Below are 144,179 nucleotides of genomic sequence, written 5' to 3'. Positions count from 1 at the left end.
AATTATCAGGGACACGTTCAGCTGGATGCAAATCTTGCCAGATTAATTATCAGGGACACATGCAGCTGGATGCACCTCTGGCCAGTGTAATTATCAGGGTCACTTGCAGCTCGATGTAATTCTTGCCAGAGTAATTATCTGGGACACGTGTAGCTGGATGTTCCTCTTGCCGGAGTAATTATCAGGGACACGTGCAGCTGGATGCACCTCTTGCCAGAGTACTTATCTGGGATACGTGCAGCTGGATGCACCTCATGCCAGTGTAATTATCATGGACACATACAGCTGGATACAACTCTTGACAATGTAATTATCAGCAATACTTGAAGTTGGATGCACCTCTTGCCAGAGTAGTTATCAGGGACACATGCAGCTGGATGCACCTCTGGCTGATGTAATTATCAGGATCACCTGCAGCTGGATGCACCTCTTGCCAGAGTAATTATCAGGGACACGTTCAGCTGGATGCAAATCTTGCCAGTGTAATGATCAGGGACACATGCAGCTGGATGCACCTCTGGCCGGTGTAATTATCAGTGTGGAGTAATTATCAGGGACACATGCAGCTGGATGTAACTCTTGCCGCTGTAATTATCAGGGTCACCTGCAGCTGGATGCTCCTCTTACCATAGTAATGATCAGGGTCACCTGCAGCTGGATGCGCCTCTTGCCAGAGTAATTATCAGGGACCCGTGCAGCTGGATGCACCTCTTGCCGGAGTAATTATCAGGGACACGTGCAGCTGGATCCACCTCTTGCCGGAGTAATTATCAGGGACACATGCAGCTGGATGCAAATCTTGCCAGATTAATATTCAGGGACACATGCAGCTGGATGCACCTCTGGCCAGTGTAATTATCAGGGTCACTTGCAGCTGGATGTAATTCTTGCCAGAGTAATTATCTGGGACACGTGTAGCTGGATGTTCCTCTTTCCGGAGTAATTATCAGGGACACGTGCAGCTGGATAGACCTCTGGCCGGTGTAATTATCAGGGTGGAGTAATTATCACGGACACGTGTAGCTGGTTCCTCCTCTTGCCGGAGTAATTATCAGGGACACATGCAGCTGGATGCACCTCTTGCCGGAGTAATTATCAGGGACATGTGCAGCTGGATGCACCTCTTGCCACTATAATTATCAGGGACACGCACAGCTGGATGCATCACTTGCCGGAATAATTATCAGGGACACATGCAGCTGGATGTAACTCTTGCCGCTGTAATTATAAGGTTCACTTGCAGCTGGATGCACCTCTGGCCAGTGTAATTATCAGGGTCACCTGCAGCTGGATGCACCTCTTACCATAGTAATGATCAGGGACACGTGCAGCTGGATGCAAATCTTGTCAGTGTAATTATCAGGGACACATGCAGATGGATGCACCTCAGGCCGGTGTAATTATCAGGGTGGAGTAATTATCAGGGACAATTGTAGCTGGATGCTCCTCTTGCCGGAGTAATTATCAGGGACACATGTAGGTGGATGCACCTCTTGCCGGAGTAATTATCAGGGACATGTGCAGCTGGATGCACCTCTTGCCACTGTAATTATCAGGGACACGCACAGCTGGATGCATCACTTGCCGGAATAATTATCAGGGACACATGCAGCTGGATGCACCTCTTGCCGGAGTAATTCTCAGGGTCACTTGCAGCTGGATGTAACTCTTGCCGCTGTAATTATAAGGTTCACTTGCAGATGGATGCACCTCTGGCCAGTGTAATTATCAGGGTCATCTGCAGCTGGATGCACCTCTTACCATAGTAATGATCAGGGACACGTGCAGCTGGATGCACCTCTTGCCAGAGTAATTATCAGGGACACGTGCAGCTGGATACACCTCTTGCCAGAGTACTTATCAGGGATACGTGCAGCTGGATGCACCTCTTGCCAGTGTAATTATCAGGGACACATGCAGCTGGATGCACCTCTTGCCGGAGTAATTATCAGGGTCACTTGCAGCTGGATGTAACTCTGGCTGCTGTAATTATAAGGGATACGTTCAGCCGGATGCACCTCTGGCCGGTGTAATTATCAGGGTGGAGTAATTATCAGGGACACGTGTAGCTGGTTTCTCCTCTTGCCGGAGTAATTATCAGGGACACATGCAGCTGGATGAATCTCTTGCCGGAGTAATTATCAGGGACATGTGCAGCTCGATGCACCTCTTGCCACTGTAATTATCAGGGACACGCACAGCTGGATGCATCTCTTGCAGGAATAATTATCAGGGACACATGCAGCTAGATGAACCTCTTGCCGGAGTAATTCTCAGGGTCACTTGCAGCTGGATGTAACTCTTGCTGCTGTAATTATAAGGTTCACTTGCAGCTGGATGCATCTCTGGCCAGTGTAATTATCAGGGTCACCTGCAGCTGGATGCACCTCTTACCATAGTAATGATCAGGGACACGTGCAGCTGGATGCACCTCTTGCCAGAGTAATTATCAGGGACCCGTGCAGCTGGATGCACCTCTTGCCGGAGTAATTATCAGGGACACGTGCAGCTGGATCCACCTCTTGCCGGAGTAATTATCAGGGACACGTTCAGCTGGATGCAAATCTTGCCAGATTAATATTCAGGGACACATGCAGCTGGATGCACCTCTGGCCAGTGTAATTATCAGGGTCACTTGCAGCTGGATGTAATTCTTGCCAGAGTAATTATCTGGGACACGTGTAGCTGGATGTTCCTCTTTCCGGAGTAATTATCAGGGACACGTGCAGCTGGATACACCTCTTGCCAGAGTACTTATCAGGGATACGTGCGGCTGGATGCACCTCTTGCCAGTGTAATTATCATGGACACATACAGCTGGATACAACTCTTGCCAATGTAATTATCAGCAATACTTGAAGTTGGATGCAGCTCTTGCCAGAGTAATTATCAGGGACACATGCAGCTGGATGCACCTCTGGCCGGTGTAATTATCAGGGTGGAGTAATTATCACGGACACGTGTAGCTGGTTGCTCCTCTTGCCGGAGTAATTATCAGGGACACATGCAGCTGGATGCACCTATTGCCGGAGTAATTATCAGGGACATGTGCAGCTGGATGCACCTCTTGCCACTGTAATTATCAGGGACACGCACAGCTGGATGCATCACTTGCCGGAATAATTATCAGGGACACATGCAGCTGGATGTAACTCTTGCCGCTGTAATTATCAGGGTCACCTGCAGCTGGATGCACCTCTTACCATAGTAATGATCAGGGTCACCTGCAGCTGGATGCGCCTCTTGCCAGAGTAATTATCAGGGACCCGTGCAGCTGGATGCACCTCTTGCCGGAGTAATTATCAGGGACACGTGCAGCTGGATCCACCTCTTGCCGGAGTAATTATCAGGGACACATGCAGCTGGATGCAAATCTTGCCAGATTAATATTCAGGGACACATGCAGCTGGATGCACCTCTGGCCAGTGTAATTATCAGGGTCACTTGCAGCTGGATGTAATTCTTGCCAGAGTAATTATCTGGGACACGTGTAGCTGGATGTTCCTCTTTCCGGAGTAATTATCAGGGACACGTGCAGCTGGATAGACCTCTGGCCGGTGTAATTATCAGGGTGGAATGATTATCACGGACACGTGTAGCTGGTTGCTCCTCTTGCCGGAGTAATTATCAGGGACACATGCAGCTGGATGCACCTCTTGCCGGAGTAATTATCAGGGACATGTGCAGCTGGATGCACCTCTTGCCACTATAATTATCAGGGACACGCACAGCTGGATGCATCACTTGCCGGAATAATTATCAGGGACAGATGCAGCTGGATGTAACTCTTGCCGCTGTAATTATAAGGTTCACTTGCAGCTGGATGCACCTCTGGCCAGTGTAATTATCAGGGTCACCTGCAGCTGGATGCACCTCTTACCATAGTAATGATCAGGGACACGTGCAGCTGGATGCAAATCTTGCCAGTGTAATTATCAGGGACACATGCAGATGGATGCACCTCAGGCCGGTGTAATTATCAGGGTGGAGTAATTATCAGGGACAATTGTAGCTGGATGCTCCTCTTGCCGGAGTAATTATCAGGGACACATGTAGGTGGATGCACCTCTTGCCGGAGTAATTATCAGGGACATGTGCAGCTGGATGCACCTCTTGCCACTGTAATTATCAGGGACACGCACAGCTGGATGCATCACTTGCCGGAATAATTATCAGGGACACATGCAGCTGGATGCACCTCTTGCCGGAGTAATTCTCAGGGTCACTTGCAGCTGGATGTAACTCTTGCCGCTGTAATTATAAGGTTCACTTGCAGCTGGATGCACCTCTGGCCAGTGTAATTATCAGGGTCACCTGCAGCTGGATGCACCTCTTACCATAGTAATGATCAGGGACACGTGCAGCTGGATGCACCTCTTGCCAGAGTAATTATCAGGGACACGTGCAGATGGATGCACCTCTTGTCTTTTTAATTATCAGGGACACGTGGAGCTGGATGCACCTCTTGCCAGTGTAATTATCATGGACACATACAGCTGCATGCAACTCTTGCCAGTGTAATTATCAGCGATACTTGAAGTTGGATGCACCTCTTATCCAGAGTAATTATCAGGGACACATGCAGTTGGACGCACCTCTGGCTGATGTAATTATCAGGGTCACCTGCAGCTGGATGCACCTCTTGCCAGTGTAATTATCAGGGAGACATGCAGCTAGATGCACCTCTGGCCGGTGTAATTACAATGTTCACTTGCAGCTGGATGCACCTCTTACCAGAGTAATTATCAGGTACACATGCAGCTGGATGCACCTCTTGTCTTTGTAATTATCAGGAAAACGTGCAGCTGGATGTAACTCTTGCCGCTGTAATTATCAGGTACACATGCAGCTGGATGCACCTCTTGTCTTTGTAATTATCAGGAAAACGTGCAGCTGGATGCACCTCTAGCCAGAGTAATTATCAGGGACACGTTCAGCTGGATGCAAATCTTGCCAGTGTAATTATCAGGGACACATGCAGATGGATGCACCTCAGGCCGGTGTAATTATCAGGGTGGAGTAATTATCAGGGACAATTGTAGCTGGATGCTCCTCTTGCCGGAGTAATTATCAGGGACACATGTAGGTGGATGCACCTCTTGCCGGAGTAATTATCAGGGACATGTGCAGCTGGATGCACCTCTTGCCACTGTAATTATCAGGGACACGCACAGCTGGATGCATCACTTGCCGGAATAATTATCAGGGACACATGCAGCTGGATGCACCTCTTGCCGGAGTAATTCTCAGGGTCACTTGCAGCTGGATGTAACTCTTGCCGCTGTAATTATAAGGTTCACTTGCAGCTGGATGCACCTCTGGCCAGTGTAATTATCAGGGTCACCTGCAGCTGGATGCACCTCTTACCATAGTAATGATCAGGGACACGTGCAGCTGGATGCACCTCTTGCCAGTGTAATTATCATGGACACATACAGCTGCATGCAACTCTTGCCAGTGTAATTATCAGCGATACTTGAAGTTGGATGCACCTCTTATCCAGAGTAATTATCAGGGACACATGCAGCTGGATGCACCTCTGGCTGATGTAATTATCAGGGTCACCTGCAGCTGGATGTACCTCTTGCCAGTGTAATTATCAGGGACACATGCAGCTAGATGCACCTCTGGCCGGTGTAATTATAATGTTCACTTGCAGCTGGATGCACCTCTTACCAGAGTAATTATCAGGTACACATGCAGCTGGATGCACCTCTTGTCTTTGTAATTATCAGGAAAACGTGCAGCTGGATGTAACTCTTGCCGCTGTAATTATCAGGGACACATGCAGCTGGATGCACCTCTTGCCGGAGTAATTATCAGGGTCACTTGCAGCTGGCTGTAACTCTTGCTGCTGTATTTATAAGGTCACATGCAGCTGGATGCACCTCTTGTCTTTGTAATTATCAGGGACACGTGCGGCTGGATGCACCTTTGGCCGCTGTAATTATCAGGGACACATGCAGCTGGATTCACCTCTTGCCAGAGTACTTATCAGGGATACGTGCAGCTGGATGCACCTCTTGCCAGCGTAATTATCATGGACACATACAGCTGGATACAACTCTTGTCAATGTAATTATCAGCAATACTTGAAGTTGGATGCACGTCTTGCCAGAGTAATTGTCAGGGACACATGCAGCAGGGTGCACCTCTGGCTGGTGTAATTATCAGGATCACCTGCAGCTGGATGCACCTCTTGCCAGAGTAATTATCAGTGACCTGTGCAGCTGGATGAACCTCTTGCCGGAGTAATTATCAGGGACACGTGCAGCTGGATGCACCTCTTGCCGGAGTAATTATCAGGGACACGTTCAGCTGGATGCAAATCTTGCCAGATTAATTATCAGGGACACATGCAGCTGGATGCACCTCTGGCCAGTGTAATTATCAGGGTCACTTGCAGCTCGATGTAATTCTTGCCAGAGTAATTATCTGGGACACGTGTAGCTGGATGTTCCTCTTGCCGGAGTAATTATCAGGGACACGTGCAGCTGGATGCACCTCTTGCCAGAGTACTTATCTGGGATACGTGCAGCTGGATGCACCTCATGCCAGTGTAATTATCATGGACACATACAGCTGGATACAACTCTTGACAATGTAATTATCAGCAATACTTGAAGTTGGATGCACCTCTTGCCAGAGTAGTTATCAGGGACACATGCAGCTGGATGCACCTCTGGCTGATGTAATTATCAGGATCACCTGCAGCTGGATGCACCTCTTGCCAGAGTAATTATCAGGGACACGTTCAGCTGGATGCAAATCTTGCCAGTGCAATGATCAGGGACACATGCAGCTGGATGCACCTCTGGCCGGTGTAATTATCAGGGTGGAGTAATTATCAGGGACAATTGTAGCTGGATGCTCCTCTTTCCGGAGTAATTATGAGGGACACATGCAGGTGGATGCACCTCTTGTAGGAGTAATTATCAGGGACATGTGCAGCTGGATGCAACTCTTGCCGGAGTCATTATCAGGGATACATGCAGCTGGATGCACCTCTTGCCGGAGTAATTATCAGGGACACGTACAGCTGGATGCATCTCTTGCCGGAATAATTGACAGGGATAAATGCAGCTGGATGCACCTCTTGCCGGAGTAATTCTCAGGGTCACTTGCAGCTGGATGTAACTCTTGGCGCTGTAATTATAAGGGATACGTTCAGCTGGATGCACCACTTGCCAGAGTAATTATCAGGGACACATGCAGCTGGATGCACCTCTTGCCGGAGTAATTATCAGGGTCACTTGCAGCTGGATGTAACTCTTGCTGCTGTAATTATAAGGGATACGTTCAGCTGGATGCACCACTTGCCAGAGTAATTATCATGGACACATACAGCAGGATACAACTCTTGCCAGTGTAATTATCAGCGATACTTGAAGTTGGATACACCTCTTGCCAGAGTAATTATCAGGGACACATGCAGCTGTATGCACCTCTGGCTGATGTAATTATCAGGGTCACCTGCAGCTAGATGCAAATCTTGCCAGTGTAATTATCAGGGACACATGCAGCTGGATGCACCTCTGGCCGGTGTAATTATCAGGGTGGAGTAATTATCAGGGACACGTGTAGCTGGTTGCTCCTCTTGCCACTGTAATTATCAGGGACACGCACAGCTGGATGCATCTCTTGCCGGAGTAATTATCAGGGACATGTGCAGCTGGATGCACCTCTTGCCACTGTAATTATCAGGGACACGCACAGCTGGATGCATCTCTTGCCGGAATAATTATCAGGGACACATGCAGCTAGTTGAACCTCTTGCCGGAGTAATTCTCAGGGTCACTTGCAGCTGGATGTAACTCTTGCCGCTGTAATTATAAGGTTCAATTGCAGCTGGATGCACCTCTGGCCAGTGTAATTATCAGGGTCACCTGCAGCTGGATGCACCTCTTACCATAGTAATGATCAGGGACACGTGCAGCTGGATGCACCTCTTGCCAGAGTAATTATCATGGACACGTGCAGCTGGATGCACCTCTTGCCGGAGTAATTATCAGGGACACGTTCAGCTGGATGCAAATATTGCCAGATTAATTATCAGGGACACATGCAGCTGGATGCACCTCTGGCCGGTGTAATTATCAGGGTCACTTGCAGCTGGATGCATCTCTTGCCAGAGTAATTATCAGGGACACGTTCAGCTGGATGCAAATCTTGCCAGATTAATATTCAGGGACACATGCAGCTGGATGCACCTCTGGCCAGTGTAATTATCAGGGTCACTTGCAGCTGGATGTAATTCTTGCCAGAGTAATTGTCTGGGACACGTGTAGCTGGATGTTCCTCTTGCCGAAGTAATTATCAGGGACACGTGCAGCTGGATACACCTCTTGCCAGAGTACTTATCAGGGATACGTGCAGCTGGATGCACCTCTTGCCAGTGTAATTATCATGGACACATACAGCTGGATACAACTCTTGCCAATGTAATTATCAGCAATACTTGAAGTTGGATGCAGCTCTTGCCAGAGTAATTATCAGGGACACATGCAGCTGGATGCACCTCTGGCCGGTGTAATTATCAGGGTGGAGTAATTATCACGGACACGTGTAGCTGAATGCTCCTCTTGCCGGAGTAATTATCAGGGACACATGCAGCTGGATGCACCTCTTGCCACTGTAATTATCAGGGACATGTGCAGCTGGATGCACCTCTTGCCACTATAATTATCAGGGACACGCACAGCTGGATGCATCAATTGCGGGAATAATTATCAGGGACACATGCAGCTGGATGCACCTCTTACCATAGTAATGATCAGGGACACGTGCAGCTGGATGCACCTCTTACCATAGTAATGATCAGGGACACGTGCAGCTGGATGCACCTCTTGCCAGAGTAATTATCAGGGACACGTGCAGATGGATGCACCTCTTGTTTTTGTAAGTATCAGGGACACGTGGAGCTGGATGCACCTCTTGCCAGTGTAATTATCAGCGATACTTGAAGTTGGATGCACCTCTTATCCAGAGTAATTATCAGGGATACATGCAGTTGGATGCACCTCTGGCTGATGTAATTATCAGGGTCACTTGCAGCTGGATGCATCTCTTGCCAGTGTAATTATCAGGGAGACATTCAGCTAGATGCACCTCTGGCCGGTGTAATTATAATGTTTACTTGCAGCTGGATGCACCTCTTATCAGAGTAATTATCAGGTACACATGCAGCTGGATGCACCTCTTGTCTTTGTAATTATCAGGAAAACGTGCAGCTGGATGTAACTCTTGCCGCTGTAATTATCAGGTACACATGCAGCTGGATGCACCTCTAGCCAGAGTAATTATCAGGGACACGTTCAGCTGGATGCAAATCTTGCCAGTGTAATTATCAGGGACACATGCAGCTGGATGCACCTCTGGCCGGTGTAATTATCAGGGTGGAGTAATTATCAGGGACAATTGTAGCTGGATGCTCCTCTTGCCGGAGTAATTATCAGGGACACATGCAGGTGGATGCACCTCTTGCCGGAGTAATTATCATGGACATGTGCAGCTGGATGCAACTCTTGCCGGAGTAATTATCAGGGATACATGCAGCTGGATGCACCTCTTGCCGGAGTAATTATCAGGGACACGTACAGCTGGATGCATCTCTTGCCGGAATAATTAACAGGGATAAATGCAGCTGGATGCACCTCTTGCCGGAGTAATTATCAAGGTCACTTGCAGCTGGATGTAACTCTTGGCGCTGTAATTATAAGGGATACGTTCAGCTGGATGCACCACTTGCCAGAGTAATTATCAGGGACACATGCAGCTGGATGCACCTCTTGCCGGAGTAATTATCAGGGTCACTTGCAGCTGGATTTAACTCTGGCTGCTGTAATTATAAGGGATACGTTCAGCCGGATGCACCTCTGGCCGGTGTAATTATCAGGGTGGAGTAATTATCAGGGACACGTGTAGCTGGTTTCTCCTCTTGCCGGAGTAATTATCAGGGACACATGCAGCTGGATGAACCTCTTGCCGGAGTAATTATCAGGGACATGTGCAGCTCGATGCACCTCTTGCCACTGTAATTATCAGGGACACGCACAGCTGGATGCATCTCTTGCAGGAATAATTATCAGGGACACATGCAGCTAGATGAACCTCTTGCCGGAGTAATTCTCAGGGTCACTTGCAGCTGGATGTAACTCTTGCCGCTGTAATTATAAGGTTCACTTGCAGCTGGATGCATCTCTGGCCAGTGTCATTATCAGGGTCACCTGCAGCTGGATGCACCTCTTACCATAGTAATGATCAGGGACACGTGCAGCTGGATGCACCTCTTGCCAGAGTAATTATCAGGGAGACATGCAGCTAGAGGCACCTCTGGCCGGTGTAATTATAATGTTCACTTGCAGCTGGATGCACCTCTTACCAGAGTAATTATCAGGTACACATGCAGCTGGATGCACCTCTTGTCTTTGTAATTATCAGGAAAACGTGCAGCTGGATGTAACTCTTGCCGCTGTAATTATCAGGTACACATGCAGCTGGATGCACCTCTTGTCTTTGTAATTATCAGGAAAACGTGCAGCTGGATGCACCTCTAGCCAGAGTAATTATCAGGGACACGTTCAGCTGGATGCAAATCTTGCCATTGTAATTATCAGGGACACATGCAGCTGGATGCACCTCTGGCCGGTGTAATTATCAGGGTGGAGTAATTATCAGGGACAATTGTAGCTGGATGCTCCTCTTGCCGGAGTAATTATCAGGGACACATGCAGGTGGATGCACCTCTTGCCGGAGTAATTATCAGGGACATGTGCAGCTGGATGCAACTCTTGCCGGAGTAATTATCAGGGATACATGCAGCTGGATGCACCTCTTGCCGGAGTAATTATCAAGGTCACTTGCAGCTGGATGTAACTCTTGCCGCAGTAATTATCAGGGACACGTTCAGCTGGATGCAAATATTGCCAGATTAATTATCAGGGACACATGCAGCTGGATGCACCTCTGGCCGGTGTAATTATCAGGGTCACTTGCAGCTGGATGCACCTCTTGCAAGAGTAATTATCAGGTACCCGTGCAGCTGGATGCACCTCTTGCCGGAGTAATTATCAGGGACACGTGCAGCTGGATCCACCTCTTGCCGGAGTAATTATCAGGGACACGTTCAGCTGGATGCAAATCTTGCCAGATTAATTATCAGGGACACATGCAGCTGGATGCACCTCTGACCAGTGTAATTATCAGGGTCACTTGCAGCTGGATGTAATTCTTGCCAGAGTAATTATCTGGGACACGTGTAGCTGGATGTTCCTCTTGCCGGAGTAATTATCAGGGACACGTGCTGCTGGATGCACTTCTTGCCAGTGTAATTATCATGGGCACATACAGCTGGATACAACTCTTGCCAGTATAATTATCAGCGATACTTGAAGTTGGATGCACCTCTTGCCAGAGTAATTATCAGGGACACATGCAGCTGGATGCACCTCTGGCTGATGTAAATATCAGGGTCACCTGCAGCTGGATGCAAATCTTGTCAGTGTAATTATCAGGGACACATGCAGCTGGATGCACCTCTGGCCGGTGTAATTATCAGGATGGAGTAATTATCAGGGACACGATAGCTGGTTGCTCCTCTTGCCGGAGTAATTATCAGGGACACATGCAGCTGGATGCACCTCTTGCCGGTGTAATTATCAGGGACATTTGAAGCTGGATGCACCTCTTGCCACTGTAATTATCAAGGACACGCACAGCTGGATGCATCACTTGCCGGAATAATTATCAGGGACACATGCAGCTGGATGCACCTCTTGCCGGAGTAATTCTCAGGGTCACTTGCAGCTGGATGTAACTCTTGCTGCTGTAATTATAAGGGATACGTTCAGCTGGATGCACCACTGGCCAGTGTAATTATCAGGGTCACCTCCAGTTGGATGCACCTCTTACCATAGTAATGATCAGGGACACGTGCAGCTGGATGCACCACTTGCCAGAGTAATTATCAGGGACACGTGCAGCTGGATGCACCTCTTGCCGGTGTAATTATCAGGGACACGTTCAGCTGGATGCAAATATTGCCAGATCAATTATCAGGGACACATGCAGCTGGATGCACCTCTTGTATTTGTAATTATCAGGAAAACGTGCAGCTGGATGCACCTCTTGCCAGAGTAATTATCAGGGACACGTTCAGCTGGATGCAAATCTTGCCAGTATAATTATCAGGGACACATGTAGCTGGATGCACCTCTGGCCAGTGTAATTATCAGGGTGGAGTAATTATCAGGGACAATTGTAGCTGGATGCTCCTCTTGCTGGAGTAATTATCAGGGACACATGCAGGTGGATGCACCTCTTGCCGGAGTAATTATCAGGGACATGTGCAGCTGGATGCAACTCTTGCCGGAGTAATTATCAGGGATACATGCAGCTGGATGCACCTCTTGCCAGAGTAATTATCAGGGACACATGCAGCTGGATGCACCTCTTGCCGGAGTAATTATCAGGGTCACTTGCAGCTGGATGTAACTCTTGCTGCTGTAATTATAAGGGATACGTTCAGCTGGATGCACCACTTGCCAGAGTAATTATCATGGACACATACAGCTGGATACAACTCTTGCCAGTGTAATTATCAGCGATACTTGAAGTTGGATGCACCTCTTGCCAGAGTAATTATCAGGGACACATGCAGCTGTATGCACCTCTGGCTGATGTAATTATCAGGGTCACCTGCAGCTGGATGCACATCTTGCCAGTGTAATTATCAGGGACACATGCAGCTGGATGCACCTCTGGCCGGTGTAATTATCAGGGTGGACTAATTATCAGGGACACGTACAGCTGGATGCATCTCTTGCCGGAATAATTATCAGGGACACATGCAGCTAGATGAACCTCTTGCCGGAGTAATTCTCAGGGTCACTTGCAGCTGGATGTAACTCTTGCCGCTGTAATTATAAGGTTCACTTGCAGCTGGATGCACCTCTGGCCAGTGTAATTATCAGGGTCACCTGCAGCTGGATGCACCTCTTACCATAGTAATGATCAGGGACACGTGCAGCTGGATGCACCTCTTGCCAGAGTAATTATCAGGGACACGTGCAGCTGGATGCACCTCTTGCCGGAGTAATTATCAGGGTGGAGTAATTATCACGGACACGTGTAGCTGGTTGCTCCTCTTGCCGGAATAATTATCAGGGACACATGCAGCTGGATGCACCTCTTGCCGGAGTAATTATCAGGGACATGTGCAGCTGGATGTAACTCTTGCCGCTGTAATTATAAGGTTCACTTGCAGCTGGATGCACCTCTGGCCAGTGTAATTATCAGGGTCACCTGCAGCTGGATGCACCTCTTACCATAGTAATGATCAGGGACACGTGCAGCTGGATGCACCTCTTGCCAGAGTAATTATCAGGGACACGTGCAGCTGGATGCACCTCTTGCCGGAGTAATTATCAGGGTGGAGTAATTATCACGGACACGTGTAGCTGGTTGCTCCTCTTGCCGGAATAATTATCAGGGACACATGCAGCTGGATGCACCTCTTGCCGGAGTAATTATCAGGGACATGTGCAGCTGGATTCACCTCTTGCCACTATAATTATCAGGGACACGCACAGCTGGATGCATCACTTGCCGGAATAATTATCAGGGACACATGCAGCTGGATGTAACTCTTGCCGCTGTAATTATCAGGTACACATGCAGCTGGATGCACCTCTTGTCTTTGTAATTATCAGGAAAACGTGCAGCTGGATGCACCTCTAGCCAGAGTAATTATCACGGACACGTTCAGCTGGATGCAAATCTTGCCAGTGTAATTATCAGGGACACATGCAGCTGGATGCACCTCTGGCCGGTGTAATTATCAGGGTGGAGTAATTATCAGGGACAATTGTAGCTGGATGCTCCTCTTGCCGGAGTAATTATCAGGGACACATGCAGGTGGATGCACCTCTTGCCGGAGTAATTATCAGGGACATGTGCAGCTGGATGCAACTCTTGCCGGAGTAATTATCAGGGATACATGCAGCTGGATGCACCTCTTGCCGGAGTAATTATCAGGGACACGTACAGCTGGATGCATCTCTTGCCGGAATAATTAACAGGGATAAATGCAGCTGGATGCACCTCTTGCCGGAGTAATTATCAAGGTCACTTGCAGCTGGATGTAACTCTTGGCGCTGTAATTATAAGGGATACGTTCAGCTGGATGCACCACTTGCCAGAGTAATTATCAGGGACACATGCAGCTGGATGCACCTCTTGCCGGAGTAATTATCAGGGTCACTTGCAGCTGGATGTAACTCTTGCTGCTGTAATTATAAGGCATACGTTCAGCTGGATGCACCACTTGCCAGAGTAATTATCATGGACACATACAGCTGGATACAACTCTTGCCAGTGTAATTATCAGCGATACTTGAAGTTGGATGCACCTCTTTCCAGAGTAATTATCAGGGACACATGCAGCTGCATGCACCTCTGGCCGGTGTAATTATCAGGGTGCAGTAATTATCAGGGACAATTGTAGCTGGATGCTCCTCTTGCCGGAGAAATTATTAGGGACACATGCAGGTGGATGCACCTCTTGCCGGAGTAATTATCAGGGACATGTGCAGCTGGATGCAACTCTTGCCGGAGTAATTATCAGGGATACATGCAGCTGAATGCACCTCTTGCCGGAGTAATTATCAGAGACATGTACAGCTGGATGCATCTCTTGCCGGAATAATTAATAGGGATAAATGCAGCTGGATGCACCTCTTGCCGGAGTAATTATCAGGGTCACTTGCAGCTGGATGTAAGTCTTGGCGCTGTAATTTTAAGGGATACGTTCAGCTGGATGCACCACTTGCCAGAGTAATTATCAGGTACACATGCAGCTGGATGCACCTCTTGCCGGAGTAATTATCAGGGTCACTTGCAGCTGGATGTAACTCTTGCTGCTGTAATTATAAGGGATACGTTCAGATGGATGCACCACTTGCCAGAGTAATTATCATGGACACATACAGCTGGATACAACTCTTGCCAGTGTAATTATCAGCGATACTTGAAGTTGGATGCACCTCTTGCCAGAGTAATTATCAGGGACACATGCAGCTGGATGCACCTCTGGCTGATGTAATTATCAGGGTCACCTGCAGCTGGATGCAAATCTTGCCAGTGTAATTATCAGGGACACATGCAGCTGGATGCACCTCTGGATGGTGTAATTATCAGGGTGGAGTAATTATCAGGGACAGGTGTAGCTGGTTGCTCCTCTTGCCGGAGTAATTATCAGGGACACATGCAGCTGGATGAACCTCTTGCCGGAGTAATTATCAGGGACATGTGCAGCTCGATGCACCTCTTGCCACTGTAATTATCAGGTACACGCACAGCTGGATGCATCTCTTGCAGGAATAATTATCAGGGACACATGCAGCTAGATGAACCTCTTGCCGGAGTAATTCTCAGGGTCACTTGCAGCTGGATGTAACTCTTGCCGCTGTAATTATAAGGTTCACTTGCAGCTGGATGCACCTCTGGCAAGTGTAATTATCAGGGTCACCTGCAGCTGGATGCACCTCTTGTCAGAGTAATTATCAGGGACCCGTGCAGCTGGATGCACCTCTTGCCGGAGTAATTATCAGGGACACGTGCAGCTGGATCCATCTTTTGACGGAGTAATTATCAGGGACACGTTCAGCTGGATGCAAATCTTGCCAGATTAATATTCAGGGACACATGCAGCTGGATGCACCTCTGGCCAGTGTAATTATCAGGGTCACTTGCAGCTGGATGTAATTCTTGCCAGAGCAATTATCTGGGACACGTGTAGCTGGATGTTCCTCTTGCCGGAGTAATTATCAGGGACACGTGCAGCTGGATGCACCTCTTGCCAGAGTACTTATCAGGGATACGTGCAGCTGGATGCACCTCTTGCCAGTGTAATTATCATGGACATATACAGCTGGATACAACTCTTGCCAATGTAATTATCAGCAATAGTTGAAGTTGGATTCAGCTCTTGCCAGAGTAATTATCAGGGACACATGCAGCTGGATGCACCTCTGGCCGGTGTAATTATCAGGGTGGAGTAATTATCACGGACACGTGTAGCTGGATGTTCCTCTTGCCGGAGTAATTATCAGGGACACGTGCAGCTGGATACACCTCTTGCCAGAGTACTTATCAGGGATACGTGCAGCTGGATGCACCTCTTGCCAGTGTAATTATCATGGACATATACAGCTGGATACAACTCTTGCCAATGTAATTATCAGCAATAGTTGAAGTTGGATGCAGCTCTTGCCAGAGTAATTATCAGGGACACATGCAGCTGGATGCACCTCTGGCCGGTGTAATTATCAGGGTGGAGTAATTATCACGGACACGTGTAGCTGGTTGCTCCTCTTGCCGGAGTAATTATCAGGGACACATGCAGCTGGATGCACCTCTTGCCGGAGTAATTATCAGGGACATGTGCAGCTGGATGTAACTCTTGCTGCTGTAATTATAAGGGATACGTTCAGATGGATGCACCACTTGCCAGAGTAATTATCATGGACACATACTGCTGGATACAACTCTTGCCAGTGTAATTATCAGCGATACTTGAAGTTGGATGCACCTCTTGCCAGAGTAATTATCAGGGACACATGCAGCTGGATGCACCTCTGGCTGATGTAATTATCAGGGTCACCTGCAGCTGGATGCAAATCTTGCCAGTGTAATTATCAGGGACACATGCAGCTGGATGCACCTCTGGATGGTGTAATTATCAGGGTGGAGTAATTATCAGGGACAGGTGTAGCTGGTTGCTCCTCTTGCCGGAGTAATTATCAGGGACACATGCAGCTGGATGAACCTCTTGCCGGAGTAATTATCAGGGACATGTGCAGCTCGATGCACCTCTTGCTACTGTAATTATCAGGGACACGCACAGCTGGATGCATCTCTTGCAGGAATAATTATCAGGGACACATGCAGCTAGATGAACCTCTTGCCGGAGTAATTCTCAGGGTCACTTGCAGCTGGATGTAACTCTTGCCGCTGTAATTATAAGGTTCACTTGCAGCTGGATGCACCTCTGGCAAGTGTAATTATCAGGGTCACCTGCAGCTGGATGCACCTCTTGTCAGAGTAATTATCAGGGACCCGTGCAGCTGGATGCACCTCTTGCCGGAGTAATTATCAGGGACACGTGCAGCTGGATCCATCTTTTGACGGAGTAATTATCAGGGACACGTTCAGCTGGATGCAAATCTTGCCAGATTAATATTCAGGGACACATGCAGCTGGATGCACCTCTGGCCAGTGTAATTATCAGGGTCACTTGCAGCTGGATGTAATTTTTGCCAGAGCAATTATCTGGGACACGTGTAGCTGGATGTTCCTCTTGCCGGAGTAATTATCAGGGACACGTGCAGCTGGATACACCTCTTGCCAGAGTACTTATCAGGGATACGTGCAGCTGGATGCACCTCTTGCCAGTGTAATTATCATGGACATATACAGCTGGATACAACTCTTGCCAATGTAATTATCAGCAATAGTTGAAGTTGGATGCAGCTCTTGCCCGAGTAATTATCAGGGACACATGCAGCTGGATGCACCTCTGGCCGGTGTAATTATCAGGGTGGAGTAATTATCACGGACACGTGTAGCTGGATGTTCCTCTTGCCGGAGTAATTATCAGGGACACGTGCAGCTGGATACACCTCTTGCCAGAGTACTTATCAGGGATACGTGCAGCTGGATGCACCTCTTGCCAGTGTAATTATCATGGACATATACAGCTGGATACAACTCTTGCCAATGTAATTATCAGCAATAGTTGAAGTTGGATGCAGCTCTTGCCAGAGTAATTATCAGGGACACATGCAGCTGGATGCACCTCTGGCCGGAGTAATTATCAGGGACACATGCAGCTGGATGCACCTCTTGCCGGAGTAATTATCAGGGACATGTGCAGCTGGATGCACCTCTTGCCACTATAATTATCAGGGACACGTACAGCTGGATGCATCACTTGCCGGAATAATTATCAGGGACACATGCAGCTGGATGTAACTCTTGCCGCTGTAATTATAAGGTTCACTTGCAGCTGGATGCACCTCTGGCCAGTGTAATTATCAGGGTCACCTGCAGCTGGATGCACCTCTTACCATAGTAATGATCAGGGACACGTGCAGCTGGATGCACCTCTTGCCAGAGTAATTATGAGGGACACGTGCAGATGGATGCACCTCTTGTCTTTTTAATTATCAGGGACACGTGGAGCTGGATGCACCTCTTGCCAGTGTAATTATCATGGACACATACAGCTGCATGCAACTCTTGCCAGAGTAATTATCAGCGATACTTGAAGTTGGATGCACCTCTTATCCAGAGTAATTATCAGGGACACATGCAGCTGGATGCACCTCTTGTCTTTCTAATTATCAGGAAAACGTGCAGCTGGATGCACCTCTTGCCAGAGTAATTATCAGGGACACGTTCAGCTGGATGCAAATCTTGCCAGTGTAATTATCAGGGACACATGCAGCTGGATGCACCTCTGGGTGGTGTAATTATCAGGGTGGAGTAATTATCAGGGACAATTGTAGCTGGATGCTCCTCTTGCCGGAGTAATTATCAGGGACACGTACAGCTGGATGCACCTCTTGCCGGAGTAATTATCAGGGACATGTGCAGCTGGATGCAACTCTTGCCGGAGTAATTATCAGGGATACATGCAGCTGGATGCACCTCTTGCCGGAGTAATTATCAGAGACACGTACAGCTGGATGCATCTCTTGCCGGAATAATTAACAGGGATAAATGCAGCTGGATGCACCTCTTGCCGGAGTAATTATCAGGGTCACTTGCAGCTGGATGTAACTCTTGGCGCTGTAATTATAATGGATACGTTCAGCTGGATGCAAATCTTGCCAGTATAATTATCAGGGACACATGCAGCTGGATGCACCTCTGGCCGGTGTAATTATCAGGGTGGAGTAATTATCAGGGACAATTGTAGCTGGATGCTCCTCTTGCCGGAGTAATTATCAGGGGCACATGCAGGTGGATGCACCTCTTGCCGGAGTAATTATCAGGGACATGTGCAGCTGGATGCAACTCTTGCCGGAGTAATTATCAGGGATACATGCAGCTGGATGCACCTCTTGCCAGAGTAATTATCAGGGACACATGCAGCTGGATGCACCTCTTGCCGGAGTAATTATCAGGGTCACTTGCAGCTGGATGTAACTCTTGCTGCTGTAATTATAAGGGATACGTTCAGCTGGATGCACCACTTGCCAGAGTAATTATCATGGACACATACAGCTGGATACAACTCTTGCCAGTGTAATTATCAGCGATACTTGAAGTTGAATGCACCTCTTGCCAGAGTAATTATCAGGGACACATGCAGCTGGATGCACCTCTGGCTGATGTAATTATCAGGGTCACCTGCAGCTGGATGCACATCTTGCCAGTGTAATTATCAGGGACACATGCAGCTGGATGCACCTCTGGCCGGTGTAATTATCAGGGTGGACTAATTATCAGGGACACGTGTAGCTGGTTGCTCCTCTTGCCGGAGTAATTACCAGGGACACATGCAGCTGGATGAACCTCTTGCCGGAGTAATTATCAGGGACATGTGCAGCTCGATGCACCTCTTGCCACTGTAATTATCAGTGACACGCACAGCTGGATGCATCTCTTGCCGGAATAATTATCAGGGACACATGCAGCTAGATGAACCTCTTGCCGGAGTAATTCTCAGGGTCACTTGCAGCTGGAGGTAACTCTTGCCGCTGTAATTATAAGGTTCACTTGCAGCTGGATGCACCGCTGGCCAGTGTAATTATCAGGGTCACCTGCAGCTGGATGCACCTCTTACCATAGTAATGATCAGGGACACGTGCAGCTGGATGCACCTCTTGCCAGAGTAATTATCAGGGACACGTGCAGCTGGATGCACCTCTTGCCGGAGTAATTATCAGGGTGGAGTAATTATCACGGACACGTGTAGCTGGTTGCTCCTCTTGCCGGAATAATTATCAGGGACACATGCAGCTGGATGCACCTCTTGCCGGAGTAATTATCAGGGACATGTGCAGCTGGATGCACCTCTTGCCACTATAATTATCAGGGACACGCACAGCTGGATGCATCACTTGCCGGAATAATTATCAGGGACACATGCAGCTGGATGTAACTCTTGCCGCTGTAATTATAAGGTTCACTTGCAGCTGGATGCACCTCTGGCCAGTGTAATTATCAGGGTCACCTGCAGCTGGATGCACCTCTTACCATAGTAATGATCAGGGACACGTGCAGCTGGATGCACCTCTTGCCAGAGTAATTATCAGGGACACGTGCAGCTGGATGCACCTCTTGCCGGAGTAATTATCAGGGTGGAGTAATTATCACGGAAACGTGTAGCTGGTTGCTCCTCTTGCCGGAATAATTATCAGGGACACATGCAGCTGGATGCACCTCTTGCCGGAGTAATTATCAGGGACATGTGCAGCTGGATGCACCTCTTGCCACTATAATTATCAGGGACACGCACAGCTGGATGCATCACTTGCCGGAATAATTATCAGGGACACATGAAGCTGGATGTAACTCTTGCCGCTGTAATTATAAGGTTCACTTGCAGCTGGATGCACCTCTGGCCAGTGTAATTATCAGGGTCACCTGCAGCTGGATGCACCTCTTACCATAGTAATGATCAGGGACACGTGCAGCTGGATGCACCTCTTGCCAGAGTAATTATCAGGGACACGTGCAGATGGATGCACCTCTTGTCTTTTTAATTATCAGGGACACGTGGAGCTGGATGCACCTCTTGCCAGTGTAATTATCATGGACACATACAGCTGCATGCAACTCTTGCCAGTGTAATTATCAGCGATACTTGAAGTTGGATGCACCTCTTATCCAGAGTAATTATCAGGGACACATGCAGCTGGATGCACCTCTTGTCTTTGTAATTATCAGGAAAACGTGCAGCTGGATGCACCTCTTGCCAGAGTAATTATCAGGGACACGTTCAGCTGGATGCATATCTTGCCAGTGTAATTATCAGGGACACATGCAGCTGGATGCACCTCTGGGTGGTGTAATTATCAGGGTGGAGTAATTATCAGGGACAATTGTAGCTGGATGCTCCTCTTGCCGGAGTAATTATCAGGGACACGTACAGCTGGATGCACCTCTTGCCGGAGTAATTATCAGGGACATGTGCAGCTGGATGCAACTCTTGCCGGAGTAATTATCAGGGATACATTCAGCTGGATGCACCTCTTGCCGGAGTAATTGTCAGAGACACGTACAGCTGGATGCATCTCTTGCCGGAATAATTAACAGGGATAAATGCAGCTGGATGCACCTCTTGCCGGAGTAATTATCAGGGTCACTTGCAGCTGGATGTAACTCTTGGCGCTGTAATTATAATGGATACGTTCAGCTGGATGCAAATCTTGCCAGTATAATTATCAGGGACACATGCAGCTGGATGCACCTCTGGCCGGTGTAATTATCAGGGTGGAGTAATTATCAGGGACAATTGTAGCTGGATGCTCCTCTTGCCGGAGTAATTATCAGGGACACATGCAGGTGGATGCACCTCTTGCCGGAGTAATTATCAGGGACATGTGCAGCTGGATGCAACTCTTGCCGGAGTAATTATCAGGGATACATGCAGCTGGATGCACCTCTTGCCAGAGTAATTATCAGGGACACATGCAGCTGGATGCACCTCTTGCCGGAGTAATTATCAGGGTCACTTGCAGCTGGATGTAACTCTTGCTGCTGTAATTATAAGGGATACGTTCAGCTGGATGCACCACTTGCCAGAGTAATTATCATGGACACATACAGCTGGATACAACTCTTGCCAGTGTAATTATCAGCGATACTTGAAGTTGAATGCACCTCTTGCCAGAGTAATTATCAGGGACACATGCAGCTGGATGCACCTCTGGCTGATGTAATTATCAGGGTCACCTGCAGCTGGATGCACATCTTGCCAGTGTAATTATCAGGGACACATGCAGCTGGATGCACCTCTGGCCGGTGTAATTATCAGGGTGGACTAATTATCAGGGACACGTGTAGCTGGTTGCTCCTCTTGCCGGAGTAATTACCAGGGACACTTGCAGCTGGATGAACCTCTTGCCAGAGTAATTATCAGGGACATGTGCAGCTCGATGCACCTCTTGCCACTGTAATTATCAGTGACACGCACAGCTGGATGCATCTCTTGCCGGAATAATTATCAGGGACACATGCAGCTGGATGCACCTCTGGCCGGTGTAATTATCAGGGTGGACTAATTATCAGGGACACGTACAGCTGGATGCATCTCTTGCCGGAATAATTATCAGGGACACATGCAGCTAGATGAACCTCTTGCCGGAGTAATTCTCAGGGTCACTTGCAGCTGGATGTAACTCTTGCCGCTGTAATTATAAGGTTCACTTGCAGCTGGATGCATCGCTGGCCAGTGTAATTATCAGGGTCACCTGCAGCTGGATGCACCTCTTACCATAGTAATGATCAGGGACACGTGCAGCTGGATGCACCTCTTGCCAGAGTAATTATCAGGGACACGTGCAGCTGGATGCACCTCTTGCCGGAGTAATTATCAGGGTGGAGTAATTATCACGGACACGTGTAGCTGGTTGCTCCTCTTGCCGGAATAATTATCAGGGACACATGAAGCTGGATGCACCTCTTGCCGGAGTAATTATCAGGGACATGTGCAGCTGGATGCACCTCTTGCCACTATAATTATCAGGGACACGCACAGCTGGATGCATCACTTGCCGGAATAATTATCAGGGACACATGCAGCTGGATGTAACTCTTGCCGCTGTAATTATAAGGTTCACTTGCAGCTGGATGCACCTCTGGCCAGTGTAATTATCAGGGTCACCTGCAGCTGGATGCACCTCTTACCATAGTAATGATCAGGGACACGTGCAGCTGGATGCACCTCTTGCCAGAGTAATTATCAGGGACACGTGCAGCTGGATGCACCTCTTGCCGGAGTAATTATCAGGGTGGAGTAATTATCACGGAAACGTGTAGCTGGTTGCTCCTCTTGCCGGAATAATTATCAGGGACACATGCAGCTGGATGCACCTCTTGCCGGAGTAATTATCAGGGACATGTGCAGCTGGATGCACCTCTTGCCACTATAATTATCAGGGACACGCACAGCTGGATGCATCACTTGCCGGAATAATTATCAGGGACACATGCAGCTGGATGTAACTCTTGCCGCTGTAATTATAAGGTTCACTTGCAGCTGGATGCACCTCTGGCCAGTGTAATTATCAGGGTCACCTGCAGCTGGATGCACCTCTTACCATAGTAATGATCAGGGACACGTGCAGCTGGATGCACCTCTTGCCAGAGTAATTATGAGGGACACGTGCAGATGGATGCACCTCTTGTCTTTTTAATTATCAGGGACACGTGGAGATGGATGCACCTCTTGCCAGTGTAATTATCATGGACACATACAGCTGCATGCAACTCTTGCCAGTGTAATTATCAGCGATACTTGAAGTTGGATGCACCTCTTATCCAGAGTAATTATCAGGGACACATGCAGTTGGATGCACCTCTGGCTGATGTAATTATCAGGGTCACCTGCAGCTGGATGCACCTCTTGCCAGTGTAATTATCAGGGAGACATGCAGCTAGATGCACCTCTGGCCGGTGTAATTATAATATTCACTTGCAGCTGGATGCACCTCTTACCAGAGTAATTATCAGGTACACATGCAGCTGGATGCACCTCTTGTCTTTGTAATTATCAGGAAAACGTGCAGCTGGATGTAACTCTTGCCGCTGTAATTATCAGGTACACATGCAGCTGGATGCACCTCTTGTCTTTGTAATTATCAGGAAAACGTGCAGCTGGATGCACCTCTAGCCAGAGTAATTATCAGGGACACGTTCAGCTGGATGCAAATCTTGCCAGTGTAATTATCAGGGACACATGTAGCTGGATGCACCTCTGGCCGGTGTAATTATCAGGGTGGAGTAATTATCAGGGACAATTGTAGCTGGATGCTCCTCTTGCCGGAGTAATTATCAGGGACACATGCAGGTGGATGCACCTCTTGCCGGAGTAATTATCAGGGACATGTGCAGCTGGATGCAACTCTTGCCAGAGTAATTATCAGGGATACATGCAGCTGGATGCATCACTTGCCGGAATAATTATCAGGGACACATGCAGCTGGATGCACCTCTTGGCGGAGTAATTCTCAGGGTCACTTGCAGCTGGATGCACCTCTGGCCACTGTAATTATCAGGGTCACCTGCAGCTGGATGCACCTCTTACCATAGTAATGATCAGGGACACGTGCAGATGGATGCACCTCTTGCCAGAGTAATTATCAGGGACACGTGCAGATGGATGCACCTCTTGTCTTTTTAATTATCAGGGACACGTGGAGCTGGATGCACCTCTTGCCAGTGTAATTATCATGGACACATACAGCTGCATGCAACTCTTGCCAGTGTAATTATCAGCGATACTTGAAGTTGGATGCACCTCTTATCCAGAGTAATTATCAGGGACACATGCAGTTGGATGCACCTCTGGCTGATGTAATTATCAGGGTCACCTGCAGCTGGATGCACCTCTTGCCAGTGTAATTATCAGGGAGACATGCAGCTAGATGCACCTCTGACCGGTGTAATTATAATGTTCACTTGCAGCTGGATGCACCTCTTACCAGAGTAATTATCAGGTACACATGCAGCTGGATGCACCTCTTGTCTTTGTAATTATCAGGAAAACGTGCAGCTGGATGTAACTCTTGCCGCTGTAATTATCAGGTACACATACAGCTGGATGCACCTCTTGTCTTTGTAATTATCAGGAAAACGTGCAGCTGGATGCACCTCTAGCCAGAGTAATTATCACGGACACGTTCAGCTGGATGCAAATCTTGCCAGTGTAATTATCAGGGACACATGCAGCTGGATGCACCTCTGGCCGGTGTAATTATCAGGGTGGAGTAATTATCAGGGACAATTGTAGCTGGATGCTCCTCTTGCCGGAGTAATTATCAGGGACACATGCAGGTGGATGCACCTCTTGCCGGAGTAATTATCAGGGACATGTGCAGCTGGATGCAACTCTTGCCGGAGTAATTATCAGGGATACATGCAGCTGGATGCACCTCTTGCGGGAGTAATTATCAGGGACACGTACAGCTGGATGCATCTCTTGCCGGAATAATTAATAGGGATAAATGCAGCTGGATGCACCTCTTGCCGGAGTAATTATCAGGGTCACTTGCAGCTGGATGTAAGTCTTGGCGCTGTAATTTTAAGGGATACGTTCAGCTGGATGCACCACTTGCCAGAGTAATTATCAGGGACACATGCAGCTGGATGCACCTCTTGCCGGAGTAATTATCAGGGTCACTTGCAGCTGGATGTAACTCTTGCTGCTGTAATTATAAGGGATACGTTCAGATGGATGCACCACTTGCCAGAGTAATTATCATGGACACATACAGCTGGATACAACTCTTGCCAGTGTAATTATCAGCGATACTTGAAGTTGGATGCACCTCCTATCCAGAGTAATTATCAGGGACACATGCAGCTGGATGCACCTCTGGCTGATGTAATTATAAGGGTCACCTGCAGCTGGATGCAAATCTTGCCAGTGTAATTATCAGGGACACATGCAGCTGGATGCACCTCTGGCCGGTGTAATTATCAGGGTGGAGTAATTATCAGGGACACGTGTAGCTGGTTGCTCCTCTTGCCGGAGTAATTATCAGGGACACATGCAGCTGGATGAACCTCTTGCCGGAGTAATTATCAGGGACATGTGCAGCTCGATGCACCTCTTGCCACTGTAATTATCAGGGACACGCACAGCTGGATGCATCTCTTGCAGGAATAATTATCAGGGACACATGCAGCTAGATGAACCTCTTGCCGGAGTAATTCTCAGGGTCACTTGCAGCTGGATGTAACTCTTGCCGCTGTAATTATAAGGTTCACTTGCAGCTGGATGCACCTCTGGCAAGTGTAATTATCAGGGTCACCTGCAGCTGGATGCACCTCTTGTCAGAGTAATTATCAGGGACCCGTGCAGCTGGATGCACCTCTTGCCGGAGTAATTATCAGGGACACGTGCAGCTGGATCCACCTCTTGCCGGAGTAATTATCAGGGACACGTTCAGCTGGATGCAAATCTTGCCAGATTAATATTCGGGGACACATGCAGCTGGATGCACCTCTGGCCAGTGTAATTATCAGGGTCACTTGCAGCTGGATGTAATTCTTGCCAGAGCAATTATCTGGGACACGTGTAGCTGGATGTTCCTCTTGCCGGAGTAATTATCAGGGACACGTGCAGCTGGATACACCTCTTGCCAGAGTACTTATCAGGGATACGTGCAGCTGGATGCACCTCTTGCCAGTGTAATTATCATGGACATATACAGCTGGATACAACTCTTGCCAATGTAATTATCAGCAATAGTTGAAGTTGGATGCAGCTCTTGCCAGAGTAATTATCAGGGACACATGCAGCTGGATGCACCTCTGGACGGTGTAATTATCAGGGTGGAGCAATTATCACGGACACGTGTAGCTGGTTGCTCCTCTTGCCGGAGTAATTATCAGGGACACATGCAGCTGGATGCACCTCTTGCCGGAGTAATTATCAGGGACATGTGCAGCTGGATGCACCTCTTGCCACTATAATTATCAGGGACACGTACAGCTGGATGCATCACTTGCCGGAATAATTATCAGGGACACATGCAGCTGGATGTAACTCTTGCCGCTGTAATTATAAGGTTCACTTGCAGCTGGATGCACCTCTGGCCAGTGTAATTATCAGGGTCACCTGCAGCTGGATGCACCTCTTACCATAGTAATGATCAGGGACACGTGCAGCTGGATGCACCTCTTGCCAGAGTAATTATGAGGGACACGTGCAGATGGATGCACCTCTTGTCTTTTTAATTATCAGGGACACGTGGAGCTGGATGCACCTCTTGCCAGTGTAATTATCATGGACACATACAGCTGCATGCAACTCTTGCCAGTGTAATTATCAGCGATACTTGAAGTTGGATGCACCTCTTATCCAGAGTAATTATCAGGGACACATGCAGCTGGATGCACCTCTGGCTGATGTAATTATCAGGGTCACCTGCAGCTGGATGTACCTCTTGACAGTGTAATTTTCAGGGACACATGCAGCTAGATGCACCTCTGGCCGGTGTAATTATAATGTTCACTTGCAGCTGGATGCACCTCTTGCCGGAGTAATTATCAGGGTCACTTGCAGCTGGCTGTAACTCTTGCTGCTGTATTTATAAGGTCACATGCAGCTGGATGCACCTCTTGTCTTTGTAATTATCAGGGACACGTGCGGCTGGATGCACCTTTGGCCGCTGTAATTATCAGGGACACATGCAGCTGGATGCACCTCTTGCCAGAGTACTTATCAGGGATACGTGCAGCTGGATGCACCTCTTGCCAGCGTAATTATCATGGACACATACAGCTGGATACAACTCTTGTCAATGTAATTATCAGCAATACTTGAAGTTGGATGCACGTCTTGCCAGAGTAATTATCAGGGACACATGCAGCAGGGTGCACCTCTGGCTGGTGTAATTATCAGGATCACCTGCAGCTGGATGCACCTCTTGCCAGAGTAATTATCAGTGACCTGTGCAGCTGGATGCACCTCTTGCCGGAGTAATTATCAGGGACACGTGCAGCTGGATGCACCTCTTGCCGGAGTAATTATCAGGGGCACGTTCAGCTGGATGCAAATCTTGCCAGATTAATTATCAGGGACACATGCAGCTGGATGCACCTCTGGCCAGTGTAATTATCAGGGTCACTTGCAGCTCGATGTAATTCTTGCCAGAGTAATTATCTGGGACACGTGTAGCTGGATGTTCCTCTTGCCGGAGTAATTATCAGGGACACGTGCAGCTGGATGCACCTCTTGCCAGAGTACTTATCTGGGATACGTGCAGCTGGATGCACCTCATGCCAGTGTAATTATCATGGACACATACAGCTGGATACAACTCTTGCCAATGTAATTATCAGCAATACTTGAAGTTGGATGCACCTCTTGCCAGAGTAATTATCAGGGACACATGCAGATGGATGCACCTCTGGCTGATGTAATTATCAGGATCACCTGCAGCTGGATGCACCTCTTGCCAGAGTAATTATCAGGGACACGTTCAGCTGGATGCAAATCTTGCCAGTGTAATGATCAGGGACACATGCAGCTGGATGCACCTCTGGCCGGTGTAATTATCAGTGTGGAGTAATTATCAGGGACAATTGTAGCTGGATGCTCCTCTTGCCGGAGTAATTATGAGGGACACATGCAGGTGGATGCACCTCTTGTAGGAGTAATTATCAGGGACATGTGCAGCTGGATGCAACTCTTGCCGGAGTCATTATCAGGGATACATGCAGCTGGATGCACCTCTTGCCGGAGTAATTATCAGTGACACGTACAGCTGGATGCATCTCTTGCCGGAATAATTAACAGGGATAAATGCAGCTGGATGCACCTCTTGCCGGAGTAATTATCAGGGTCAGTTGCAGCTGGATGTAACTCTTGGCGCTGTAATTATAAGGGATACGTTCAGCTGGATGCACCACTTGCCAGAGTAATTATCAGGGATACATGCAGCTGGATGCACCTCTTGCCGGAGTAATTATCAGGGTCACTTGCAGCTGGATGTAACTCTTGCTGCTTTAATTATAAGGGATACGTTCAGCTGGATGCACCACTTGCCAGAGTAATTATCATGGACACATACAGCAGGATACAACTCTTGCCAGTGTAATTATCAGCGATACTTGAAGTTGGATGCACCTCTTGCCAGAGTAATTATCAGGGACACATGCAGCTGTATGCACCTCTGGCTGATGTAATTATCAGGGTCACCTGCAGCTGGATGCAAATCTTGCCAGTGTAATTATCAGGGACACATGCAGCTGGATGCACCTCTGGCCGGTGTAATTATCAGGGTGGAGTAATTATCAGGGACACGTGTAGCTGGTTGCTCCTCTTGCCGGAGTAATTATCAGGGACACGTGCAGCTGGATGCACCTATTGCCGGAGTAATTATCAGGGACATGTGCAGCTGGATGCACCTCTTGCCACTGTAATTATCAGGGACACGCACAGCTGGATGCATCTCTTGCCGGAATAATTATCAGGGACACATGCAGCTAGTTGAACCTCTTGCCGGAGTAATTCTCAGGGTCACTTGCAGCTGGATGTAACTCTTGCCGCTGTAATTATAAGGTTCAATTGCAGCTGGATGCACCTCTGGCCAGTGTAATTATCAGGGTCACCTGCAGCTGGATGCACCTCTTACCATAGTAATGATCAGGGACACGTGCAGCTGGATGCACCTCTTGCCAGAGTAATTATCATGGACACGTGCAGCTGGATGCACCTCTTGCCGGAGTAATTATCAGGGACACGTTCAGCTGGATGCAAATATTGCCAGATTAATTATCAGGGACACATGCAGCTGGATGCACCTCTGGCCGGTGTAATTATCAGGGTCACTTGCAGCTGGATGCACCTCTTGCCAGAGTAATTATCAGTGACCCGTGCAGCTGGATGCACCTCTTGCCGGAGTAATTATCAGGGACACGTGCAGCTGGATCCACCTCTTGCCGGAGTAATTATCAGGGACACGTTCAGCTGGATGCAAATCTTGCCAGATTAATATTCAGGGACACATGCAGCTGGATGCACCTCTGGCCAGTGTAATTATCAGGGTCACTTGCAGCTGGATGTAATTCTTGCCAGAGTAATTATCTGGGACACGTGTAGCTGGATGTTCCTCTTGCCGGAGTAATTATCAGGGACACGTGCAGCTGGATACACCTCTTGCCAGAGTACTTATCAGGGATACGTGCAGCTGCATGCACCTCTTGCCAGTGTAATTATCATGGACACATACAGCTGGATACAACTCTTGCCAATGTAATTATCAGCAATACTTGAAGTTGGATGCAGCTCTTGCCAGAGTAATTATCAGGGACACATGCAGTTGGATGCACCTCTGGCCGGTGTAATTATCAGGGTGGAGTAATTATCACGGACACGTGTAGCTGAATGCTCCTCTTGCCGGAGTAATTATCAGGGACACATGCAGCTGGATGCACCTCTTGCCACTGTAATTATCAGGGACATTTGCAGCTGGATGCACCTCTTGCCACTATAATTATCAGGGACACGCACAGCTGGATGCATCACTTGCGGGAATAATTATCAGGGACACATGCAGCTGGATGTAACTCTTGCCGCTGTAATTATAAGGTTCACTTGCAGCTGGATGCACCTCTGGCCAGTGTAATTATCAGGGTCACCTGCAGCTGGATGCACCTCTTACCATAGTAATGATCAGGGACACGTGCAGCTGGATGCACCTCTTGCCAGAGTAATTATCAGGGACACGTGCAGATGGATGCACCTCTTGTTTTTTTAATTATCAGGGACACGTGGAGCTGGATGCACCTCTTGCCAGTGTAATTATCATGGACACATACAGCTGCATGCAACTCTTGCCAGTGTAATTATCAGCGATACTTGAAGTTGGATGCACCTCTTATCCAGAGTAATTATCAGGGACACATGCAGTTGGATGCACCTCTGGCTGATGTAATTATCAGGGTCACCTGCAGCTGGATGCATCTCTTGCCAGTGTAATTATCAGGGAGACATGCAGCTAGATGCACCTCTGGCCGGTGTAATTATAATGTTCACTTGCAGCTGGATGCACCTCTTACCTGAGTAATTATCAGCTACACATGCAGCTGGATGCACCTCTTGTCTTTGTAATTATCAGGAAAACGTGCAGCTGGATGTAACTCTTGCCGCTGTAATTATCAGGTACACATGCAGCTGGATGCACCTCTTGTCTTTGTAATTATCAGGAAAACGTGCAGCTGGATGCACCTCTAGCCAGAGTAATTATCAGGGACACGTTCAGCTGGATGCAAATCTTGCCAGTGTAATTATCAGGGACACATGCAGCTGGATGCACCTCTGGCCGGTGTAATTATCAGGGTAGAGTAATTATCAGGGACAATTGTAGCTGGATGCTCCTCTTGCCGGAGTAATTATCAGGGACACATGCAGGTGGATGCACCTCTTGCCGGAGTAATTATCAGGGTCACTTGCAGCTGGATGTAACTCTTGCTGCTGTAATTATAAGGGATACGTTCAGCTGGATGCACCTCTGGCCGGTGTAATTATCAGGGTGGAGTAATTATCAGGGACACGTGTAGCTGGTTGCTCCTCTTGCCGGAGTAATTATCAGGGACACATGCAGCTGGATGAACCTCTTGCCGGAGTAATTATCAGGGACATGTGCAGCTCGATGCACCTCTTGCCACTGTAATTATCAGGGACACGCACAGCTGGATGCATCTCTTGCAGGAATAATTATCAGGGACACATGCAGCTAGATGAACCTCTTGCCGGAGTAATTCTCAGGGTCACTTGCAGCTGGATGTAACTCTTGCCGCTGTAATTATAAGGTTCACTTGCAGCTGGATGCATCTCTGGCCAGTGTAATTATCAGGGTCACCTGCAGCTGGATGCACCTCTTACCATAGTAATGATCAGGGACACGTGCAGCTGGATGCACCTCTTGCCAGATTAATTATCAGGGAGACATGCAGCTAGATGCACCTCTGGCCGGTGTAATTATAATGTTCACTTGCAGCTGGATGCACCTCTTACCAGAGCAATTATCAGGTACACATGCAGCTGGATGCACCTCTTGTCTTTGTAATTATCAGGAAAACGTGCAGCTGGATGTAACTCTTGCCGCTGTAATTATCAGGTACACATGCAGCTGGATGCACCACTTGTCTTTGTAATTATCAGGAAAACGTGCAGCTGGATGCACCTCTAGCCAGAGTAATTATCAGGGACACGTTCAGCTGGATGCAAATCTTGCCAGTGTAATTATCAGGGACACATGCAGCTGGATGCACCTCTGGCCGGTGTAATTATCAGGGTGGAGTAATTATCAGGGGCAATTGTAGCTGGATGCTCCTCTTGCCGGAGTAATTATCAAGGACACATGCAGGTGGATGCACCTCTTGCCGGAGTAATTATCAGGGACATGTGCAGCTGGATGCAACTCTTGCCAGAGTAATTATCAGAGATACATGCAGCTGGATGCACCTCTTGCCGGAGTAATTATCAGGGACACGTACAGCTGGATGCATCTCTTGCCGGAATAATTAACAGGGATAAATGCAGCTGGATGCACCTCTTGCCGGAATAATTATCAAGGTCACTTGCAGCTGGATGTAACTCTTGGCGCTGTAATTATAAGGGATACGTTCAGCTGGATGCACCACTTGCCAGAGTAATTATCAGGGACACATGCAGCTGGATGCACCTCTTGCCGGAGTAATTATCAGGGTCACTTGCAGCTGGATGTAACTCTTGCTGCTGTAATTATAAGGGATACGTTCAGCTGGATGCACCTCTGGCCGGTGTAATTATCAGGGTGGAGTAATTATCAGGGACACGTGTAGCTGGTTGCTCCTCTTGCCGGAGTAATTATCAGGGACACATGCAGCTGGATGAACCTCTTGCCGGAGTAATTATCAGGGACATGTGCAGCTCGATGCACCTCTTGCCACTGTAATTATCAGGGACACGCACAGCTGGATGCATCTCTTGCAGGAATAATTATCAGGGACACATGCAGCTAGATGAACCTCTTGCCGGAGTAATTCTCAGGGTCACTTGCAGCTGGATGTAACTCTTGCCGCTGTAATTATAAGGTTCACTTGCAGCTGGATGCATCTCTGGCCAATGTAATTATCAGGGTCACCTGCAGCTGGATGCACCTCTTACCATAGTAATGATCAGGGACACGTGCAGCTGGATGCACCTCTTGCCAGAGTAATTATCAGGGACACGTGCAGCTGGATGCACCTCTTGCCGGAGTAATTATCAGGGACACGTTCAGCTGGATGCAAATATTGCCAGATTAATTATCAGGGACACATGCAGCTGGATGCACCTCTGGCCGGTGTAATTATCAGGGTCACTTGCAGCTGGATGCACCTCTTGCAAGAGTAATTATCAGGTACCCGTGCAGCTGGATGCACCACTTGCCGGAGTAATTATCAGGGACACGTGCAGCTGGATCCACCTCTTGCCGGAGTAATTATCAGGGACACGTTCAGCTGGATGCAAATCTTGCCAGATTAATTATCAGGGACACATGCAGCTGGATGCACCTCTGGCCAGTGTAATTATCAGGGTCACTTGCAGCTGGATGTAATTCTTGCCAGAGTAATTATCTGGGACACGTGTAGCTGGATGTTCCTCTTGCCGGAGTAATTATCAGGGACACGTGCAGCTGGATGCACTTCTTGCCAGTGTAATTATCATGGGCACATACAGCTGGATACAACTCTTGCCAGTATAATTATCAGCGATACTTGAAGTTGGATGCACCTCTTGCCAGAGTAATTATCAGGGACACATGCAGCTGGATGCACCTCTGGCCGGTGTAATTATCAGGATGGAGTAATTATCAGGGACACGATAGCTGGTTGCTCCTCTTGCCGGAGTAATTATCAGGGACACATGCAGCTGGATGCACCTCTTGCCGGAGTAATTATCAGGGACATTTGCAGCTGGATGCACCTCTTGCCACTGTAATTATCAGGGACACGCACAGCTGGATGCATCACTTGCCGGAATAATTATCAGGGACACATGCAGCTGGATGCACCTCTTGCCGGAGTAATTCTCAGGGTCACTTGCAGCTGGATGTAACTCTTGCTGCTGTAATTATAAGGGATACGTTCAGCTGGATGCACCACTTGCCAGAGTAATTATCATGGACACATACAGCTGGATACAACTCTTGCCAGTGTAATTATCAGCGATACTTGAAGTTGGATGCACCTCTTGCCAGAGTAATTATCAGGGACACATGCAGCTGGATGCACCTCTAGCTGATGTAATTATCAGGGTCACATGCAGCTGGATGCAAATCTTGCCAGTGTAATTATCAGGGACACATGCAGCTGGATGCACCTCTGGCCGGTGCAATTATCAGGGTGGAGTAATTATCAGGGACACGTGTAGCTGGTTGCTCCTCTTGCCGTAGTAATTATCAGGGACACATGCAGCTGGATGCACCTCTTGCCGGAGTAATTATCAGGGACATGTGCAGCTGGATGCACCTCTTGCCACTGTAATTATCAGGGACACGCACAGCTGGATGCATATCTTGCAGGAATAATTATCAGGGACACATGCAGCTAGATGAACCTCTTGCCGGAGTAATTCTCAGGGTCACTTGCAGCTGGATGTAACTCTTGCCGCTGTAATTATAAGGTTCACTTGCAGCTGGATGCACCTCTGGCCAGTGTAATTATCAGGGTCACCTCCAGTTGGATGCACCTCTTACCATAGTAATGATCAGGGACACGTGCAGCTGGATGCACCACTTGCCAGAGTAATTATCAGGGACACGTGCAGCTGGATGCACCTCTTGCCGGAGTAATTATCAGGGACACGTTCAGCTGGATGCAAATATTGCCAGATTAATTATCAGGGACACATGCAGCTGGATGCACCTCTTGTCTTTGTAATTATCAGGAAAACGTGCAGCTGGATGCACCTCTTGCCAGAGTAATTATCAGGGACACGTTCAGCTGGATGCAAATCTTGCCAGTGTAATTATCAGGGACACATGCAGCTGGATGCACCTCTGGGTGGTGTAATTATCAGGGTGGAGTAATTATCAGGGACAATTGTAGCTGGATGCTCCTCTTGCCGGAGTAATTATCAGGGACACATGCAGGTGGATGCACCTCTTGCCGGAGTAATTATCAGGGACATGTGCAGCTGGATGCAACTCTTGCCGGAGTAATTATCAGGGATACATGCAGTTGGATGCACCTCTTGCCGGAGTAATTATCAGAGACACGTACAGCTGGATGCATCTCTTGCCGGAATAATTAACAGGGATAAATGCAGCTGGATGCACCTCTTTCCGGAGTAATTATCAGGGTCACTTGCAGCTGGATGTAACTCTTGGCGCTGTAATTATAATGGATACGTTCAGCTGGATGCAAATCTTGCCAGTATAATTATCAGGGACACATGCAGCTGGATGCACCTCTGGCCGGTGTAATTATCAGGTTGGAGTAATTATCAGGGACAATTGTAGCTGGATGCTCCTCTTGCCGGAGTAATTATCAGGGACACATGCAGGTGGATGCACCTCTTGCCGGAGTAATTATCAGGGACATGTGCAGCTGGATGCAACTCTTGCCGGAGTAATTATCAGGGATACATGCAGCTGGATGCACCTCTTGCCAGAGTAATTATCAGGGACACATGCAGCTGGATGCACCTCTTGCCGGTGTAATTATCAGGGTCACTTGCAGCTGGATGTAACTCTTGCTGCTGTAATTATAAGGGATACGTTCAGCTGGATGCACCACTTGCCAGAGTAATTATCATGGACACATACAGCTGGATACAACTCTTGCCAGTGTAATTATCAGCGATACTTGAAGTTGGATGCACCTCTTGCCAGAGTAATTATCAGGGACACATGCAGCTGGATGCACCTCTGGCTGATGTAATTATCAGGATCACCTGCAGCTGGATGCACATCTTGCCAGTGTAATTATCAGGGACACATGCAGCTGGATGCACCTCTGGCCGGTGTAATTATCAGGGTGGACTAATTATCAGGGACACGTTTAGCTGGTTGCTCCTCTTGCCGGAGTAATTACCAGGGACACATGCAGCTGGATGAACCTCTTGCCGGAGTAATTATCAGGGACATGTGCAGCTCGATGCACCTCTTGCCACTGTAATTATCAGTGACACGCACAGCTGGATGCATCTCTTGCTGGAATAATTATCAGGGACACATGCAGCTAGATGAACCTCTTGCCGAGTAATTCTCAGGGTCACTTGCAGCTGGATGTAACTCTTGCCGCTGTAATTATAAGGTTCACTTGCAGCTGGATGCACCTCTGGCCAGTGTAATTATCAGGGTCACCTGCAGCTGGATGCACCTCTTACCATATTAATGATCAGGGACACGTGCAGCTGGATGCACCTCTTGCCAGAGTAATTATCAGGGACACGTGCAGCTGGATGCACCTCTTGCCGGAGTAATTATCAGGGTGGAGTAATTATCACCGACACGTGTAGCTGGTTGCTCCTCTTGCCGGAATAATTATCAGGGACACATGCAGCTGGAAGCACCTCTTGCCGGAGTAATTATCAGGGACATGTGCAGCTGGATGCACCTCTTGCCACTATAATTATCAGGGACACGCACAGCTGGATGCATCACTTGCCGGAATAATTATCAGGGACACATGCAGCTGGATGTAACTCTTGCCGCTGTAATTATAAGGTTCACTTGCAGCTGGATGCACCTCTGGCCAGTGTAATTATCAGGGTCACCTGCAGCTGGATGCACCTCTTACCATAGTAATGATCAGGGACACGTGCAGCTGGATGCACCTCTTGCCAGAGTAATTATCAGGGACACGTGCAGATGGATGCACCTCTTGTCTTTTTAATTATCAGGGACACGTGGAGATGGATGCACCTCTTGCCAGTGTAATTATCATGGACACATACAGCTGCATGCAACTCTTGCCAGTTTAATTATCAGCAATACTTGAAGTTGGATGCACCTCTTATCCAGAGTAATTATCAGGGACACATGCAGTTGGATGCACCTCTGGCTGATGTAATTATCAGGGTCACCTGCAGCTGGATGCACCTCTTGCCAGTGTAATTATCAGGGAGACATGCAGCTAGATGCACCTCCGGCCGGTGTAATTATAATGTTCACTTGCAGCTGGATGCACCTCTTACCAGAGTAATTATCAGGTACACATGCAGCTGGATGCACATCTTGTCTTTGTAGTTATCAGGAAAACGTGCAACTGGATGTAACTCTTGCCGCTGTAATTATCAGGTACACATGCAGCTGGATGCACCTCTTGTCTTTGTAATTATCAGGAAAATGTGCAGCTGGATGCACCTCTAGCCAGAGTAATTATCAGGGACACGTTCAGCTGGATGCAAATCTTGCCAGTGTAATTATCAGGGACACATGCAGCTGGATGCACCTCTGGCCGGTGTAATTATCAGGGTGGAGTAATTATCAGGGACAATTGTAGCTGGATGATCCTCTTGCCGGAGTAATTATCAGGGACACATGCAGGTGGATGCACCTCTTGCCGGAGTAATTATCAGGGACATGTGCAGCTGGATGCACCTCTTGCCACTGTAATTAACAGGGACACGCACAGCTGGATGCATCACTTGCCGGAATAATTATCAGGGACACATGCAGCTGGATGCACCTCTTGCCGGAGTAATTCTCAGGGTCACTTGCAGCTGGATGTAACTCTTGCCGCTGTAATTATAAGGTTCACTTGCAGCTGGATGCACCTCTGGCCACTGTAATTATCAGGGTCACCTGCAGCTGGATGCACCTCTTACCATAATAATGATCAGGGACACGTGCAGCTGGATGCACCTCTTGCCAGAGTAATTATCAGAGACACGTGCAGATGGATGCACCTCTTGTCTTTTTAATTATCAGGGACACGTGGAGCTGGATGCACCTCTTGCCAGTTTAATTATCATGGACACATACAGCTGCATGCAACTCTTGCCAGTGTAATTATCAGCGATACTTGAAGTTGGATGCACCTCTTATCCAGAGTAATTATCAGGGACACATGCAGTTGGATGCACCTCTGGCTGATGTAATTATCAGGGTCACCTGCAGCTGGATGCACCTCTTGCCAGTGTAATTATCAGGGAGACATGCAGCTAGATGCACCTCTGGCCGGTGTAATTATAATGTTCACTTGCAGCTGGATGCACCTCTTACCAGAGTAATTATCAGGTACACATGCAGCTGGATGCACCTCTTGTCTTTGTAATTATCAGGAAAACGTGCAGCTGGATGAAACTCTTGCCGCTGTAATTATCAGGTACACATGCAGCTGGATGCACCTCTTGTCTTTGTAATTATCAGGAAAACGTGCAACTGGATGCACCTCTAGCCAGAGTAATTATCACGGACACGTTCAGCTGGATGCAAATCTTGCCAGTGTAATTATCAGGGACACATGCAGCTGGATGCACCTCTGGCCGGTGTAATTATCAGGGTGGAGTAATTATCAGGGACAATTGTAGCTGGATGCTCCTCTTGCCGGAGTAATTATCAGGGACACATGCAGGTGGATGCACCTCTTGCCGGAGTAATTATCAGGGACATGTGCAGCTGGATGCAACTCTTGACGGAGTAATTATCAGGGATACATGCAGCTGGATGCACCTCTTGCCGGAGTAATTATCAGGGACACGTACAGCTGGATGCATCTCTTGCCGGAATAATTAACAGGGATAAATGCAGCTGGATGCACCTCTTGCCGGAGTAATTATCAAGGTCACTTGCAGCTGGATGTAACTCTTGGCGCTGTAATTATAAGGGATACGTTCAGCTGGATGCACCACTTGCCAGAGTAATTATCAGGGACACATGCAGCTGGATGCACCTCTTGCCGGAGTAATTATCAGGGTCACTTGCTGCTGGATGTAACTCTTGCTGCTGTAATTATAAGGCATACGTTCAGCTGGATGCACCACTTGCCAGAGTAATTATCATGGACACATACAGCTGGATACAACTCTTGCCAGTGTAATTATCAGCGATACTTGAAGTCGGATGCACCTCTTTCCAGAGTAATTATCAGGGACACATGCAGCTGGATGCACTTCTGGCCGGTGTAATTATCAGGGTGGAGTAATTATCAGGGACAATTGTAGCTGGATGCTCCTGTTGCCGGAGTAATTATTAGGGACACATGCAGGTGGATGCACCTCTTGCCGGAGTAATTATCAGGGACATGTGCAGCTGGATGCAACTCTTGCCGGAGTAATTATCAGGGATACATGCAGCTGAATGCATCTCTTGCCGGAGTAATTATAATGTTCACTTGCAGCTGGATGCACCTCTTACCAGAGTAATTATCAGGTACACATGCAGCTGGATGCACCTCTTGCCAGAGTAATTATCATGGACACATACAGCTGGATACAACTCTTGCCAGTGTAATTATCAGGGACACGTGGAGATGGATGCACCTCTTGCCAGTGTAATTATCATGGACACATACAGCTGCATGCAACTCTTGCCAGTGTAATTATCAGCGATACTGGAAGTTGGATGCACCTCTTGTCCAGAGTAATTATCAGGGACACATGCAGTTGGATGCACCTCTGGCTGATGTAATTATCAGGGTCACCTGCAGCTGGATGCACCTCTTGCCAGTGTAATTATCAGGGAGACATGCAGCTAGATGCACCTCTGGCCGGTGTAATTATAATGTTCACTTGCAGCTGGATGCACCTCTTACCAGAGTAATTATCAGGTACACATGCAGCTGGATGCACCTCTTGTCTTTGTAATTATCAGGAAAACGTGCAGCTGGATGTAACTCTTGCCGCTGTAATTATCAGGTACACATGCAGCTGGATGCACCTCTTGTCTTTGTAATTATCAGGAAAACGTGCAGCTGGATGCACCTCTAGCCAGAGTAATTATCAGGGACACGTTCAGCTGGATGCAAATCTTGCCAGTGTAATTATCAGGGACACATGCAGCTGGATGCACCTCTGGCCGGTGTAATTATCAGGGTGGAGTAATTATCAGGGACAATTGTAGCTGGATGCTCCTCTTGCCGGAGTAATTATCAGGGACACATGCAGGTGGATGCACCTCTTGCCGGAGTAATTATCAGGGACATGTGCAGCAGGATGCACCTCTTGCCACTGTAATTAACAGGGACACGCACAGCTGGATGCATCACTTGCCGGAATAATTATCAGGGACACATGCAGCTGGATGCACCTCTTGGCGGAGTAATTCTCAGGGTCACTTGCAGCTGGATGTAACTCTTGCCGCTGTAATTATAAGGTTCACTTGCAGCTGGATGCACCTCTGGCCACTGTAATTATCAGGGTCACCTGCAGCTGGATGCACCTCTTACCATAGTAATGATCAGGGACACGTGCAGATGGATGCACCTCTTGCCAGAGTAATTATCAGGGACACGAGCAGATGGATGCACCTCTTGTCTTTTTAATTATCAGGGACACGTGGAGCTGGATGCACCTCTTGCCAGTGTAATTATCATGGACACATACAGCTGCATGCAACTCTTGCCAGTGTAATTATCAGCGATACTTGAAGTTGGATGCACCTCTTATCCAGAGTAATTATCAGGGACACGTGCAGTTGGATGCACCTCTGGCTGATGTAATTATCAGGGTCACCTGCAGCTGGATGCACCTCTTGCCAGTGTAATTATCAGGGAGACATGCAGCTAGATGCACCTCAGGCCGGTGTAATTATAATGTTCACTTGCAGCTGGATGCACCTCTTACCAGAGTAATTATCAGGTACACATGCAGCTGGATGCACCTCTTGTCTTTGTAATTATCAGGAAAACGTGCAGCTGGATGTAACTCTTTCCGCTGTAATTATCAGGTACACATGCAGCTGGATGCACCTCTTGTCTTTGTAATTATCAGGAAAACGTGCAGCTGGATGCACCTCTAGCCAGAGTAATTATCACGGAACCGTTCAGCTGGATGCAAATCTTGCCAGTGTAATTATCAGGGACACATGCAGCTGGATGCACCTCTGGCCGGTGTAATTATCAGGGTGGAGTAATTATCAGGGACAATTGTAGCTGGATGCTCCTCTTGCCGGAGTAATTATCAGGGACACATGCAGGTGGATGCACCTCTTGCCGGAGTAATTATCAGGGACATGTGCAGCTGGATGCAACTCTTGCCGGAGTAATTATCAGGGATACATGCAGCTGGATGCACCTCTTGCCAGAGTAATTATCAGGGACACGTACAGCTGGATGCATCTCTTGCCGGAATAATTAATAGGGATAAATGCAGCTGGATGCACCTCTTGCCGGAGTAATTATCAGGGTCACTTGCAGCTGGATGTAAGTCTTGGCGCTGTAATTTTAAGGGATACGTTCAGCTGGATGCACCACTTGCCAGAGTAATTATCAGGGACACATGCAGCTGGATGCACCTCTTGCCGGAGTAATTATCAGGGTCACTTGCAGCTGGATGTAACTCTTGCTGCTGTAATTATAAGGGATACGTTCAGAAGGATGCACCACTTGCCAGAGTAATTATCATGGACACATACAGCTGGATACAACTCTTGCCAGTGTAATTATCAGCGATACTTGAAGTTGGATGCACCTCTTGCCAGAGTAATTATCAGGGACACATGCAGCTGGATGCACCTCTGGCTGATGTAATTATAAGGGTCACCTGCAGCTGGATGCAAATCTTGCCAGTGTAATTATCAGGGACACATGCAGCTGGATGCACCTCTGGCCGGTGTAATTATCAGGGTGGAGTAATTATCAGGGACACGTGTAGCTGGTTGCTCCTCTTGCCGGAGTAATTATCAGGGACACATGCAGCTGGATGAACCTCTTGCCGGAGTAATTATCAGGGACATGTGCAGCTCGATGCACCTCTTGCCACTGTAATTATCAGGGACACGCACAGCTGCATGCATCTCTTGCTGGAATAATTATCAGGGACACATGCAGCTAGATGAACCTCTTGCCGGAGTAATTCTCAGGGTCACTTGCAGCTGGATGTAACTCTTGCCGCTGTAATTATAAGGTTCACTTGCAGCTGGATGCACCTCTGGCAAGTGTAATTATCAGGGTCACCTGCAGCTGGATGCACCTCTTGTCAGAGTAATTATCAGGGACCCGTGCAGCTGGATGCACCTCTTGCCGGAGTAATTATCAGGGACACGTGCAGCTGGATCCACCTCTTGCCGGAGTAATTATCAGGGACACGTTCAGCTGGATGCAAATCTTGCCAGATTAATATTCAGGGACACATGCAGCTGGATGCACCTCTGGCCAGTGTAATTATCAGGGTCACTTGCAGCTGGATGTAATTCTTGCCAGAGCAATTATCTGGGACACGTGTAGCTGGATGTTCCTCTTGCCGGAGTAATTATCAGGGACACGTGCAGCTGGATACACCTCTTGCCAGAGTACTTATCAGGGATACGTGCAGCTGGATGCACCTCTTGCCAGTGTAATTATCATGGACATATACAGCTGGATACAACTCTTGCCAATGTAATTATCAGCAATAGTTGAAGTTGGATGCAGCTCTTGCCAGAGTAATTATCAGGGACACATGCAGCTGGATGCACCTCTGGCCGGTGTAATTATCAGGGTGGAGTAATTATCACGGACACGTGTAGCTGGTTGCTCCTCTTGCCGGAGTAATTATCAGGGACACATGCAGCTGGATGCACCTCTTGCCGGAGTAATTATCAGGGACATGTGCAGCTTGATGCACCTCTTATCCAGAGTAATTATCAGGGACACATGCAGCTGGATGCACCTCTGGCTGATGTAATTATCAGGGTCACCTGCAGCTGGATGCAAATCTTGCCAGTGTAATTATCAAGGACACATGCAGCTGGATGCACCTCTGGCCGGTGTAATTATCAGGGTGGAGTATTATCAGGGACACGTGTAGCTGGTTGCTCCTATTGCCGGAGTAATTATCAGGGACACATTCAGCTGGATGCACCTCTTGCCGGAGTAATTATCAGGGACATGTGCAGCTGGATGCACCTCTTGCCACTGTAATTATCAGGGACACGCACAGCTTGATGCATCACTTGCCGGAATAATTATCAGGGACACATGCAGCTGGATGCACCTTTTGCCGGAGTAATTCTCAGGGTCACTTGCAGCTGGATGTAACTCTTGCCGCTGTAATTATAAGGTTCACTTGCAGCTGGATGCAAATCTGGCCAGTGTAATTATCAGGGTCACCTGCAGCTGGATGCACCTCTTGCCACTGTAATTATCAGGGACACGCACAGCTTGATGCATCACTTGCCGGAATAATTATCAGGGACACATGCAGCTGGATGCACCTTTTGCCGGAGTAATTCTCAGGGTCACTTGCAGCTGGATGTAACTCTTGCCGCTGTAATTATAAGGTTCACTTGCAGCTGGATGCAAATCTGGCCAGTGTAATTATCAGGGTCACCTGCAGCTGGATGCACCTCTTACCATAGTAATGATCAGGGACACGTGCAGCTGGATGCACCTCTTGCCAGAGTAATTATCAGGGACACGTGCAGATGGATGCACCTCTTGTCTTTTTAATTATCAGGGACACGTGTCGCTGGATTCACCTCTTGCCGGAGTAATTATCAGGGACACGTGCAGCTCGATGCACATCTTGATAGAGGACTTATCAGGGATACGTGCAGCTGGATGCACCTCTTGCCAGTGTAATTATCATGGACACATACAGCTGGATACAACTCTTGCTAGTGTAATTATCAGCGATACTTGAAGTTGGATGCATCTCTTGCCAGAGTAATTATCAGGGACACATGCAGCTGGATGCACCTCTGGCTGATGTAATTATCAGGGTCACCTGCAGCTGGATGCAAATCTTGCCAGTGTAATTATCAGGGACACATGCAGCTGGATGCACCTCTGGCCAGTGTAATTATCAAGGTCACCTGCAGCTGGATGCACCTCTTACCATAGTAATGATCAGGGAAACGTTCAGCTGGATGCACCTCTTGCCAGAGTAATTATCAGGGACACGTGCAGATGGATGCACCTCTTGTCTTTTTAATTATCAGGGACACGTGGAGCTGGATGCACCTGTTTCCAGTGTAATTATCATGGACACATACAGCTGCATGCAACTCTTGCCAGTGTAATTATCAGCGATACTTGAAGTTGGATGCACCTCTTATCCAGAGTAATTATCAGGGACACATGCAGCTGGATGCACCTCTGGCTGATGTAATTATCAGGGACACATGCAGCTGGATGCACCTCTGGCTGATGTAATTATCAGGGTCACCTGCAGCTAGATGCACCTCTGGCCGGTGTAATTATAATGTTCACTTGCAGCTGGATGCACCTCTTACCAGAGTAATTATCAGGGACAAATGCAGCTGGATCCACCTCTTGTCTTTGAAATTATCAGGAAAACGTACAGCTGGAGGCACCTCTTGCCGGAATAATTATCAGGTACACATGCAGCTGGATGCACCTCTTGTCTTTGTAATTATCAGGAAAATGTGCAGCTGGAGGCACCTCTTGCCGGAATAATTATCAGGTACACATGCAGCTGGATGCACCTCTTGCCAGTGTAATTATCAGGGACACATGCAGCTAGATGCACCTCTGGCCGGTGTAATTATAATGTTCACTTGCAGCTGGATGCACCTCTTACCAGAGTAATTATCAGGGACAAATGCAGCTGGATCCACCTCTTGTCTTTGAAATTATCAGGAAAACGTACAGCTGGAGGCACCTCTTGCCGGAATAATTATCAGGTACACATGCAGCTGGATGCACCTCTTGTCTTTGTAATTATCAGGAAAATGTGCAGCTGGATGTAACTCTTGCCGCTGTAATTATCAGGGACACATGCAGCTGGATGCACCTCTTGCCGGAGTAATTATCAGGGTCACTTGCAGCTGGCTGTAACTCTTGCTGCTGTATTTAAAATGTCACATGCAGCTGGATGCACCTCTTGTCTTTGTAATTATCAGGGACACGTGCGGCTGGATGCACCTTTGGCCGCTGTAATTATCAGGGACACATGAAGCTGGATGCACCGCTTGCCAGCGTAATTATCATGGACACATACAGCTGGATACAACTCTTGCCAATGTAATTATCAGCAATACTTGAAGTTGGATGCACCTCTTGCCGGAGTCATTATCAGGGACACGTTCAGCTGGATGCAAATCTTGCCAGTGTAATTATCAAGGACACATGCAGCTGGATGCACCTCAGGGTGTAATTATCAGGGACACATGCAGCTGGATGCACCTCTGGCCGGTGTAATTATAATGTTCACTTGCAGCTAGATGCACCTCTTACCAGAGTAATTATCAGGGACACTTGCAGCTGGATGCACCTCATGCCGGAGTCATTATCAGGGACACGTTCAGCTGGATGCAAATCTTGCCAGTGTAATTATCAAGGACACATGCAGCTGGATGCACCTCTGGCCGGTGTAATTATCAGGGTGGAGTAATTATCAGGGACAAGTGTAGGTGGATGCTCCTCTTGCCGGAGTAATTATCAGGGACACATGCAGCTGGATGCACCTCTTGCTGGTGTAATTATCAGGGTCACTTGCAGCTGGATAAACCTCTTGCCGGTGTAATTATCAGGGACACGTGTCGCTGGATTCACCTCTTGCCAGTGTAATTATCAGGGTCACTTGCAGCTGGATGCACCTCTTGCCGGAGTAATTATCAGGGACACGTGCAGCTCGATGCACATCTTGCCAGAGGACTTATCAGGGATACGCGCAGCTGGATGCACCTCTTGCCAGTGTAATTATCATGGACACATACAGCTGGATACAACTCATGCCAGTGTAATTATCAGCGATACCTGAAGTTGGATGCACCTCTTGCCAGAGTAATTATCAGGGACACATGCCGCTGGATGCACCTCTGGCTGATGTAATTATCAGGGTCACCTGCAGCTGGATGCAAATCTTGCCAGTGTAATTATCAAGGACACATGCAGCTGGATGCACCTCTGGCCGGTGTAATTATCAGGGTGGAGTAATTATCAGGGACACGTGTAGCTGGTTGCTCCTCTTGCCGGAGTAATTATCAGGGACACATGCAGCTGGATGCTCCTCTTGCCGGAGTAATTATCAGGGACATTTGCAGCTGGATGCACCTCTTGCCACTGTAATTATCAGGGACACGGACAGCTGGATGCATCACTTGCCGCAATAATTATCAGGGACACATGCAGCTGGATGCACCTCTTGCCGGAGTAATTCTCAGGGTCACTTGCAGCTGGATGTAACTCTTGCCGCTGTAATTATAAGGTTCACTTGCAGCTGGATGCACCTCTGGCCAGTGTAATTATCTGGGTGGAGCAATTATCAGGGACAAGTGTAGGTGGATGCTCCTCTTGCCAGAGTAATTATCAGGGACATGTGCAGTTGGATGCACCTCTTGTCTTTTTAATTATCATGGACACGTGGAGCTGGATGCACCTCTTGCCAGTGTAATTATCATGGACACATACAGCTGCATGCAACTCTTGCCAGTGTAATTATCAGCGATACTTGAAGTTGGATGCACCTCTTGCCAGAGTAATTATCAGGGACATGTGCAGTTGGATGCACCTCTTGCCACTGTAATTATCAGGGACACGCACAGCTGGATGCATCACTTGCCGGAATAATTATCAGGGACACATTCAGCTGGATGCACCTCTTGCCGGAGTAATTCTCAGGGTCACTTGCAGCTGGATGTAACTCTTGCCGCTGTAATTATAAGGTTCATTTGCAGCTGGATGCACCTCTGGCCAGTGTAATTATCAGGGTCACCTGCAGCTGGATGCACCTCTTACCATAGTAATGATCAGGGACACGTGCAGCTGGATGCACCTCTGGCCGGTGTAATTATAATGTTCACTTGCAGCTGGATGCACCTCTTACCAGAGTAATTATCAGGGACACTTGCAGCTGGATGCACCTCTTGCCGGAGTAATTATCAGGGACACGTGCAGCTCGATGCACATCTTGCCAGATGACTTATCAGGGATACGCGCAGCTGGATGCACCTCTTGCCAGTGTAATTATCATGGACACATACAGCTGGATACAACTCATGCCAGTGTAATTATCAGCGATACTTGAAGTCGGATGCACCTCTTGCCAGAGTAATTATCAGGGACACATGCAGCTGGATGCACCTCTGGCTGATGTAATTATCAGGGTCACCTGCAGCTGGATGCAAATCTTGCCAGTGTAATTATCAAGGACACATGCAGCTGGATGCACCTCTGGCCGGTGTAATTATCAGGGTGGAGTAATTATCAGGGACACGTGTAGCTGGTTGCTCCTCTTGCCGGAGTAATTATCAGGGACACATGCAGCTGGATGCACCTCTTGCCGGAGTAATTATCAGGGACATGTGCAGCTGGATGCACCTCTTGCCACTGTAATTATCAGGGACACGCACAGCTTGATGCATCACTTGCCGGAATAATTATCAGGGACACATGCAGCTGGATGCACCGCTTGCCGGAGTAATTCTCAGGGTCACTTGCAGCTGGATGTAACTCTTGCCACTGTAATTATAAGGTTCACTTGCAGCTGGATGCACCTCTGGCCAGTGTAATTATCAGGGTCACCTGCAGCTGGATGCACCTCTTACCATAGTAATGATCAGGGACACGTGCAGCTGGATGCACCTCTTGCCAGAGTAATTATCAGGGACACGTGCAGATGGATGCACCTCTTGTCTTTTTAATTATCAGGGACACGTGGAGTTGGATGCACCTCTTGCCAGTGTAATTATCATGGACACATACAGCTGCATGCAACTCTTGCCAGTGTAATTATCAGCGATACTTGAAGTTGGATGCACCTCTTATCCAGAGTAATTATCAGGGACACAAGCAGCTGGATGCACCTCTGGCTGATGTAATTATCAGGGTCACCTGCAGCTGGATGCACCTCTTGCCAGTGTAATTATCAGGGACACATGCAGCTAGATGCACCTCTGGCCGGTGTAATTATAATGTTCACTTGCAGCTGGATGCACCTCTTACCAGAGTAATTATCAGGTACACATGCAGCTGGATGCACCTCTTGTCTTTGTAATTATCAGGAAAACGTGCAGCTGGATGTAACTCTTGTCGCTGTAATTATCAGGGACACATGCAGCTGGATGCACCTCTTGTCTTTGTAATTATCAGGAAAACGTGCAGCTGGATGTAACTCTTGCCGCTGTAATTATCAGGGACACATGCAGCTGGATGCACCTCTTGCCGGAGTAATTATCAGGGACATGTGCAGCTGGATGCACCTCTTGCCAATGTAATTATCAGGGACACGCACAGCTTGATGCATCACTTGCCGGAATAATTATCAGGGACACATGCAGCTGGATGCACCTCTTGCCGGAGTAATTCTCAGGGTCACTTGCAGCTGGATGTAACTCTTGCCGCTGTAATTATAAGGTTCACTTGCAGCTGGATGCACCTCTGGCCAGTGTAATTATCAGGGTCACCTGCAGCTGGATGCACCTCTTACCATAGTAATGATCAGGGACACGTGCAGCTGGATGCACCTCTTGCCAGAGTAATTATCAGGGACACGTGCAGATGGATGCCCCTTTTGTCTTTTTAATTATCAGGGACACGTGGAGCTGGATGCACCTCTTGCCAGTGTAATTATCATGGACACATACAGCTGCATGCAACTCTTGCCAGTGTAATTATCAGCGATACTTGAAGTTGGATGCACCTCTTATCCAGAGTAATTATCAGGGACACATGCAGCTGGATGCACCTCTGGCTGATGTAATTATCAGGGTCACCTGCAGCTGGATGCACCTCTTGCCAGTGTAATTATCAGGGACACATGCAGCTAGATGCACCTCTGGCCGGTGTAATTATAATGTTCACTTGCAGCTGGATGCACCTCTTACCAGAGTAATTATCAGGTACACATGCAGCTGGATGCACCTCTTGTCTTTGTAATTATCAGGAAAACGTGCAGCTGGATGTAACTCTTGTCGCTGTAATTATCAGGGACACATGCAGCTGGATGCACCTCTTGTCTTTGTAATTATCAGAAAAACGTGCAGCTGGATGTAACTCTTGCCGCTGTAATTATCAGGGACACATGCAGCTGGATGCACCTCTTGCCGGAGTAATTATCAGGGTCACTTGCAGCTGGCTGTAACTCTTGCTGCTGTATTTATACGGTCACATGCAGCTGGATGCACCTCTTGTCTTTGTAATTATCAGGGACATATGCGGCTGGATGCACCTTTGGCCGCTGTAATTATCAGGGACACATGCAGCTGGATGCACCTCTTGCCAGAGTACTTATCAGGGATACGTGAAGCTGGATGCACCTCTTGCCAGCGTAATTATCATGGACACGTACAGCTGGATACAACTCTTGCCAATGTAATTATCAGCAATACTTGAAGTTGGATGCACCTCTTGCCGGAGTAATTATCAGGGACCCGTGCAGCTGGATGCACCTCTTTCCGGAGTAATTATCAGGGACACGTGCAGCTGGATGCACCTCTTGCCGGAGTAATTATCAGGGACACGTTCAGCTGGATGCAAATCTTGCCAGATTAATTATCAGGGACACATGCAGCTGGATGCACCTCTGGCCAGTGTAATTATCAGGGTCACTTGCAGCTCGATGTAATTCTTGCCAGAGTAATTATCTGGGACACGTGTAGCTGGATGTTCCTCTTGCCGGAGTAATTATCAGGGACACGTGCAGCTGGATGCACCTCTTGCCAGAGTACTTATCAGGGATACGTGCAGCTGGATGCACCTCTTGCCAGTGTAATTATCATGGACACATACAGCTGGATACAATTCTTGCCAATGTAATTATCAGCAATACTTGAAGTTGGATGCACCTCTTGCCAGAGTAATTATCAGGGACACATGCAGCTGGATGCACCTCTGGCTGATATAATTATCAGGGTCACCTGCAGCTGGATGCACCTCTTACCAGAGTAATTATCAGGGACACTTGCAGCTGGATGCACATCTTGCCGGAGTCATTATCAGGGACACGTTCAGCTGGATGCAAATCTTGCCAGTGTAATTATCAAGGACACATGCAGTTGGATGCACCTCAGGGTGTAATTATCAGGGAAACATGCAGCTGGATGCACCTCTGGCCGGTGTAATTATAATGTTCACTTGCAGCTGGATGCACCTCTTACCAGAGAAATTATCAGGGACACTTGCAGCTGGATGCACCTCTTGCCGGAGTCATTATCAGGGACACGTTCAGCTGGATGCAAATCTTGCCAGTGTAATTATCAAGGACACGTGCAGCTGGATGCACCTCTGGCCGGTGTAATTATCTGGGTGGAGCAATTATCAGGGACAAGTGTAGGTGGATGCTCCTCTTGCCAGAGTAATTATCAGGGACATGTGCAGTTGGATGCACCTCTTGCCACTGTAATTATCAGGGACACGCACAGCTGGATGCATCACTTGCCGGAATAATTATCAGGGACACATGCAGCTGGATGCACCTCTTGCCGGAGTAATTCTCAGGGTCACTTGCAGCTGGATGTAACTCTTGCCGCTGTAATTATAAGGTTCACTTGCAGCTGGATGCACCTCTGGCCAGTGTAATTATCAGGGTCACCTGCAGCTGGATGCACCTCTTACCATAGTAATGATCATGGACACGTGCAGCTGGATGCACCTCTTGCCAGTGTAATTATCAGGGACACATGCAGCTGGATGCACCTCTGGCCGGTGTAATTATAATGTTCACTTGCAGCTGGATGCACCTCTACCAGAGTAATTATCAGGGACACTTGCAGCTGGATGCACCTCTTGCCGGAGTCATTATCAGGGACACGTTCAGCTGGATGCAAATCTTGCCAGTGTAATTATCAAGGACACATGCAGCTGGATGCACCTCTGGCCGGTGTAATTATCAGGGTGGAGTAATTATCAGGGACAAGTGTAGGTGGATGCTCCTCTTGCCGGAGTAATTATCAGGGACACATGCAGCTGGATGCACCTCTTGCTGGTGTAATCATCAGGGTCACTTGCAGCTGGATAAACCTCTTGCCGGTGTAATTATCAGGGACACGTGTCGCTGGATTCACCTCTTGCCAGTGTAATTATCAGGGTCACTTGCAGCTGGATGCACCTCTTGCCGGAGTAATTATCAGGGACACGTGCAGCTCGATGCACATCTTGCCAGAGGACTTATCAGGGATACGCGCAGCTGGATGCACCTCTTGCCAGTGTAATTATCATGGACACATACAGCTGGATACAACTCATGCCAGTGTAATTATCAGCGATACTTGAAGTTGGATGCACCTCTTGCCAGAGTAATTATCAGGGACACATGCAGCTGGATGCACCTCTGGCTGATGTAATTATCAGGGTCACCTGCAGCTGGATTCAAATCTTGCCAGTGTAATTATCAAGGACACATGCAGCTGGATGCACCTCTGGCCGGTGTAATTATCAGGGTGGAGTAATTATCAGGGACACGTGTAGCTGGTTGCTCCTCTTGCCGAAGTAATTATCAGGGACACATGCAGCTGGATGCACCTCTTGCCGGAGTAATTATCAGGGACATGTGCAGCTGGATGCACCTCTTGCCACTGTAATTATCAGGGACACGCACAGCTTGATGCATCACTTGCCGGAATAATTATCAGGGACACATGCAGCTGGATGCACCTCTTGCCGGAGTAATTCTCAGGGTCACTTGCAGCTGGATGTAACCCTTGCCGCTGTAATTATAAGGTTCACTTGCAGCTGGATGCAAATCTGACCAGTGTAATTATCAGGGTCACCTGCAGCTGGATGCACCTCTTACCATAGTAATGATCAGGGACACGTGCAGCTGGATGCACCTCTTGCCAGAGTAATTATCAGGGACACGTGCAGATGGATGCACCTCTTGTCTTTTTAATTATCAGGGACACGTGCAGCTGGATGTAATTCTTGCCAGAGTAATTATCTCGGATACGTGTAGCTGGATGTTCCTCTTGCCGGAGTAATTATCAGGGACACGTGCAGCTGGATGCACCTCTTGCCAGAGTACTTATCAGGGATACGTGCAGCTGGATGCACCTCTTGCCAGTGTAATTATCATGGACACATACAGCTGGATACAACTCTTGCCAATGTAATTATCAGCAATACTTGAAGTTGGATGAACCTCTTGCCAGAGTAATTATCAGGGACACATGCAGCTGGATGCACCTCTGGCTGATGTAATTATCAGGGTCACCTGCAGCTGGATGCACCTCTTACCAGGGTAATTATCAGGGATACGTTCAGCTGGATGCAAATCTTGCCAGTGTAATTATCAGGGACACATGCAGCTGGATGCACCTCTGGCCGGTGTAATTATAATGTTCACTTGCAGCTGGATGCACCTCTTACCAGAGTAATTATCAGGGACACTTGCAGCTGGATGCACCTCTTGCCGGAGTCATTATCAGGGACACGTTCAGCTGGATGCAAATCTTGCCAGTGTAATTATCAAGGACACATGCAGCTGGATGCACCTCAGGGTGTAATTATCAGGGACACATGCAGCTGGATGCACCTCTGGTCGGTGTAATTATCAGGGTGGAGCAATTATCAGGGACAAGTGTAGGTGGATGCTCCTCTTGCCAGAGTAATTATCAGGGACATGTGCAGTTGGATGCACCTCTTGCCACTGTAATTATCAGGGACACGCACAGCTGGATGCACCACTTGCCGGAATAATTATCAGGGACACATGCAGCTGGATGCACCTCTTTCCGGAGTAATTCTCAGGGTCACTTGCAGCTGGATGTAACTCTTGCCGCTGTAATTATAAGGTTCACTTGCAGCTGGATGCACCTCTGGCCAGTGTAATTATCAGGGTCACCTGCAGCTGGATGCACCTCTTACCATAGTAATGATCAGGGACACGTGCAGCTGGATGCACCTCTTGCCAGTGTAATTATCAGGGACACATGCAGCTGGATGCACCTCTGGCCGGTGTAATTATAATGTTCACTTGCAGCTGGATGCACCTCTTACCAGAGTAATTATCAGGGACACTTGCAGCTGGATGCACCTCATGCCGGAGTCATTATCAGGGACACGTTCAGCTGGATGCAAATCTTGCCAGTGTAATTATCAAGGACACATGCAGCTGGATGCACATCTGGCCGGTGTAATTATCAGGGTGGAGTAATTATCAGGGACAAGTGTAGGTGGATGCTCCTCTTGCCGGAGTAATTATCAGGGACACATGCAGCTGGATGCACCTCTTGCTGGTGTAATTATCAGGGTCACTTGCAGCTGGATAAACCTCTTGCCGGTGTAATTATCAGGGACACGTGTCGCTGGATTCACCTCTTGCCAGTGTAATTATCAGGGTCACTTGCAGCTGGATGCACCTCTTGCCGGAGTAATTATCAGGGATACGTGCAGCTCGATGCACATCTTGCCAGAGGACTTATCGGGGATACGTGCAGCTGGATGCACCTCTGGCTGATGTAATTATCAGGGTCACCTGCAGCTGGATGCACCTCTTACCAGAGTAATTATCAGGGATACGTTCAGCTGGATGCAAATCTTGCCAGTGTAATTATCAGGGACACATGCAGCTGGATGCACCTCTGGCCGGTGTAATTATAATGTTCACTTGCAGCTGGATGCACCTCTTACCAGAGTAATTATCAGGGACACTTGCAGCTGGATGCACCTCTTGCCGGAGTCATTATCAGGGACACGTTCAGCTGGATGCAAATCTTGCCAGTGTAATTATCAAGGACACATGCAGCTGGATGCACCTCAGGGTGTAATTATCAGGGACACATGCAGCTGGATGCACCTCTGGCCGGTGTAATTATAATGTTCACTTGCAGCTGGATGCACTTCTTACCAGAGTAATTATCAGGGACACTTGCAGCTGGAGGCACCTCTTGCCGGAGTCATTATCAGGGACACGTTCAGCTGGATGCAAATCTTGCCAGTGTAATTATCAGGGACACATGCAGCTGGATGCACCTCTTGCCGGAGTAATTATCAGGGTCACTTGCAGCTGGCTGTAACTCTTGCTGCTGTATTTATAAGGTCACATGCAGCTGGATGCACCTCTTGTCTTTGTAATTATCAGGGACATATGCGGCTGGATGCACCTTTGGCCGCTGTAATTATCAGGGACACATGCAGCTGGATGCACCTCTTGCCAGAGTACTTATCAGGGATACGTGAAGTTGGATGCACCTCTTGCCGGAGTAATTATCAGGGACACATGCAGCTGGATGCACCTCTGGCTGGTGTAATTATCAGGATCACCTGCAGCTGGATGCACCTCTTGCCAGAGTAATTATCAGGGACCCGTGCAGCTGGATGCACCTCTTTCCGGAGTAATTATCAGGGACACGTGCAGCTGGATGCACCTCTTGCCGGAGTAGTTATCAGGGACACGTTCAGCTGGATGCAAATCTTGCCAGATTAATTATCAGGGACACATTCAGCTGGATGCACCTCTTTCCGGAGTAATTCTCAGGGTCACTTGCAGCTGGATGTAACTCTTGCCAGAGTAATTATCTGGGACACGTGTAGCTGGATGTTCCTCTTGCCGGAGTAATTATCAGGGACACGTGCAGCTGGATGCACCTCTTGCCAGAGTACTTATCAGGGATACGTGCAGCTGGATGCACCTCTTGCCAGTGTAATTATCATGGACACATACAGCTGGATACAATTCTTGCCAATGTAATTATCAGCAATACTTGAAGTTGGATGCACCTCTTGCCAGAGTAATTATCAGGGACACATGCAGCTGGATGCACCTCTGGCTGATGTAATTATCAGGGTCACCTGCAGCTGGATGCACCTCTTACCAGAGTAATTATCAGGGATACGTTCAGCTGGATGCAAATCTTGCCAGTGTAATTATCAGGGACACATGCAGCTGGATGCACCTCTGGCCGGTGTAATTATAATGTTCACTTGCAGCTGGATGCACCTCTTACCAGAGTAATTATCAGGGACACTTGCAGCTGGATGCACCTCTTGCCGGAGTCATTATCAGGGACACGTTCAGCTGGATGCAAATCTTGCCAGTGTAATTATCAAGGACACATGCAGCTGGATGCACCTCAGGGTGTAATTATCAGGGAAACATGCAGCTGGATGCACCTCTGGCCGGTGTAATTATAATGTTCACTTGCAGCTGGATGCACCTCTTACCAGAGAAATTATCAGGGACACTTGCAGCTGGATGCACCTCTTGCCGGAGTCATTATCAGGGACACGTTCAGCTGGATGCAAATCTTGCCAGTGTAATTATCAAGGACACGTGCAGCTGGATGCACCTCTGGCCGGTGTAATTATCTGGGTGGAGCAATTATCAGGGACAAGTGTAGGTGGATGCTCCTCTTGCCAGAGTAATTATCAGGGACATGTGCAGTTGGATGCACCTCTTGCCACTGTAATTATCAGGGACACGCACAGCTGGATGCATCACTTGCCGGAATAATTATCAGGGACACATGCAGCTGGATGCACCTCTTGCCAGAGTAATTCTCAGGGTCACTTGCAGCTGGATGTAACTCTTGCCGCTGTAATTATAAGGTTCACTTGCAGCTGGATGCACCTCTGGCCAGTGTAATTATCATGGACACATACAGCTGGATACAACTCATGCCAGTGTAATTATCAGCGATACTTGAAGTTGGATGCACCTCTTGCCAGAGTAATTATCAGGGACACATGCAGCTGGATGCACCTCTGGCTGATGTAATTATCAGGGTCACCTGCAGCTGGATGCAAATCTTGCCAGTGTAATTATCAAGGACACATGCAGCTGGATGCACCTCTGGCCGGTGTAATTATCAGGGTGGAGTAATTATCAGGGACACGTGTAGCTGGTTGCTCCTCTTGCCGGAGTAATTATCAGGGACACATGCAGCTGGATGCTCCTCTTGCCGGAGTAATTATCAGGGACATGTGCAGCTGGATGCACCTCTTGCCACTGTAATTATCAGGGACACGGACAGCTGGATGCATCACTTGCCGGAATAATTATCAGGGACACATGCAGCTGGATGCACCTCTTCCCGGAGTAATTCTCAGGGTCACTTGCAGCTGGATGTAACTCTTGCCGCTGTAATTATAAGGTTCACTTGCAGCTGGATGCACCTCTGGCCAGTGTAATTATCTGGGTGGAGCAATTATCAGGGACAAGTGTAGGTGGATGCTCCTCTTGCCAGAGTAATTATCAGGGACATGTGCAGTTGGATGCACCTCTTGTCTTTTTAATTATCATGGACACGTGGAGCTGGATGCACCTCTTGCCAGTGTAATTATCATGGACACATACAGCTGCATGCAACTCTTGCCAGTGTAATTATCAGCGATACTTGAAGTTGGATGCACCTCTTGCCAGAGTAATTATCAGGGACATGTGCAGTTGGATGCACCTCTTGCCACTGTAATTATCAGGGACACGCACAGCTGGATGCATCACTTGCCGGAATAATTATCAGGGACACATGCAGCTGGATGCACCTCTTGCCGGAGTAATTCTCAGGGTCACTTGCAGCTGGATGTAACTCTTGCCGCTGTAATTATAAGGTTCACTTGCAGCTGGATGCACCTCTGGCCAGTGTAATTATCAGGGTCACCTGCAGCTGGATGCACCTCTTACCATAGTAATGATCAGGGACACGTGCAGCTGGATGCACCTCTGGCCGGTGTAATTATAATGTTCACTTGCAGCTGGATGCACCTCTTACCAGAGTAATTATCAGGGACACTTGCAGCTGGATGCACCTCTTGCCGGAGTCATTATCAGGGACACGTTCAGCTGGATGCAAATCTTGCCAGTGTAATTATAAGGTTCACTTGCAGCTGGATGCACCTCTGGCCAGTGTAATTATCTGGGTGGAGCAATTATCAGGGACAAGTGTAGGTGGATGCTCCTCTTGCCAGAGTAATTATCAGGGACATGTGCAGTTGGATGCACCTCTTGTCTTTTTAATTATCATGGACACGTGGAGCTGGATGCACCTCTTGCCAGTGTAATTATCATGGACACATACAGCTGCATGCAACTCTTGCCAGTGTAATTATCAGCGATACTTGAAGTTGGATGCACCTCTTGCAAGAGTAATTATCAGGGACATGTGCAGTTGGATGCACCTCTTGCCACTGTAATTATCAGGGACACGCACAGCTGGATACAACTCTTGCCAATGTAATTATCAGCAATACTTGAAGTTGGATGCACCTCTTGCCGGAGTAATTATCAGGGACGCATGCAGCTGGATGCACATCTTGCCAGAGTACTTATCAGGGATACGTGAAGCTGGATGCACCTCTTGCCAGCGTAATTATCATGGACACGTACAGCTGGATACAACTCTTGCCAATGTAATTATCAGCAATACTTGAAGTTGGATGCACCTCTTGCCGGAGTAATTATCAGGGACACATGCAGCTGGATGCACCTCTGACTGGTGTAATTATCAGTATCACCTGCAGCTGGATGCATACTCTTGCCAGAGTAATTATCAGGGACCCGTGCAGCTGGATGCACCTCTTTCCGGAGTAATTATCAGGGACACGTGCAGCTGGATGCACCTCTTGCCGGAGTAATTATCAGGGACACGTTCAGCTGGATGCAAATCTTGCCAGATTAATTATCAGGGACACATGCAGCTGGATGCACCTCTGGCCAGTGTAATTATCAGGGTCACTTGCAGCTGGATGTAATTCTTGCCAGAGTAATTATCTGGGACACGTGTAGCTGGATGTTCCTCTTGCCGGAGTAATTATCAGGGACACGTGCAGCTGGATGCACCTCTTGCCAGAGTACTTATCAGGGATACGTGCAGCTGGCTGCACCTCTTGCCAGTGTAATTATCATGGACACATACAGCTGGATACAATTCTTGCCAATGTAATTATCAGCAATACTTGAAGTTGGATGCACCTCTTGCCAGAGTAATTATCAGGGACACATGCAGCTGGATGCACCTCTGGCTGATATAATTATAAGGGTCACCTGCAGCTGGATGCACCTCTTACCAGAGTATTTATCAGGGATACGTTCAGCTGGATGCAAATCTTGCCAGTGTAATTATCAGGGACACATGCAGCTGGATGCACCTCTGGCCGGTGTAATTATAATGTTCACTTGCAGCTGGATGCACCTCTTACCAGAGTAATTATCAGGGATACTTGCAGCTGGATGCACCTCTTGCCGGAGTCATTATCAGGGACACGTTCAGCTGGATGCAAATCTTGCCAGTGTAATTATCAAGGACACATGCTGCTGGATGCACCTCAGGGTGTAATTATCAGGGACACATGCAGCTGGATGCACCTCTGGCCGGTGTAATTATAATGTTCACTTGCAGCTGGATGCACCTCTTACCAGAGAAAATATCAGGGACACTTGCAGCTGGATGCACCTCTTGCCGGATTCATTATCAGGGACACGTTCAGCTGGATGCAAATCTTGCCAGTGTAATTATCAAGGACACGTGCAGCTGGATGCACCTCTGGCCGGTGTAATTATCTGGGTGGAGCAATTATCAGGGACAAGTGCAGGTGGATGCTCCTCTTGCCAGAGTAATTATCAGGGACATGTGCAGTTGGATGCACCTCTTGCCACTGTAATTATCAGGGACACGCACAGCTGGATGCATCACTTGCCGTAATAATTATCAGGGACACATGCAGCTGGATGCACCTCTTGCCGGAGTAATTCTCAGGGTCACTTGCAGCTGGATGTAACTCTTGCCGCTGTAATTATAAGGTTCACTTGCAGCTGGATGCACCTCTGGCCAGTGTAATTATCAGGGTCACCTGCAGCTGGATGCACCTCTTACCATAGTAATGATCAGGGACACGTGCAGCTGGATGCACCTCTTGCCAGTGTAATTATCAGGGACACATGCAGCTGGATGCACCTCTGGCCGGTGTAATTATAATGTTCACTTGCAGCTGGATGCACCTCTTACCAGAGTAATTATCAGGGACACTTGCAGCTGGATGCACCTCTTGCCGGAGTCATTATCAGGGACACGTTCAGCTGGATGCAAATCTTGCCAGTGTAATTATCAAGGACACATGCAGCTGGATGCACCTCTGGCCGGTGTAATTATCAGGGTGGAGTAATTATCAGGGACAAGTGTAGGTGGATGCTCCTCTTGCCGGAGTAATTATCAGGGACACATGCAGCTGGATGCACCTCTTGCTGGTGTAATTATCAGGGTCACTTGCAGCTGGATAAACTTCTTGCCGGTGTAATTATCAGGGACACGTGTCGCTGGATTCACCTCTTGCCAGTGTAATTATCAGGGTCACTTGCAGCTGGATGCACCTCTTGCCGGAGTAATTATCAGGGACACGTGCAGCTCGATGCACATCTTGCCAGAGGACTTATCAGGGATACGCGCAGCTGGATGCACCTCTTGCCAGTGTAATTATCATGGACACATACAGCTGGATACAACTCATGCCAGTGTAATTATCAGCGATACTTGAAGTTGGATGCACCTCTTGCCAGAGTAATTATCAGGGACAAATGCAGCTGGATGCACCTCTGGCTGATGTAATTATCAGGGTCACCTGCAGCTGGATGCAAATCTTGCCAGTGTAATTATCAAGGACACATGCAGCTGGATGCACCTCTGGCCGGTGTAATTATCAGGGTGGAGTAATTATCAGGGACACGTGTAGCTGGTTGCTCCTATTGCCGGAGTAATTATCAGGGACACATGCAGCTGGATGCACCTCTTGCCGGAGTAATTATCAGGGACATGTGCAGCTGGATGCACCTCTTGCCACTGTAATTATCAGGGACACGCACAGCTTGATGCATCACTTGCCGGAATAATTATCAGGGACACATGCAGCTGGATGCACCTTTTGCCGGAGTAATTCTCAGGGTCACTTGCAGCTGGATGTAACTCTTGCCGCTGTAATTATAAGGTTCACTTGCAGCTGGATGCAAATCTGGCCAGTGTAATTATCAGGGTCACCTGCAGCTGGATGCACCTCTTACCATAGTAATGATCAGGGACACGTGCAGCTGGATGCACCTCTTGCCAGAGTAATTATCAGGGACACGTGCAGATGGATGCACCTCTTGTCGTTTTAATTATCAGGGACACGTGGAGCTGGATGCACCTCTGGCCGGTGTAATTATAATGTTCACTTGCAGCTGGATGCACCTCTTCCCAGACTAATTATCAGGGACACTTGCAGCTGGATGCACCTCTTGCCGGAGTCATTATCAGGGACACGTTCAGCTGGATGCAAATCTTGCCAGTGTAATTATCAAGGACACATGCAGCTGGATGCACCTCTGGCCGGTGTAATTATCAGCGTGGAGTAATTATCATGGACAAGTGTAGGTGGATGCTCCTCTTGCCGGAGTAATTATCAGGGACACATGCAGCTGGATGCACCTCTTGCTCGTGTAATTATCAGGGTCACTTGCAGCTGGATAAACCTCTTGCCGGTGTAATTATCAGGGACACGTGTCGCTGGATTCACCTCTTGCCAGTTTAATTATCAGGGTCACTTGCAGCTGGATGCACCTCTGGCCGGTGTAATTATAATGTTCACTTGCAGCTGGATGCACCTCTTACCAGAGTAATTATCAGGGATACTTGCAGCTGGATGCACCTCTTGACGGAGTCATTATCAGGGACACGTTCAGCTGGATGCAAATCTTGCCAGTGTAATTATCAAGGACACATGCAGCTGGATGCACCTCAGGGTGTAATTATCAGGGACACATGCAGCTGGATGCACCTCTGGCCGGTGTAATTATAATGTTCACTTGCAGCTGGATGCACCTCTTACCAGAGAAATTATCAGGGACACTTGCAGCTGGATGCACCTCTTGCCGGAGTCATTATCAGGGACACGTTCAGCTGGATGCAAATCTTGCCAGTGTAATTATCAAGGACACGTGCAGCTGGATGCACCTCTGGCCTGTGTAATTATCTGGGTGGAGCAATTATCAGGGACAAGTGTAGGTGGATGCTCCTCTTGCCAGAGTAATTATCAGGGACATGTGCAGTTGGATGCACCTCTTGCCACTGTAATTATCTGGGACACGCACAGCTGGATGCATCACTTGCCGGAATAATTATCAGGGACACATGCAGCTGGATGCACCTCTTGCCGGAGTCATTATCAGGGACACGTTCAGCTGGATGCAAATCTTGCCAGTTTAATTATCAAGGACACATGCAGCTGGATGCACCTCTGGCCGGTGTAATTATCAGGGTGGAGTAATTATCAGGGACAAGTGTAGGTGGATGCTCCTCTTGCCGGAGTAATTATCAGGGACACATGCAGCTGGATGCACCTCTTGCTGGTGTAATTATCAGGGTCACTTGCAGCTGGATAAACTTCTTGCCGGTGTAATTATCAGGGACACGTGTCGCTGGATTCACCTCTTGCCAGTGTAATTATCAGGGTCACTTGCAGCTGGATGCACCTCTTGCCGGAGTAATTATCAGGGACACGTGCAGCTCGATGCACATCTTGCCAGAGGACTTATCAGGGATACGCGCAGCTGGATGCACCTCTTGCCAGTGTAATTATCATGGACACATACAGCTGGATACAACTCATGCCAGTGTAATTATCAGCGATACTTGAAGTTGGATGCACCTCTTGCGAGAGTAATTATCAGGGACAAATGCAGCTGGATGCACCTCTGGCTGATGTAATTATCAGGGTCACCTGCAGCTGGATGCAAATCTTGCCAGTGTAATTATCAAGGACACATGCAGCTGGATGCACCTCTGGCCGGTGTAATTATCAGGGTGGAGTAATTATCAGGGACACGTGTAGCTGGTTGCTCCTATTGCCGGAGTAATTATCAGGGACACATGGAGCTGGAAGCACCTTTTGCCGGAGTAATTCTCAGGGTCACTTGCAGCTGGATGTAACTCTTGCCGCTGTAATTATAAGGTTCACTTGCAGCTGGATGCAAATCTGGCCAGTGTAATTATCAGGGTCACCTGCAGCTGGATGCACCTCTTACCATAGTAATGATCAGGGACACGTGCAGCTGGATGCACCTCTTGCCAGAGTAATTATCATGGACACGTGCAGATGGATGCACCTCTTGTCTTTTTAATTATCAGGGACACGTGGAGCTGGATGCACCTCTGGCCGGTGTAATTATAATGTTCACTTGCAGCTGGATACACCTCTTCCCAGACTAATTATCAGGGACACTTGCAGCTGGATGCACCTCTTGCCGGAGTCATTATCAGGGACACGTTCACCTGGATGCAAATCTTGCCAGTGTAATTATCAAGGACACATGCAGCTGGATGCACCTCTGGCCGGTGTAATTATCAGCGTGGACTAATTATAATGGACAAGTGTAGGTGGATGCTCCTCTTGCCGGAGTAATTATCAGGGACACATGCAGCTGGATGCACCTCTTGCTCGTGTAATTATCAGGGTCACTTGCAGCTGGATAAACCTCTTGCCGGTGTTATTATCAGGGACACGTGTCGCTGGATTCACCTCTTGCAAGTTTAATTATCAGGGTCACTTGCAGCTGGATGCACCTCTTGCCGGAGTAATTATCAGGGACACGTGCAGCTCGATGCACATCTTGATAGAGGACTTATCAGGGATACGTGCAGATGGATGCACCTCTTGCCAGTGTAATTATCATGGACACATACAGCTGGATACAACTCTTGCTAGTGTAATTATCAGCGATACTTGAAGTTGGATGCATCTCTTGCCAGAGTAATTATCAGGGACACATGCAGCTGGATGCACCTCTGGCTGATGTAATTATCAGGGTCACCTGCAGCTGGATGCAAATCTTGCCAGTGTAATTATCAGGGACACATGCAGCTGGATGCACCTCTGGCCAGTGTAATTATCAGGGTCACCTGCAGCTGGATGCACTTCTTACCATAGTAATGATCAGGGAAACGTTCAGCTGGATGCACCTCTTGCCAGAGTAATTATCAGGGACAAATGCAGCAGGATCCACCTCTTGTCTTTGAAATTATCAGGAAAACGTACAGCTGGAGGCACCTCTTGCCGGAATAATTATCAGGTACACATGCAGCTGGATGCACCTCTTGTCTTTGTAATTATCAGGAAAATGTGCAGCTGGATGTAACTCTTGCCGCTGTAATTATCAGGGACACATGCAGCTGGATGCACCTCTTGCCGGAGTAATTATCAGGGTCACTTGCAGCTGGCTGTAACTCTTGCTGCTGTATTTAAAATGTCACATGCAGCTGGATGCACCTCTTGTCTTTGTAATTATCAGGGACACGTGCGGCTGGATGCACCTTTGGCCGCTGTAATTATCAGGGACACATGCAGCTGGATGCACCGCTTGCCAGCGTAATTATCATGGACACATACAGCTGGATACAACTCTTGCCAATGTAATTATCAGCAATACTTGAAGTTGGATGCACCTCTTGCCGGAGTCATTATCAGGGACACGTTCAGCTGGATGCAAATCTTGCCAGTGTAATTATCAAGGACACATGCAGCTGGATGCACCTCAGGGTGTAATTATCAGGGACACATGCAGCTGGATGCACCTCTGGCCGGTGTAATTATAATGTTCACTTGCAGCTGGATGCACCTCTTACCAGAGAAATTATCAGGGACACTTGCAGCTGGATGCACCTCTTGCCGGAGTCATTATCAGGGACACGTTCAGCTGGATGCAAATCTTGCCAGTGTAATTATCAAGGACACGTGCAGCTGGATGCACCTCTGGCCGGTGTAATTATCTGGGTGGAGCAATTATCAGGGACAAGTGTAGGTGGATGCTCCTCTTGCCAGAGTAATTATCAGGGACATGTGCAGTTGGATGCACCTCTTGCCACTGTAATTATCAGGGACACGCACAGCTGGATGCATCACTTGCCAGAATAATTATCAGGGACACATGCAGCTGGATGCACCTCTTGCCGGAGTAATTCTCAGGGTCACTTGCAGCTTGATGTAACTCTTGCCGCTGTAATTATAAGGTTCACTTGCAGCTGGATGCACCTCTTGCCAGTGTAATTATCAGGGACACATGCAGCTGGATGCACCTCTGGCCGGTGTAATTATAATGTTCACTTGCAGCTGGATGCACCTCTTACCAGAGTAATTATCAGGGACACTTGCAGCTGGATGCACCTCTTGCCGGAGTCATTATCAGGGACACGTTCAGCTGGATGCAAATCTTGCCAGTGTAATTATCAAGGACACATGCAGCTGGATGCACCTCTGGCCGGTGTAATTATCAGGGTGGAGTAATTATCAGGGACAAGTGTAGGTGGATGCTCCTCTTGCCGGAGTAATTATCAGGGACACATGCAGCTGGATGCACCTCTTGCTGGTGTAATTATCAGGGTCACTTGCAGCTGGATAAACTTCTTGCCGGTGTAATTATCAGGGACACGTGTCGCTGGATTCACCTCTTGCCAGTGTAATTATCAGGGTCACTTGCAGCTGGATGCACCTCTTGCCGGAGTAATTATCAGGGACACGTGCAGCTCGATGCACATCTTGCCAGAGGACTTATCAGGGATACGCGCAGCTGGATGCACCTCTTGCCAGTGTAATTATCATGGACACATACAGCTGGATACAACTCATGCCAGTGTAATTATCAGCGATACTTGAAGTTGGATGCACCTCTTGCCAGAGTAATTATCAGGGACAAATGCAGCTGGATGCACCTCTGGCTGATGTAATTATCAGGGTCACCTGCAGCTGGATGCAAATCTTGCCAGTGTAATTATCAAGGACACATGCAGCTGGATGCACCTCTGGCCGGTGTAATTATCAGGGTGGAGTAATTATCAGGGACACGTGTAGCTGGTTGCTCCTATTTCCGGAGTAATTATCAGGGACACATGCAGCTGGATGCACCTCTTGCCGGAGTAATTATCAGGGACATGTGCAGCTGGATGCACCTCTTGCCACTGTAATTATCAGGGACACGCACAGCTTGATGCATCACTTGCCGGAATAATTATCAGGGACACATGCAGCTGGATGCACCTTTTGCCGGAGTAATTCTCAGGGTCACTTGCAGCTGGATGTAACTCTTGCCGCTGTAATTATAAGGTTCACTTGCAGCTGGATGCAAATCTGGCCAGTGTAATTATCAGGGTCACCTGCAGCTGGATGCACCTCTTACCATAGTAATGATCAGGGACACGTGCAGCTGGATGCACCTCTTGCCAGAGTAATTATCAGGGACACGTGCAGATGGATGCACCTCTTGTCGTTTTAATTATCAGGGACACGTGGAGCTGGATGCACCTCTGGCCGGTGTAATTATAATGTTCACTTGCAGCTGGATGCACCTCTTCCCAGACTAATTATCAGGGACACTTGCAGCTGGATGCACCTCTTGCCGGAGTCATTATCAGGGACACGTTCAGCTGGATGCAAATCTTGCCAGTGTAATTATCAAGGACACATGCAGCTGGATGCACCTCTGGCCGGTGTAATTATCAGCGTGGAGTAATTATCATGGACAAGTGTAGGTGGATGCTCCTCTTGCCGGAGTAATTATCAGGGACACATGCAGCTGGATGCACCTCTTGCTCGTGTAATTATCAGGGTCACTTGCAGCTGGATAAACCTCTTGCCGGTGTAATTATCAGGGACACGTGTCGCTGGATTCACCTCTTGCCAGTTTAATTATCAGGGTCACTTGCAGCTGGATGCACCTCTGGCCGGTGTAATTATAATGTTCACTTGCAGCTGGATGCACCTCTTACCAGAGTAATTATCAGGGATACTTGCAGCTGGATGCACCTCTTGCCGGAGTCATTATCAGGGACACGTTCAGCTGGATGCAAATCTTGCCAGAGTAATTATCAAGGACACATGCAGCTGGATGCACCTCAGGGTGTAATTATCAGGGACACATGCAGCTGGATGCACCTCTGGCCGGTGTAATTATAATGTTCACTTGCAGCTGGATGCACCTCTTACCAGAGAAATTATCAGGGACACTTGCAGCTGGATGCACCTCTTGCCGGAGTCATTATCAGGGACACGTTCAGCTGGATGCAAATCTTGCCAGTGTAATTATCAAGGACACGTGCAGCTGGATGCACCTCTGGCCTGTGTAATTATCTGGGTGGAGCAATTATCAGGGACAAGTGTAGGTGGATGCTCCTCTTGCCAGAGTAGTTATCAGGGACGTGTGCAGTTGGATGCACCTCTTGCCACTGTAATTATCAGGGACACGCACAGCTGGATGCATCACTTGCCGGAATAATTATCAGGGACACATTCAGCTGGATGCACCTCTTGCCGGAGTAATTCTCAGGGTCACTTGCAGCTGGATGTAACTCTTGCCGCTGTAATTATAAGGTTCACTTGCAGCTGGATGCACCTCTGGCCAGTGTAATTATCAGGGTCACCTGCAGCTGGATGCACCTCTTACCATAGTAATGATCAGGGACACGTGCAGCTGGATGCACCTCTTGCCAGTGTAATTATCAGGGACACATGCAGCTGGATGCACCTCTGGCCGGTGTAATTATAATGTTCACTTGCAGCTGGATGCACCTCTTACCAGATTAATTATCAGGGACACTTGCAGCTGGATGCACCTCTTGCCGGAGTCATTATCAGGGACACGTTCAGCTGGATGCAAATCTTGCCAGTGTAATTTTCAAGGACACATGCAGCTGGATGCACCTCTGGCCGGTGTAATTATCAGGGTGGAGTAATTATCAGGGACAAGTGTAGGTGGATGCTCCTCTTGCCGGAGTAATTATCAGGGACACATGCAGCTGGATGCACCTCTTGCTGGTGTAATTATCAGGGTCACTTGCAGCTGGATAAACTTCTTGCCGGTGTAATTATCAGGGACACGTGTCGCTGGATTCACCTCTTGCCAGTGTAATTATCAGGGTCACTTGCAGCTGGATGCACCTCTTGCCGGAGTAATTATCAGGGACACGTGCAGCTCGATGCACATCTTGCCAGAGGACTTATCAGGGATACGCGCAGCTGGATGCACCTCTTGCCAGTGTAATTATCATGGACACATACAGCTGGATACAACTCATGCCAGTGTAATTATCAGCGATACTTGAAGTTGGATGCACCTCTTGCCAGAGTAATTATCAGGGACAAATGCAGCTGGATGCACCTCTGGCTGATGTAATTATCAGGGTCACCTGCAGCTGGATGCAAATCTTGCCAGTGTAATTATCAAGGACACATGCAGCTGGATGCACCTCTGGCCGGTGTAATTATCAGGGTGGAGTAATTATCAGGGACACGTGTAGCTGGTTGCTCCTATTGCCGGAGTAATTATCAGGGACACATGCAGCTGGATGCACCTCTTGCCGGAGTAATTATCAGGGACATGTGCAGCTGGATGCACCTCTTGCCACTGTAATTATCAGGGACACGCACAGCTTGATGCATCACTTGCTGGAATAATTATCAGGGACACATGCAGCTGGAAGCACCTTTTGCCGGAGTAATTCTCAGGGTCACTTGCAGCTGGATGTAACTCTTGCCGCTGTAATTATAAGGTTCACTTGCAGCTGGATGCAAATCTGGCCAGTGTAATTATCAGGGTCACCTGCAGCTGGATGCACCTCTTACCATAGTAATGATCAGGGACACGTGCAGCTGGATGCACCTCTTGCCAGAGTAATTATCAGGGACACGTGCAGATGGATGCACCTCTTGTCTTTTTAATTATCAGGGACACGTGGAGCTGGATGCACCTCTGGCCGGTGTAATTATAATGTTCACTTGCAGCTGGATGCACCTCTTCCCAGACTAATTATCAGGGACACTTGCAGCTGGATGCACCTCTTGCCGGAGTCATTATCAGGGACACGTTCAGCTAGATGCAAATCTTGCCAGTGTAATTATCAAGGACACATGCAGCTGGATGCACCTCTGGCCGGTGTAATTATCAGCGTGGAGTAATTATCATGGACAAGTGTAGGTGGATGCTCCTCTTGCCGGAGTAATTATCAGGGACACATGCAGCTGGATGCACCTCTTGCTCGTGTATTTATCAGGGTCACTTGCAGCTGGATAAACCTCTTGCCGGTGTAATTATCGGGGACACGTGTCGCTGGATTCACCTCTTGCCAGTTTAATTATCAGGGTCACTTGCAGCTGGATGCACCTCTTGCCGGAGTAATTATCAGGGACACGTGCAGCTCGATGCACATCTTGATAGAGGACTTATCAGGGATACTTGCAGCTGGATGCACCTCTTGCCAGTGTAATTATCATGGACACATACAGCTGGATACAACTCTTGCTAGTGTAATTATCAGCGATACTTGAAGTTGGATGCATCTCTTGCCAGAGTAATTATCAGGGACACATGCAGCTGGATGCACCTCTGGCTGATGTAATTATCAGGGTCACCTGCAGCTGGATGCAAATCTTGCCAGTGTAATTATCAGGGACACATGCAGCTGGATGCACCGCTGGCCAGTGTAATTATCAGGGTCACCTGCAGCTGGATGCACCTGTTACCATAGTAATGATCAGGGAAACGTTCAGCTGGATGCACCTCTTGCCAGAGTAATTATCAGGGACAAATGCAGCTGGATCCACCTCTTGTCTTTGAAATTATCAGGAAAACGTACAGCTGGAGGCACCTCTTGCCGGAATAATTATCAGGTACACATGCAGCTGGATGCACCTCTTGTCTTTGTAATTATCAGGAAAATGTGCAGCTGGATGTAACTCTTGCCGCTGTAATTATCAGGGACACATGCAGCTGGATGCACCTCTTGCCGGAGTAATTATCAGGGTCACTTGCAGCTGGCTGTAACTCTTGCTGCTGTATTTAAAATGTCACATGCAGCTGGATGCACCTCTTGTCTTTGTAATTATCAGGGACACGTGCGGCTGGATGCACCTTTGGCCGCTGTAATTATCAGGGACACATGCAGCTGGATGCACCGCTTGCCAGCGTAATTATCATGGACACATACAGCTGGATACAACTCTTGCCAATGTAATTATCAGCAATACTTGAAGTTGGATGCACCTCTTGCCGGAGTCATTATCAGGGACACGTTCAGCTGGATGCAAATCTTGCCAGTGTAATTATCAAGGACACATGCAGCTGGATGCACCTCAGGGTGTAATTATCAGGGACACATGCAGCTGGATGCACCTCTGGCCGGTGTAATTATAATGTTCACTTGCAGCTGGATGCACCTCTTACCAGAGAAATTATCAGGGACACTTGCAGCTGGATGCACCTCTTGCCGGAGTCATTATCAGGGACACGTTCAGCTGGATGCAAATCTTGCCAGTGTAATTATCAAGGACACATGCAGCTGGATGCACCTCTGGCCGGTGTAATTATCTGGGTGGAGCAATTATCAGGGACAAGTGTAGGTGGATGCTCCTCTTGCCAGAGTAATTATCAGGGACATGTGCAGTTGGATGCACCTCTTGCCACTGTAATGATCAGGGACACGCACAGCTGGATGCATCACTTGCCGGAATAATTATCAGGGACACATGCAGCTGGATGCACCTCTTGCCGGAGTAATTCTCAGGGTCACTTGCAGCTTGATGTAACTCTTGCCGCTGTAATTATAAGGTTCACTTGCAGCTGGATGCACCTCTGGCCAGTGTAATTATCAGGGTCACCTGCAGCTGGATGCACCTCTTACCATAGTAATGATCAGGGACACGTGCAGCTGGATGCACCTCTTGCCAGTGTAATTATCAGGGACACATGCAGCTGGATGCACCTCTGGCCGGTGTAATTATAATGTTCACTTGCAGCTAGATGCACCTCTTACCAGAGTAATTATCAGGGACACTTGCAGCTGGATGCACCTCATGCCGGATTCATTATCAGGGACACGTTCAGCTGGATGCAAATCTTGCCAGTGTAATTATCAAGGACACATGCAGCTGGATGCACCTCTGGCCGGTGTAATTATCAGGGTGGAGTAATTATCAGGGACAAGTGTAGGTGGATGCTCCTCTTGCCGGAGTAATTATCAGGGACACATGCAGCTGGATGCACCTCTTGCTGGTGTAATTATCAGGGTCACTTGCAGCTGGATAAACCTCTTGCCGGTGTAATTATCAGGGACACGTGTCGCTGGATTCGCCTCTTGCCAGTGTAATTATCAGGGTCACTTGCAGCTGGATGCACCTCTTGCCGGAGTAATTATCAGGGACACGTGCAGCTCGATGCACATCTTGCCAGAGGACTTATCAGGGATACGCGCAGCTGGATGCACCTCTTGCCAGTGTAATTATCATGGACACATACAGCTGGATACAACTCATGCCAGTGTAATTATCAGCGATACTTGAAGTTGGATGCACCTCTTGCCAGAGTAATTATCAGGGACACATGCAGCTGGATGCACCTCTGGCTGATGTAATTATCAGGGTCACCTGCAGCTGGATGCAAATCTTGCCAGTGTAAGTATCAAGGACACATGCAGCTGGATGCACCTCTGGCCGGTGTAATTATCAGGGTGGAGTAATTATCAGGGACACGTGTAGCTGGTTGCTCCTCTTGCCGGAGTAATTATCAGGGACACATGCAGCTGGATGCTCCTCTTGCCGGAGTAATTATCAGGGACATTTGAGGCTGGATGCACCTCTTGCCACTGTAATTATCAGGGACACGGACAGCTGGATGCATCACTTGCCGCAATAATTATCAGGGACACATGCAGCTGGATGCACCTCTTGCCGGAGTAATTCTCAGGGTCACTTGCAGCTGGATGTAACTCTTGCCGCTGTAACTATAAGGTTCACTTGCAGCTGGATGCACCTCTGGCCAGTGTAATTATCTGGGTGGAGCAATTATCAGGGACAAGTGTAGGTGGATGCTCCTCTTGCCAGAGTAATTATCAGGGACATGTGCAGTTGGATGCACCTCTTGTCTTTTTAATTATCATGGACACGTGGAGCTGGATGCACCTCTTGCCAGTGTAATTATCATGGACACATACAGCTGCATGCAACTCTTGCCAGTGTAATTATCAGTGATACTTGAAGTTGGATGCACCTCTTGCCAGAGTAATTATCAGGGACATGTGCAGTTGGATGCACCTCTTGCCACTGTAATTATCAGGGACACGCACAGCTGGATGCATCACTTGCCGGAATAATTATCAGGGACACATGCAGCTGGATGCACCTCTTGTCGGAGTAATTCTCAGGGTCACTTTCAGCTGGATGTAACTCTTGCCGCTGTAATTATAAGGTTCACTTGCAGCTGGATGCACCTCTGGCCAGTGTAATTATCAGGGTCATCTGCAGCTGGATGCACCTCTTACCATAGTAATGATCAGGGACACGTGCAGCTGGATGCACCTCTGGCCGGTGTAATTATAATGTTCACTTGCAGCTGGATGCACCTCTTACCAGAGTAATTATCAGGGACACTTGCAGCTGGATGCACCTCTTGCCGGAGTCATTATCAGGGACACGTTCAGCTGGATGCAAATCTTGCCAGTGTAATTATCAAGGACACATGCAGCTGGATGCACCTCTGGCCGGTGTAATTATCAGGGTGGAGTAATTATCAGGGACAAGTGTAGGTGGATGCTCCTCTTGCCGGAGTAATTATCAGGGACACATGCAGCTGGATGCACCTCTTGCTGGTGTAATTATCAGGGTCACTTGCAGCTGGATAAACCTCTTGCCGGTGTAATTATCAGGGACACGTGTCGCTGGATTCACCTCTTGCCAGTGTAATTATCAGGGTCACTTGCAGCTGGATGCACCTCTTGCCGGAGTAATTATCAGGGACACGTGCAGCTGGATACAACTCATGCCAGTGTAATTATCAGCGATACTTGAAGTCGGATGCACCTCTTGCCAGAGTAATTATCAGGGACACATGCAGCTGGATGCACCTCTGGCTGATGTAATTATCAGGGTCACCTGCAGCTGGATGCAAATCTTGCCAGTGTAATTATCAAGGACACATGCAGCTGGATGCACCTCTGGCCGGTGTAATTATCAGGGTGGAGTAATTATCAGGGACACGTGTAGCTGGTTGCTCCTCTTGCCGGAGTAATTATCAGGGACACATGCAGCTGGATGCACCTCTTGCCGGAGTAATTATCAGGGACATGTGCAGCTGGATGCACCTCTTGCCACTGTAATTATCAGGGACACGCACAGCTTGATGCATCACTTGCCGGAATAATTATCAGGGACACATGCAGCTGGATGCACCTCTTGCCGGAGTAATTCTCAGGGTCACTTGCAGCTGGATGTAACTCTTGCCGCTGTAATTATAAGGTTCACTTGCAGCTGGATGCACCTCTGGCCAGTGTAATTATCAGGGTCACCTGCAGCTGGATGCACCTCTTACCATAGTAATGATCAGGGACACGTGCAGCTGGATGCACCTCTTGCCAGAATAATTATCAGGGACACGTGCAGATGGATGCACCTCTTGTCTTTTTAATTATCAGGGACACGTGGAGCTGGATGCACCTCTTGCCAGTGTAATTATCATGGACACATACAGCTGCATGCAACTCTTGCCAGTGTAATTATCAGCGATACTTGAAGTTGGATGCACCTCTTATCCAGAGTAATTATCAGGGACACATGCAGCTGGATGCACCTCTGGCTGATGTAATTATCAGGGTCACCTGCAGCTGGATGCACCTCTTGCCAGTGTAATTATCAGGGACACATGCAGCTAGATGCACCTCTGGCCGGTGTAATTATAATGTTCACTTGCAGCTGGATGCACCTCTTACCAGAGTAATTATCAGGTACACATGCAGCTGGATGCACCTCTTGTCTTTGTAATTATCAGGAAATCGTGCAGCTGGATGTAACTCTTGTCGCTGTAATTATCAGGGACACATGCAGCTGGATGCACCTCTTGTCTTTGTAATTATCAGGAAAACGTGCAGCTGGATGTAACTCTTGCCGCTGTAATTATCAGGGACACATGCAGCTGGATGCACCTCTTGCCGGAGTAATTATCAGGGTCACTTGCAGCTGGCTGTAACTCTTGCTGCTGTATTTATAAGGTCACATGCAGCTGGATGCACCTCTTGTCTTTGTAATTATCAGGGACATATGCGGCTGGATGCACCTTTGGCCGCTGTAATTATCAGGGACACATGCAGCTGGATGCACCTCTTGCCAGAGTACTTATCAGGGATACGTGAAGCTGGATGCACCTCTTGCCAGCGTAATTATCATGGACACGTACAGCTGGATACAACTCTTGACAATGTAATTATCAGCAATACTTGAAGTTGGATGCACCTCTTGCCGGAGTAATTATCAGGGACCCGTGCAGCTGGATGCACCTCTTTCCGGAGTAATTATCAGGGACACGTGCAGCTGGATGCACCTCTTGCCGGAGTAATTATCAGGGACACGTTCAGCTGGATGCAAATCTTGCCAGATTAATTATCAGGGACACATGCAGCTGGATGCACCTCTGGCCAGTGTAATTATCAGGGTCACTTGCAGCTGGATGTAATTCTTGCCAGAGTAATTATCTGGGACACGTGTAGCTGGATGTTCCTCTTGCCGGAGTAATTATCAGGGACACGTGCAGCTGGATGCACCTCTTGCCAGAGTACTTATCAGGGATACGTGCAGCTGGATGCACCTCTTGCCAGTGTAATTATCATGGATACATACAGCTGGATACAATTCTTGCCAATGTAATTATCAGCAATACTTGAAGTTGGATGCACCTCTTGCCAGAGTAATTATCAGGGACACATGCAGCTGGATGCACCTCTGGCTGACATAATTATCAGGGTCACCTGCAGCTGGATGCACCTCTTACCAGAGTAATTATCAGGGATACGTTCAGCTGGATGCAAATCTTGCCAGAGTAATTATCAGGGACACATGCAGCTGGATGCACCCCTGGCCGGTGTAATTATAATGTTCACTTGCAGCTGGATGCACCTCTTACCAGAGTAATTATCAGGGACACTTGCAGCTGGATGCACATCTTGCCGGAGTCATTATCAGGGACACGTTCAGCTGGATGCAAATCTTGCCAGTGTAATTATCAAGGACACATGCAGCTGGATGCACCTCAGGGTGTAATTATCAGGGAAACATTCAGCTGGATGCACCTCTGGCCGGTGTAATTATAATGTTCACTTGCAGCTGGATGCACCTCTTACCAGAGAAATTATCAGGGACACTTGCAGCTGGATGCACCTCTTGCCGGAGTCATTATCAGGGACACATTCAGCTGGATGCAAATCTTGCCAGTGTAATTATCAAGGACACGTGCAGCTGGATGCACCTCTGGCCGGTGTAATTATCTGGGTGGAGCAATTATCAGGGACAAGTGTAGGTGGATGCTCCTCTTGCCAGAGTAATTATCAGGGACATGTGCAGTTGGATGCACCTCTTGCCACTGTAATTATCAGGGACACGCACAGCTGGATGCATCACTTGCCGGAATAATTATCAGGGACACATGCAGCTGGATGCACCTCTTGCCGGAGTAATTCTCAGGGTCACTTGCAGCTGGATGTAACTCTTGCCGCTGTAATTATAAGGTTCACTTGCAGCTGGATGCACCTCTGGCCAGTGTAATTATCAGGGTCACCTGCAGCTGGATGCACCTCTTACCATAGTAACGATCAGGGACACGTGCAGCTGGATGCACCTTTTGCCAGTGTAATTATCAGGGACACATGCAGCTGGATGCACCTCTGGCCGGTGTAATTATAATGTTCACTTGCAGCTGGATGCACCTCTACCAGAGTAATTATCAGGGACACTTGCAGCTGGATGCACCTCTTGCCGGAGTCATTATCAGGGACACGTTCAGCTGGATGCAAATCTTGCCAGTGTAATTATCAAGGACACATGCAGCTGGATGCACCTCTGGCCGGTGTAATTATCAGGTTGGAGTAATTATCAGGGACAAGTGTAGGTGGATGCTCCTCTTGCCGGAGTAATTATCAGGGACACATGCAGCTGGATGCACCTCTTGCTGGTGTAATTATCAGGGTCACTTGCAGCTGGATAAACCTCTTGCCGGTGTAATTATCAGGGACACGTGTCGCTGGATTCACCTCTTGCCAGTGTAATTATCAGGGTCACTTGCAGCTGGATGCACCTCTTGCCGGAGTAATTATCAGGGACACGTGCAGCTCGATGCACATCTTGCCAGAGGACTTATCAGGGATACGCGCAGCTGGATGCACCTCTTGCCAGTGTAATTATCATGGACACATACAGCTGGATACAACTCATGCCAGTGTAATTATCAGCGATACTTGAAGTTGAATGCACCTCTTGCCAGAGTAATTATCAGGGACACATGCAGCTGGATGCACCTCTGGCTGATGTAATTATCAGGGTCACCTGCAGCTGGATGCAAATCTTGCCAGTGTTATTATCAAGGACACATGCAGCTGGATGCACCTCTGGCCGGTGTAATTATCAGGGTGGAGTAATTATCAGAGACACGTGTAGCTGGTTGCTCCTCTTGCCGGAGTAATTATCAGGGACACATGCAGCTGGATGCACCTCTTGCCGGAGTAATTATCAGGGACATGTGCAGCTGGATGCACCTCTTGCCACTGTAATTATCAGGGACACGCACAGCTTGATGCATCACTTGCCGGAATAATTATCAGGGACACATGCAGCTGGATGCACCTCTTGCCGGAGTAATTGTCAGGGTCACTTGCAGCTGGATGTAACTCTTGCCGCTGTAATTATAAGGTTCACTTGCAGCTGGATGCAAATCTGGCCAGTGTAATTATCAGGGTCACCTGCAGCTGGATGCACCTCTTACCATAGTAATGATCAGGGACACGTGCAGCTGGATGCACCTCTTGCCAGAGTAATTATCAGGGACACGTGCAGATGGATGCACCTCTTGTCTTTTTAATTATCAGGGACACGTGCAGCTGGATGTAATTCTTGCCAGAGTAATTATCTCGGACACGTGTAGCTGGATGTTCCTCTTGCCGGAGTAATTATCAGGGACACGTGCAGCTGGATGCACCGCTTGCCAGCGTAATTATCATGGACACATACAGCTGGATACAACTCTTGCCAATGTAATTATCAGCAATACTTGAAGTTGGATGCACCTCTTGCCGGAGTCATTATCAGGGACACGTTCAGCTGGATGCAAATCTTGCCAGTGTAATTATCAAGGACACATGCAGCTGGATGCACCTCAGGGTGTAATTATCAGGGACACATGCAGCTGGATGCACCTCTGGCCGGTGTAATTATAATGTTCACTTGCAGCTGGATGCACCTCTTACCAGAGAAATTATCAGGGACACTTGCAGCTGGATGCACCTCTTGCCGGAGTCATTATCAGGGACACGTTCAGCTGGATGCAAATCTTGCCAGTGTAATTATCAAGGACACGTGCAGCTGGATGCACCTCTGGCCGGTGTAATTATCTGGGTGGAGCAATTATCAGGGACAAGTGTAGGTGGATGCTCCTCTTGCCAGAGTAATTATCAGGGACATGTGCAGTTGGATGCACCTCTTGCCACTGTAATGATCAGGGACACGCACAGCTGGATGCATCACTTGCCGGAATAATTATCAGGGACACATGCAGCTGGATGCACCTCTTGCCGGAGTAATTCTCAGGGTCACTTGCAGCTTGATGTAACTCTTGCCGCTGTAATTATAAGGTTCACTTGCAGCTGGATGCACCTCTGGCCAGTGTAATTATCAGGGTCACCTGCAGCTGGATGCACCTCTTACCATAGTAATGATCAGGGACACGTGCAGCTGGATGCACCTCTTGCCAGTGTAATTATCAGGGACACATGCAGCTGGATGCACCTCTGGCCGGTGTAATTATAATGTTCACTTGCAGCTAGATGCACCTCTTACCAGAGTAATTATCAGGGACACTTGCAGCTGGATGCACCTCATGCCGGATTCATTATCAGGGACACGTTCAGCTGGATGCAAATCTTGCCAGTGTAATTATCAAGGACACATGCAGCTGGATGCACCTCTGGCCGGTGTAATTATCAGGGTGGAGTAATTATCAGGGACAAGTGTAGGTGGATGCTCCTCTTGCCGGAGTAATTATCAGGGACACATGCAGCTGGATGCACCTCTTGCTGGTGTAATTATCAGGGTCACTTGCAGCTGGATAAACCTCTTGCCGGTGTAATTATCAGGGACACGTGTCGCTGGATTCGCCTCTTGCCAGTGTAATTATCAGGGTCACTTGCAGCTGGATGCACCTCTTGCCGGAGTAATTATCAGGGACACGTGCAGCTCGATGCACATCTTGCCAGAGGACTTATCAGGGATACGCGCAGCTGGATGCACCTCTTGCCAGTGTAATTATCATGGACACATACAGCTGGATACAACTCATGCCAGTGTAATTATCAGCGATACTTGAAGTTGGATGCACCTCTTGCCAGAGTAATTATCAGGGACACATTCAGCTGGATGCACCTCTGGCTGATGTAATTATCAGGGTCACCTGCAGCTGGATGCAAATCTTGCCAGTGTAAGTATCAAGGACACATGCAGCTGGATGCACCTCTGGCCGGTGTAATTATCAGGGTGGAGTAATTATCAGGGACACGTGTAGCTGGTTGCTCCTCTTGCCGGAGTAATTATCAGGGACACATGCAGCTGGATGCTCCTCTTGCCGGAGTAATTATCAGGGACATTTGAGGCTGGATGCACCTCTTGCCACTGTAATTATCAGGGACACGGACAGCTGGATGCATCACTTGCCGCAATAATTATCAGGGACACATGCAGCTGGATGCACCTCTTGCCGGAGTAATTCTCAGGGTCACTTGCAGCTGGATGTAACTCTTGCCGCTGTAACTATAAGGTTCACTTGCAGCTGGATGCACCTCTGGCCAGTGTAATTATCTGGGTGGAGCAATTATCAGGGACAAGTGTAGGTGGATGCTCCTCTTGCCAGAGTAATTATCAGGGACATGTGCAGTTGGATGCACCTCTTGTCTTTTTAATTATCATGGACACGTGGAGCTGGATGCACCTCTTGCCAGTGTAATTATCATGGACACATACAGCTGCATGCAACTCTTGCCAGTGTAATTATCAGTGATACTTGAAGTTGGATGCACCCCTTGCCAGAGTAATTATCAGGGACATGTGCAGTTGGATGCACCTCTTGCCACTGTAATTATCAGGGACACGCACAGCTGGATGCATCACTTGCCGGAATAATTATCAGGGACACATGCAGCTGGATGCACCTCTTGTCGGAGTAATTCTCAGGGTCACTTTCAGCTGGATGTAACTCTTGCCGCTGTAATTATAAGGTTCACTTGCAGCTGGATGCACCTCTGGCCAGTGTAATTATCAGGGTCATCTGCAGCTGGATGCACCTCTTACCATAGTAATGATCAGGGACACGTGCAGCTGGATGCACCTCTGGCCGGTGTAATTATAATGTTCACTTGCAGCTGGATGCACCTCTTACCAGAGTAATTATCAGGGACACTTGCAGCTGGATGCACCTCTTGCCGGAGTCATTATCAGGGACACGTTCAGCTGGATGCAAATCTTGCCAGTGTAATTATCAAGGACACATGCAGCTGGATGCACCTCTGGCCGGTGTAATTATCAGGGTGGAGTAATTATCAGGGACAAGTGTAGGTGGATGCTCCTCTTGCCGGAGTAATTATCAGGGACACATGCAGCTGGATGCACCTCTTGCTGGTGTAATTATCAGGGTCACTTGCAGCTGGATAAACCTCTTGCCGGTGTAATTATCAGGGACACGTGTCGCTGGATTCACCTCTTGCCAGTGTAATTATCAGGGTCACTTGCAGCTGGATGCACCTCTTGCCGGAGTAATTATCAGGGACACGTGCAGCTGGATACAACTCATGCCAGTGTAATTATCAGCGATACTTGAAGTCGGATGCACCTCTTGCCAGAGTAATTATCAGGGACACATGCAGCTGGATGCACCTCTGGCTGATGTAATTATCAGGGTCACCTGCAGCTGGATGCAAATCTTGCCAGTGTAATTATCAAGGACACATGCAGCTGGATGCACCTCTGGCCGGTGTAATTATCAGGGTGGAGTAATTATCAGGGACACGTGTAGCTGGTTGCTCCTCTTGCCGGAGTAATTATCAGGGACACATGCAGCTGGATGCACCTCTTGCCGGAGTAATTATCAGGGACATGTGCAGCTGAATGCACCTCTTGCCACTGTAATTATCAGGGACACGCACAGCTTGATGCATCACTTGCCGGAATAATTATCAGGGACACATGCAGCTGGATGCACCTCTTGCCGGAGTAATTCTCAGGGTCACTTGCAGCTGGATGTAACTCTTGCCGCTGTAATTATAAGGTTCACTTGCAGCTGGATGCACCTCTGGCCAGTGTAATTATCAGGGTCACCTGCAGCTGGATGCACCTCTTACCATAGTAATGATCAGGGACACGTGCAGCTGGATGCACCTCTTGCCAGAATAATTATCAGGGACACGTGCAGATGGATGCACCTCTTGTCTTTTTAATTATCAGGGACACGTGGAGCTGGATGCACCTCTTGCCAGTGTAATTATCATGGACACATACAGCTGCATGCAACTCTTGCCAGTGTAATTATCAGCGATACTTGAAGTTGGATGCACCTCTTATCCAGAGTAATTATCAGGGACACATGCAGCTGGATGCACCTCTGGCTGATGTAATTATCAGGGTCACCTGCAGCTGGATGCACCTCTTGCCAGTGTAATTATCAGGGACACATGCAGCTAGATGCACCTCTGGCCGGTGTAATTATAATGTTCACTTGCAGCTGGATGCACCTCTTACCAGAGTAATTATCAGGTACACATGCAGCTGGATGCACCTCTTGTCTTTGTAATTATCAGGAAATCGTGCAGCTGGATGTAACTCTTGTCGCTGTAATTATCAGGGACACATGCAGCTGGATGCACCTCTTGTCTTTGTAATTATCAGGAAAACGTGCAGCTGGATGTAACTCTTGCCGCTGTAATTATCAGGGACACATGCAGCTGGATGCACCTCTTGCCGGAGTAATTATCAGGGTCACTTGCAGCTGGCTGTAACTCTTGCTGCTGTATTTATAAGGTCACATGCAGCTGGATGCACCTCTTGTCTTTGTAATTATCAGGGACATATGCGGCTGGATGCACCTTTGGCCGCTGTAATTATCAGGGACACATGCAGCTGGATGCACCTCTTGCCAGAGTACTTATCAGGGATACGTGAAGCTGGATGCACCTCTTGCCAGCGTAATTATCATGGACACGTACAGCTGGATACAACTCTTGCCAATGTAATTATCAGCAATACTTGAAGTTGGATGCACCTCTTGCCGGAGTAATTATCAGGGACCCGTGCAGCTGGATGCACCTCTTTCCGGAGTAATTATCAGGGACACGTGCAGCTGGATGCACCTCTTGCCGGAGTAATTATCAGGGACACGTTCAGCTGGATGCAAATCTTGCCAGATTAATTATCAGGGACACATGCAGCTGGATGCACCTCTGGCCAGTGTAATTATCAGGGTCACTTGCAGCTGGATGTAATTCTTGCCAGAGTAATTATCTGGGACACGTGTAGCTGGATGTTCCTCTTGCCGGAGTAATTATCAGGGACACGTGCAGCTGGATGCACCTCTTGCCAGAGTACTTATCAGGGATACGTGCAGCTGGATGCACCTCTTGCCAGTGTAATTATCATGGATACATACAGCTGGATACAATTCTTGCCAATGTAATTATCAGCAATACTTGAAGTTGGATGCACCTCTTGCCAGAGTAATTATCAGGGACACATGCAGCTGGATGCACCTCTGGCTGACATAATTATCAGGGTCACCTGCAGCTGGATGCACCTCTTACCAGAGTAATTATCAGGGATACGTTCAGCTGGATGCAAATCTTGCCAGAGTAATTATCAGGGACACATGCAGCTGGATGCACCCCTGGCCGGTGTAATTATAATGTTCACTTGCAGCTGGATGCACCTCTTACCAGAGTAATTATCAGGGACACTTGCAGCTGGATGCACATCTTGCCGGAGTCATTATCAGGGACACGTTCAGCTGGATGCAAATCTTGCCAGTGTAATTATCAAGGACACATGCAGCTGGATGCACCTCAGGGTGTAATTATCAGGGAAACATTCAGCTGGATGCACCTCTGGCCGGTGTAATTATAATGTTCACTTGCAGCTGGATGCACCTCTTACCAGAGAAATTATCAGGGACACTTGCAGCTGGATGCACCTCTTGCCGGAGTCATTATCAGGGACACATTCAGCTGGATGCAAATCTTGCCAGTGTAATTATCAAGGACACGTGCAGCTGGATGCACCTCTGGCCGGTGTAATTATCTGGGTGGAGCAATTATCAGGGACAAGTGTAGGTGGATGCTCCTCTTGCCAGAGTAATTATCAGGGACATGTGCAGTTGGATGCACCTCTTGCCACTGTAATTATCAGGGACACGCACAGCTGGATGCATCACTTGCCGGAATAATTATCAGGGACACATGCAGCTGGATGCACCTCTTGCCGGAGTAATTCTCAGGGTCACTTGCAGCTGGATGTAACTCTTGCCGCTGTAATTATAAGGTTCACTTGCAGCTGGATGCACCTCTGGCCAGTGTAATTATCAGGGTCACCTGCAGCTGGATGCACCTCTTACCATAGTAACGATCAGGGACACGTGCAGCTGGATGCACCTTTTGCCAGTGTAATTATCAGGGACACATGCAGCTGGATGCACCTCTGGCCGGTGTAATTATAATGTTCACTTGCAGCTGGATGCACCTCTACCAGAGTAATTATCAGGGACACTTGCAGCTGGATGCACCTCTTGCCGGAGTCATTATCAGGGACACGTTCAGCTGGATGCAAATCTTGCCAGTGTAATTATCAAGGACACATGCAGCTGGATGCACCTCTGGCCGGTGTAATTATCAGGGTGGAGTAATTATCAGGGACAAGTGTAGGTGGATGCTCCTCTTGCCGGAGTAATTATCAGGGACACATGCAGCTGGATGCACCTCTTGCTGGTGTAATTATCAGGGTCACTTGCAGCTGGATAAACCTCTTGCCGGTGTAATTATCAGGGACACGTGTCGCTGGATTCACCTCTTGCCAGTGTAATTATCAGGGTCACTTGCAGCTGGATGCACCTCTTGCCGGAGTAATTATCAGGGACACGTGCAGCTCGATGCACATCTTGCCAGAGGACTTATCAGGGATACGCGCAGCTGGATGCACCTCTTGCCAGTGTAATTATCATGGACACATACAGCTGGATACAACTCATGCCAGTGTAATTATCAGCGATACTTGAAGTTGAATGCACCTCTTGCCAGAGTAATTATCAGGGACACATGCAGCTGGATGCACCTCTGGCTGATGTAATTATCAGGGTCACCTGCAGCTGGATGCAAATCTTGCCAGTGTTATTATCAAGGACACATGCAGCTGGATGCACCTCTGGCCGGTGTAATTATCAGGGTGGAGTAATTATCAGGGACACGTGTAGCTGGATGCACCTCTTGCCGGAGTAATTATCAGGGACATGTGCAGCTGGATGCACCTCTTGCCACTGTAATTATCAGGGACACGCACAGCTTGATGCATCACTTGCCGGAATAATTATCAGGGACACATGCAGCTGGATGCACCTCTTGCCGGAGTAATTGTCAGGGTCACTTGCAGCTGGATGTAACTCTTGCCGCTGTAATTATAAGGTTCACTTGCAGCTGGATGCAAATCTGGCCAGTGTAATTATCAGGGTCACCTGCAGCTGGATGCACCTCTTACCATAGTAATGATCAGGGACACGTGCAGCTGGATGCACCTCTTGCCAGAGTAATTATCAGGGACACGTGCAGATGGATGCACCTCTTGTCTTTTTAATTATCAGGGACACGTGCAGCTGGATGTAATTCTTGCCAGAGTAATTATCTCGGACACGTGTAGCTGGATGTTCCTCTTGCCGGAGTAATTATCAGGGACACGTGCAGCTGGATGCACCTCTTGCCAGAGTACTTATCAGGGATACGTGCAGCTGGATGCACCTCTTGCCGGAGTAATTATCTGGGTGGAGCAATTATCAGGGACAAGTGTAGGTGGATGCTCCTCTTGCCAGAGTAATTATCAGGGACATGTGCAGTTGGATGCACCTCTTGTCTTTTTAATTATCATGGACACGTGGAGCTGGATGCACCTCTTGCCAGTGTAATTATCATGGACACATACAGCTGCATGCAACTCTTGCCAGTGTAATTATCAGCGATACTTGAAGTTGGATGCACCTCTTGCCAGAGTAATTATCAGGGACATGTGCAGTTGGATGCACCTCTTGCCACTGTAATTATCAGGGACACGCACAGCTGGATGCATCACTTGCCGGAATAATTATCATGGACACATGCAGCTGGATGCACCTCTTGCCGGAGTAATTCTCAGGGTCACTTGCAGCTGGATGTAACTCTTGCCGCTGTAATTATAAGGTTCACTTGCAGCTGGATGCACCTCTGGCCAGTGTAATTATCAGGGTCACCTGCAGCTGGATGCACCTCTTACCATAGTAATGATCAGGGACACGTGCAGCTGGATGCACCTCTGGCCGGTGTAATTATAATGTTCACTTGCAGCTGGATGCACCTCTTACCAGAGTAATTATCAGGGACACTTGCAGCTGGATGCACCTCTTGCCGGAGTCATTATCAGGGACACGTTCAGCTGGATGCAAATCTTGCCAGTGTAATTATAAGGTTCACTTGCAGCTGGATGCACCTCTGGCCAGTGTAATTATCTGGGTGGAGCAATTATCAGGGACAAGTGTAGGTGGATGCTCCTCTTGCCAGAGTAATTATCAGGGACATGTGCAGTTGGATGCACCTCTTGTCTTTTTAATTATCATGGACACGTGGAGCTGGATGCACCTCTTGCCAGTGTAATTATCATGGACACATACAGCTGCATGCAACTCTTGCCAGTGTAATTATCAGCGATATTTGAAGTTGGATGCACCTCTTGCAAGAGTAATTATCAGGGACATGTGCAGTTGGATGCACCTCTTGCCACTGTAATTATCAGGGACACGCACAGCTGGATACAACTCTTGCCAATGTAATTATCAGCAATACTTGAAGTTGGATGCACCTCTTGCCGGAGTAATTATCAGGGACACATGCAGCTGGATGCACATCTTGCCAGAGTACTTATCAGGGATACGTGAAGCTGGATGCACCTCTTGCCAGCGTAATTATCATGGACACGTACAGCTGGATACAACTCTTGCCAATGTAATTATCAGCAATACTTGAAGTTGGATGCACCTCTTGCCGGAGTAATTATCAGGGACACATGCAGCTGGATGCACCTCTGACTGGTGTAATTATCAGTATCACCTGCAGCTGGATGCATACTCTTGCCAGAGTAATTATCAGGGACCCGTGCAGCTGGATGCACCTCTTTCCGGAGTAATTATCAGGGACACGTGCAGCTGGATGCACCTCTTGCCGGAGTAATTATCAGGGACACGTTCAGCTGGATGCAAATCTTGCCAGATTAATTATCAGGGACACATGCAGCTGGATGCACCTCTGGCCAGTGTAATTATCAGGGTCACTTGCAGCTGGATGTAATTCTTGCCAGAGTAATTATCTGGGACACGTGTAGCTGGATGTTCCTCTTGCCGGAGTAATTATCAGGGACACGTGCAGCTGGATGCACCTCTTGCCAGAGTACTTATCAGGGATACGTGCAGCTGGATGCACCTCTTGCCAGTGTAATTATCATGGACACATACAGCTGGATACAATTCTTGCCAATGTAATTATCAGCAATACTTGAAGTTGGATGCACCTCTTGCCAGAGTAATTATCAGGGACACATGCAGCTGGATGCACCTCTGGCTGATATAATTATCAGGGTCACCTGCAGCTGGATGCACCTCTTACCAGAGTATTTATCAGGGATACGTTCAGCTGGATGCAAATCTTGCCAGTGTAATTATCAGGGACACGTGCAGCTCGATGCACATCTTGCCAGAGGACTTATCAGGGATACGCGCAGCTGGATGCACCTCTTGCCAGTGTAATTATCATGGACACATACAGCTGGATACAACTCATGCCAGTGTAATTATCAGCGATACTTGAAGTTGAATGCACCTCTTGCCAGAGTAATTATCAGGGACACATGCAGCTGGATGCACCTCTGGCTGATGTAATTATCAGGGTCACCTGCAGCTGGATGCAAATCTTGCCAGTGTTATTATCAAGGACACATGCAGCTGGATGCACCTCTGGCCGGTGTAATTATCAGGGTGGAGTAATTATCAGGGACACGTGTAGCTGGTTGCTCCTCTTGCCGGAGTAATTATCAGGGACACATGCAGCTGGATGCACCTCTTGCCGGAGTAATTATCAGGGACATGTGCAGCTGGATGCACCTCTTGCCACTGTAATTATCAGGGACACGCACAGCTTGATGCATCACTTGCCGGAATAATTATCAGGGACACATGCAGCTGGATGCACCTCTTGCCGGAGTAATTGTCAGGGTCACTTGCAGCTGGATGTAACTCTTGCCGCTGTAATTATAAGGTTCACTTGCAGCTGGATGCAAATCTGGCCAGTGTAATTATCAGGGTCACCTGCAGCTGGATGCACCTCTTACCATAGTAATGATCAGGGACACGTGCAGCTGGATGCACCTCTTGCCAGAGTAATTATCAGGGACACGTGCAGATGGATGCACCTCTTGTCTTTTTAATTATCAGGGACACGTGCAGCTGGGTGTAATTCTTGCCAGAGTAATTATCTCGGACACGTGTAGCTGGATGTTCCTCTTGCCGGAGTAATTATCAGGGACACGTGCAGCTGGATGCACCTCTTGCCAGAGTACTTATCAGGGATACGTGCAGCTGGATGCACCTCTTGCCGGAGTAATTATCTGGGTGGAGCAATTATCAGGGACAGGTGTAGGTGGATGCTCCTCTTGCCAGAGTAATTATCAGGGACATGTGCAGTTGGATGCACCTCTTGTCTTTTTAATTATCATGGACACGTGGAGCTGGATGCACCTCTTGCCAGTGTAATTATCATGGACACATACAGCTGCATGCAACTCTTGCCAGTGTAATTATCAGCGATACTTGAAGTTGGATGCACCTCTTGCCAGAGTAATTATCAGGGACATGTGCAGTTGGATGCACCTCTTGCCACTGTAATTATCAGGGACACGCACAGCTGGATGCATCACTTGCCGGAATAATTATCATGGACACATGCAGCTGGATGCACCTCTTGCCGGAGTAATTCTCAGGGTCACTTGCAGCTGGATGTAACTCTTGCCGCTGTAATTATAAGGTTCACTTGCAGCTGGATGCACCTCTGGCCAGTGTAATTATCAGGGTCACCTGCAGCTGGATGCACCTCTTACCATAGTAATGATCAGGGACACGTGCAGCTGGATGCACCTCTGGCCGGTGTAATTATAATGTTCACTTGCAGCTGGATGCACCTCTTACCAGAGTAATTATCAGGGACACTTGCAGCTGGATGCACCTCTTGCCGGAGTCATTATCAGGGACACGTTCAGCTGGATGCAAATCTTGCCAGTGTAATTATAAGGTTCACTTGCAGCTGGATGCACCTCTGGCCAGTGTAATTATCTGGGTGGAGCAATTATCAGGGACAAGTGTAGGTGGATGCTCCTCTTGCCAGAGTAATTATCAGGGACATGTGCAGTTGGATGCACCTCTTGTCTTTTTAATTATCATGGACACGTGGAGCTGGATGCACCTCTTGCCAGTGTAATTATCATGGACACATACAGCTGCATGCAACTCTTGCCAGTGTAATTATCAGCGATACTTGAAGTTGGATGCACCTCTTGCAAGAGTAATTATCAGGGACATGTGCAGTTGGATGCACCTCTTGCCACTGTAATTATCAGGGACACGCACAGCTGGATACAACTCTTTCCAATGTAATTATCAGCAATACTTGAAGTTGGATGCACCTCTTGCCGGAGTAATTATCAGGGACACATGCAGCTGGATGCACATCTTGCCAGAGTACTTATCAGGGATACGTGAAGCTGGATGCACCTCTTGCCAGCGTAATTATCATGGACACGTACAGCTGGATACAACTCTTGCCAATGTAATTATCAGCAATACTTGAAGTTGGATGCACCTCTTGCCGGAGTAATTATCAGGGACACATGCAGCTGGATGCACCTCTGACTGGTGTAATTATCAGTATCACCTGCAGCTGGATGCATACTCTTGCCAGAGTAATTATCAGGGACCCGTGCAGCTGGATGCACCTCTTTCCGGAGTAATTATCAGGGACACGTGCAGCTGGATGCACCTCTTGCCGGAGTAATTATCAGGGACACGTTCAGCTGGATGCAAATCTTGCCAGATTAATTATCAGGGACACATGCAGCTGGATGCACCTCTGGCCAGTGTAATTATCAGGGTCACTTGCAGCTGGATGTAATTCTTGCCAGAGTAATTATCTGGGACACGTGTAGCTGGATGTTCCTCTTGCCGGAGTAATTATCAGGGACACGTGCAGCTGGATGCACCTCTTGCCAGAGTACTTATCAGGGATACGTGCAGCTGGATGCACCTCTTGCCAGTGTAATTATCATGGACACATACAGCTGGATACAATTCTTGCCAATGTAATTATCAGCAATACTTGAAGTTGGATGCACCTCTTGCCAGAGTAATTATCAGGGACACATGCAGCTGGATGCACCTCTGGCTGATATAATTATCAGGGTCACCTGCAGCTGGATGCACCTCTTACCAGAGTATTTATCAGGGATACGTTCAGCTGGATGCAAATCTTGCCAGTGTAATTATCAGGGACACATGCAGCTGGATGCACCTCTGGCCGGTGTAATTATAATGTTCACTTGCAGCTGGATGCACCTCTTACCAGAGTAATTATCAGGGATACTTGCAGCTGGATGCACCTCTTGCCGGAGTCATTATCAGGGACACGTTCAGCTGGATGCAAATCTTGCCAGTGTAATTATCAAGGACACATGCTGCTGGATGCACCTCAGGGTGTAATTATCAGGGACACATGCAGCTGGATGCACCTCTGGCCGGTGTAATTATAATGTTCACTTGCAGCTGGATGCACCTCTTACCAGAGAAATTATCAGGGACACTTGCAGCTGGATGCACCTCTTGCCGGATTCATTATCAGGGACACGTTCAGCTGGATGCAAATCTTGCCAGTGTAATTATCAAGGACACGTGCAGCTGGATGCACCTCTGGCCGGTGTAATTATCTGGGTGGAGCAATTATCAGGGACAAGTGCAGGTGGATGCTCCTCTTGCCAGAGTAATTATCAGGGACATGTGCAGTTGGATGCACCTCTTGCCACTGTAATTATCAGGGACACGCACAGCTGGATGCATCACTTGCCGTAATAATTATCAGGGACACATGCAGCTGGATGCACCTCTTGCCGGAGTAATTCTCAGGGTCACTTGCAGCTGGATGTAACTCTTGCCGCTGTAATTATAAGGTTCACTTGCAGCTGGATGCACCTCTGGCCAGTGTAATTATCAGGGTCACCTGCAGCTGGATGCACCTCTTACCATAGTAATGATCAGGGACACGTGCAGCTGGATGCACCTCTTGCCAGTGTAATTATCAGGGACACATGCAGCTGGATGCACCTCTGGCCGGTGTAATTATAATGTTCACTTGCAGCTGGATGCACCTCTTACCAGAGTAATTATCAGGGACACTTGCAGCTGGATGCACCTCTTGCCGGAGTCATTATCAGGGACACGTTCAGCTGGATGCAAATCTTGCCAGTGTAATTATCAAGGACACATGCAGCTGGATGCACCTCTGGCCGGTGTAATTATCAGGGTGGAGTAATTATCAGGGACAAGTGTAGGTGGATGCTCCTCTTGCCGGAGTAATTATCAGGGACACATGCAGCTGGATGCACCTCTTGCTGGTGTAATTATCAGGATCACTTGCAGCTGGATAAACTTCTTGCCGGTGTAATTATCAGGGACACGTGTCGCTGGATTCACCTCTTGCCAGTGTAATTATCAGGGTCACTTGCAGCTGGATGCACCTCTTGCCGGAGTAATTATCAGGGACACGTGCAGCTCGATGCACATCTTGCCAGAGGACTTATCAGGGATACGCGCAGCTGGATGCACCTCTTGCCAGTGTAATTATCATGGACACATACAGCTGGATACAACTCATGCCAGTGTAATTATCAGCGATACTTGAAGTTGGATGCACCTCTTGCCAGAGTAATTATCAGGGACAAATGCAGCTGGATGCACCTCTGGCTGATGTAATTATCAGGGTCACCTGCAGCTGGATGCAAATCTTGCCAGTGTAATTATCAAGGACACATGCAGCTGGATGCACCTCTGGCCGGTGTAATTATCAGGGTGGAGTAATTATCAGGGACACGTGTAGCTGGTTGCTCCTATTGCCGGAGTAATTATCAGGGACACATGCAGCTGGATGCACCTCTTGCCGGAGTAATTATCAGGGACATGTGCAGCTGGATGCACCTCTTGCCACTGTAATTATCAGGGACACGCACAGCTTGATGCATCACTTGCCGGAATAATTATCAGGGACACATGCAGCTGGATGCACCTTTTGCCGGAGTAATTCTCAGGGTCACTTGCAGCTGGATGTAACTCTTGCCGCTGTAATTATAAGGTTCACTTGCAGCTGGATGCAAATCTGGCCAGTGTAATTATCAGGGTCACCTGCAGCTGGATGCACCTCTTACCATAGTAATGATCAGGGACACGTGCAGCTGGATGCACCTCTTGCCAGAGTAATTATCAGGGACACGTGCAGATGGATGCACCTCTTGTCGTTTTAATTATCAGGGACACGTGGAGCTGGATGCACCTCTGGCCGGTGTAATTATAATGTTCACTTGCAGCTGGATGCACCTCTTCCCAGACTAATTATCAGGGACACTTGCAGCTGGATGCACCTCTTGCCGGAGTCATTATCAGGGACACGTTCAGCTGGATGCAAATCTTGCCAGTGTAATTATCAAGGACACATGCAGCTGGATGCACCTCTGGCCGGTGTAATTATCAGCGTGGAGTAATTATCATGGACAAGTGTAGGTGGATGCTCCTCTTGCCGGAGTAATTATCAGGGACACATGCAGCTGGATGCACCTCTTGCTCGTGTAATTATCAGGGTCACTTGCAGCTGGATAAACCTCTTGCCGGTGTAATTATCAGGGACACGTGTCGCTGGATTCACCTCTTGCCAGTTTAATTATCAGGGTCACTTGCAGCTGGATGCACCTCTGGCCGGTGTAATTATAATGTTCACTTGCAGCTGGATGCACCTCTTACCAGAGTAATTATCAGGGATACTTGCAGCTGGATGCACCTCTTGACGGAGTCATTATCAGGGACACGTTCAGCTGGATGCAAATCTTGCCAGTGTAATTATCAAGGACACATGCAGCTGGATGCACCTCAGGGTGTAATTATCAGGGACACATGCAGCTGGATGCACCTCTGGCCGGTGTAATTATAATGTTCACTTGCAGCTGGATGCACCTCTTACCAGAGAAATTATCAGGGACACTTGCAGCTGGATGCACCTCTTGCCGGAGTCATTATCAGGGACACGTTCAGCTGGATGAAAATCTTGCCAGTGTAATTATCAAGGACACGTGCAGCTGGATGCACCTCTGGCCTGTGTAATTATCTGGGTGGAGCAATTATCAGGGACAAGTGTAGGTGGATGCTCCTCTTGCCAGAGTAATTATCAGGGACATGTGCAGTTGGATGCACCTCTTGCCACTGTAATTATCTGGGACACGCACAGCTGGATGCATCACTTGCCGGAATAATTATCAGGGACACATGCAGCTGGATGCACCTCTTGCCGGAGTCATTATCAGGGACACGTTCAGCTGGATGCAAATCTTGCCAGTGTAATTATCAAGGACACATGCAGCTGGATGCACCTCTGGCCGGTGTAATTATCAGGGTGGAGTAATTATCAGGGACAAGTGTAGGTGGATGCTCCTCTTGCCGGAGTAATTATCAGGGACACATTCAGCTGGATGCACCTCTTGCTGGTGTAATTATCAGGGTCACTTGCAGCTGGATAAACTTCTTGCCGGTGTAATTATCAGGGACACGTGTCGCTGGATTCACCTCTTGCCAGTGTAATTATCAGGGTCACTTGCAGCTGGATGCACCTCTTGCCGGAGTAATTATCAGGGACACGTGCAGCTCGATGCACATCTTGCCAGAGGACTTATCAGGGATACGCGCAGCTGGATGCACCTCTTGCCAGTGTAATTATCATGGACACATACAGCTGGATACAACTCATGCCAGTGTAATTATCAGCGATACTTGAAGTTGGATGCACCTCTTGCGAGAGTAATTATCAGGGACAAATGCAGCTGGATGCACCTCTGGCTGATGTAATTATCAGGGTCACCTGCAGCTGGATGCAAATCTTGCCAGTGTAATTATCAAGGACACATGCAGCTGGATACACCTCTGGCCGGTGTAATTATCAGGGTGGAGTAATTATCAGGGACACGTGTAGCTGGTTGCTCCTATTGCCGGAGTAATTATCAGGGACACATGGAGCTGGAAGCACCTTTTGCCGGAGTAATTCTCAGGGTCACTTGCAGCTGGATGTAACTCTTGCCGCTGTAATTATAAGGTTCACTTGCAGCTGGATGCAAATCTGGCCAGTGTAATTATCAGGGTCACCTGCAGCTGGATGCACCTCTTACCATAGTAATGATCAGGGACACGTGCAGCTGGATGCACCTCTTGCCAGAGTAATTATCATGGACACGTGCAGATGGATGCACCTCTTGTCTTTTTAATTATCAGGGACACGTGGAGCTGGATGCACCTCTGGCCGGTGTAATTATAATGTTCACTTGCAGCTGGATGCACCTCTTCCCAGACTAATTATCAGGGACACTTGCAGCTGGATGCACCTCTTGCCGGAGTCATTATCAGGGACACGTTCAGCTGGATGCAAATCTTGCCAGTGTAATTATCAAGGACACATGCAGCTGGATGCACCTCTGGCCGGTGTAATTATCAGCGTGGACTAATTATAATGGACAAGTGTAGGTGGATGCTCCTCTTGCCGGAGTAATTATCAGGGACACATGCAGCTGGATGCACCTCTTGCTCGTGTAATTATCAGGGTCACTTGCAGCTGGATAAACCTCTTGCCGGTGTAATTATCAGGGACACGTGTCGCTGGATTCACCTCTTGCAAGTTTAATTATCAGGGTCACTTGCAGCTGGATGCACCTCTTGCCGGAGTAATTATCAGGGACACGTTCAGCTCGATGCACATCTTGATAGAGGACTTATCAGGGATACGTGCAGCTGGATGCACCTCTTGCCAGTGTAATTATCATGGACACATACAGCTGGATACAACTCTTGCTAGTGTAATTATCAGCGATACTTGAAGTTGGATGCATCTCTTGCCAGAGTAATTATCAGGGACACATGCAGCTGGATGCACCTCTGGCTGATGTAATTATCAGGGTCACCTGCAGCTGGATGCAAATCTTGCCAGTGTAATTATCAGGGACACATGCAGCTGGATGCACCTCTGGCCAGTGTAATTATCAGGGTCACCTGCAGCTGGATGCACTTCTTACCATAGTAATGATCAGGGAAACGTTCAGCTGGATGCACCTCTTGCCAGAGTAATTATCAGGGACAAATGCAGCAGGATCCACCTCTTGTCTTTGAAATTATCAGGAAAACGTACAGCTGGAGGCACCTCTTGCCGGAATAATTATCAGGTACACATGCAGCTGGATGCACCTCTTGTCTTTGTAATTATCAGGAAAATGTGCAGCTGGATGTAACTCTTGCCGCTGTAATTATCAGGGACACATGCAGCTGGATGCACCTCTTGCCGGAGTAATTATCAGGGTCACTTGCAGCTGGCTGTAACTCTTGCTGCTGTATTTAAAATGTCACATGCAGCTGGATGCACCTCTTGTCTTTGTAATTATCAGGGACACGTGCGGCTGGATGCACCTTTGGCCGCTGTAATTATCAGGGACACATGCAGCTGGATGCACCGCTTGCCAGCGTAATTATCATGGACACATACAGCTGGATACAACTCTTGCCAATGTAATTATCAGCAATACTTGAAGTTGGATGCACCTCTTGCCGGAGTCATTATCAGGGACACGTTCAGCTGGATGCAAATCTTGCCAGTGTAATTATCAAGGACACATGCAGCTGGATGCACCTCAGGGTGTAATTATCAGGGACACATGCAGCTGGATGCACCTCTGGCCGGTGTAATTATAATGTTCACTTGCAGCTGGATGCACCTCTTACCAGAGAAATTATCAGGGACACTTGCAGCTGGATGCACCTCTTGCCGGAGTCATTATCAGGGACACGTTCAGCTGGATGCAAATCTTGCCAGTGTAATTATCAAGGACACGTGCAGCTGGATGCACCTCTGGCCGGTGTAATTATCTGGGTGGAGCAATTATCAGGGACAAGTGTAGGTGGATGCTCCTCTTGCCAGAGTAATTATCAGGGACATGTGCAGTTGGATGCACCTCTTGCCACTGTAATTATCAGGGACACGCACAGCTGGATGCATCACTTGCCAGAATAATTATCAGGGACACATGCAGCTGGATGCACCTCTTGCCGGAGTAATTCTCAGGGTCACTTGCAGCTTGATGTAACTCTTGCCGCTGTAATTATAAGGTTCACTTGCAGCTGGATGCACCTCTTGCCAGTGTAATTATCAGGGACACATGCAGCTGGATGCACCTCTGGCCGGTGTAATTATAATGTTCACTTGCAGCTGGATGCACCTCTTACCAGAGTAATTATCAGGGACACTTGCAGCTGGATGCACCTCTTGCCGGGGTCATTATCAGGGACACGTTCAGCTGGATGCAAATCTTGCCAGTGTAATTATCAAGGACACATGCAGCTGGATGCACCTCTGGCCGGTGTAATTATCAGGGTGGAGTAATTATCAGGGACAAGTGTAGGTGGATGCTCCTCTTGCCGGAGTAATTATCAGGGACACATGCAGCTGGATGCACCTCTTGCTGGTGTAATTATCAGGGTCACTTGCAGCTGGATAAACTTCTTGCCGGTGTAATTATCAGGGACACGTGTCGCTGGATTCACCTCTTGCCAGTGTAATTATCAGGGTCACTTGCAGCTGGATGCACCTCTTGCCGGAGTAATTATCAGGGACACGTGCAGCTCGATGCACATCTTGCCAGAGGACTTATCAGGGATACGCGCAGCTGGATGCACCTCTTGCCAGTGTAATTATCATGGACACATACAGCTGGATACAACTCATGCCAGTGTAATTATCAGCGATACTTGAAGTTGGATGCACCTCTTGCCAGAGTAATTATCAGGGACAAATGCAGCTGGATGCACCTCTGGCTGATGTAATTATCAGGGTCACCTGCAGCTGGATGCAAATCTTGCCAGTGTAATTATCAAGGACACATGCAGCTGGATGCACCTCTGGCCGGTGTAATTATCAGGGTGGAGTAATTATCAGGGACACGTGTAGCTGGTTGCTCCTATTTCCGGAGTAATTATCAGGGACACATGCAGCTGGATGCACCTCTTGCCGGAGTAATTATCAGGGACATGTGCAGCTGGATGCACCTCTTGCCACTGTAATTATCAGGGACACGCACAGCTTGATGCATCACTTGCCGGAATAATTATCAGGGACACATGCAGCTGGATGCACCTTTTGCCGGAGTAATTCTCAGGGTCACTTGCAGCTGGATGTAACTCTTGCCGCTGTAATTATAAGGTTCACTTGCAGCTGGATGCAAATCTGGCCAGTGTAATTATCAGGGTCACCTGCAGCTGGATGCACCTCTTACCATAGTAATGATCAGGGACACGTGCAGCTGGATGCACCTCTTGCCAGAGTAATTATCAGGGACACGTGCAGATGGATGCACCTCTTGTCGTTTTAATTATCAGGGACACGTGGAGCTGGATGCACCTCTGGCCGGTGTAATTATAATGTTCACTTGCAGCTGGATGCACCTCTTCCCAGACTAATTATCAGGGACACTTGCAGCTGGATGCACCTCTTGCCGGAGTCATTATCAGGGACACGTTCAGCTGGATGCAAATCTTGCCAGTGTAATTATCAAGGACACATGCAGCTGGATGCACCTCTGGCCGGTGTAATTATCAGCGTGGAGTAATTATCATGGACAAGTGTAGGTGGATGCTCCTCTTGCCGGAGTAATTATCAGGGACACATGCAGCTGGATGCACCTCATGCTCGTGTAATTATCAGGGTCACTTGCAGCTGGATAAACCTCTTGCCGGTGTAATTATCAGGGACACGTGTCGCTGGATTCACCTCTTGCCAGTTTAATTATCAGGGTCACTTGCAGCTGGATGCACCTCTGGCCGGTGTAATTATAATGTTCACTTGCAGCTGGATGCACCTCTTACCAGAGTAATTATCAGGGATACTTGCAGCTGGATGCACCTCTTGCCGGAGTCATTATCAGGGACACGTTCAGCTGGATGCAAATCTTGCCAGAGTAATTATCAAGGACACATGCAGCTGGATGCACCTCAGGGTGTAATTATCAGGGACACATGCAGCTGGATGCACCTCTGGCCGGTGTAATTATAATGTTCACTTGCAGCTGGATGCACCTCTTACCAGAGAAATTATCAGGGACACTTGCAGCTGGATGCACCTCTTGCCGGAGTCATTATCAGGGACACGTTCAGCTGGATGCAAATCTTGCCAGTGTAATTATCAAGGACACGTGCAGCTGGATGCACCTCTGGCCTGTGTAATTATCTGGGTGGAGCAATTATCAGGGACAAGTGTAGGTGGATGCTCCTCTTGCCAGAGTAATTATCAGGGACGTGTGCAGTTGGATGCACCTCTTGCCACTGTAATTATCAGGGACACGCACAGCTGGATGCATCACTTGCCGGAATAATTATCAGGGACACATTCAGCTGGATGCACCTCTTGCCGGAGTAATTCTCAGGGTCACTTGCAGCTGGATGTAACTCTTGCCGCTGTAATTATAAGGTTCACTTGCAGCTGGATGCACCTCTGGCCAGTGTAATTATCAGGGTCACCTGCAGCTGGATGCACCTCTTACCATAGTAATGATCAGGGACACGTGCAGCTGGATGCACCTCTTGCCAGTGTAATTATCAGGGACACATGCAGCTGGATGCACCTCTGGCCGGTGTAATTATAATGTTCACTTGCAGCTGGATGCACCTCTTACCAGATTAATTATCAGGGACACTTGCAGCTGGATGCACCTCTTGCCGGAGTCATTATCAGGGACACGTTCAGCTGGATGCAAATCTTGCCAGTGTAATTTTCAAGGACACATGCAGCTGGATGCACCTCTGGCCGGTGTAATTATCAGGGTGGAGTAATTATCAGGGACAAGTGTAGGTGGATGCTCCTCTTGCCGGAGTAATTATCAGGGACACATGCAGCTGGATGCACCTCTTGCTGGTGTAATTATCAGGGTCACTTGCAGCTGGATAAACTTCTTGCCGGTGTAATTATCAGGGACACGTGTCGCTGGATTCACCTCTTGCCAGTGTAATTATCAGGGTCACTTGCAGCTGGATGCACCTCTTGCCGGAGTAATTATCAGGGACACGTGCAGCTCGATGCACATCTTGCCAGAGGACTTATCAGGGATACGCGCAGCTGGATGCACCTCTTGCCAGTGTAATTATCATGGACACATACAGCTGGATACAACTCATGCCAGTGTAATTATCAGCGATACTTGAAGTTGGATGCACCTCTTGCCAGAGTAATTATCAGGGACAAATGCAGCTGGATGCACCTCTGGCTGATGTAATTATCAGGGTCACCTGCAGCTGGATGCAAATCTTGCCAGTGTAATTATCAAGGACACATGCAGCTGGATGCACCTCTGGCCGGTGTAATTATCAGGGTGGAGTAATTATCAGGGACACGTGTAGCTGGTTGCTCCTATTGCCGGAGTAATTATCAGGGACACATGCAGCTGGATGCACCTCTTGCCGGAGTAATTATCAGGGACATGTGCAGCTGGATGCACCTCTTGCCACTGTAATTATCAGGGACACGCACAGCTTGATGCATCACTTGCTGGAATAATTATCAGGGACACATGCAGCTGGAAGCACCTTTTGCCGGAGTAATTCTCAGGGTCACTTGCAGCTGGATGTAACTCTTGCCGCTGTAATTATAAGGTTCACTTGCAGCTGGATGCAAATCTGGCCAGTGTAATTATCAGGGTCACCTGCAGCTGGATGCACCTCTTACCATAGTAATGATCAGGGACACGTGCAGCTGGATGCACCTCTTGCCAGAGTAATTATCAGGGACACGTGCAGATGGATGCACCTCTTGTCTTTTTAATTATCAGGGATACGTGGAGCTGGATGCACCTCTGGCCGGTGTAATTATAATGTTCACTTGCAGCTGGATGCACCTCTTCCCAGACTAATTATCAGGGACACTTGCAGCTGGATGCACCTCTTGCCGGAGTCATTATCAGGGACACGTTCAGCTAGATGCAAATCTTGCCAGTGTAATTATCAAGGACACATGCAGCTGGATGCACCTCTGGCCGGTGTAATTATCAGCGTGGAGTAATTATCATGGACAAGTGTAGGTGGATGCTCCTCTTGCCGGAGTAATTATCAGGGACACATGCAGCTGGATGCACCTCTTGCTCGTGTATTTATCAGGGTCACTTGCAGCTGGATAAACCTCTTGCCGGTGTAATTATCGGGGACACGTGTCGCTGGATTCACCTCTTGCCAGTTTAATTATCAGGGTCACTTGCAGCTGGATGCACCTCTTGCCGGAGTAATTATCAGGGACACGTGCAGCTCGATGCACATCTTGATAGAGGACTTATCAGGGATACTTGCAGCTGGATGCACCTCTTGCCAGTGTAATTATCATGGACACATACAGCTGGATACAACTCTTGCTAGTGTAATTATCAGCGATACTTGAAGTTGGATGCATCTCTTGCCAGAGTAATTATCAGGGACACATGCAGCTGGATGCACCTCTGGCTGATGTAATTATCAGGGTCACCTGCAGCTGGATGCAAATCTTGCCAGTGTAATTATCAGGGACACATGCAGCTGGATGCACCTCTGGCCAGTGTAATTATCAGGGTCACCTGCAGCTGGATGCACCTGTTACCATAGTAATGATCAGGGAAACGTTCAGCTGGATGCACCTCTTGCCAGAGTAATTATCAGGGACAAATGCAGCTGGATCCACCTCTTGTCTTTGAAATTATCAGGAAAACGTACAGCTGGAGGCACCTCTTGCCGGAATAATTATCAGGTACACATGCAGCTGGATGCACCTCTTGTCTTTGAAATTATCAGGAAAATGTGCAGCTGGATGTAACTCTTGCCGCTGTAATTATCAGGGACACATGCAGCTGGATGCACCTCTTGCCGGAGTAATTATCAGGGTCACTTGCAGCTGGCTGTAACTCTTGCTGCTGTATTTAAAATGTCACATGCAGCTGGAAGCACCTCTTGTCTTTGTAATTATCAGGGACACGTGCGGCTGGATGCACCTTTGGCCGCTGTAATTATCAGGGACACATGCAGCTGGATGCACCGCTTGCCAGCGTAATTATCATGGACACATACAGCTGGATACAACTCTTGCCAATGTAATTATCAGCAATACTTGAAGTTGGATGCACCTCTTGCCGGAGTCATTATCAGGGACACGTTCAGCTGGATGCAAATCTTGCCAGTGTAATTATCAAGGACACATGCAGCTGGATGCACCTCAGGGTGTAATTATCAGGGACACATGCAGCTGGATGCACCTCTGGCCGGTGTAATTATAATGTTCACTTGCAGCTGGATGCACCTCTTACCAGAGAAATTATCAGGGACACTTGCAGCTGGATGCACCTCTTGCCGGAGTCATTATCAGGGACACGTTCAGCTGGATGCAAATCTTGCCAGTGTAATTATCAAGGACACGTGCAGCTGGATGCACCTCTGGCCGGTGTAATTATCTGGGTGGAGCAATTATCAGGGACAAGTGTAGGTGGATGCTCCTCTTGCCAGAGTAATTATCAGGGACATGTGCAGTTGGATGCACCTCTTGCCACTGTAATGATCAGGGACACGCACAGCTGGATGCATCACTTGCCGGAATAATTATCAGGGACACATGCAGCTGGATGCACCTCTTGCCTGAGTAATTCTCAGGGTCACTTGCAGCTTGATGTAACTCTTGCCGCTGTAATTATAAGGTTCACTTGCAGCTGGATGCACCTCTGGCCAGTGTAATTATCAGGGTCACCTGCAGCTGGATGCACCTCTTACCATAGTAATGATCAGGGACACGTGCAGCTGGATGCACCTCTTGCCAGTGTAATTATCAAGGACACATGCAGCTGGATGCACCTCTGGCCGGTGTAATTATCAGGGTGGAGTAATTATCAGGGACAAGTGTAGGTGGATGCTCCTCTTGCCGGAGTAATTATCAGGGACACATGCAGCTGGATGCACCTCTTGCTGGTGTAATTATCAGGGTCACTTGCAGCTGGATAAACTTCTTGCCGGTGTAATTATCAGGGACACGTGTCGCTGGATTCACCTCTTGCCAGTGTAATTATCAGGGTCACTTGCAGCTGGATGCACCTCTTGCCGGAGTAATTATCAGGGACACGTGCAGCTCGATGCACATCTTGCCAGAGGACTTATCAGGGATACGCGCAGCTGGATGCACCTCTTGCCAGTGTAATTATCATGGACACATACAGCTGGATACAACTCATGCCAGTGTAATTATCAGCGATACTTGAAGTTGGATGCACCTCTTGCCAGAGTAATTATCAGGGACAAATGCAGCTGGATGCACCTCTGGCTGATGTAATTATCAGGGTCACCTGCAGCTGGATGCAAATCTTGCCAGTGTAATTATCAAGGACACATGCAGCTGGATGCACCTCTGGCCGGTGTAATTATCAGGGTGGAGTAATTATCAGGGACACGTGTAGCTGGTTGCTCCTATTTCCGGAGTAATTATCAGGGACACATGCAGCTGGATGCACCTCTTGCCGGAGTAATTATCAGGGACATGTGCAGCTGGATGCACCTCTTGCCACTGTAATTATCAGGGACACGCACAGCTTGATGCATCACTTGCCGGAATAATTATCAGGGACACATGCAGCTGGATGCACCTTTTGCCGGAGTAATTCTCAGGGTCACTTGCAGCTGGATGTAACTCTTGCCGCTGTAATTATAAGGTTCACTTGCAGCTGGATGCAAATCTGGCCAGTGTAATTATCAGGGTCACCTGCAGCTGGATGCACCTCTTACCATAGTAATGATCAGGGACACGTGCAGCTGGATGCACCTCTTGCCAGAGTAATTATCAGGGACACGTGCAGATGGATGCACCTCTTGTCGTTTTAATTATCAGGGACACGTGGAGCTGGATGCACCTCTGGCCGGTGTAATTATAATGTTCACTTGCAGCTGGATGCACCTCTTCCCAGACTAATTATCAGGGACACTTGCAGCTGGATGCACCTCTTGCCGGAGTCATTATCAGGGACACGTTCAGCTGGATGCAAATCTTGCCAGTGTAATTATCAAGGACACATGCAGCTGGATGCACCTCTGGCCGGTGTAATTATCAGCGTGGAGTAATTATCATGGACAAGTGTAGGTGGATGCTCCTCTTGCCGGAGTAATTATCAGGGACACATGCAGCTGGATGCACCTCTTGCTCGTGTAATTATCAGGGTCACTTGCAGCTGGATAAACCTCTTGCCGGTGTAATTATCAGGGACACGTGTCGCTGGATTCACCTCTTGCCAGTTTAATTATCAGGGTCACTTGCAGCTGGATGCACCTCTGGCCGGTGTAATTATAATGTTCACTTGCAGCTGGATGCACCTCTTACCAGAGTAATTATCAGGGATACTTGCAGCTGGATGCACCTCTTGCCGGAGTCATTATCAGGGACACGTTCAGCTGGATGCAAATCTTGCCAGAGTAATTATCAAGGACACATGCAGCTGGATGCACCTCAGGGTGTAATTATCAGGGACACATGCAGCTGGATGCACCTCTGGCCGGTGTAATTATAATGTTCACTTGCAGCTGGATGCACCTCTTACCAGAGAAATTATCAGGGACACTTGCAGCTGGATGCACCTCTTGCCGGAGTCATTATCAGGGACACGTTCAGCTGGATGCAAATCTTGCCAGTGTAATTATCAAGGACACGTGCAGCTGGATGCACCTCTGGCCTGTGTAATTATCTGGGTGGAGCAATTATCAGGGACAAGTGTAGGTGGATGCTCCTCTTGCCAGAGTAATTATCAGGGACGTGTGCAGTTGGATGCACCTCTTGCCACTGTAATTATCAGGGACACGCACAGCTGGATGCATCACTTGCCGGAATAATTATCAGGGACACATTCAGCTGGATGCACCTCTTGCCGGAGTAATTCTCAGGGTCACTTGCAGCTGGATGTAACTCTTGCCGCTGTAATTATAAGGTTCACTTGCAGCTGGATGCACCTCTGGCCAGTGTAATTATCAGGGTCACCTGCAGCTGGATGCACCTCTTACCATAGTAATGATCAGGGACACGTGCAGCTGGATGCACCTCTTGCCAGTGTAATTATCAGGGACACATGCAGCTGGATGCACCTCTGGCCGGTGTAATTATAATGTTCACTTGCAGCTGGATGCAGCTCTTACCAGATTAATTATCAGGGACACTTGCAGCTGGATGCACCTCTTGCCGGAGTCATTATCAGGGACACGTTCAGCTGGATGCAAATCTTGCCAGTGTAATTTTCAAGGACACATGCAGCTGGATGCACCTCTGGCCGGTGTAATTATCAGGGTGGAGTAATTATCAGGGACAAGTGTAGGTGGATGCTCCTCTTGCCGGAGTAATTATCAGGGACACATGCAGCTGGATGCACCTCTTGCTGGTGTAATTATCAGGGTCACTTGCAGCTGGATAAACTTCTTGCCGGTGTAATTATCAGGGACACGTGTCGCTGGATTCACCTCTTGCCAGTGTAATTATCAGGGTCACTTGCAGCTGGATGCACCTCTTGCCGGAGTAATTATCAGGGACACGTGCAGCTCGATGCACATCTTGCCAGAGGACTTATCAGGGATACGCGCAGCTGGATGCACCTCTTGCCAGTGTAATTATCATGGACACATACAGCTGGATACAACTCATGCCAGTGTAATTATCAGCGATACTTGAAGTTGGATGCACCTCTTGCCAGAGTAATTATCAGGGACAAATGCAGCTGGATGCACCTCTGGCTGATGTAATTATCAGGGTCACCTGCAGCTGGATGCAAATCTTGCCAGTGTAATTATCAAGGACACATGCAGCTGGATGCACCTCTGGCCGGTGTAATTATCAGGGTGGAGTAATTATCAGGGACACGTGTAGCTGGTTGCTCCTATTGCCGGAGTAATTATCAGGGACACATGCAGCTGGATGCACCTCTTGCCGGAGTAATTATCAGGGACATGTGCAGCTGGATGCACCTCTTGCCACTGTAATTATCAGGGACACGCACAGCTTGATGCATCACTTGCTGGAATAATTATCAGGGACACATGCAGCTGGAAGCACCTTTTGCCGGAGTAATTCTCAGGGTCACTTGCAGCTGGATGTAACTCTTGCCGCTGTAATTATAAGGTTCACTTGCAGCTGGATGCAAATCTGGCCAGTGTAATTATCAGGGTCACCTGCAGCTGGATGCACCTCTTACCATAGTAATGATCAGGGACACGTGCAGCTGGATGCACCTCTTGCCAGAGTAATTATCAGGGACACGTGCAGATGGATGCACCTCTTTTCTTTTTAATTATCAGGGACACGTGGAGCTGGATGCACCTCTGGCCGGTGTAATTATAATGTTCACTTGCAGCTGGATGCACCTCTTCCCAGACTAATTATCAGGGACACTTGCAGCTGGATGCACCTCTTGCCGGAGTCATTATCAGGGACACGTTCAGCTAGATGCAAATCTTGCCAGTGTAATTATCAAGGACACATGCAGCTGGATGCACCTCTGGCCGGTGTAATTATCAGCGTGGAGTAATTATCATGGACAAGTGTAGGTGGATGCTCCTCTTGCCGGAGTAATTATCAGGGACACATGCAGCTGGATGCACCTCTTGCTCGTGTATTTATCAGGGTCACTTGCAGCTGGATAAACCTCTTGCCGGTGTAATTATCGGGGACACGTGTCGCTGGATTCACCTCTTGCCAGTTTAATTATCAGGGTCACTTGCAGCTGGATGCACCTCTTGCCGGAGTAATTATCAGGGACACGTGCAGCTCGATGCACATCTTGATAGAGGACTTATCAGGGATACTTGCAGCTGGATGCACCTCTTGCCAGTGTAATTATCATGGACACATACAGCTGGATACAACTCTTGCTAGTGTAATTATCAGCGATACTTGAAGTTGGATGCATCTCTTGCCAGAGTAATTATCAGGGACACATGCAGCTGGATGCACCTCTGGCTGATGTAATTATCAGGGTCACCTGCAGCTGGATGCAAATCTTGCCAGTGTAATTATCAGGGACACATGCAGCTGGATGCACCTCTGGCCAGTGTAATTATCAGGGTCACCTGCAGCTGGATGCACCTGTTACCATAGTAATGATCAGGGAAACGTTCAGCTGGATGCACCTCTTGCCAGAGTAATTATCAGGGACAAATGCAGCTGGATCCACCTCTTGTCTTTGAAATTATCAGGAAAACGTACAGCTGGAGGCACCTCTTGCCGGAATAATTATCAGGTACACATGCAGCTGGATGCACCTCTTGTCTTTGTAATTATCAGGAAAATGTGCAGCTGGATGTAACTCTTGCCGCTGTAATTATCAGGGACACATGCAGCTGGATGCACCTCTTGCCGGAGTAATTATCAGGGTCACTTGCAGCTGGCTGTAACTCTTGCTGCTGTATTTAAAATGTCACATGCAGCTGGATGCACCTCTTGTCTTTGTAATTATCAGGGACACGTGCGGCTGGATGCACCTTTGGCCGCTGTAATTATCAGGGACACATGCAGCTGGATGCACCGCTTGCCAGCGTAATTATCATGGACACATACAGCTGGATACAACTCTTGCCAATGTAATTATCAGCAATACTTGAAGTTGGATGCACCTCTTGCCGGAGTCATTATCAGGGACACGTTCAGCTGGATGCAAATCTTGCCAGTGTAATTATCAAGGACACATGCAGCTGGATGCACCTCAGGGTGTAATTATCAGGGACACATGCAGCTGGATGCACCTCTGGCCGGTGTAATTATAATGTTCACTTGCAGCTGGATGCACCTCTTACCAGAGAAATTATCAGGGACACTTGCAGCTGGATGCACCTCTTGCCGGAGTTATTATCAGGGACACGTTCAGCTGGATGCAAATCTTGCCAGTGTAATTATCAAGGACACGTGCAGCTGGATGCACCTCTGGCCGGTGTAATTATCTGGGTGGAGCAATTATCAGGGACAAGTGTAGGTGGATGCTCCTCTTGCCAGAGTAATTATCAGGGACATGTGCAGTTGGATGCACCTCTTGCCACTGTAATGATCAGGGACACGCACAGCTGGATGCATCACTTGCCGGAATAATTATCAGGGACACATGCAGCTGGATGCACCTCTTGCCGGAGTAATTCTCAGGGTCACTTGCAGCTTGATGTAACTCTTGCCGCTGTAATTATAAGGTTCACTTGCAGCTGGATGCACCTCTGGCCAGTGTAATTATCAGGGTCACCTGCAGCTGGATGCACCTCTTACCATAGTAATGATCAGGGACACGTGCAGCTGGATGCACCTCTTGCCAGTGTAATTATCAGGGACACATGCAGCTGGATGCACCTCTGGCCGGTGTAATTATAATGTTCACTTGCAGCTAGATGCACCTCTTACCAGAGTAATTATCAGGGACACTTGCAGCTGGATGCACCTCATGCCGGATTCATTATCAGGGACACGTTCAGCTGGATGCAAATCTTGCCAGTGTAATTATCAAGGACACATGCAGCTGGATGCACCTCTGGCCGGTGTAATTATCAGGGTGGGGTAATTATCAGGGACAAGTGTAGGTGGATGCTCCTCTTGCCGGAGTAATTATCAGGGACACATGCAGCTGGATGCACCTCTTGCTGGTGTAATTATCAGGGTCACTTGCAGCTGGATAAACCTCTTGCCGGTGTAATTATCAGGGACACGTGTCGCTGGATTCGCCTCTTGCCAGTGTAATTATCAGGGTCACTTGCAGCTGGATGCACCTCTTGCCGGAGTAATTATCAGGGACACGTGCAGCTCGATGCACATCTTGCCAGAGGACTTATCAGGGATACGCGCAGCTGGATGCACCTCTTGCCAGTGTAATTATCATGGACACATACAGCTGGATACAACTCATGCCAGTGTAATTATCAGCGATACTTGAAGTTGGATGCACCTCTTGCCAGAGTAATTATCAGGGACACATGCAGCTGGATGCACCTCTGGCTGATGTAATTATCAGGGTCACCTGCAGCTGGATGCAAATCTTGCCAGTGTAAGTATCAAGGACACATGCAGCTGGATGCACCTCTGGCCGGTGTAATTATCAGGGTGGAGTAATTATCAGGGACACGTGTAGCTGGTTGCTCCTCTTGCCGGAGTAATTATCAGGGACACATGCAGCTGGATGCTCCTCTTGCCGGAGTAATTATCAGGGACATTTGAGGCTGGATGCACCTCTTGCCACTGTAATTATCAGGGACACGGACAGCTGGATGCATCACTTGCCGCAATAATTATCAGGGACACATGCAGCTGGATGCACCTCTTGCCGGAGTAATTCTCAGGGTCACTTGCAGCTGGATGTAACTCTTGCCGCTGTAACTATAAGGTTCACTTGCAGCTGGATGCACCTCTGGCCAGTGTAATTATCTGGGTGGAGCAATTATCAGGGACAAGTGTAGGTGGATGCTCCTCTTGCCAGAGTAATTATCAGGGACATGTGCAGTTGGATGCACCTCTTGTCTTTTTAATTATCATGGACACGTGGAGCTGGATGCACCTCTTGCCAGTGTAATTATCATGGACACATACAGCTGCATGCAACTCTTGCCAGTGTAATTATCAGCGATACTTGAAGTTGGATGCACCTCTTGCCAGAGTAATTATCAGGGACATGTGCAGTTGGATGCACCTCTTGCCACTGTAATTATCAGGGACACGCACAGCTGGATGCATCACTTGCCGGAATAATTATCAGGGACACATGCAGCTGGATGCACCTCTTGTCGGAGTAATTCTCAGGGTCACTTTCAGCTGGATGTAACTCTTGCCGCTGTAATTATAAGGTTCACTTGCAGCTGGATGCACCTCTGGCCAGTGTAATTATCAGGGTCATCTGCAGCTGGATGCACCTCTTACCATAGTAATGATCAGGGACACGTGCAGCTGGATGCACCTCTGGCCGGTGTAATTATAATGTTCACTTGCAGCTGGATGCACCTCTTACCAGAGTAATTATCAGGGACACTTGCAGCTGGATGCACCTCTTGCCGGAGTAATTATCAGGGACACGTGCAGCTCGATGCACATCTTGCCAGAGGACTTATCAGGGATACGCGCAGCTGGATGCACCTCTTGCCAGTGTAATTATCATGGACACATACAGCTGGATACAACTCATGCCAGTGTAATTATCAGCGATACTTGAAGTTGGATGCACCTCTTGCCAGAGTAATTATCAGGGACACATGCAGCTGGATGCACCTCTGGCTGATGTAATTATCAGGGTCACCTGCAGCTGGATGCAAATCTTGCCAGTGTAAGTTTCAAGGACACATGCAGCTGGATGCACCTCTGGCCGGTGTAATTATCAGGGTGGAGTAATTATCAGGGACACGTGTAGCTGGTTGCTCCTCTTGCCGGAGTAATTATCAGGGACACATGCAGCTGGATGCTCCTCTTGCCGGAGTAATTATCAGGGACATTTGAGGCTGGATGCACCTCTTGCCACTGTAATTATCAGGGACACGGACAGCTGGATGCATCACTTGCCGCAATAATTATCAGGGACACATGCAGCTGGATGCACCTCTTGCCGGAGTAATTCTCAGGGTCACTTGCAGCTGGATGTAACTCTTGCCGCTGTAACTATAAGGTTCACTTGCAGCTGGATGCACCTCTGGCCAGTGTAATTATCTGGGTGGAGCAATTATCAGGGACAAGTGTAGGTGGATGCTCCTCTTGCCAGAGTAATTATCAGGGACATGTGCAGTTGGATGCACCTCTTGCCAGTGTAATTATCATGGACACATACAGCTGCATGCAACTCTTGCCAGTGTAATTATCAGCGATACTTGAAGTTGGATGCACCTCTTGCCAGAGTAATTATCAGGGACATGTGCAGTTGGATGCACCTCTTGCCACTGTAATTATCAGGGACACGCACAGCTGGATGCATCACTTGCCGGAATAATTATCAGGGACACATGCAGCTGGATGCACCTCTTGTCGGAGTAATTCTCAGGGTCACTTTCAGCTGGATGTAACTCTTGCCGCTGTAATTATAAGGTTCACTTGCAGCTGGATGCACCTCTGGCCAGTGTAATTATCAGGGTCATCTGCAGCTGGATGCACCTCTTACCATAGTAATGATCAGGGACACGTGCAGCTGGATGCACCTCTGGCCGGTGTAATTATAATGTTCACTTGCAGCTGGATGCACCTCTTACCAGAGTAATTATCAGGGACACTTGCAGCTGGATGCACCTCTTGCCGGAGTCATTATCAGGGACACGTTCAGCTGGATGCAAATCTTGCCAGTGTAATTATCAAGGACACATGCAGCTGGATGCACCTCTGGCCGGTGTAATTATCAGGGTGGAGTAATTATCAGGGACAAGTGTAGGTGGATGCTCCTCTTGCCGGAGTAATTATCAGGGACACATGCAGCTGGATGCACCTCTTGCTGGTGTAATTATCAGGGTCACTTGCAGCTGGATAAACCTCTTGCCGGTGTAATTATCAGGGACACGTGTCGCTGGATTCACCTCTTGCCAGTGTAATTATCAGGGTCACTTGCAGCTGGATGCACCTCTTGCCGGAGTAATTATCAGGGACACGTGCAGCTGGATACAACTCATGCCAGTGTAATTATCAGCGATACTTGAAGTCGGATGCACCTCTTGCCAGAGTAATTATCAGGGACACATGCAGCTGGATGCACCTCTGGCTGATGTAATTATCAGGGTCACCTGCAGCTGGATGCAAATCTTGCCAGTGTAATTATCAAGGACACATGCAGCTGGATGCACCTCTGGCCGGTGTAATTATCAGGGTGGAGTAATTATCAGGGACACATGCAGCTGGATGCACCTCTTGCCGGAGTAATTATCAGGGACATGTGCAGCTGGATGCACCTCTTGCCACTGTAATTATCAGGGACACGCACAGCTTGATGCATCACTTGCCGGAATAATTATCAGGGACACATGCAGCTGGATGCACCTCTTGCCGGAGTAATTCTCAGGGTCACTTGCAGCTGGATGTAACTCTTGCCGCTGTAATTATAAGGTTCACTTGCAGCTGGATGCACCTCTGGCCAGTGTAATTATCAGGGTCACCTGCAGCTGGATGCACCTCTTACCATAGTAATGATCAGGGACACGTGCAGCTGGATGCACCTCTTGCCAGAATAATTATCAGGGACACGTGCAGATGGATGCACCTCTTGTCTTTTTAATTATCAGGGACACGTGGAGCTGGATGCACCTCTTGCCAGTGTAATTATCATGGACACATACAGCTGCATGCAACTCTTGCCAGTGTAATTATCAGCGATACTTGAAGTTGGATGCACCTCTTATCCAGAGTAATTATCAGGGACACATGCAGCTGGATGCACCTCTGGCTGATGTAATTGTCAGGGTCACCTGCAGCTGGATGCACCTCTTGCCAGTGTAATTATCAGGGACACATGCAGCTAGATGCACCTCTGGCCGGTGTAATTATAATGTTCACTTGCAGCTGGATGCACCTCTTACCAGAGTAATTATCAGGTACACATGCAGCTGGATGCACCTCTTGTCTTTGTAATTATCAGGAAATCGTGCAGCTGGATGTAACTCTTGTCGCTGTAATTATCAGGGACACATGCAGCTGGATGCACCTCTTGTCTTTGTAATTATCAGGAAAACGTGCAGCTGGATGTAACTCTTGCCGCTGTAATTATCAGGGACACATGCAGCTGGATGCACCTCTTGCCGGAGTAATTATCAGGGTCACTTGCAGCTGGCTGTAACTCTTGCTGCTGCATTTATAAGGTCACATGCAGCTGGATGCACCTCTTGTCTTTGTAATTATCAGGGACATATGCGGCTGGATGCACCTTTGGCCGCTGTAATTATCAGGGACACATGCAGCTGGATGCACCTCTAGCCAGAGTACTTATCAGGGATACGTGAAGCTGGATGCACCTCTTGCCAGCGTAATTATCATGGACACGTACAGCTGGATACAACTCTTGCCAATGTAATTATCAGCAATACTTGAAGTTGGATGCACCTCTTGCCGGAGTAATTATCAGGGACCCGTGCAGCTGGATGCACCTCTTTCCGGAGTAATTATCAGGGACACGTGCAGCTGGATGCACCTCTTGCCGGAGTAATTATCAGGGACACGTTCAGCTGGATGCAAATCTTGCCAGATTAATTATCAGGGACACATGCAGCTGGATGCACCTCTGGCCAGTGTAATTATCAGGGTCACTTGCAGCTGGATGTAATTCTTGCCAGAGTAATTATCTGGGACACGTGTAGCTGGATGTTCCTCTTGCCGGAGTAATTATCAGGGACACGTGCAGCTGGATGCACCTCTTGCCAGAGTACTTATCAGGGATACGTGCAGCTGGATGCACCTCTTGCCAGTGTAATTATCATGGATACATACAGCTGGATACAATTCTTGCCAATGTAATTATCAGCAATACTTGAAGTTGGATGCACCTCTTGCCAGAGTAATTATCAGGGACACATGCAGCTGGATGCACCTCTGGCTGACATAATTATCAGGGTCACCTGCAGCTGGATGCACCTCTTACCAGAGTAATTATCAGGGATACGTTCAGCTGGATGCAAATCTTGCCAGAGTAATTATCAGGGACACATGCAGCTGGATGCACCCCTGGCCGGTGTAATTATAATGTTCACTTGCAGCTGGATGCACCTCTTACCAGAGTAATTATCAGGGACACTTGCAGCTGGATGCACATCTTGCCGGAGTCATTATCAGGGACACGTTCAGCTGGATGCAAATCTTGCCAGTGTAATTATCAAGGACACATGCAGCTGGATGCACCTCAGGGTGTAATTATCAGGGAAACATTCAGCTGGATGCACCTCTGGCCGGTGTAATTATAATGTTCACTTGCAGCTGGATGCACCTCTTACCAGAGAAATTATCAGGGACACTTGCAGCTGGATGCACCTCTTGCCGGAGTCATTATCAGGGACACATTCAGCTGGATGCAAATCTTGCCAGTGTAATTATCAAGGACACGTGCAGCTGGATGCACCTCTGGCCGGTGTAATTATCTGGGTGGAGCAATTATCAGGGACAAGTGTAGGTGGATGCTCCTCTTGCCAGAGTAATTATCAGGGACATGTGCAGTTGGATGCACCTCTTGCCACTGTAATTATCAGGGACACGCACAGCTGGATGCATCACTTGCCGGAATAATTATCAGGGACACATGCAGCTGGATGCACCTCTTGCCGGAGTAATTCTCAGGGTCACTTGCAGCTGGATGTAACTCTTGCCGCTGTAATTATAAGGTTCACTTGCAGCTGGATGCACCTCTGGCCAGTGTAATTATCAGGGTCACCTGCAGCTGGATGCACCTCTTACCATAGTAACGATCAGGGACACGTGCAGCTGGATGCACCTTTTGCCAGTGTAATTATCAGGGACACATGCAGCTGGATGCACCTCTGGCCGGTGTAATTATAATGTTCACTTGCAGCTGGATGCACCTCTACCAGAGTAATTATCAGGGACACTTGCATCTGGATGCACCTCTTGCCGGAGTCATTATCAGGGACACGTTCAGCTGGATGCAAATCTTGCCAGTGTAATTATCAAGGACACATGCAGCTGGATGCACCTCTGGCCGGTGTAATTATCAGGGTGGAGTAATTATCAGGGACAAGTGTAGGTGGATGCTCCTCTTGCCGGAGTAATTATCAGGGACACATGCAGCTGGATGCACCTCTTGCTGGTGTAATTATCAGGGTCACTTGCAGCTGGATAAACCTCTTGCCGGTGTAATTATCAGGGACACGTGTCGCTGGATTCACCTCTTGCCAGTGTAATTATCAGGGTCACTTGCAGCTGGATGCACCTCTTGCCGGAGTAATTATCAGGGACACGTGCAGCTCGATGCACATCTTGCCAGAGGACTTATCAGGGATACGCGCAGCTGGATGCACCTCTTGCCAGTGTAATTATCATGGACACATACAGCTGGATACAACTCATGCCAGTGTAATTATCAGCGATACTTGAAGTTGAATGCACCTCTTGCCAGAGTAATTATCAGGGACACATGCAGCTGGATGCACCTCTGGCTGATGTAATTATCAGGGTCACCTGCAGCTGGATGCAAATCTTGCCAGTGTTATTATCAAGGACACATGCAGCTGGATGCACCTCTGGCCGGTGTAATTATCAGGGTGGAGTAATTATCAGGGACACGTGTAGCTGGTTGCTCCTCTTGCCGGAGTAATTATCAGGGACACATGCAGCTGGATGCACCTCTTGCCGGAGTAATTATCAGGGACATGTGCAGCTGGATGCACCTCTTGCCACTGTAATTATCAGGGACACGCACAGCTTGATGCATCACTTGCCGGAATAATTATCAGGGACACATGCAGCTGGATGCACCTCTTGCCGGAGTAATTGTCAGGGTCACTTGCAGCTGGATGTAACTCTTGCCGCTGTAATTATAAGGTTCACTTGCAGCTGGATGCAAATCTGGCCAGTGTAATTATCAGGGTCACCTGCAGCTGGATGCACCTCTTACCATAGTAATGATCAGGGACACGTGCAGCTGGATGCACCTCTTGCCAGAGTAATTATCAGGGACACGTGCAGATGGATGCACCTCTTGTCTTTTTAATTATCAGGGACACGTGCAGCTGGATGTAATTCTTGCCAGAGTAATTATCTCGGACACGTGTAGCTGGATGTTCCTCTTGCCGGAGTAATTATCAGGGACACGTTCAGCTGGATGCACCTCTTGCCAGAGTACTTATCAGGGATACGTGCAGCTGGATGCACCTCTTGCCAGTGTAATTATCATGGACACATACAGCTGGATACAACTCTTGCCAATGTAATTATCAGCAATACTTGAAGTTGGATGAACCTCTTGCCAGAGTAATTATCAGGGACACATGCAGCTGGATGCACCTCTGGCTGATGTAATTATCAGGGTCACCTGCAGCTGGATGCACCTCTTACCAGAGTAATTATCAGGGATACGTTCAGCTGGATGCAAATCTTGCCAGTGTAATTATCAGGGACACATGCAGCTGGATGCACCTCTGGCCGGTGTAATTATAATGTTCACTTGCAGCTGGATGCACCTCTTACCAGAGTAATTATCAGGGACACTTGCAGCTGGATGCACCTCTTGCCGGAGTCATTATCAGGGACACGTTCAGCTGGATGCAAATCTTGCCAGTGTAATTATCAAGGACACCTGCAGCTGGATGCACCTCAGGGTGTAATTATCAGGGACACATGCAGCTGGATGCACCTCTGGCCGGTGTAATTATAATGTTCACTTGCAGCTGGATGCACCTCTTACCAGAGTAATTATCAGGGACACTTGCAGCTGGAGAAACCTCTTGCCGGAGTCATTATCAGGGACACGTTCAGCTGGATGCAAATCTTGCCAGTGTAATTATCAAGGACACATGCAGCTGGATGCACCTCTGGTCGGTGTAATTATCAGGGTGGAGCAATTATCAGGGACAAGTGTAGGTGGATGCTCCTCTTGCCAGAGTAATTATCAGGGACATGTGCAGTTGGATGCACCTCTTGCCACTGTAATTATCAGGGACACGCACAGCTGGATGCATCACTTGCCGGAATAATTATCAGGGACACATGCAGCTGGATGCACCTCTTTCCGGAGTAATTCTCAGGGTCACTTGCAGCTGGATGTAACTCTTGCCGCTGAAATTATAAGGTTCACTTGCAGCTGGATGCACCTCTGGCCAGTGTAATTATCAGGGTCACCTGCAGCTGGATGCACCTCTTACCATAGTAATGATCAGGGACACGTGCAGCTGGATGCACCTCTTGCCAGTGTAATTATCAGGGACACATGCAGCTGGATGCACCTCTGGCCGGTGTAATTATAATGTTCACTTGCAGCTGGATGCACCTCTTACCAGAGTAATTATCAGGGACACTTGCAGCTGGATGCACCTCATGCCGGAGTCATTATCAGGGACACGTTCAGCTGGATGCAAATCTTGCCAGTGTAATTATCAAGGACACATGCAGCTGGATGCACCTCTGGCCGGTGTAATTATCAGGGTGGAGTAATTATCAGGGACAAGTGTAGGTGGATGCTCCTCTTGCCGGAGTAATTATCAGGGACACATGCAGCTGGATGCACCTCTTGCTGGTGTAATTATCAGGGTCACTTGCAGCTGGATAAACCTCTTGCCGGTGTAATTATCAGGGACACGTGTCGCTGGATTCACCTCTTGCCAGTGTAATTATCAGGGTCACTTGCAGCTGGATGCACCTCTTGCCGGAGTAATTATCAGGGATACGTGCAGCTCGATGCACATCTTGCCAGAGGACTTATCGGGGATACGTGCAGCTGGATGCACCTCTGGCTGATGTAATTATCAGGGTCACCTGCAGCTGGATGCACCTCTTACCAGAGTAATTATCAGGGATACGTTCAGCTGGATGCAAATCTTGCCAGTGTAATTATCAGGGACACGTGCAGCTGGATGCACCTCTGGCCGGTGTAATTATAATGTTCACTTGCAGCTGGATGCACCTCTTACCAGAGTAATTATCAGGGACACTTGCAGCTGGATGCACCTCTTGCCGGAGTCATTATCAGGGACACGTTCAGCTGGATGCAAATCTTGCCAGTGTAATTATCAAGGACACATGCAGCTGGATGCACCTCAGGGTGTAATTATCAGGGACACATGCAGCTGGATGCACCTCTGGCCGGTGTAATTATAATGTTCACTTGCAGCTGGATGCACCTCTTACCAGAGTAATTATCAGGGACATATGCGGCTGGATGCACCTTTGGCCGCTGTAATTATCAGGGACACATGCAGCTGGATGCACCTCTTGCCAGAGTACTTATCAGGGATACGTGAAGTTGGATGCACCTCTTGCCGGAGTAATTATCAGGGACACATGCAGCTGGATGCACCTCTGGCTGGTGTAATTATCAGGATCACCTGCAGCTGGATGCACCTCTTGCCAGAGTAATTATCAGGGACCCGTGCAGCTGGATGCACCTCTTTCCGGAGTAATTATCAGGGACACGTGCAGCTGGATGCACCTCTTGCCGGAGTAATTATCAGGGACACGTTCAGCTGGATGCAAATCTTGCCAGATTAATTATCAGGGACACATGCAGCTGGATGCTCCTCTGGCCAGTGTAATTATCAGGGTCACTTGCAGCTGGATGTAATTCTTGCCAGAGTAATTATCTGGGACACGTGTAGCTGGATGTTCCTCTTGCCGGAGTAATTATCAGGGACACGTGCAGCTGGATGAACCTCTTGCCAGAGTACTTATCAGGGATACGTGCAGCTGGATGCACCTCTTGCCAGTGTAATTATCATGGACACATACAGCTGGATACAATTCTTGCCAATGTAATTATCAGCAATACTTGAAGTTGGATGCACCTCTTGCCAGAGTAATTATCCGGGACACATGCAGCTGGATGCACCTCTGGCTGATGTAATTATCAGGGTCACCTGCAGCTGGATGCACCTCTTACCAGAGTAATTATCAGGGATACGTTCAGCTGGATGCAAATCTTGCCAGTGTAATTATCAGGGACACATGCAGCTGGATGCACCTCTGGCCGGTGTAATTATAATGTTCACTTGCAGCTGGATGCACCTCTTACCAGAGTAATTATCAGGGACACTTGCAGCTGGATGCACCTCTTGCCGGAGTCATTATCAGGGACACGTTCAGCTGGATGCAAATCTTGCCCGTGTAATTATCAAGGACACATGCAGCTGGATGCACCTCAGGGTGTAATTATCAGGGAAACATGCAGCTGGATGCACCTCTGGCAGGTGTAATTATAATGTTCACTTGCAGCTGGATGCACCTCTTACCAGAGAAATTATCAGGGACACTTGCAGCTGGATGCACCTCTTGCCGGAGTCATTATCAGGGACACGTTCAGCTGGATGCAAATCTTGCCAGTGTAATTATCAAGGACACGTGCAGCTGGATGCACCTCTGGCCGGTGTAATTATCTGGGTGGAGCAATTATCAGGGACAAGTGTAGGTGGATGCTCCTCTTGCCAGAGTAATTATCAGGGACATGTGCAGTTGGATGCACCTCTTGCCACTGTAATTATCAGGGACACGCACAGCTGGATGCATCACTTGCCGGAATAATTATCAGGGACACATGCAGCTGGATGCACCTCTTGCCGGAGTAATTCTCAGGGTCACTTGCAGCTGGATGTAACTCTTGCCGCTGTAATTATAAGGTTCACTTGCAGCTGGATGCACCTCTGGCCAGTGTAATTATCAGGGTCACCTGCAGCTGGATGCACCTCTTACCATAGTAATGATCAGGGACACGTGCAGCTGGATGCACCTCTTGCCAGTGTAATTATCAGGGACACATGCAGCTGGATGCACCTCTGGCCGGTGTAATTATCAGGGTGGAGTAATTATCAGGGACAAGTGTAGGTGGATGCTCCTCTTGCCGGAGTAATTATCAGGGACACATGCAGCTGGATGCACCTCTTGCTGGTGTAATTATCAGGGTCACTTGCAGCTGGATAAACCTCTTGCCGGTGTAATTATCAGGGACACGTGTCGCTGGATTCACCTCTTGCCAGTGTAATTATCAGGGTCACTTGCAGCTGGATGCACCTCTTGCCGGAGTAATTATCAGGGACACGTGCAGCTCGATGCACATCTTGCCAGAGGACTTATCAGGGATACGCGCAGCTGGATGCACCTCTTGCCAGTGTAATTATCATGGACACATACAGCTGGATACAACTCATGCCAGTGTAATTATCAGCAATACTTGAAGTTGGATGCACTTCTTGCCAGAGTAATTATCAGGGACACATGCAGCTGGATGCACCTCTGGCTGATGTAATTATCAGGGTCACCTGCAGCTGGATGCAAATCTTGCCAGTGTAATTATCAAGGACACATGCAGCTGGATGCACCTCTGGCCGGTGTAATTATCAGGGTGGAGTAATTATCAGGGACACGTGTAGCTGGTTGCTCCTTTTGCCGGAGTAATTATCAGGGACACATGCAGCTGGATGCACCTCTTGCCGGAGTAATTATCAGGGACATGTGCAGCTGGATGCACCTCTTGCCACTGTAATTATCAGGGACACGCACAGCTTGATGCATCACTTGCCGGAATAATTATCAGGGACACATGCAGCTGGATGCACCTCTTGCCGGAGTAATTCTCAGGGTCACTTGCAGCTGGATGTAACTCTTGCCGCTGTAATTATAAGGTTCACTTGCAGCTGGATGCAAATCTGGCCAGTGTAATTATCAGGGTCACCTGCAGCTGGATGCACCTCTTACCATAGTAATGATCAGGGACACGTGCAGCTGGATGCACCTCTTGCCAGAGTAATTATCAGGGACACGTGCAGATGGATGCACCTCTTGTCTTTTTAATTATCATGGACACGTGCAGCTGGATGTAATTCTTGCCAGAGTAATTATCTGGGACACGTGTAGCTGGATGTTCCTCTTGCCGGAGTAATTATCAGGGACACGTGCAGCTGGATGCACCTCTTGCCAGAGTACTTATCAGGGATACGTGCAGCTGGATGCACCTCTTGCCAGTGTAATTATCATGGACACATACAGCTGGATACAACTCTTGCCAATGTAATTATCAGCAATACTTGAAGTTGGATGAACCTCTTGCCAGAGTAATTATCAGGGACACATGCAGCTGGATGCACCTCTGGCTGATGTAATTATCAGGGTCACCTGCAGCTGGATGCACCTCTTACCAGAGTAATTATCAGGGATACGTTCAGCTGGATGCATATCTTGCCAGTGTAATTATCAGGGACACATGCAGCTGGATGCACCTCTGGCCGGTGTAATTATAATGTTCACTTGCAGCTGGATGCACCTCTTACCAGAGTAATTATCAGGGACACTTGCAGCTGGAGGCACCTCTTGCCGGAGTCATTATCAGGGACACGTTCAGCTGGATGCAAATCTTGCCAGTGTAATTATCAAGGACACATGCAGCTGGATGCACCTCTGGTCGGTGTAATTATCAGGGTGGAGCAATTATCAGGGACAAGTGTAGGTGGATGCTCCTCTTGCCAGAGTAATTATCAGGGACATGTGCAGTTGGATTCACCTCTTGCCACTGTAATTATCAGGGACACGCACAGCTGGATGCATCACTTGCCGGAATAATTATCAGGGACACATGCAGCTGGATGCACCTCTTTCCGGAGTAATTCTCAGGGTCACTTGCAGCTGGATGTAATTCTTGCCCCTGTAATTATAAGGTTCACTTGCAGCTGGATGCACCTCTGGCCAGTGTAATTATCAGGGTCACCTGCAGCTGGATGCACCTCTTACCATAGTAATGATCAGGGACACGTGCAGCTGGATGCACCTCTTCCCAGTGTAATTATCAGGGACACATGCAGCTGGATGCACCTCTGGCCGGTGTAATTATAATGTTCACTTGCAGCTGGATGCACCTCTTACCAGAGTAATTATCAGGGACACTTGCAGCTGGATGCACCTCATGCCGGAGTCATTATCAGGGACACGTTCAGCTGGATGCAAATCCTGCCAGTGTAATTATCAAGGACACATGCAGCTGGATGCACCTCTGGCCGGTGTAATTATCAGGGTGGAGTAATTATCAGGGACAAGTGTAGGTGGATGCTCCTCTTGCCGGAGTAATTATCAGGGACACATGCAGCTGGATGCACATCTTGCTGGTGTAATTATCAGGGTCACTTGCAGCTGGATAAACCTCTTGCCGGTGTAATTATCAGGGACACGTGTCGCTGGATTCACCTCTTGCCAGTGTAATTATCAGGGTCACTTGCAGCTGGATGCAACTCTTGCCGGAGTAATTATCAGGGATACGTGCAGCTCGATGCACATCTTGCCAGAGGACTTATCGGGGATACGTGCAGCTGGATGCACCTCTTGCCAGTGTAATTATCATGGACACATACAGCTGGATAAAACTCTTGCCAGTGTAATTATCAGCGATACTTGAAGTTGGATGCACCTCTTGCCAGATTAATTATCAGGGAAACATGCAGCTGGATGCACCTCTGGCTGATGTAATTATCAGGGTCTCCTGCAGCTGGATGCAAATCTTGCCAGTGTAATTATCAGGGACACATGCAGCTGGATGCACCTCTGGCCAGTGTAATTATCAGGGTCACCTGCAGCTGGATGCACCTCTTACCATAGTAATGATCAGGGACACGTGCAGCTGGATGCACCTCTTGCCAGAGTAATTATCAGGGACACGTGCAGATGGATGCACCTCCTGTCTTTTTAATTATCAGGGACACGTGGAGCTGGATGCACCTCTTGCCAGTGTAATTATCATGGACACATACAGCTGCATGCAACTCTTGCCAGTGTAATTATCAGCGATACTTGAAGTTGGATGCACCTCTTATCCAGAGTAATTATCAGGGACACATGCAGCTGGATGCACCTCTGGCTGATGTAATTATCAGGGTCACCTGCAGCTGGACGCACCTCTTGCCAGTGTAATTATCAGGGACACATGCAGCTAGATGCACCTCTGGCCGGTGTAATTATAATGTTCACTTGCAGCTGGATGCACCTCTTACCAGAGTAATTATCAGGTACACATGCAGCTGGATGCACCTCTTGTCTTTGTAATTATCAGGAAAACGTGCAGCTGGATGTAACTCTTGCCGCTGTAATTATCAGGGACACTTGCAGCTGGATGCACCTCTTGCCAGTGTAATTATCAGGGACACATGCAGCTAGATGCACCTCTTGCCGGAGTAATTATCAGGGACACGTGCAGCTGGATGCTCCTCTGGCCGGTGTAATTATAATGTTCACTTGCAGCTGGATGCACCTCTTCCCAGACTAATTATCAGGGACACTTGCAGCTGGATGCACCTCTTGCCGGAGTCATTATCAGGGACACGTTCAGCTGGATGCAAATCTTGCCAGTGTAATTATCAAGGACACATGCAGCTGGATGCACCTCTGGCCGGTGCAATTATCAGCGTGGAGTAATTATCAGAGACAAGTGAAGGTGGATGCTCCTCTTGCCGGAGTAATTATCAGGGACACATGCAGCTGGATGCACCTCTTGCTGGTGTAATTATCAGGGTCACTTGCAGCTGGATAAACCTCTTGCCGGTGTAATTATCAGGGACACGTGTAGCTGGATTCACCTCTTCCCAGTGTAATTATCAGGGTCACTTGCAGCTGGATGCACCTCTTGCCGGAGTAATTATCAGGGACACGTGCAGCTCGATGCACATCTTGCCAGAGGACTTATCAGGGATACGCGCAGCTGGATGCACCTCTTGCCAGTGTAATTATCATGGACACATACAGCTGGATACAACTCATGCCAGTGTAATTATCAGCGATACTTGAAGTTGGATGCACTTCTTGCCAGAGTAATTATCAGGGACACATGCAGCTGGATGCACCTCTGGCTGATGTAATTATCAGGGTCACCTGCAGCTGGGTGCAAATCTTGCCAGTGTAATTATCAAGGACACATGCAGCTGGATGCACCTCTGGCCGGTGTAATTATCAGGGTGGAGTAATTATCAGGGACACGTGTAGCTGGTTGCTCCTCTTGCCGGAGTAATTATCAGGGACACATGCAGCTGGATGCACCTCTTGCCGGAGTAATTATCAGGGACATGTGCAGCTGGATGCACCTCTTGCCACTGTAATTATCAGGGACACGCACAGCTTGATGCATCACTTGCCGGAATAATTATCAGGGACACATGCAGCTGGATGCACCTCTTGCCGGAGTAATTCTCAGGGTCACTTGCAGCTGGATGTAACTCTTGCCGCTGTAATTATAAGGTTCACTTGCAGCTGGATGCAAATCTGGCCAGTGTAATTATCAGGGTCACCTGCAGCTGGATGCACCTCTTACCATAGTAATGATCAGGGACACGTGCAGCTGGATGCACCTCTTGCCAGAGTAATTATCAGGGACACGTGCAGATGGATGCACCTCTTGTCTTTTTAATTATCAGGGACACGTGCAGCTGGATGTAATTCTTGCCAGAGTAATTATCTGGGACACGTGTAGCTGGATGTTCCTCTTGCCGGAGTAATTATCAGGGACACGTGCAGCTGGATGCACCTCTTGCCAGAGTACTTATCAGGGATACGTGCAGCTGGATGCACCTCTTGCCAGTGTAATTATCATGGACACATACAGCTGGATACAACTCTTGCCAATGTAATTATCAGCAATACTTGAAGTTGGATGAACCTCTTGCCAGAGTAATTATCAGGGACACATGCAGCTGGATGCACCTCTGGCTGATGTAATTATCAGGGTCACCTGCAGCTGGATGCACCTCTTACCAGAGTAATTATCAGGGATACGTTCAGCTGGATGCAAATCTTGCCAGTGTAATTATCAGGGACACATGCAGCTGGATGCACCTCTGGCCGGTGTAATTATAATGTTCACTTGCAGCTGGATGCACCTCTTACCAGAGTAATTATCAGGGACACTTGCAGCTGGAGGCACCTCTTGCCGGAGTCATTATCAGGGACACGTTCAGCTGGATGCAAATCTTGCCAGTGTAATTATCAAGGACACATGCAGCTGGATGCACCTCTGGTCGGTGTAATTATCAGGGTGGAGCAATTATCAGGGACAAGTGTAGGTGGATGCTCCTCTTGCCAGAGTAATTATCAGGGACATGTGCAGTTGGATTCACCTCTTGCCACTGTAATTATCAGGGACACGCACAGCTGGATGCATCACTTGCCGGAATAATTATCAGGGACACATGCAGCTGGATGCACCTCTTTCCGGAGTAATTCTCAGGGTCACTTGCAGCTGGATGTAATTCTTGCCGCTGTAATTATAAGGTTCACTTGCAGCTGGATGCACCTCTGGCCAGTGTAATTATCAGGGTCACCTGCAGCTGGATGCACCTCTTACCATAGTAATGATCAGGGACACGTGCAGCTGGATGCACCTCTTGCCAGTGTAATTATCAGGGACACATGCAGCTGGATGCACCTCTGGCCGGTGTAATTATAATGTTCACTTGCAGCTGGATGCACCTCTTACCAGAGTAATTATCAGGGACACTTGCAGCTGGATGCACCTCATGCCGGAGTCATTATCAGGGACACGTTCAGCTGGATGCAAATCCTGCCAGTGTAATTATCAAGGACACATGCAGCTGGATGCACCTCTGGCCGGTGTAATTATCAGGGACACATGCAGCTGGATGCACCTCTGGCCTGTGTAATTATAATGTTCACTTGCAGCTGGATGCACCTCTTACCAGAGTAATTATCAGGGACACTTGCAGCTGGAGGCACCTCTTGCCGGAGTCATTATCAGGGACACGTTCAGCTGGATGCAAATCTTGCCAGTGTAATTATCAAGGACACATGCAGCTGGATGCACCTCTGGTCGGTGTAATTATCAGGGTGGAGCAATTATCAGGGACAAGTGTAGGTGGATGCTCCTCTTGCCAGAGTAATTATCAGGGTGGAGTAATTATCAGGGACACGTGTAGCTGGTTGCTCCTCTTGCCGGAGTAATTATCAGGGACACATGCAGCTGGATGCACCTCTTGCCGGAGTAATTATCAGGGACATGTGCAGTTGGATGCACCTCTTGCCACTGTAATTATCAGGGACACGCACAGCTGGATGCATCACTTGCCGGAATAATTATCAGCGACACATGCAGCTGGATGCACCTCTTTCCGGAGTAATTCTCAGGGTCACTTGCAGCTGGATGTAACTCTTGCCGCTGTAATTATAAGGTTCACTTGCAGCTGGATGCACCTCTGGCCAGTGTAATTATCAGGGTCACCTGCAGCTGGATGCACCTCTTACCATAGTAATGATCAGGGACACGTGCAGCTGGATGCACCTCTTGCCAGTGTAATTATCAGGGACACATGCAGCTGGATGCACCTCTGGCCGGTGTAATTATAATGTTCACTTGCAGCTGGATGCACCTCTTACCAGAGTAATTATCAGGGACACTTGCAGCTGGATGCACCTCATGCCGGAGTCATTATCAGGGACACGTTCAGCTGGATGCAAATCTTGCCAGTGTAATTATCAAGGACACATGCAGCTGGATGCACCTCTGGCCGGTGTAATTATCAGGGTGGAGTAATTATCAGGGACAAGTGTAGGTGGATGCTCCTCTTGCCGGAGTAATTATCAGGGACACATGCAGCTGGATGCACATCTTGCTGGTGTAATTATCAGGGTCACTTGCAGCTGGATAAACCTCTTGCCGGTGTAATTATCAGGGACACGTGTCGCTGGATTCACCTCTTGCCAGTGTAATTATCAGGGTCACTTGCAGCTGGATGCACCTCTTGCCGGAGTAATTATCAGGGATACGTGCAGCTCGATGCACATCTTGCCAGAGGACTTATCGGGGATACGTGCAGCTGGATGCACCTCTTGCCAGTGTAATTATCATGGACACATACAGCTGGATAAAACTCTTGCCAGTGTAATTATCAGCGATACTTGAAGTTGGATGCACCTCTTGCCAGATTAATTATCAGGGAAACATGCAGCTGGATGCACCTCTGGCTGATGTAATTATCAGGGTCACCTGCAGCTGGATGCAAATCTTGCCAGTGTAATTATCAGGGACACATGCAGCTGGATGCACCTCTGGCCGGTGTAATTATCAGGGTGGAGTAATTATCAGGGACACGTGTAGCTGGTTGCTCCTCTTGCCGGAGTAATTATCAGGGACACATGCAGCTGGATGCACCTCTTGCCGGAGTAATTATCAGGGACATGTGCAGCTGGATGCACCTCTTGCTGGTGTAATTATCAGGGTCACTTGCAGCTGGATAAACCTCTTGCCGGTGTAATTATCAGGGACACGTGTCGCTGGATTCACCTCTTGCCAGTGTAATTATCAGGGTCACTTGCAGCTGGATGCAACTCTTGCCGGAGTAATTATCAGGGATACGTGCAGCTCGATGCACATCTTGCCAGAGGACTTATCGGGGATACGTGCAGCTGGATGCACCTCTTGCCAGTGTAATTATCATGGACACATACAGCTGGATAAAACTCTTGCCAGTGTAATTATCAGCGATACTTGAAGTTGGATGCACCTCTTGCCAGATTAATTATCAGGGAAACATGCAGCTGGATGCACCTCTGGCTGATGTAATTATCAGGGTCTCCTGCAGCTGGATGCAAATCTTGCCAGTGTAATTATCAGGGACACATGCAGCTGGATGCACCTCTGGCCAGTGTAATTATCAGGGTCACCTGCAGCTGGATGCACCTCTTACCATAGTAATGATCAGGGACACGTGCAGCTGGATGCACCTCTTGCCAGAGTAATTATCAGGGACACGTGCAGATGGATGCACCTCTTGTCTTTTTAATTATCAGGGACACGTGGAGCTGGATGCACCTCTTGCCAGTGTAATTATCATGGACACATACAGCTGCATGCAACTCTTGCCAGTGTAATTATCAGCGATACTTGAAGTTGGATGCACCTCTTATCCAGAGTAATTATCAGGGACACATGCAGCTGGATGCACCTCTGGCTGATGTAATTATCAGGGTCACCTGCAGCTGGACGCACCTCTTGCCAGTGTAATTATCAGGGACACATGCAGCTAGATGCACCTCTGGCCGGTGTAATTATAATGTTCACTTGCAGCTGGATGCACCTCTTACCAGAGTAATTATCAGGTACACATGCAGCTGGATGCACCTCTTGTCTTTGTAATTATCAGGAAAACGTGCAGCTGGATGTAACTCTTGCCGCTGTAATTATCAGGGACACTTGCAGCTGGATGCACCTCTTGCCAGTGTAATTATCAGGGACACATGCAGCTAGATGCACCTCTTGCCGGAGTAATTATCAGGGACACGTGCAGCTGGATGCTCCTCTGGCCGGTGTAATTATAATGTTCACTTGCAGCTGGATGCACCTCTTCCCAGACTAATTATCAGGGACACTTGCAGCTGGATGCACCTCTTGCCGGAGTCATTATCAGGGACACGTTCAGCTGGATGCAAATCTTGCCAGTGTAATTATCAAGGACACATGCAGCTGGATGCACCTCTGGCCGGTGCAATTATCAGCGTGGAGTAATTATCAGGGACAAGTGTAGGTGGATGCTCCTCTTGCCGGAGTAATTATCAGGGACACATGCAGCTGGATGCACCTCTTGCTGGTGTAATTATCAGGGTCACTTGCAGCTGGATAAACCTCTTGCCGGTGTAATTATCAGGGACACGTGTAGCTGGATTCACCTCTTCCCAGTGTAATTATCAGGGTCACTTGCAGCTGGATGCACCTCTTGCCGGAGTAATTATCAGGGACACGTGCAGCTCGATGCACATCTTGCCAGAGGACTTATCAGGGATACGCGCAGCTGGATGCACCTCTTGCCAGTGTAATTATCATGGACACATACAGCTGGATACAACTCATGCCAGTGTAATTATCAGCGATACTTGAAGTTGGATGCACTTCTTGCCAGAGTAATTATCAGGGACACATGCAGCTGGATGCACCTCTGGCTGATGTAATTATCAGGGTCACCTGCAGCTGGGTGCAAATCTTGCCAGTGTAATTATCAAGGACACATGCAGCTGGATGCACCTCTGGCCGGTGTAATTATCAGGGTGGAGTAATTATCAGGGACACGTGTAGCTGGTTGCTCCTCTTGCCGGAGTAATTATCAGGGACACATGCAGCTGGATGCACCTCTTGCCGGAGTAATTATCAGGGACATGTGCAGCTGGATGCACCTCTTGCCACTGTAATTATCAGGGACACGCACAGCTTGATGCATCACTTGCCGGAATAATTATCAGGGACACATGCAGCTGGATGCACCTCTTGCCGGAGTAATTCTCAGGGTCACTTGCAGCTGGATGTAACTCTTGCCGCTGTAATTATAAGGTTCACTTGCAGCTGGATGCAAATCTGGCCAGTGTAATTATCAGGGTCACCTGCAGCTGGATGCACCTCTTACCATAGTAATGATCAGGGACACGTGCAGCTGGATGCACCTCTTGCCAGAGTAATTATCAGGGACACGTGCAGATGGATGCACCTCTTGTCTTTTTAATTATCAGGGACACGTGCAGCTGGATGTAATTCTTGCCAGAGTAATTATCTGGGACACGTGTAGCTGGATGTTCCTCTTGCCGGAGTAATTATCAGGGACACGTGCAGCTGGATGCACCTCTTGCCAGAGTACTTATCAGGGATACGTGCAGCTGGATGCACCTCTTGCCAGTGTAATTATCATGGACACATACAGCTGGATACAACTCTTGCCAATGTAATTATCAGCAATACTTGAAGTTGGATGAACCTCTTGCCAGAGTAATTATCAGGGACACATGCAGCTGGATGCACCTCTGGCTGATGTAATTATCAGGGTCACCTGCAGCTGGATGCACCTCTTACCAGAGTAATTATCAGGGATACGTTCAGCTGGATGCAAATCTTGCCAGTGTAATTATCAGGGACACATGCAGCTGGATGCACCTCTGGCCGGTGTAATTATAATGTTCACTTGCAGCTGGATGCACCTCTTACCAGAGTAATTATCAGGGACACTTGCAGCTGGAGGCACCTCTTGCCGGAGTCATTATCAGGGACACGTTCAGCTGGATGCAAATCTTGCCAGTGTAATTATCAAGGACACATGCAGCTGGATGCACCTCTGGTCGGTGTAATTATCAGGGTGGAGCAATTATCAGGGACAAGTGTAGGTGGATGCTCCTCTTGCCAGAGTAATTATCAGGGACATGTGCAGTTGGATTCACCTCTTGCCACTGTAATTATCAGGGACACGCACAGCTGGATGAATCACTTGCCGGAATAATTATCAGGGACACATGCAGCTGGATGCACCTCTTTCCGGAGTAATTCTCAGGGTCACTTGCAGCTGGATGTAATTCTTGCCGCTGTAATTATAAGGTTCACTTGCAGCTGGATGCACCTCTGGCCAGTGTAATTATCAGGGTCACCTGCAGCTGGATGCACCTCTTACCATAGTAATGATCAGGGACACGTGCAGCTGGATGCACCTCTTGCCAGTGTAATTATCAGGGACACATGCAGCTGGATGCACCTCTGGCCGGTGTAATTATAATGTTCACTTGCAGCTGGATGCACCTCTTACCAGAGTAATTATCAGGGACACTTGCAGCTGGATGCACCTCATGCCGGAGTCATTATCAGGGACACGTTCAGCTGGATGCAAATCCTGCCAGTGTAATTATCAAGGACACATGCAGCTGGATGCACCTCTGGCCGGTGTAATTATCAGGGACACATGCAGCTGGATGCACCTCTGGCCTGTGTAATTATAATGTTCACTTGCAGCTGGATGCACCTCTTACCAGAGTAATTATCAGGGACACTTGCAGCTGGAGGCACCTCTTGCCGGAGTCATTATCAGGGACACGTTCAGCTGGATGCAAATCTTGCCAGTGTAATTATCAAGGACACATGCAGCTGGATGCACCTCTGGTCGGTGTAATTATCAGGGTGGAGCAATTATCAGGGACAAGTGTAGGTGGATGCTCCTCTTGCCAGAGTAATTATCAGGGTGGAGTAATTATCAGGGACACGTGTAGCTGGTTGCTCCTCTTGCCGGAGTAATTATCAGGGACACATGCAGCTGGATGCACCTCTTGCCGGAGTAATTATCAGGGACATGTGCAGTTGGATGCACCTCTTGCCACTGTAATTATCAGGGACACGCACAGCTGGATGCATCACTTGCCGGAATAATTATCAGCGACACATGCAGCTGGATGCACCTCTTTCCGGAGTAATTCTCAGGGTCACTTGCAGCTGGATGTAACTCTTGCCGCTGTAATTATAAGGTTCACTTGCAGCTGGATGCACCTCTGGCCAGTGTAATTATCAGGGTCACCTGCAGCTGGATGCACCTCTTACCATAGTAATGATCAGGGACACGTGCAGCTGGATGCACCTCTTGCCAGTGTAATTATCAGGGACACATGCAGCTGGATGCACCTCTTGCCGGTGTAATTATAATGTTCACTTGCAGCTGGATGCACCTCTTACCAGAGTAATTATCAGGGACACTTGCAGCTGGATGCACCTCATGCCGGAGTCATTATCAGGGACACGTTCAGCTGGATGCAAATCTTGCCAGTGTAATTATCAAGGACACTTGCAGCTGGATGCACCTCTGGCCGGTGTAATTATCAGGGTGGAGTAATTATCAGGGACAAGTGTAGGTGGATGCTCCTCTTGCCGGAGTAATTATCAGGGACACATGCAGCTGGATGCACATCTTGCTGGTGTAATTATCAGGGTCACTTGCAGCTGGATAAACCTCTTGCCGGTGTAATTATCAGGGACACGTGTCGCTGGATTCACCTCTTGCCAGTGTAATTATCAGGGTCACTTGCAGCTGGATGCACCTCTTGCCGGAGTAATTATCAGGGATACGTGCAGCTCGATGCACATCTTGCCAGAGGACTTATAGGGGATACGTGCAGCTGGATGCACCTCTTGCCAGTGTAATTATCATGGACACATACAGCTGGATAAAACTCTTGCCAGTGTAATTATCAGCGATACTTGAAGTTGGATGCACCTCTTGACAGATTAATTATCAGGGAAACATGCAGCTGGATGCACCTCTGGCTGATGTAATTATCAGGGTCACCTGCAGCTGGATGCAAATCTTGCCAGTGTAATTATCAGGGACACATGCAGCTGGATGCACCTCTGGCCGGTGTAATTATCAGGGTGGAGTAATTATCAGGGACACGTGTAGCTGGTTGCTCCTCTTGCCGGAGTAATTATCAGGGACACATGCAGCTGGATGCACCTCTTGCCGGAGTAATTATCAGGGACATGTGCAGCTGGATGCACCTCTTGCCACTGTAATTATCAGGGACACGCACAGCTGGATGCATCACTTGCCGGAATAATTATCAGGGACACATGCAGCTGGATGCACCTCTTGCCGGAGTAATTCTCAGGGTCACTTGAAGCTGGATGTAACTCTTGCCGCTGTAATTATAAGGTTCACTTGCAGCTGGATGCACCTCTGGCCAGTGTAATTATCAGGGTCACCTGCAGCTGGATGCACCTCTTACCATAGTAATGATCAGGGACACGTGCAGCTGGATGCACCTCTTGCCAGAGTAATTATCAGGGACACGTGCAGATGGATGCACCTCTTGTCTTTTTAATTATCAGGGACACGTGGAGCTGGATGCACCTCTTGCCAGTGTAATTATCATGGACACATACAGCTGCATGCAACTCTTGCCAGTGTAATTATCAGCGATACTTGAAGTTGGATGCACCTCTTATCCAGAGTAATTATCAGGGACACATGCAGCTGGATGCACCTCTGGCTGATGTAATTATCAGGGTCACCTGCAGCTGGACGCACCTCTTGCCAGTGTAATTATCAGGGACACATGCAGCTGGATGCACCTCTTGTCTTTGTAATTATCAGGAAAACGTGCAGCTGGATGTAACTCTTGCCGCTGTAATTATCAGGGACACATGCAGCTGGATGCACCTCTTGCCAGTGTAATTATCAGGGACACATGCAGCTAGATGCACCTCTTGCCGGAGTAATTATAATGTTCACTTGCAGCTGGATGCACCTCTTCCCAGACTAATTATCAGGGACACTTGCAGCTGGATGCACCTCTTGCCGGAGTCATTATCAGGGACACGTTCAGCTGGATGCAAATCTTGCCAGTGTAATTATCAAGGACACATGCAGCTGGATGCACCTCTGGCCGGTGCAATTATCAGCGTGGAGTAATTATCAGGGACAAGTGTAGGGGGATGCTCCTCTTGCCGGAGTAATTATCAGGGACACATGCAGCTGGATGCACCTCTTGCTGGTGTAATTATCAGGGTCACTTGCAGCTGGATAAACCTCTTGCCGGTGTAATTATCAGGGACACGTGTAGCTGGATTCACCTCTTGCCAGTTTAATTATCAGGGTCACTTGCAGCTGGATGCACCTCTTGCCGGAGTAATTATCAGGGACACGTGCAGCTCGATGCACATCTTGACAGAGGACTTATCAGGGATACGTGCAGCTGGATGAACCTCCTGCCAGTGTAATTATCATGGACACATACAGCTGGATACAACTCTTGCTAGTGTAATTATCAGCGATACTTGAAGTTGGATGCACCTCTTGCCAGAGTAATTATCAGGGACACATGCAGCTGGATGCAGCTCTGGCTCATGTAATTATCAGGGTCACCTGCAGCTGGATGCAAATCTTGCCAGTGTAATTATCAGGGACACATGCAGCTGGATGCACCTCTGGCCGGTGTAATTATCAGCGTGGAGTAATTATCAGGGACAAGTGTAGGTGGATGCTCCTCTTGCAGGAGTAATTATCAGGGACACATGCAGCTGGATGCACCTCTTGCTGGTGTAATTATTAGGGTCACTTGCAGCTGGATAAACCTCTTGCCGGTGTAATTATCAGGGACACGTGTAGCTGGATTTACCTCTTGCCAGTTTAATTATCAGGGTCACTTGCAGCTGGATGCACCTCTTGCCGGAGTTATTATCAGGGACACGTGCAGCTCGATGCACATCTTGCCAGAGGACTTATCAGGGATACGTGCAGCTGGATGCACCTCTTGCCAGTGTAATTATCATGGACACATACAGCTGGATACAACTCTTGCCAGTGTAATTATCAGCGATACTTGAAGTTGGATGCACCTCTTGCCAGAGTAATTATCAGGGACACATGCAGCTGGATGCACCTGTGGCTGATGTAATTATCAGGGTCACCTGCAGCTGGATGCAAATCTTGCCAGATTAATTATCAGGGACACGTTCAGCTGGATGCAAATCTTGCCAGTGTAAATATCAGGGACACATGCATCTGGATGCACCTCAGGCCGGTGTAATTATCAGGGACACGTGTAGCTGGATGCTCCTCTTGCCGGAGTAATTATCAGGGACACATGCAGGTGGATGCACCTCTTGCCGGAGTAATTATCAGGGACATGTGCAGCTGGATGCAACTCTTGCCAGAGTAATTATCAGGGATACATGCAGCTGGATGCACCTCTTGCCGGAGTAATTCTCAGGGTCACTTGCAGCTGGATGTGACTCTTGCCGCTGTAATTATAAGGTTCACTTGCAGCTGGATGCACCTCTGGCCAGTGTAATTATCAGGGTCACCTCCAGCTGGATGCACCTCTTACCATAGTAATGATCCGGGACACGTGCAGCTGGATGCACCACTTGCCAGAGTAATTATCAGGGACACGTGCAGCTGGATGCACCTCTTGCCGGAGTAATTATCAGGGACACGTTCAGCTGGATGCAAATCTTGCCAGTGTAATTATCAGGGACACATGCAGCTGGATGCACCTCTGGCCGGTGTAATTATCAGCGTGGAGTAATTATCAGGGACACGTGTAGCTGGTTGCTCCTCTTGCCGGAGTAATTATCAGGGACACATGCAGCTGGATGAACCTCTTGCCGGAGTAATTATCAGGGACATGTGCAGCTCGATGTACCTCTTGCCACTGTAATTATAAGGTTCACTTGCAGCTGGATGCACCTCTGGCCAGTGTAATTATCAGGGTCACCTGCAGCTGGATGCACCTCTTACCATATTAATGATCAGGGACACGTGCAGCTGGATGCACCTCTTGCCAGAGTAATTATCAGGGACACGTGCAGCTGGATGCACCTCTTGCCGGAGTAATTATCAGGGACACGTTCAGCTGGATGCAAATATTGCCAGATTAATTATCAGGGACACATGCAGCTGGATGCACCTCTGGCCGGTGTAATTATCAGGGTCACATGCAGCTGGATGCACCTCTGGCCAGTGTAATTATCAGGGTCACTTGCAGCTGGATGTAATTCTTGCCAGAGTAATTATCTGGGGCACGTGTAGCTGGATGTTCCTCTTGCCAGTGTAATTATCATGGACACATACAGCTGGATACAACTCTTGCCAGTATAATTATGAGCGATACTTGAAGTTGGATGCACCTCTTGCCAGAGTAATTATCAGGGACACATGCAGCTGGATGCACCTCTGGCTGATGTAATTATCAGGGTCACCTGCAGCTGGATGCAAATCTTGCAAGTGTAATTATCAGGGACACATGCAGCTGGATGCACCTCTTGCTGGTGTAATTATCAGCGTCACTTGCAGCTGGATGAACCTCTTGCCGGTATAATTATCAGGGACACGTGCAGCTGGATTCACCTCTTGCCAGTGTAATTATCAGGGTCACTTGCAGCTGGATACACCTCTTGCCGGAGTAATTATCAGGGACATGTGCAGCTGGATGCACCTCTAGTCTTTGTATTTATCAGGGACACGTGCAAATGGATGCACCTCTTGCCGGAGTAATTATCAGGGTCACTTGCAGCTGGATGCACCTCTTGCCAGTGTAATTATCATGGACACATACAGCTTCATGCAACTCTTGCCAGTGTAATTATCAGCGATACTTGAAGTTGGATGCACCTCTTATCCAGAGTAATTATCAGGGACACATGCAGCTGGATGCACCTCTGGCTGATGTAATTATCAGGGTCTCCTGCAGCTGGATGCACCTCTTGCCAGTGTAATTATCAGGGACACATGCAGCTGGATGCACCTCTTCCCAGACTAATTATCAGGGACACTTGCAGCTGGATGCACCTCTTGCCGGAGTCATTATCAGGGACACGTTCAGCTGGATGCAAATCTTGCCAGTGTAATTATCAAGGACACATGCAGCTGGATGCACCTCTGGCCGGTGCAATTATCAGCGTGGAGTAATTATCAGGGACAAGTGTAGGGGGATGCTCCTCTTGCCGGAGTAATTATCAGGGACACATGCAGCTGGATGCACCTCTTGCTGGTGTAATTATCAGGGTCACTTGCAGCTGGATAAACCTCTTGCCGGTGTAATTATCAGGGACACGTGTAGCTGGATTCACCTCTTGCCAGTTTAATTATCAGGGTCACTTGCAGCTGGATGCACCTCTTGCCGGAGTAATTATCAGGGACACGTGCAGCTCGATGCACATCTTGACAGAGGACTTATCAGGGATACGTGCAGCTGGATGCACCTCCTGCCAGTGTAATTATCATGGACACATACAGCTGGATACAACTCTTGCTAGTGTAATTATCAGCGATACTTGAAGTTGGATGCACCTCTTGCCAGAGTAATTATCAGGGACACATGCAGCTGGATGCAGCTCTGGCTCATGTAATTATCAGGGTCACCTGCAGCTGGATGCAAATCTTGCCAGTGTAATTATCAGGGACACATGCAGCTGGATGCACCTCTGGCCGGTGTAATTATCAGCGTGGAGTAATTATCAGGGACAAGTGTAGGTGGATGCTCCTCTTGCAGGAGTAATTATCAGGGACACATGCAGCTGGATGCACCTCTTGCTGGTGTAATTATTAGGGTCACTTGCAGCTGGATAAACCTCTTGCCGGTGTAATTATCAGGGACACGTGTAGCTGGATTCACCTCTTGCCAGTTTAATTATCAGGGTCACTTGCAGCTGGATGCACCTCTTGCCGGAGTTATTATCAGGGACACGTGCAGCTCGATGCACATCTTGCCAGAGGACTTATCAGGGATACGTGCAGCTGGATGCACCTCTTGCCAGTGTAATTATCATGGACACATACAGCTGGATACAACTCTTGCCAGTGTAATTATCAGCGATACTTGAAGTTGGATGCACCTCTTGCCAGAGTAATTATCAGGGACACATGCAGCTGGATGCACCTGTGGCTGATGTAATTATCAGGGTCACCTGCAGCTGGATGCAAATCTTGCCAGATTAATTATCAGGGACACGTTCAGCTGGATGCAAATCTTGCCAGTGTAAATATCAGGGACACATGCAGCTGGATGCACCTCAGGCCGGTGTAATTATCAGGGACACGTGTAGCTGGATGCTCCTCTTGCCGGAGTAATTATCAGGGACACATGCAGGTGGATGCACCTCTTGCCGGAGTAATTATCAGGGACATGTGCAGCTGGATGCAACTCTTGCCAGAGTAATTATCAGGGATACATGCAGCTGGATGCACCTCTTGCCGGAGTAATTCTCAGTGTCACTTGCAGCTGGATGTAACTCTTGCCGCTGTAATTATAAGGTTCACTTGCAGCTGGATGCACCTCTGGCCAGTGTAATTATCAGGGTCACCTCCAGCTGGATGCACCTCTTACCATAGTAATGATCCGGGACACGTGCAGCTGGATGCACCACTTGCCAGAGTAATTATCAGGGACACGTGCAGCTGGATGCACCTCTTGCCGGAGTAATTATCAGGGACACGTTCAGCTGGATGCAAATCTTGCCAGTGTAATTATCAGGGACACATGCAGCTGGATGCACCTCTGGCCGGTGTAATTATCAGCGTGGAGTAATTATCAGGGACACGTGTAGCTGGTTGCTCCTCTTGCCGGAGTAATTATCAGGGACACATGCAGCTGGATGAACCTCTTGCCGGAGTAATTATCAGGGACATGTGCAGCTCGATGTACCTCTTGCCACTGTAATTATCAGGGACACGCACAGCTGGATGCATCTCTTGCACGAATAATTATCAAGGACACATGCAGCTAGATGAACCTCTTGCCGGAGTAATTCTCAGGGTCACTTGCAGCTGGATGTAACTCTTGCCGCTGCAATTATAAGGTTCACTTGCAGCTGGATGCACCTCTGGCCAGTGTAATTATCAGGGTCACCTGCAGCTGGATGCACCTCTTACCATATTAATGATCAGGGACACGTGCAGCTGGATGCACCTCTTGCCAGAGTAATTATCAGGGACACGTGCAGCTGGATGCACCTCTTGCCGGAGTAATTATCAGGGACACGTTCAGCTGGATGCAAATATTGCCAGATTAATTATCAGGGACACATGCAGCTGGATGCACCTCTGGCCGGTGTAATTATCAGGGTCACATGCAGCTGGATGCACCTCTGGCCAGTGTAATTATCAGGGTCACTTGCAGCTGGATGTAATTCTTGCCAGAGTAATTATCTGGGGCACGTGTAGCTGGATGTTCCTCTTGCCAGTGTAATTATCATGGACACATACAGCTGGATACAACTCTTGCCAGTATAATTATGAGCGATACTTGAAGTTGGATGCACCTCTTGCCAGAGTAATTATCAGGGACACATGCAGCTGGATGCACCTCTGGCTGATGTAATTATCAGGGTCACCTGCAGCTGGATGCAAATCTTGCAAGTGTAATTATCAGGGACACATGCAGCTGGATGCACCTCTTGCTGGTGTAATTATCAGCGTCACTTGCAGCTGGATGAACCTCTTGCCGGTATAATTATCAGGGACACGTGCAGCTGGATTCACCTCTTGCCAGTGTAATTATCAGGGTCACTTGCAGCTGGATACACCTCTTGCCGGAGTAATTATCAGGGACATGTGCAGCTGGATGCACCTCTAGTCTTTGTATTTATCAGGGACACGTGCAAATGGATGCACCTCTTGCCGGAGTAATTATCAGGGTCACTTGCAGCTGGATGCACCTCTTGCCAGTGTAATTATCATGGACACATACAGCTTCATGCAACTCTTGCCAGTGTAATTATCAGCGATACTTGAAGTTGGATGCACCTCTTATCCAGAGTAATTATCAGGGACACATGCAGCTGGATGCACCTCTGGCTGATGTAATTATCAGGGTCTCCTGCAGCTGGATGCACCTCTTGCCAGTGTAATTATCAGGGACACATGCAGCTAGATGCACCTCTTGCCGGAATAATTATCAGGGACACGTGCAGCTGGATGCACCTCTTGCCGGTGTAATTATAATGTTCACTTGCAGCTGGATGCACCTCTTGCCGGAGTAATTATCAGGGACACGTGCAGCTGGATGCACCTCTTGCCGGTGTAATTATAATGTTCACTTGCAGCTGGATGCACCTCTTCCCAGAGTAATTATCAGGGACACTTGCAGCTGGATGCACCTCTTGCCGGAGTCATTATCAGGGACACGTTCAGCTGGATGCAAATCTTGCCAGTGTAATTATCAAGGACACATGCAGCTGTATGCACCTCTGGCCGGTGTAATTATCAGTGTGGAGTAATTATCAGGGACAAGTGTAGGTGGATGCTCCTCTTGCCGGAGTAATTATCAGGGACACATGCAGCTGGATGCACCTCTTGCTGGTGTAATTATCAGGGTCACTTGCAGCTGGATAAACCTCTTGCCAGTGTAATTATCAGGGTCACTTGCAGCTGGATGCACCTCTTGCCGGAGTAATTATCAGGGACACGTGCAGCTCGATGCACATCTTGACAGAGGACTTATCAGGGATACGTGCAGCTGGATGCACCTCTTTCCAGTGTAATTATCATGGACACATACAGCTGGATACAACTCTTGCTAGTGTAATTATCAGCGATACTTGAAGTTGCATGCACCTCTTATCCAGAGTAATTATCAGGGACACATGCAGTTGGATGCACCTCTGGCTGATGTAATTATCAGGGTCACCTGCAGCTGGATGCAAATCTTGCCAGTGTAACTATCAGGGACACATGCAGCTGGATGCACCTCTGGCCGGTGTAATTATCAGGGTGGAGTAATTATCAGGGACACGTGTAGCTGGTTGCTCCTCTTGCCGGAGTAATTATCAGGGACACATGCAGCTGGATGCACCTCTTGCCGGAGTAATTATCAGGGACATGTGCAGCTGGATGCACCTCTTGCCACTGTAATTATCAGGGACACGCACAGCTGGATGCATTACTTGCCGGAATAATTATCAGGGACACATGCAGCTGGATGCAACTCTTGCCGGAGTAATTCTCAGGGTCACTTGCAGCTGGATGTAACTCTTGCCGCTGTAATTATAAGGTTCACTTGCAGCTGGATGCACCTCTGGCCAGTGTAATTATCAGGGTCACCTGCAGCTGGATGCACCTCTTACCATAGTAATGATCAGGGAAACGTACAGCTGCATGCACCTCTTGCCAGAGTAATTATCAGGGACACGTGCAGATGGATGCACCTCTTGTCTTTTTAATTATCAGGGACACGTGGAGCTGGATGCACCTCTTGCCAGTGTAATTATCATGGACACATACAGCTGCATGCAAGTCTTGCCAGTGTAATTATCAGCGATACTTGAAGTTGGATGCACCTCCTATCCAGAGTAATTATCAGGGACACATGCAGCTGGATGCACCTCTGGCTGATGTAATTATCAGGGTCACCTGCAGCTGGATGCACCTCTTGCCAGTGTAATTATCAGGGACACATGCAGCTAGATGCACCTCTGGCCGGTGTAATTATAATGTTCACTTGCAGCTGGATGCACCTCTTACCAGAGTAATTATCAGGGAAAAATGCAGCTGGATCCACCTCTTGTCTTTGAAAATATCAGGAAAACGTACAGCTGGAGGCACCTCTTGCCGGAATAATTATCAGGGACACATGCAGCTGGATGCACCTCTTGCCGGAGTAATTATCAGGGTCACTTTCAGCTGGCTGTAACTTTTGCTGCTGTATTTATAAGGTCACATGCAGCTGGATGCACCTCTTGTCTTTGTAATTATCAGGGACACGTGCGGCTGGATGCACCTTTGGCCGCTGTAATTATCAGGGACACGTGCAGCTGGATACACCTCTTGCCAGAGTACTTATCAGGGATACGTGCAGCTGGATGCACCTCTTGCAGGCGTAATTATCATGGACACATACAGCTGGATACAACTCTTGCCAATGTAATTATCAGCAATACTTGAAGTTGGATGCTCCACTTGCCAGACTAATTATCAGGGACACATGCAGCTGGATGCACCTCTGGCTGGTGTAATTATCAGGATCACCTGCAGCTGGATACACCTCTTGCCAGAGTAATTATCAGGGACCCGTGCAGCTGGATGCACCTCTTGCCGGAGTAATTATCAGGGACACGTGCAGCTGGATGCACCTCTTGCCGGAGTAATTATCAGGGACACGTTCAGCTGGATGCAAATCTTGCCAGATTAATTATCAGGGACACATGCAGCTGGATGCACCTCTGGCCAGTGTAATTATCAGGGTCACTTGCAGCTGGATGTAATTCTTGCCAGAGTAATTATCTGGGACATGTGTAGCTGGATGTTCCTCTTGCCGGAGTAATTATCAGGGACACGTGCAGCTGGATGCACCTCTTGCCAGAGTACTTATCAGGGATACGTGCAGCTGGATGCACCTCTTGCCAGTGTAATTATCATGGACACATACAGCTGGATACAACTCTTGCCAATGTAATTATCAGCAATACTTGAAGTTGGATGCACCTCTTGCCAGAGTAGTTATCAGGGACACATGCAGCTGGATGCACCTCTGGCTGATGTGATTGTCAGGGTCACCTGCAGCTGGATGCACCTCTTGCCAGAGTAATTATCAGGGACACGTTCAGCTGGTTGCAAATCTTGCCAGTGTAAATATCAGGGACACATGCAGCTGGATGCACCTCTGGCCGGTGTAATTATCAGGGTGTAGTAATTATCAGGGACACGTGTAGCTGGATGCTCCTCTTGCCGGAGTAATTATCAGGGACACATGCAGGTGGATGCACCTCTTGCCGGAGTAATTATCAGGGACATGTGCAGCTGGATGCAACTCTTGCCAGAGTAATTATCAGGGATACATGCAGCTGGATGCACCTCTTGCCGGAGTAATTCTCAGGGTCACTTGCAGCTGGATGTAACTCTTGCCGGAGTAATTATCAGGGTCACTTTCAGCTGGTTGTAACTCTTGCTGCTGTTTTTATAAGGTCACATGCAGCTGGATGCACCTCTTGTCTTTGTAATTATCAGGGACACGTGCGGCTGGATGCACCTTTGGCCACTGTAATTATCAGGGACACATGCAGTTGGATTCACCTCTTGCCAGAGTACTTATCAGGGATACGTGCAGCTGGATGCACCTCTTGCCAGCGTAATTATCATGGACACATACAGCTGTATACAACTCTTGCCAATGTAATTATCAGCAATACTTGAAGTTGGATGCACCACTTGCCAGAGTAATTATCAGGGACACATGCAGCTGGATGCACCTCTGGCTGGTGTAATTATCAGGATCACCTGCAGCTGGATGCACCTCTTGCCAGAGTAATTATCAGGGACCCGTGCAGCTGGATGCACCTCTTGCCGGAGTAATTATCAGGGTCATGTGCAGCTGGATGCACCTCTTGCCGGAGTAATTATCGGGGACACGTTCAGCTGGATGCAAATCTTGCCAGATTAATTATCAGGGACACATGCAGCTGGATGCACCTCTGGCCAGTGTAATTATCAGGGTCACCTGCAGCTGGATGCACCTCTTGACAGAGTAATTATCAGGGACACGTTCAGCTGGATGCAAATCTTGCCAGTGTAAATATCAGGGACACATGCAGCTGGATGCACCTCAGGCCGGTGTAATTATCAGGGTGTAGTAATTATCAGGGACACGTGTAGCTGGATGCTCCTCTTGCCGGAGTAATTATCAGGGACACAGGCAGGTGGATGCACCTCTTGCCGGAGTAATTATCAGGGACATGTGCAGCTGGATGCAACTCTTGCCAGAGTAATTATCAGGGATACATGCAGCTGGATGCACCTCTTGCCGGAGTAATTCTCAGGGTCACTTGCAGCTGGATGTAACTCTTGCCGCTGTAATTATAAGGTTCACTTGCAGCTGGATGCACCTCTGGCCAGTGTAATTATCAGGGTCACCTCCAGCTGGATGCACCTCTTGCCAGAGTAATTATCAGGGACCCGTGCAGCTGGATGCACCTCTTGCCGGAGTAATTATCAGGGACACGTGCAACTGGATGCACCTCTTGCCGGAGTAATTATCAGGGACACGTTCAGCTGGATGCAAATCTTGCCAGATTAATTATCAGGGACACATGCAGCTGAATGCACCTCTGGCCAGTGTAATTATCAGGGTCACTTGCAGCTGGATGTAATTCTTGCCAGAGTAATTATCTAGGACACGTGTAGCTGGATGTTCCTCTTGCCGGAGTAATTATCAGGGACACGTGCAGCTGGATGCACCTCTTGCCAGAGTACTAATCAGGGATATGTGCAGCTGGATGCACCTCTTGCCAGTGTAATTATCATGGACACATACAGCTGGATACAACTCTTGCCAATGTAATTATCAGCAATACTTGAAGTTGGATGCACCTCTTGCCAGAGTAGTTATCAGGGACACATGCAGCTGGATGCACCTCTGGCTGATGTGATTATCAGGGTCACCTGCAGCTGGATGCACCTCTTGCCAGAGTAATTATCAGGGACACGTTCAGCTGGATACAAATCTTGCCAGTGTAAATATCAGGGACACATGCAGCTGGATGCACCTCAGGCCGGTGTATTTATCAGGGTGTAGTAATTATCAGGGACACGTGTAGCTGGATGCTCCTCTTGCCGGAGTAATTATCAGGGACACATGCAGGTGGATGCACCTCTTGCAGGAGTAATTATCAGGGACATGAGCAGCTGGATGCAACTCTTGCCAGAGTAATTATCAGGGATACATGCAGCTGGATGCACCTCTGGCCAGTGTAATTATCAGGGTCACCTGCAGCTGGATGCACCTCTTACCATATTAATGATCAGGGACACGTGCAGCTGGATGCACCTCTTGCCAGAGTAATTATCAGGGACACGTGCAGCTGGATGCACCTCTTGCCGGAGTAATTATCAGGGACACGTTCAGCTGGATGCAAATATTGCCAGATTAATTATCAGGGACACATGCAGCTGGATGCACCTCTGGCCGGTGTAATTATCAGGGTCACATGCAGCTGGATGCACCTCTGGCCAGTGTAATTATCAGGGTCACTTGCAGCTGGATGTAATTCTTGCCAGAGTAATTATCTGGGGCACGTGTAGCTGGATGTTCCTCTTGCCAGTGTAATTATCATGGACACATACAGCTGGATACAACTCTTGCCAGTATAATTATGAGCGATACTTGAAGTTGGATGCACCTCTTGCCAGAGTAATTATCAGGGACACATGCAGCTGGATGCACCTCTGGCTGATGTAATTATCAGGGTCACCTGCAGCTGGATGCAAATCTTGCAAGTGTAATTATCAGGGACACATGCAGCTGGATGCACCTCTTGCTGGTATAATTATCAGGGACACGTGCAGCTGGATTCACCTCTTGCCAGTGTAATTATCAGGGTCACTTGCAGCTGGATACACCTCTTGCCGGAGTAATTATCAGGGACATGTGCAGCTGGATGCACCTCTGGCCAGTGTAATTATCAGGGTCACTTGCAGCTGGATGTAATTCTTGCCAGAGTAATTATCTGGGACACGTGTAGCTGGATGTTCCTCTTGCCGGAGTAATTATCAGGGACACGTGCAGCTGGATGCACCTCTTGCCAGAGTACTTATCAGGGATACGTGCAGCTGGATGCACCTCTTGCCAGTGTAATTATCATGGACACATACAGCTGGATACAACTCTTGCCAATGTAATTATCAGCAATACTTGAAGTTGGATGCACCTCTTGCCAGAGTAGTTATCAGGGACACATGCAGCTGGATGCACCTCTGGCTGATGTGATTATCAGGGTCACCTGCAGCTGGATGCACCTCTTGACAGAGTAATTATCAGGGACACGTTCAGCTGGATGCAAATCTTGCCAGTGTAAATATCAGGGACACATGCAGCTGGATGCACCTCAGGCCGGTGTAATTATCAGGGTGTAGTAATTATCAGGGACACGTGTAGCTGGATGCTCCTCTTGCCGGAGTAATTATCAGGGACACAGGCAGGTGGATGCACCTCTTGCCGGAGTAATTATCAGGGACATGTGCAGCTGGATGCAACTCTTGCCTGAGTAATTATCAGGGATACATGCAGCTGGATGCACCTCTTGCCGGAGTAATTCTCAGGGTCACTTGCAGCTGGATGTAACTCTTGCCGCTGTAATTATAAGGTTCACTTGCAGCTGGATGCACCTCTGGCCAGTGTAATTATCAGGGTCACCTCCAGCTGGATGCACCTCTTGCCAGAGTAATTATCAGGGACCCGTGCAGCTGGATGCACCTCTTGCCGGAGTAATTATCAGGGACACGTTCAGCTGGATGCAAATCTTGCCAGATTAATTATCAGGGACACATGCAGCTGAATGCACCTCTGGCCAGTGTAATTATCAGGGTCACTTGCAGCTGGATGTAATTCTTGCCAGAGTAATTATCTGGGACACGTGTAGCTGGATGTTCCTCTTGCCGGAGTAATTATCAGGGACACGTGCAGCTGGATGCACCTCTTGCCAGAGTACTAATCAGGGATATGTGCAGCTGGATGCACCTCTTGCCAGTGTAATTATCATGGACACATACAGCTGGATACAACTCTTGCCAATGTAATTATCAGCAATACTTGAAGTTGGATGCACCTCTTGCCAGAGTAGTTATCAGGGACACATGCAGCTGGATGCACCTCTGGCTGATGTGATTATCAGGGTCACCTGCAGCTGGATGCACCTCTTGCCAGAGTAATTATCAGGGACACGTTCAGCTGGATACAAATCTTGCCAGTGTAAATATCAGGGACACATGCAGCTGGATGCAACTCAGGCCGGTGTATTTATCAGGGTGTAGTAATTATCAGGGACACGTGTAGCTGGATGCTCCTCTTGCCGGAGTAATTATCAGGGACACATGCAGGTGGATGCACCTCTTGCCGGAGTAATTATCAGGGACATGAGCAGCTGGATGCAACTCTTGCCAGAGTAATTATCAGGGATACATGCAGCTGGATGCACCTCTGGCCAGTGTAATTATCAGGGTCACCTGCAGCTGGATGCACCTCTTACCATATTAATGATCAGGGACACGTGCAGCTGGATGCACCTCTTGCCAGAGTAATTATCAGGGACACGTGCAGCTGGATGCACCTCTTGCCGGAGTAATTATCAGGGACACGTTCAGCTGGATGCAAATATTGCCAGATTAATTATCAGGGACACATGCAGCTGGATGCACCTCTGGCCGGTGTAATTATCAGGGTCACATGCAGCTGGATGCACCTCTGGCCAGTGTAATTATCAGGGTCACTTGCAGCTGGATGTAATTCTTGCCAGAGTAATTATCTGGGGCACGTGTAGCTGGATGTTCCTCTTGCCAGTGTAATTATCATGGACACATACAGCTGGATACAACTCTTGCCAGTATAATTATGAGCGATACTTGAAGTTGGATGCACCTCTTGCCAGAGTAATTATCAGGGACACATGCAGCTGGATGCACCTCTGGCTGATGTAATTATCAGGGTCACCTGCAGCTGGATGCAAATCTTGCAAGTGTAATTATCAGGGACACATGCAGCTGGATGCACCTCTTGCTGGTGTAATTATCAGCGTCACTTGCAGCTGGATGAACCTCTTGCCGGTATAATTATCAGGGACACGTGCAGCTGGATTCACCTCTTGCCAGTGTAATTATCAGGGTCACTTGCAGCTGGATACACCTCTTGCCGGAGTAATTATCAGGGACATGTGCAGCTGGATGCACCTCTAGTCTTTGTATTTATCAGGGACACGTGCAGGTGGATGCACCTCTTGCTGGAGTAATTATCAGGGTCACTTGCAGCTGGATGCACCTCTTGCCAGTGTAATTATCATGGACACATACAGCTTCATGCAACTCTTGCCAGTGTAATTATTAGCGATACTTGAAGTTGGATGCACCTCTTATCCAGAGTAATTATCAGGGACACATGCAGCTGGATGCACCTCTGGCTGATGTAATTATCAGGGTCTCCTGCAGCTGGATGCACCTCTTGCCAGTGTAATTATCAGGGACACATGCAGCTAGATGCACCTCTTGCCGGAATAATTATCAGGGACACGTGCAGCTGGATGCACCTCTTGCCGGTGTAATTATAATGTTCACTTGCAGCTGGATGCACCTCTTGCCGGAGTAATTATCAGGGACACGTGCAGCTGGATGCACCTCTTGCCGGTGTAATTATAATGTTCACTTGCAGCTGGATGCACCTCTTCCCAGAGTAATTATCAGGGACACTTGCAGCTGGATGCACCTCTTGCCGGAGTCATTATCTGGGACACGTTCAGCTGGATGCAAATCTTGCCAGTGTAATTATCAAGGACACATGCAGCTGTATGCACCTCTGGCCGGTGTAATTATCAGTGTGGAGTAATTATCAGGGACAAGTGTAGGTGGATGCTCCTCTTGCCGGAGTAATTTTCAGGGACACATGCAGCTGGATGCACCTCTTGCTGGTGTAATTATCAGGGTCACTTGCAGCTGGATAAACCTCTTGCCAGTGTAATTATCAGGGTCACTTGCAGCTGGATGCACCTCTTGCCGGAGTAATTATCAGGGACACGTGCAGCTCGATGCACATCTTGACAGAGGACTTATCAGGGATACGTGCAGCTGGATGCACCTCTTGCCAGTGTAATTATCATGGACACATACAGCTGGATACAACTCTTGCTAGTGTAATTATCAGCGATACTTGAAGTTGCATGCACCTCTTATCCAGAGTAATTATCAGGGACACATGCAGTTGGATGCACCTCTGGCTGATGTAATTATCAGGGTCACCTGCAGCTGGATGCAAATCTTGCCAGTGTAACTATCAGGGACACATGAAGCTGGATGCACCTCTGGCCGGTGTAATTATCAGGGTGAAGTAATTATCAGGGACACGTGTAGCTGGTTGCTCCTCTTGCCGGAGTAATTATCAGGGACACATGCAGCTGGATGCACC

The sequence above is a fragment of the Narcine bancroftii genome, chromosome 13 (assembly GCF_036971445.1).
Source record: "Narcine bancroftii isolate sNarBan1 chromosome 13, sNarBan1.hap1, whole genome shotgun sequence".
NCBI classification, from domain to species: Eukaryota; Metazoa; Chordata; class Chondrichthyes; order Torpediniformes; family Narcinidae; genus Narcine; species Narcine bancroftii.
This window is presented reverse-complemented; position numbering follows the sequence as displayed.